The sequence below is a fragment of the Hemitrygon akajei genome, chromosome 5 (assembly GCF_048418815.1).
Source record: "Hemitrygon akajei chromosome 5, sHemAka1.3, whole genome shotgun sequence".
Taxonomy (NCBI): Eukaryota; Metazoa; Chordata; class Chondrichthyes; order Myliobatiformes; family Dasyatidae; genus Hemitrygon; species Hemitrygon akajei.
This window is the reverse complement of record NC_133128.1, coordinates 31277401-31406645: the sequence shown is the minus strand read 5'-3', so window position 1 is coordinate 31406645 and position 129245 is coordinate 31277401. Positions and strand designations below refer to the sequence as shown.

Genomic DNA, 129245 nt, shown 5'->3' with positions numbered 1-129245 from the left:
GAGAGAAAATACAAGCAACTGAGGTGCAAAGGGACTTGGGAGTACTTGTGCAGGATTCCCTAAAGGTTAATTTGCAGGTTGAGTCTGTTGAGGAAGGCAAATGCAATGTTAGCATTCATTTCAAGAGGATTAGAATATAAAAGCAAGGATATCATGTTGAACAATTTCATTCGCAAGGCCAGTGATGTTGTGGGGGTGGAACTGGACTCTCTGACGGTGGTGTCTGAAAAGAGGATGCTGTCCAAATTGCATGCCATCTTGGACAATGTCTCCCATCCACTCCATAATGTACTGGTTAGGCACAGGAGTTCATTCAGCCAGAGACTCATTCCACCGAGATGCAACACTGAGTGTCATAGGAAGTCATCCCCGCCTGTGGCCATCAAACTTTACAACTCTTCCCTCGGAGTGTCAGACACCCTGAGCCAATAGGCTGGTCCTGGACTTATTTCCACTTGACATAATTTATCTATTATTGTTTAATTATTTATGGTTTTTTAATATTGCTATATTTTTACACTATTCTAGGTTGGTGCGACTGTGACAAAATCCAATTTCCCTCGGGATCAATAAAGTATGTCTGTCTGTCTGTCTGTCTGTTTGAAATTTTATAAAACACTGGTGAGGCCTCACTTGGAGTATTGTGAGTAGGTGTGGGTCCTTTATCTTAGAAAGGATGTGCTGAAACTGGAGATGGTTCAAAGAAGGTTCATGAAAATGATTCCAGGATTGAGTGGTTTGTCATATGAAGAGCATTTGATAACTCTGGGACTGTATTCACCAGAATTCAGAAGAATGTGAGGTGACCTCATTGAAACCTATCGAATGATGAAAGGGCTTGATAGAGTGGATGTGGAGAAGATATTTCTTATGGTGTAAGAGCCTCAGACCAGAGGACACAGCCTCAGAACAGAGGGCATCCCTTTAGAACAGAGATGAGGAGGAACTTCTTTAGTGAGAGAGTGGTGAAATTGTGGAATTCTTTGCCACAGGCAGCTGTGGAGGCCAAATCTTTATGTATATTTAAAGAACAGGTTGATAAGATTCTTGACTGATCAGGGCATGAAGGGATATGGGGAGAAGGCAGGAGATTGAGGCTGTGAGGAAATGACAAAATAGACTCAATGGGCCAAATGGCCTAATTCTGCTCCTATATCTTATGATCTTGTATTACAACCTGAGATTAGTTTTCTTGTGGGCATACTCAGTAAATCCAAGAACCATTAAAAAATCAATGAAACACAACAGGGTGAGCAAACAACGAATGTGCAAAAGACAACCAACTGTGCAAATACAGGTGAGAGAAAAATAAGCAATAAATATTGAGAACATGAGATGAAGAGTCCTTGAAAATGAGTACATAGGGAACATTTCAGTGATGGGCAACCAAAGTGGAATGAAAGTCACACCATTGGCCCAAGAGTCCGGTGGTTGAGGGTAATAACTGTTTCTGAACCTGGTAGTGTGCGTTCTGAGGCTCCTGTACCTTTTTCCTGATAGAAATGAAGGAGAAAGTAAATGTGTCTAATTAAAAAGCACGGAATTGCTCACCAAGTCAGAAGGTATCTGAGAAGCAAAAATATTTAATATTTCAAGAAAGATGAATTGACGGAAGTGAAATTTTCTGTAAATTGAATTCTTGCAGTTTGTAGCTCATAACTTTTGAGAAATCAATATTAACCTGATTTATATCTAACTAAGTAAAATATACTCTTCTACGTATATGGTGCCATTAACATGGGAAAAAAATGTTATGACCTTTCACATGAGGAATATCAAACAAAAACCTGACACCAAGTATATAAGATCTTACACATAGCCAAAAGTTAGCAAAGTAAGTTTTAAGGGAAGTTTTGGGCCAAACCGTAGCCACCTAAAATGCAGTGATTAAATCCGCAGATGACCAAAAGCTGAAATTAGAGGTTTGCCATTTTCTTGCAGAGATTTACAACCTGATCAACATTCAGAGCAAGGAAGTTCAATGTTCAAAGTAAAGTAAATGTGTTATCAAAGTACATGTATGTCACCATATGCAACCCAGAGATTCATTTTGTTGTGGGCGTACTCAGTAAATCAGTGAATTCGAATGAATCAAGGACAGTGGAAGCAGACAAACCAATTGTCTTTGTTCTTGCCCTGTGCATGAAGGAGATGGAGGTTGTCATTTTACCTATTTTACCCATTCCAACCAGGTCAAAGGGTAGAGGACAGAGTAAGAGTGGTCCATGGGTCCTCCAAGTTCAGGGGTTCAGCTCAGGGCTAACAACCCCTGAGTGGTAAAACAAAATTATTACAGAAACAGCAAAGAAGAACCATCTACCTCTGAGTGTGACGGTATTCTTGAGCCTCCACCCGGGACTTGTAGTGAAAACCGAGAGGAAACTACTGACACGATGAAGGAAGCCCTGAACATCACCAGAAATGGAGGACCTTCGTTGCTGCTCTAAGCGCCAGTGCGTAACAGACAAGACGCTGTAGATTCACTTTACTGTTATTACCTTTTCTATTCTTTGACTGTTCATAGAGGGTCAGAAAAACTCAATAGGTGTGCACGCAGGTTGTATAAATCGACATGTTCTTCCATTGAGACGACAAAGGTACTTGTTGGTAACTACAGATTCTCTCTGTGCCTCTCTGATCGTTTTGCTAAGAGGTAGTTCCCTGTAGCAATGATGATGGGACCAAAGAGGAATTTGAAAGCAAGAGCAAGAATTTTACATTCAGGGGATTTCTTAAGCAAATGTTTGTGTTGGTTGACTGGCATCCAGGGCTAGGAATTGAATGGGGAAGGGTGAAGCTTGACAGGTATTTGAAAATCTGTGAGAATAAGATAAGAATCAGCTTGAGTTTAAAGAGAGTAGGATAAGGGAATCATAAAATGAGAGAACCAAAACACATTTTAGGATTTTAATTGAAGATAAATTAATAAAGAATCAAGTCAGATGATGACTTAATAGAAAACATTCAATGATGGGGTGATAAGAGGTCTGAAACTCTTAGTGTCAAATTTATTATTGATTTCCAAAAGAGATCACCAAGAAGGAAGGCACTATACTGTAAATGAAGCAAAATAAAATTCCAAAGCCAAGTTGCATATTGCTTTCTTCCTGAGTTATGATGAAAGGTCATTAAGTGAAATGTTAAGTCAATCAGTTTCACTCTCCACAGATGCTGACTGGCCTGTTGATTCTTCCTAGAAACTTTTAAATGTTTGTTTTTCCTGTGGACTTACTTATGTTTTTTTTTTGTTGGTATTGCTGGCAGGGTGGTATTTATTGCTCTAAAATAGATGGTGATTGCAAATCACCCTCTTGATAAAGATAAGGAGCTAAATATCCAAGGCAATATGATATGTGACTTAGAACCCCGAAGTAGTGGCATTTTCATGCATCTGCTGCCCATGCCTTCCTTGAAGGTAGAGGTTTGGGTGATGTTGTTGGCCTAACCCAGATGAGAAACCACAGAGCATTTTGCAGATTTACACAGAACTGTCATAGTGTGCTGTTGGTGAAGAGGGTGAACGTTTTGTTGCTGAATGGAGGCAAAATCAAGCAGCTAGTTTTGTCTTGGGTATTGTTGAGCCTCTTGAGGCTTGCTGAAACTGCAATCAGAGGCAAGCAGAAAAAGTTTCCACTTAGCTCCTGACTAGGTAATTAGAAAGACCACAGGAATTTGGGAGGTATCTCATTTACTACAAAATATCTGGCCTCTTATCTACTCCACTAGCTACATATTCACTGTGCATGGAGAAAGCTTTCAACATGTTTCAGAGAATCTTTTCCTGAACTATCCTGGCATTATTAACCAGTGGTCATTGGAGTATCCAACTATTGCTATATAACACCTCTCATTTTAGTGCTTATGATTAAAAAAAGCTGGTAGTATAGTGGCATAGCAGGTAGTGCAGATGTCTCTCAGTTCAGATGACAATGTTTGATCCTGACCCTGGCTACTGTCTGTGTGGCATTTGTGTCTTTCCCATGACTGTGTGACTTTCCCACAAATGATTTGGATGTGCTGATGGGTTTAATAGTTACTGTAATATTATCCCCAGTGTAGCTGGATAGATGTAGAATCAGAGTGGGGTTGATAGGTATATGAGAGAGAATAGGAACAACATGTGAATTCTCTGAGTCAGGTAGCATAGTTTCGATGGCTCAAAGACCTCCTTTACATCATCAGAAAATATGGAAATATAAATATTAAAAATGCATATCTGTGGTGAATTCCACAATAAACCAATTAAATTCTTGTCTCCACCATGTTTCTATAATACAAACATGTCCATGCATTTAAAAAGTAGTAATGCTCAAAGTCTAATGAACAAGTCCCAATGTTGACTTGTGGCTCTTTATCAAAGTATAGACCTTAAGACATAGGAGGAAAATTAGGTCATCTGGTCCACCGAGTTTGCTCCACCATTTGATTGTGTCTGATTTATTTTCTCTCTCAATCCTGTTCTCCTACCTTCTCCCCGTAATGTTTGACACCCTTACTAATCAAGAACCTATTAACCTCTGCTCTAAAAATGCCCAATGACTTCCATGTGTGTGACAATGAATTTCACAAATTCACCACCTCTGACTAAAGAAATTCCTCCTCATCTCTGTTATAAGTAACATCCTTCTATTTTGAAGCTGAGCCCTCTGGTCCTAGACTCTCCTCTTCATGTGCACTCTATCTAGTCCTTTCAGTATTTGGTAGCTTTCAATGAGATTCCCTCTCATTCTTCTAAACTATAGTTAGCAAAGGCTCAGAGTTATCCAATGCTCCTCATGAATTAACCATTCCATTCCTGGGATAATTTTTGTAAGCTTCCTCTGAACTCTCTCCAATGCCGGCACCTCTAAGAGGCCCAAAACTTCTCACAATACTCTTAAGTCTGGTGTGACTAATGTCTTATAAAGCCTCAGCATTTCATCCTGGTTTTAATCTTCTAGTCCTCTCAAAATGAATGCTAATATTCAATTTGCTTTCCTTACTACCAACTATGATATATTGATTATCCTGTTGTACATGCTATTTATTATAAATTACTATGAATTGCACATTGCACATTTAGATGGAGACGTAACGTAAAGAATTTTACTCCTCATGTATATGAGGGATGTAAGTCAGTTCAATTCAATCTGCAAGTTGAGCTTTAGGGAATGCTACACTAAGACTCCCAAGTCCCTTTGCGTCTCCTATTTCCAAATTCACTCCCTTGCCCCCATTTAGAAAATAGTCTACACCTTTATTCTTTCTACCAAAGAGGCCGTGACAATACGATTCCTTAATCCATACTCCAACTTTCACTTCTTTGCCCATTCTCTGAATCTGTCTGTCCTCTGTAGACCTGCTGCTACCTCAGTTTCACAATGTGGTGAACTACATATACCTGTCTGGACACACCCCCTGATGACTGCTCCTGTGACTCCTCCCACAGACCCCTGTATAAAGGTGATGGAGGTCTGAGCCCGGCCTCTCTGTCTCCAGGATGTAGTATAGTGGTCATAGATAGATAGATAGATAGATAGATAGATACTTTATTCATCCCCATGGGGAAATTCAACATTTTTTCCACTGTCCCATACACTTCACTGCTTGTTCCTTCTTCCAGTCAATAAAATTGATGCACCATCAATAACTCACTCTGAGACGTAAAGGCGAGATATCGGCTTTTATTGACTGGAAGAAGGAACAAGCAGTGAGTGACCACCATACTACATCCTGGAGACAGAGAGGTCAGGCTCAGACCTCCATCAACTTTATACAGGGGTCTGTGCACCTACCCCTCCAGCTACCTTTGTACTATTTGCAGACTTGACCTCAAAGCCATCAATTCCACCATCCAGATCATGAACATAGTGTGAAATGTAGTGCACTCAACACTGACCCCTATAGAACACCACTGATCATTGGCAGTCAACTAGAAATGGCCCCCTTTATTTTCACTCTTGAATTCTGCCAGTGAGTCAATTTTCTGAAATGCTAATATCATTCCAGTGGACTTTCATTGTGTTTAGCAATTGGATCACTTCAATTCAACGAGCTAATTAATTCGTGAAACAAATCATTAGGATATCGACTCTTGTGGACAGGTGCTGAGATAATTGGGACTGTAGTAATGAGAGGGAAGTATCTCATTTTAAATCTTTTTTTATTGATTTAAAAATATATAAAGACAAATACAAATCAGAGGAGAAGTTATATCAAATACATATTTCAATAAAGGTACAAGCACAAAAAAGGAGTGTACACTGTCAAAATCATATATAGTATAATAATGAGCTAATATAAAAAAAGAACAACTCCTCTTAACAATTCAAAAGACTCAAAATTGTGTTATTGAGAAGAAAAAAACCCCACTAAACTAACCTAAAAATAAAAAAAGACTGAGCATTCCATTTGAGGATATAACTACAAAAAAAAGGGAAAAATCCTTCCTGTCAAATCTGAAACATCACAGAGAAGAAGAAAAAAGATTACCTAAAAAAGTGAAAAATAGTAAAAAAAGAAGAAAATTTAAATCATATGAAAATATTGAATGAAAAGTCGCCAGGTCTGGTCAAATTCAACAAATGTATCAAACATCCGACTTCTAATTTTCTCCAAACTTCGATACGACGTAATGGAGGAGAGCCAAAAAAAAAAGGTGGGTGGATTAGGAATGTTTCCAATACAACAAAATAGCTCTCCTAGTCAATAAAGTTGAAAAAGCTATAATACATTGAGTGGAGGCGGAAACATTTCCTGCTTCCTTCGGAGTGATCCCAGAGATTGCCGTAAGGTTTTAGGTCCAAACCTATGACTTTGGATAATGTTCTAAAAACTTCTCTCCAAAGATTATCTAAGGCTGCTGTCTGAGCAACCATGACTATGACTGGAGTAGCAGTATGATGCAGCTTACCAGTGTATTGCCTTTCAGCTCTGATGACTCAGTTTAAATTCTGATCTATGGTGCTGCTCTGAGGAAATTGCACATATTTCCCCTGTGAGTACATGGGGTTCCTCAAGGCATTCCAGTTACCTTCCACATCCTAAAGATGTTTTAGTCATTCGGTTAATTTGGCATCTATAAAGTGAGTATTTAGGTGAGTGGTAGCATATCAGGAGAGTTGAGGGGAACATTCAAACTTCAAAGTAAATTTATTATCAAAGTATGTATGTCACCAGACACAACCCCGGGACTCATTCTCTTGCAGGCATTCTCATTAGAACAAAGAAATACAACAAAGAAAAACAATGCACAAAGATGTCAAGTAACCAGTGTGCTAAAGAAGGCAAACTATGCAAGTACAAAAAAACAATAAGTAAGTATAATACTGAGAACATGAGTTGTAGGATCCTTGAAAGTGAGGAAAATAACCTCGGGTTGCTGTATGGTTATTGTAGTTGGGTGCTTGATGGTTGGGCAGACAACGTGGTGGAAGGCCCATTTTTGTGGTATATGACTCAGTGACTGGGAAGAACGAGAAATGACTAAAGCGGTTTCCAAATAAGTTTAAGTGGGGCAAATTTTATGGAAGGCAATTTTGAGGAAAGAAAGGAAGAGAATGAAATTAGTAATGGGACATGTTGAGTCCTAGATTTAAATTACTTGATAGAAAGAGTGAACAAATGGAAATCTGGTTTCTAAGGAAGAAAATGTATCTTGGACAATTAACTTTACAGAATTAACCCCTCTGTAAAACTCTTAAAATGTAGATTACAGATTGGTACAGGTAGACTGGAAAAAGTGGACATAAGCAGGGCAGGTACAATTTTGTGCAGGAGTGGATTCATTAATCTGCGTTTGAGGTGGGTGAGGTCTACCTAGTGAACAGTGTAGTTTATTTTCCGGAATACAGAAGCCATGAAGACAGAACTTTGAATTTCTCAGTGAACAGTCACTGCAGAACAGCCTGGCCCGCTGAGTCCCTCCAGCGTTTCGTGCTTGGATTTCTAGCAGCTGCAACTTCTCTTGTGTTAAATCCTTCCTAATTAGCGACACTGCGTTTGGAGCTGCCGTTACACTTTGTACCCGACAGTGAAAAACAAGACTTTGTTTGGCAAGGTAAACGTCAGGCTGGCAGCTTGACTGCTATCACGTGAAATTCTGGAAATCGAGCGGAAGTAGTTTTCCGGCTTGCGGCTGTCGTTTTGTTGCTGGCAAAAAATACTGTGGGACCGTGCCTCGTATTGCAACAAAACAAAAGGAGAGTTGGGGTTAAAATAAGTTTGAATCCAGAGGATCGTGTTCACTAACTAGGAAGCCGCGGCGACGGGAGCGGGACCCTGGCTTGTTGACTGACAGCAGGCAATTGGACCCGCCCCAATCCGAGCCACCAGGTAACCGCGGAGACGTCGCGACCGAATCTGGAAGAGGGAAGTCACTGGAGCTTTGGACAGCTTCTGGGCCAATCTGTGGACATGAGTAGTACCGTGAGGATACTAAGGTGAGATGAGAAGTGCGGCTTTATCCAAGTCTTTTGCCCTTTCCCACCCGTACAAAGTTTCAATACTTTTTCTTCCGGACAAGTTGACCTCGTTATATTAAGGGCGTTTCTTGCGTGTGAGTTATAATGAGTTTGAGCTCACCTGATGGATAATATTTAAGATACAGTTCGAGCTGGGAGTTACTGGAGTCCTGTTATTGTGCTTTTAGTTTTTGGACTACCGTTAATACGGAGAGCAAATCAGGTGGAATATCAAATCACGAACTGGATCTAGGAATTGTGCTGTATTCCCGGGGAGCCTAGCCACGGGAGGCCGCTCGCAAGTGGGCAGAACGCGGTTGCTCTTCCGTTTTGTTAACCCGCTCCTCAGTCGAAGATGCAGCGTTAGTAGATACGTACTGTCATCGTTGACGAGTACGAGAACCCTGGTGCTTGGAGAAGATCTTAAGCCACTTTCAACTTTATGGGCTAAAACTGACAGAAGTAGCAGAATGCATGAGCGAGTGGTTGTCAAATTCATGACGTTGTCTGCCCTTTTAGAACTTTAGTAACTTAAATGGTTCTACAGCGTAGCATTTCAGCTTAATCGTTGGTGTTACTGGAATATTTAATTGAGGTTTAGACCGCACATTGCGGCCAATTGATAAGTTAACGGTAAAACAGTATGATTTAACTGTGTAGACGGAAATGTGTTCTTCCAGTTGGTCCCTCTATGAAACCGATTTAAATAGCTGGTATTTCTGAAGTCTGTTTGCAAGTTGGTAATTTTGTTTTAAATGTTAGTTGGTATTGTAGGAATGGAGAATCTGTTGCATTTTCATTGCATTTCTCCTATTTGCCCCCCTTTTGTTGCCTCCAAGTATCACTTCTCAGCCTCTGTCACCAGCTCCACCCTCTCCTCCCCTGAGTGTATCTGGTAGTCATCCACTGCCTCACCTGGATTCATCTAACACTTTCTAGCTGTTGTCCCTACCCCATCTTTATACTGGCTATCTCTATCATTAAGCTTTCAGAAGGACTGGATCCAAAACGTCCACTTGCCTCCACAGATGCTGCCTGATCTGCTGAGTATTTGGCTTTCATTTAAATGCTGCTTCACATTAAATCCATTGGAAAATAGGTTTTATTTTAAAAACAGGTTTTATGTGTTTGCTTCTTCTTGTGAGATCCTCCCAATCACTTCTGGCCTTCTGGTGTTGCGTGACTTAGCATCATGTTTAACTTTGAAGACACGCCCTTAAAGCTCACCAGGAGGGTTTTGTTGCAAGTAGGATGGAGGCTATATAAATTCCAGTTAAATGCTTTCACAGCCCTGCTTTAAATCAGATGATCATTAACAATGTCACAGCAGAGGTACTCCAAGCAAGAGGGGGTGGGAGGAAACTCAAAGAGCTACAAATTGGGAGGGGGAGGAAACAAATCAATAATTTCTTGAGGAACACATTACAAATTTCTTTAAGTAGTATTCAGAGGCCGACTTTTAAAGGAAAAATGGTAAAGTAGAGCTTTACAGAATGCCTTGTACTGGATGTGCATTGAAGAAAAATATTTAAAAATCAGGCATAGCAGGAACAGCGATGCAAGTTTAAGATTTGTATATGCTTAATCCATAAGAAACCTTTCTACCACTTGTTTGTTTTTTCCATCCTGAGGTTTTAATTGTGAGAAGTCAGTAGATGTTACTTTGACATCAATTGACTGTTCATAGTTTTAACCTTCTATTTCTATGTCCTTCTATTTGTGCCAATGCATTGCTACTGCTTTGGAACAACTTTTCAAGAGTTTGTTGGCAGAAATATTGTGAAACTTATTCTTGAGAAATCTCCTGCTGTTCTCAAGATGTTGCAAAATAGTAATGTTTATAAAAGGCAATGAACAATGTAGAATAATGTGTTGAAAGGTTTTGGTACCCAGGTCTTCTCAATTCTTCATTCAAGAACACAGATCTCCATCCATTTATCAAGTTTCAATGCAGGTAGATCAGATCAAATAATGTTTGCAAAATGTTATTTGAAAATGTCTGCTCCTGATTGGATGTCTGCTCTTTCTCAGAACCACTTTAGTGTGTGCTGGGGATAATTTATAGCTGTAATAGACGAGAGTTTATTGTTGTTTTCCTGCACTTTGAATGTTTGATAGGTTAGTCATTACATCCATTTTATTAGTTTATACAATAACCACTTCGGGAAGTCATAACATTAATATGAGCAGGCCCATATTGGTTTTCGACTTCTGTGCAAATAGTGGGCTAATTGCATTGACTAGTCAAGGGTCCATTTTAATTTCAGTCCTTTTTCACTTCATGCACGTAACCCAGGTAACAAGAGATGATGCATTTGAATTAAAAATGACTTGGCAACAACAATAAATGTAGTTCCCTTTTCTTTAACTGAATAACAGAGCAACATGAACTGCTGCCTTCATAGGTTTAACAAGTCTTTTGAAAAGATTGTTAACAGAGGAGCATCTCTGAACGCACAGCATGTCAAACCTTGAAGTGGATGGGCTACAGCAGCAGAGACCACACCTGGTTACATTCCTGTACCTAATAAGTGGCCACTGTGCATATGCAGAATATAATCAATCCAAGTCAGATACTATTCGTGCAGAACAAAACTGAAGAAAAGCCTTTGTTCTGAAATATTATCTCTTCTCCCCCCCCCCCCCCCCATGTCACTTCTGCAGATGCCACTGACTTGCTGTATTTTCAGCACTTTCTGAAATTCTTTTCGTCGGGCGTTCAAAGTATTGGTATCTATTGGTATCCATTAGTGTGACAGAAGGAGAGTGGAATAAAAGCAAAATCCTTTCTCTGATATTTCAGCATTGATTACATTTCTAAAGGAAGTACTCTGTCACTGAAAATCAATGTAGTTTCATGGACGAACTGGAAGAAGTCGCCTGGGTCTACAAAAATAACTGGCACCATCTTTCTTCTATCTGAACTATTGAGGTGAATTGCATTGGCTTAAAAATGTTGTCATCTTGGAATTAAAACTTATGTGCACGTCAGCAAGGAATCCATGATCTAGGGAATGAATCTGTCACTAAGCTTTACTGGCCGATGACTCATAAAGTCTGAAGCTGTCAGGCATCTTGCGAGAATTTCCCCAGTCACAAACAAGTAGCAGAGAGAGATAGCTGTTACAGCTCCAGTAATCCAGGTTAAATCCTTGACCTCTGGTGCTATTTTTGGGGAGCTTGTACTTTCTCCATGTAGCTGTCGGTTTCCTCCACGGACTCTGTTGTATCAGCCCCCATACTCCAAAGATTAGTAGGTTGGTAGGACTTTAGTTACTGTTAATTGACCTTGGAATATAGGGAGCAAGTAGAATCCTGGCAGAAAGGAAGGTGGAGTGGATGAAAATGTAGAATAACATGGTGAAGGATAGGCTTAGTGTAAATGGGTAGTTAAAGATTGGCATGGACTCTGGGTCAAAAGAGCCTGTATTATTTTATGCCGCTATTACTGCTTGAGTTGGTACCATCCATCACCTGCAGTACAGCAATTTGGTTCAGGCTGACAACTTGCCATTTCCTCAGGCCACCAGAGGCTCAGCATAGATGTCTCATGTTTCCAGCAATACCCGATTCCTGGAAGTATTTTGCTAATGAAGACAAAATTAATTGTTCTTTCCATAAGAAGGAAGAATAATAGTATATTTATATAGTTACATAGCTGCCAGCTGTCACAAAGTGCATTATCATGATTTATTTTGAAGGGTAGTCACTATTAAAATATGGAAAATGCAGCAGGCAATGGATGCACAACAAGCTCCCAAGTGTTAAATGTAGGATGTATAATGGAACAATGGACAATTTGTTTGCTCTTTGAAATAATGGTGGAAATCTCTTATCCAAGGGAAAATAAGAGTTCAATAATGTGTCCAAAAGATGTCTTTCTGACAGCTCAGTGTGGTTCATCAGTGATTGATGAGATCTGTGCAAGTCAGGTAAATGGAATTTGAGCTCTTCTGTGAAAAGAAAAAGGTAATGATTGGGAACGGAGGAGGAAAAATAACCTACTTCCTCATTGGTGCAATTTTATGTAACTTTTGGGTGTCATTTATGACGATGAAGCTTTTCCCTGAAGGAATTTATACATAATTGATTTAATTTTGTTTTGCATTCCTGTCTTTGTTTTCGTAGTTGTTTCCTTGGGCTTTCCTAGATTAAAAAAAATTCTTTAACTTTAGTGACTAAGTCATCTTTACATTTTCTGGAGTTCCATAGTAATTTTCTACCTTTTTGAATTTTTGAAAAAAATAGTCCTCTATTCTCCTTAATTAACTTACCATTTATATATAAAAAAAAGTTCTTGAACATCCTCTTCTCTTCCAGAAAATATTACAAAATTAGATTGGCCTTTCCAGTGTTGGCAAGATGGGTTTAATTTAAACACAAGTTGATTCAGAAATCCCAAACCACCATGTCACTTTTGTCTGAACAGCAAGAGAACAGCCATATTTTGTGGCGGTCACAGTAGAACATGAATAAGTATTTGGGAGACCGTTTTGCTGTGCACTTATGCACCATCTGCCAGAAAAGTTGTGTATCCAAGTCCTCTTCCACTGTTGTGATGGGGCCACACTCAGGCTGGAGGAACACCTTGTATTCTATCTGGGTAGCCTCCAACCTGATGGCATGAACATTGACTTCTCAAACTTCTGGTAATGCCCCCCCCCCCCCCCTTCACCATTCCCCATCCCCTTTTCTCTCTCTCATCTTTTCTACTTGCCTGCCCATCACCTTCCTCTGGGTGCTCCTCCCTCTTCTTTCTCACATGGATTTTTGTTCTCCCCTATCAGACACCTCCCCACTCTCCAGCCCTGTTTCTCTTTCACCAATTTCCCAGCTCTTTACTTCATCCCTCCCAGTTTCACCTATCACCTTGTGTTGCTACCTCTCCCTCACCACCTTTTACATCTACTTTTGTTTTTCTCCAGCCGAAGGGTATTAACCCAAAATGGCGACTGCACTCTTTTCCATAGATGCTGAATGGCCTGCTGAGTTCCTCCAGCATTTTGTGGGTGTTGCTTGGATTTCCAGCATCTGCAGAATTTCTCTTGTTTGAAATGTTCTAGTTATTTCATATAATAATTCAGTTGGTGAATTGGTTTAGTCTTTGCCACAGTTTTAAAGTAGACCAGATAGCCCAGAAAATTATAGACCAGTGAGTCTTCAGTAGTTGGCAAGTTAAAACATAGAAACATAGAAAACCTACAGCACAATACAGGCCCTTCGGCCCACGTGGTTGTGCCGAACATTTTCCTACCCTAGAAATTACTAGGCTTACCCATAGCCCTCTATTTTTCTAAGCTCCATGTACCTATCCAAAAGTCTCTTAAAAGACCCTATTGTATCCGCCTCCACCACCGTTGCCGGCAGCCCATTCTACACACTCGCCACTCTCTGAGTAAAAAAACTTACCCTTGACATCTCCTCTGTACCTACTTCCCAGCACCTTAAACCTTTGTCCTCTTGTGGCAACCATTTCAGCCCTGGGAAAAAGTCTCTGACTATCCATATGATCAATGCTTCTCATCATCTTATACACCTCTATCAGGTCACTCTAATCCTCCGTCGCTCCAAGGAGAAAAGGCCAAATTCTCTCAACCTGTTTTCATAAGGCATGCTTGCCAATCCAGGCAACATCCTTGTAAATCTCCTCTGCACCCTTTCTATGGTTTCCACATCATTTCTGTAGTGAGGCAACCAGAACTGAGGTTAGTACTCCAAGTGGGGTCTGACCAGGGTCCAGTATAGCTGCAACATTACCTCTTGGCTCCAAAATTCAATTCCACGACTGATGAAGGCCAATGCACTGTACGCCTTCTTAACCACAGAGTCAACCTGCAAAGCTGCTTTGTGCGTCCTATGGACTCAGACCCCAAGATCCCTCTGATCCTCCACACTGCCAAGAGTCTTACCATTAATACTATATTCTGCCATCATATTTGACCTACCAAAATGATCCACATCATACTTAACTGGGTTGAACTCCATCTGTCACTTCTCAGCCCAGTTTTGCATCCTATCAATGTCCCGCTGTAACCTCTGACATTCCTCCACTCTATCCACAAGACCCCCACCCTTTGTATCATCAGCACATTTACTAACCCATCCCTCCACTTCCTCATCCAGGTCATTTATAAAAATCACAAAGACTAAGGGTCCCAGAACAGATCCCTGAGGCACACCACTGGTGATCGACCTCAATGCAGAATATGACCCGTCTTCAACCACTCTTTGCCTTCTGTGGGTAAGCCAGTTCTGGATCCACAAAGCAAAGTCCCCTTGGATCCCATGCCTCCTTACTTTCTCAATAAGCCTTGCATGGGGTACCTTATCAAGATGATGAGAGGCATTGATCATGTGGATAGCCAGAGGCTTTTTCCCAGGGCTGAAATGGCTAACCCGAGAGGGCACTGTTTTAAGGTGCTTGGATGTAGGTATAGAGGAGATGTCAGGGGTAAGTTTTTTTATGTAGAGAGTGGTGAGTGCATGGAATGGGCTGCCGGCGATTGTGGTGGAGGTGGATACAATAGGGTCTTTTAAGAGGCTCCTGGCTAGGTACAAGGAGCTTAGAAAAATAGAGGGCTATGGGTAACCCGAGGTAATTTCTAAAGTAAGTACATGTTCGGCATAGCATTGTGGGCTGAAGGGCCTGTATTGTGCTGTAGGTTTTCCACGTTTCTATTAGTTTCTTATATATCTGAAACTTCCCTGAATTATGGCACTTTGTTCATCAAACATGATGCTCATATTAAAATTACCTTTTTGCCTGAATTTCTTTCTGTAATCTGAATAGAGATAAGAGACTGATGCTTAATGATTCCCTGATCACATTAATAACTAATCATTTTTTCCAGTATTCATCATCGAAAACTAATTAATTACAGATTAAAAATTCAGGCTTTTAGTATTGTATTAACTTAGGCTTAGCTTTTCTGGCTGGAGAATGAACAGTTATACTAAAGGAGCAATAGAACGTTGAGTCAAAAATGGGACTCGATGTTCGAAGGAGCAAATGGTAAATAATGATCAAATGACGTGAGATACAGATCTAGTTGGAGCAAGGAAGCCACTTGGGATCTTCAATTGCTGTGGCATTTTGATCACCAAAAACAATACAATAGACTCCTGTTAAGTACTACATATGGAAGAAAGGTGCACATAAAGGCTTTAAGGGAAGACTTGAAAGAAAGTTGACTGAAGACAATCACCTTTGTTGAAAGTGTTCTGAAAACCAAGTTTTGTTAACTACTTGGCAACTTTCACCTATTGTTAGGTATTGAACCTCTTTACCTAAAGTATTAAGAAATGAATTACTCGTCAGTTGAATCTAAAAGGATGAACCAAAGAAAAACTGTGACCAAATCCAAATAAACCCATCACCAAATGCCTTGACTGAGAGGCAACACCTCCCTCTGCAACTAGATCCCCAACTTCATGATCAATAGACCACAATCACAAAGGAATGGCAGCAACATCTCCTGCATGATTGTCCTCAATGGTGCTGCTTCACAAGGTTGTGGCCTCAGCCCTCTACTCATGACTGCATGGCTAGGCTCTGCTCTAATTCCTTCTGCAAGTCTGCAGGTGATACCACTGTAGTGGGCATAGCTCAAATAATGGTTCAGTCTCTTATCTCTATAATGGTTTAGTCAGTGTTCAGGAAGGAAAAAGTGAGATTGTGTCGTTACATTGAAACTAAGATTTCAAAATGTTGACAGTTTATTCATTTCCTTAATTGCGACCTGCCCTGTTGAGTTCCTCCACCATTTTGTGTGTGTTGTCTTGGATTTCCAGCATCTACACATTTTCTCATTTTCATCTTGTACTACCTCAATGCACTGTGCAGTGAATTGATCTCTATGAACAGTAGGCTAGTCAAGCTCTGTACTTGTGACAATGACCAATTTTGAGTCCAACACACATTTATTCTGGTTGAAGTTCTTTCTGGTGATTCGAGTGTAATAGTGCACACGAGTTTGCATTTCAATTACTTGCTATTGTAAGAGGAATTAACCCTTTAAGATGAACAATCTTGTATCCTCACTTGGGGGGGAGGGGGCACAAACAGCTGTTAAACAGTGTTTTGTTTTATCAACCTTATTTAGCCATCCTGCAGCTTCCTTTCATTGAATTTTATGTGTTGTACTACCAAAACACTGCAGGTGAAACAGTTCTGAATTTTCTGAAATTTGGAGGCACGTACCCTGAGTCTCAGAAATAGCATTTAAGGTTTCAAAGGTACATTTAATGTTAGAGAAATGTATACAATATACATCCTGAAATGCTTTTTCTTTGCAACCATCCAGGAAAAACAGAGGAGTGCCCCCAAAGAATGAATGACAGTTAAATGTTAGAACCCCATAGTCTCCCCCCCCCCCCCAGCTTCGCTCCTTCCCACATGTAAATAGCAGCAAACAATGATCCCTCCTCCCCCCCACCAGCAAAAAAAGCATCGGCACCCCCACCAATCACTCAAGCGTGCAGCAAAGACTCAGACTTTCAGTTCTCCAAAGACCGCTCATTCACCCAGTATTCGACATACCACAGGCTCTCTATCTCCCTAATAAGAGAAAAAGAGGTGTCTCCGTTTCAACTCAAGTATTATCAATAAAACATATTTTTATTTTGCCCCTTTCACTTCACCATGAGAAATGTGAAATCTACTTATTTACTAGGTTTTTTTGTACAAGCTAATATCTCCCAGCAATGGGACTTTAAATATAAACCACAACCTATTGGCATTTTTTATTTCACATTGGAAAGAGAATTGCAGGAGTTAACACAAGAAATAATCCCTATCTCAACTTCAGAAATGGATACAAATGGATTGTATGTATTTTGAAAGGACTTCAGTTTAGTTCACATTACCATCATTGCCATCTGCAAGAGTCCAACTCCATGAAGGTTCAGATAGATTTGGCTGCACCTGTTTTAAATAGACTTTTAAAGAGGCATCTAAGTATCTTTGGAAGCATTAATTGGTATAGCAATTGCAAAATCTATTTCTATGTTTTTAAGTAAAGAAATAGGGTTATTACCTTTTACCATATGGGTGGCATAATAAATTTTAAAGATATTTTAAGTCATTTGGCTAATTTTTAAGTTAGAGCACTGTGAACCAGTGAAAACTGAATTAGAAATTCTCCATTTTGTATGGGAGTTTGATTAAGAGGATTCAGTTGTTCGGCATTCAAGATGAGGCAGTAAAATGGATTAGACATTGACTTAGCGGGAGAAGCCAGAGAGTAGAAGTAGATGGCTAATTCTCCGACTGGAGGCTTGAGACTAGTGGTGTGCTGCAGGAATCAGTGGCGGGTCTATTATTGTTTGTCAACTATACCCCCAATCCGGATGATGTGGTAAACTGGATCAGCAAATTTGTGGGTGACACCAAGATTAGGGGTGTAGTGGACAGTGAGGAGGACTATCAAAGCTTTCAGCAGGATTTGGACCAGCTGGAAAAGAGGCGGATGGAATTTAATGCAGACAAGTGTGAAGTGTTGTACTTTGGGAGGTCAAACCACTGTAGGTCTTGTATGGTGAGTGGTGGAGCACTGAGGAGTGTGGTAGGAGAAAGGGGCCTGGGAGTACAGATGCATAATTACTTGAAAGTGGTGTCACAGGTAGATAGGGTCATAAAGGAAGTTTTTGGCACATTGGGTTTCATAAATCAGTGTATCGAGTGTGGGAGTTGGGATGCTTTGTTAAAATTGTATAAGATGTTGGTGAGGCTGATTTTGGAGTACTATGTGCAAATTTGATCTCATACCTACAAGAAAGATGTAAATAAAATTGAATCTGAATCAGAATCAGGTTTATTATCACCGGCATGTGACGTAAAATTTGTTAACTTAGCAGTAGCAGTTCAATGCAATAAATAATCTAGCAGAGAGAAAAAATAAATTAAATAAAAATAATAATAGCAAATAAACAAGTAAATAAATTATGTATATTGAATAGATTTTTTAAAAAAGTGCAAAAACAGAAATACTGTACATTTTTTTAAAAAAAAAGTGAGGTAGTGTCATTGGAGGTGAGAAATAGCTTTCCTAGAGAGTAGAGTGTGGAATTCTCTGCCCAGGGAAGTGATCAGGCTACCTCATTAAATGCAGTTAGATATATTTTTGCATATTGGGGGATTAAGGATTACGGGGGGAGGGGAGGGAAGCAGGTAGGTGGAGCTGAGTCCATTGTCAGACCAGCCAGCCTACTCATCCAATTTCTTGTGTTCTTATAAAACCTCTGGGCTTGTGTTTTTAAAAAGCTTTGAATATGCTTTAATTTTTATATTTGTATGTGTATGTTGTGCCAAGGCTACAAAACGTGTCACTCTCAGCGTGGATGGTGATTGTTAAATGCAAAAAAAAATTAAGAAATAATAAGAATATGTGAGGAAATGAGAATATTCGTCATATTTAGAAAATGCAACACATGACTATTTCTTAATCTTGAGTGTAATCTTGAGTCTGGTTTCATCTTGATTTGACTGTTGCAATTTTTCTTTATAAGAAAGTGGATTTGCCTCTGCTTTAGAGTTAATGGAATGGAATATGTTTGGTGTAGTCTGCCCTACTGATTTCCAAGGTGACTTTAACCTTTTGTGGTTCCATGGGTTCCACTGTACAGAAGACCTCCTCCTCTTGGGATTTCTGCAATGTGGAGTAGACCAATTGTAGATGCCACAGGCTCATTTTATTGTTTGCAACCTTCTAAACATTGAAAACAGTTGCTTAATCTCCTTAATGTGAAGTACATTGAGTTTAAAAATGTATCAAACTACTGTAAATGAAGGTGGGAAAAAAAATCTGAACTTGAGCTAAACTTTTTAATAAAGGTCAATCATCTTGTTCAAAGGAGTTATGTGACTATTTGTACACTACTGTGGCTGCTCTGAAGCTGAGTAGGTAGATCTGAAGTGCATCATGTTCCTCCAGTCAATATACATTCATGCGTGATTTCCAGTGTACTTAGTGCAGAACCACTGCTCACAGAAAACCTTGGACCAGTCCCTTATTTCAGGTTGATGACTTTTTATTTCTCATTGTAGGTGCTTTCATCCTGCAGAGAATTTTTAACTTTTTTTTACAAATTTCCAATATCTGCTATGTATTTCTGTCTTTTTATGAAAAGAGGCATGATTTTGAAATCAAGTACAGTTGGCCCTCCTTATCCAGGAGTTCCGCATTTGCGGATTCAACCAACTGCGGATCGGGAAAACCCGGAAGTTCTCTCTCCAGCACTTGTTGTTTGAGCATGTACAGACTTTTTTTCTTGTCATTATTCCATAAACAATACACTATAACAACTATTTACATTGTATTAGGTATTATAAGTAAGCATCGGTTACCGCGGATCGGGAATGGAAAAAAAAAACGTAAGTTCTCTTAAGTCGGAAACAGGTACATCCGGTATTACTTAGCGTCAGTTAGTTAAACGTTTGTCTTAGTATATATTTTACCTTTCTATGCATATAAAACACTTAAGAAATGTATGTATTTCGATAATTAAACCACTGTGTTGCTTAGTAATAATTGTAGCTTTCATCGAGGTTGGGCCTTCACACGCTCCATTATTCTCACTTTATCCTTTAAAATTGTTCTAATCATTGACCGACTGTGGCCTAACGCTTTTCCAATGTCCGATGGTGTTTCACCTCTTTCCAATCACTTTATTAGTTCCACTTTATCTTCAATCGTCATCGTTTTCTGGAACAGAAACACTGCGGGCGGCGGGTCCCGAGCTCCGCCATGTCCTAAAGTCCACCGCACCAAGACAGGTTAAATAAGGTTGGGAGCTCTGCCGGGTCCTAAAGTCCACCGACTTGAGAATCTGCATTTTTTGGTATCTGCAGGGGTTCCCGGAACCAATCCCCTGTGGATAAGGAGGATCAACTGTTTATGAACTCTTCACATTTATGGAATTGTCACTTGTTTTACATAGATCAGTACAGGCCATTCAAACCATGGTGTTCTGTCAACCTATATAAATCGAGTGCATGGCTAATCTAATCCTAACCTCCCACACAGCTAATAGCCACCCCCCCATTCTTATATCCAAGTGTCTATCTAAGAGTCTTGTCAATGTCCCGTTTATATCAGCCTCTAACACTACACCTGGCAGTGTGTTGCAGTCACCCACTACTCTGTTTTATGAAAAATAACTCTTTAGGGGAGGGGACGTTTCCCCTATACTTTCCTCCATTTACATTGAACGGATGTCCTCTGGTACTGGCTGTTGCTGCCCTGCAAGAAAGGTGCTAGTGAAGATTTCTTGGATCTTATCGAAGTTTCCTTGGATCCCTTCCCTCGTGACTTTCTGGTTGAGCTTACCATGGGGAACCTTGTCAAACACCTTACAAAGTCCAGATACACCACACAGGTGAGGCAACATCTGTGGAGGGAAACATGGCCTCCATTACTGCCATGAGGAGACCAAACTTAGATTGGAGGTACAACACCTCAAATACTGTCCAGTTAGCCTCCAATCCGATGGCATGAACACTGATTTCTCTAACTTCCAGTCACTTCTTCCCCCCCCCACCTCATTTTCTTTTTCCATTCCTCATTCTCTTACTACTTCTCATCTCTTCACCTGCCTATTACCTCCCCCGGTTCCCTCCACTTTTTTTCTGTGGTCCATTGTCTTCTTCTATTGGATTTCTTCTTCAGTCCTATTCCTCTTCCACCTATCCTCACCCAGCTTCTTAGTTCATCCTTCCCCCCCAACTTCCCCTTCATCTGGTTCATCTATCATTTGACAATTTGTTCTCCTCCTCCTCACCCCTCCTTACCCCTCCTTATAATGGCTTCTGCCCCCTTCTTTTCCAATTCTGAGTAAGCATCTTGGCCTGAAATGTTGATTGTTTATTTCCCTCCAAGAGGCTACATGACTTGCTAAATTCTACCAACAACTTGTATGTCATTACTCAGGAATTCAAGCATCTGCAGTATCTTTTGTGTTTAAATTTGCTATCCACTTACGTTTTGCGAAGTAAAGATTGCAACACACAACGTTTAGTTTCTATCTGAATAACTTGTAAAAAAGTAATGAAATAATTGGGAGCAAATTGAGATCAAGCAAAAACAACATTCAACATGAAATCAGAAGGGAATGTTCCTGATTATCAGTGTTTGCCCAAACTGATCATTCTTAACACAACGCTGAATGCATCAGTATTGGAAAGACTTAAAGAAAGCTGCATATCAAAAGACAGGAATTACCATAAAACTTGAGGAACTGCCCTTTGATTATCCAGAAATGTCAGTGTTCAGGATCTGGCTGACCCGAGTGATGTTTCCTACACGCCCTTTAAATTTCCCAGGCATAATTTCCCTTTTAACGTCCCTGGGGCTTCACTTCCTGTGCTGAACTTTAACCTTAACTGGTCCACAGGGAATTTTTTTATACTGTGGTGAAACCTCTTTGGAAATAGCAATTTAAACGTGTTGTGGCTTTAATAGGAATAACGTCCAGTAGTATGAGTGGCACAGTGTGCAGTATTAACTGTTGCCGTCATTTCCAGTGGCCTAGGTTTTTATTCTGATCTTGGGTGCTGATAGGTTGGGGTTTGATTTTGTCACACATGCCAAGATACAGTGAAAAGCTTAGTTTTGCATGGCATCTATACAGATATCGCCATCACATCAGTACAAATTGAGGTCATATAAAGAAGAAACAACCAAAAGCAGAATGAAGTGTTACATTTACAGAATGATAAGGGGAGAAGAGAAAATGTCTGGGGTGGGTGGGGTCTTTGACTATGGTGGCTGGTTTCTGTGAAGTGCTGAGTTGTATCCGTAACTCCCTGCTGTTTCTTGTATTCACGGGCAGAGCATACTAAGCTGTGATGCATTCAGGTAGGATACTTTCTGTGGTTCATCTATGAAAATTGGTGAGTTTCAAAGGGGACGTAAATTTTTTTTAGCTGCCTGAGTGAGTAGAGGTGCTGGCATGCCTTCTTGGCCATGTTTGGACTGGTATAGGTCTGTGTGGAGTTTTTAGTGCTCTTCCTGTGATCATATGGGTTTCCTTCTGGAGCACTGGTTTCTTCTCACATCCCAGAGCTGTGTAGAATTGGTCGTTTAATTAGCCACTGTCAATTGTCCATAGTATTTCAGAGTGGTGGAACCTTGGTGAAGTTAAAAGGGAATGTTGGAAGATTTAAAACTAAAGGGATTAATACAGTATTAGTGTAGTCATATAATTGATGGTTGACATCTGGTGTTCATCAAAGTCCCAAGGGTGCCAAGTTAAGAGTTTTGCTGTAATCTCAAAGTCACCAGATTCAGTATAAACCCATAAATTGAATAAAAAGCCATCTGAATGATGGGAAATACTATGTGAATGGAGAATTTGGTTCTGTGAAAGCCGGTGGTGAGGTTGGAGGCACGTGGCTAACACATTTAGAGTAAAACCCCTGTTAAGAAAGAGGGTACTATGGTGAGCTAATATTAATCTTAAGAATGGATGAATCAGTTTGAATTGAATAAGTCTGCAGATATCTTGATTTTGGAATGGTGATTAGAGTGAAAAGATTTTCTAATTACTTGTGCATCAATTATTTATCCAGTTTGAATGTCCCTTTATCTATCCAATCTGGTATTTTAATTTAGATAGGTTTTAATCTGTTTTATCTTTATTATCTGCCCTTGTTATTTTTGAAATAAACCTTTTTTCTCTAATGAAAACTTATTTTCTTCAATTTTTTACTTCAAGCTTTTATGAAAGCATTGATTATCCTTGTAACTTGTTTTGCTTTGAATGATTGTGTGCTCTGTGTAACGCGGTGATCAGCATCCGTTCAGAACTACTCACACAAACGTGCATCTTAAAGACATTTAATTATGATCAGTTCTGTTAATTGATTAGATACTTAATTGAGGTTTCCTATTAAAATAATAGGAAATATATATAGTTAATTACATGTTTGCATCTCTTGGGTAATAGTGTTAGGTTAAATTTGGGGAGTTACTTCTAATGGAATCGTTTTTTTTGGGATATAATAATATTTGAATAATGTGGATTGATTCTAAAACACTACTGTGCAGAAGTACATATACCATAATTCCTGATGCCAAATTAGAACAGGTTTATAATAGAAAAAGAGAAGTTATAGTCATTGGCAGGGAAATGGAAGTGGTTAGATATCCTGTCAGTAACTAAGGAGTGAGTAACAAATGGTGACTTCTGTCATTTAACTGTCCATCTGAGCAAGTGAGTTAAATGGTGGAATTTTATAGAAGCCTACAGCAATGATTTGGTGGCAATTTATGAAAATATGTTCAGGATGTTCTTATTATGGGCATGTTGTATTTTGTGAGAAGCATTTTGATCGATGGTGGAAGTAGGAAGGTATAATGTTGAGGCGTATGAAATTCTGGATTTAAATGTTTGATATCTATAGTTAAAATCTATTACTTGCTGATGGTATGCTTTTGTTGTTCACTCCCAAAGAGTTGGAAACAAAAGCCCAGGAAATAAAATTAAAGCCATTTTGATGTTTTGCAGTGCATTTCTAATCAATGGGCTCCTTTCAGTGGACTTCCTTCCCTTTTCAAAAGCTTCAGCAGTTCATTTATTATCGACGTATACGGTAGACACCCCCGAGATTCGTCTTCTCCAGATAGCCACGAAACAAAGAAAACCATGGAAGTCGGTACAAAGCGAAACAGCAAACCACCCCCCCACACAAAAAAGAATGGCACCCCCAATCATCAACACCCCCAGTCCCCCCGCACAAATGCAACATAAACATTGACCTTTAAGCCACCCCCTCCCCTGCATGAAGCGCAACAAGAATATCAACTCCTAAATTCTCTCCCCCACAAAAAATGAACAAAACGCAACAAAAACATTGACTCCCCCCACCTCCCTCACAAGCACAAAATGCAATAAGAACCCCCAAATCCTCTCCTCCACACAAAAAGACACGCGAAAGAACGGGCAAAAACACAGAATATAAATGCCGAAAGACTGACAAAGTCTTATGCAGCAAAGAGTTTGGCTGAAGGAGAAGTGAAACTGTGCCCATGCATATAGGAATTTACCGATATCTTTTAAATATTGTGGAACATATTTCACAGGGATTTGAGCAGCATTCCATAAACATTACATGCAGGCTTGTGGAACATTTTTTTAAGGCTGAGTGAAATTTGTTTGCATGGTCGAGTTGCAGATTGGTGCTGTAGGCTAATGTTATCGGTGGAAGCGTATACTGTTCACAAACACTGACGCTGAGTTTGGGCCCACTTTTAAGAGTCTGGTCTGATGCGGTGACGTATTAGTTGAATTTCATTTACTGTGCGTTCTGTCCAGGTTTTGGAGTATAATGAGTTGTTACACTTTTTCTAAAACATAAAATGCCTCGTGTCGTTTTATTTGTGTAAACCTACATTGCTGACCCCGATGCTTTAGGGTGATTCCAGAGTTATTCACATGTGGCCAACACAGTTGCTTCGAAATGCTAGAGTTTTGGGAGCAAAGTGCCATTACTTGGTTGTACAACCTGAGGCCCAATTTGCACTTTGAGAAATCTCTGCCTACAGCATCAGATATTTGTATGTGGTAGCTTTGTTCAACAACTCCACGGCTGCTAGAATGGTGAGCCTACTGGAACACTGGCGTGAGCACAATAAATACTGATCGCTGAATACTTTTGGACTATCGGAGACTGAGCATGCTCACTTTGCCCGACCTCGGTGAGCCTAAGCCATTGGAGCTAATGGACCACGTGCTGTCTCTTCTGAGAAATCGCCATCCTTGTTTTATTTTATAAGAAATCTTGATGTAGCAAATGCCTGATCAAGTTTGCATAGCCCTCACTATTGTACTAGGGAGTTTGCTAAAATGGCTGATAGTCTACACACATCCAGGCAGAGGTGCATAATTCCTCCTTTCTCTGCCTCAGTAAGCCCAGTCAGCAAGGCCTCCAAACAGACAACGCTGGGTCTGTGTTTTTACCATGCTTGCTTTGGTATGAATGCTAGGAAGAGCCAACCACCTTGTAGCTTCGACAGTGCCAGTGCATTGGGGCATCAGAGGTTGTGAACACCGTGGGTCCCTGATGCAAGGGATGGCTACCGTTCATTACAGACAGCCATTCTTGCTGCCCTCTAACAGCAGCAAGATCCAGACATGGGGACACAGTGGCTGATGCTCTGCATCAGTGGGCAACATTACACATGAGACTTTGGCCTGGCTAGAGTGGCTAGACCTCTGCTTGGTACAGATTTCCTGTTTTCCCAAGGACTGTTAGTGGATTTTAAGACCTGCTGGCTTGTGGACGTCAAGGACTTTAGGTCATTACACTGTTTCCCCAGCAAATTCCCGACAAGGACTCTGTCAGGCGCATCCACCACAGCATTTGAGTCTACTCGACTGCTGGGAGAATTCCCAAACCTTACCAAGCTGACATTCTCGATTACAGTTGCACTACATTTCCACACTGGACCACCAGCCCATGCCTGCGCACGAAGACTGGACGCGGAAAATCTGGCAACCATGAAGGCCGAGTTTGCCAACATGGAAAGATTCGGAATTGTGCGTTGGTCAAATGGCCCCTGGGCTTTGTCCCCTCTGTATGGTCACTAAGTCTGATGGTGGTTGCTGCCCAAGTGGTGATTACTGATGCCTTAATGAGAGCACCAGTCCTGATCGCTACTCAGTCCAAGACTTTTCAGCATGTTTAGCTGGAAAGTTAATTTATTTACAAAGTCAACTTCATTAGGGACTACCATCAGGTGCCTGTGTGCTCAGAGGACATTTCCAGATGGGTGTAATAACTCTGTTCGGCCTCTGAGTTTCTGCGCATGGTGTTTGGACTGAAAAATGCAGCACTGACTTTCCAATGGCCAATGAACTCCGCAATAGGAGATTTAGATTTTCTTTTTGTTTACCTGGTTGACGCAATTGTCATCAGAGCATCCAAATCCGAATATGTATCTAATCTCTGCATACTTCTTGTGTGCTTAAACCAACATGGGTTGATTGTTAACGCTGTCTAACCCCAGTCAGGGTTGTCAACTGTTGACTTCCACGCCATCGCATGTCCACAGAAGGTGCAAAGCCCCTCCCCCCCATCAAAAGTAGCTGCTATTATGGATTTCTCACTGCCCAGGAGATGGTTATCACAGGAGAGCCCAACTTTAAATGCATGGATGGAAATCACAATGGGTGTTTACAAGATGGAGAAGATAATTGCATATGTTAATCATAAGTTGGAACAATTTGATTCATACTGGGAAAAATGGTTTAACTACATAACACCTCATAGGCCTGATTTTATTCTCACAAATCAATGAATATGTTGTCAAAAAAAAGGATCACTCCCTACTTGTACACAGTTTTCTCCTTTTGCTTGTTCTATCTTTCCTCTCTTTTCTATAGGTTTATACCTCAGGTAAATATTATGTGGAGATTTGTGGCAAATATGACTATATGATATATATGTACAATATCTGAAATACATCTTATGGAAATGTTTGTTTGATGATGAACTTCATTAAAAAATAAACTACAAAAAAAAACTACAGGAGTGTTCAGGTATGGTTAATTTCTATCACAGCTTCATTCTGTGAGTTGCTGAACTTGTACTCCACCTATAATCACGCGTTTGACTGGTCAGCAGATATGTCCAGGGTACTTGATACCAAACAAGCTCTTTCCAATGTGACCCTACTGGTGCACCAGCTCCCCAATTCACCTATAGCCATTACTACTGATGCTTCAGACTACGCTGTGGTGCTGTGCTCAAACAGTTGCTTGGAGGTGTGTGGTAGCCGCTCGCCTTCTTCAGCTGCCAGCTCCCCCTCCCCCCCACCCCCACACCGAAAGGAAGTACAACACATTTTCTTCTAGAGGGATGCCATTTCATAGCGTTTGACCACAAACCCCTCATGTACCCTTGGTCTGCACAGCAGCAACGTCAGCTGGCCTACACATGAGTTCACAACTGATAAGCGGCGCATCAAGGGGAAAAATAATGCCTTGACTGACTGCTCGCACGGATAGCTGACGAAGCTACTGACCCAGAGCTCCAAGCTTACTGAACAGCAGTTACAGCCCTACGGTTGGCTGACATTAAGTTTGGCGAAACTGGGGTTTCCCTTCTGTGCAGCGTCTCATCCGGTTGCTTTCTCCCCATCACGCCCACCCACAAACTGGAGGCTGATTGTTTCTGACTCCATACGTGGGCTCTTGCATCCGGGTCGAAGGTCTTGCAGATCCTCACAGAATTTGGTTGCACTAAAGTTTGTGCGGCACGGCCTTAGAAAGGACGTGGGTGATTGGACTGCAGCCTATGTGGAATGCTGGTGGGCGAATATTTACTGTCATGTTCGGGTGCCATTTGGCTTAGACCAGCTCCAGTAGAGGACCTGCAGTCATGTGCGGCTGAGCTGGCACGCAGGCAGCTGTTAAGAGTACCAGGTGATTTTATTCCCGATGCCACGGCTGCCTGGTTGGCCCTGCAACAGCGTCCTCAGTAAATTCAATTCCTTTGCACCTATTCCTACCTCTCGTTATAGCGTACAGTACTCTTGGGTTCCTCTTGACCTACACTCCGCCTCGTTTGTTTTCGTCTGCCGTGACTCATACCAACATCCCCTTAGTCCCCTTTACGATGGTGCATGCTGTATTCTAGAACAGAGAGAAAAGACTTTCATCATAGATAAGAGGGATAAGCCTGAACGTATTTCGCCTCAAACTGATTCACTGTGCCGCTGCTGTCACGACATGACCATGAGCGTGTCAACACACCTCTAGAAGAGCCAGAGGCATCTGCTGCTCCTGCACTTATGGAACATAGGACCCGAGCTGGGCGGCTCGTCCCCAAGTTCTGGATAGGCTCACAATGCTAATTTTAGTGAATTCTTGGTGGGGGGGGGGGGGGGGGGAGGTATTGAAGAAGAAGAAAGCCCTTAACTCCAAGTTCAGTCATTGGGACGGCTTTTTTTTAGCAGGCTTTCTTATTTTTGAGGCCGAGTTGCTAGCTTGATGCTAAACCCAGCATGGGTGGAAAGCATGCAAGGGAGCTGACTGGATTTGAAGTCGGGAGCCTTCGCTTCGAAGACCGGCGTTGATGCCACTACGCCACCAGCCGGCGGGCGGGTGGGGGTGGGGCTGTATAGGGTAATGTAATTCACAACCACCCACATTGAGTTGGGGTTCATTTTAAGAGGCTGGTCTGACATGGAGTTCAGTTACCGCTCTTTGTGTTCAGGTTTAAATGAGTTATGGTTTTATACATAAACTGTTTTATTTGCGAAAAACTACAGTGGCAGCAAGTGGTCGCCATTTAATTTTTCAACTCTGGGTGTGCATTGGTTAACCTTGGAGCTTTGAACCAGCAGGTCATGGTTTCCTCTTTCAAAATCAGCCCAAGCACCAGCACCTTCACATTCAGTTGGAGCACCCAAGTTATATTTGCATGGGTCTTTCAGCTGAATGAGTATTCTACAAAAGTTCGATAAGAGTCACAGAAATATCAGAACAAACAACTAAATCAGAGCTCATGGCATTGGAATCAATGGATAAAACATAGATAATGATTGCTTAACTAATAGAAAATGGGATCTTGATGAACGATTCATGACCATTTTCAGGTTGCCAACCTGTTATGAGTGAGATAACTCGAGTGTTGGTGTGGGATTGAACTATTTGCAAACAACATCAAGGTCAGAAATGAAAGCGCCAAGCATTTTGCAGCCACATTTGTTGCATACAGGTGATAAAGCCGACCGTGAAGGTGACAGACACTATCTTCAAAGGAACTGGGCAAATATTTGGCAGGTGGAGTTTAATGTGGGGAAAAGGGAAGGTATTTTATCTGGTTTGTGAATAGAGAAGTGCAGTATGGTTTAAATGCATGGCACAGTAGCACAGCTAGTAGGGTTGCTGCCTCTCAGTTCCAGTGATTCCAGTTCAATCCTGACCTCTGATGCTGTCTGTGTGGAGCCTGGCCCATTTTCATAGAGGCTGCATGGATTTCCTCCCACTTCCTAAGGATGTGGGTGGCACGTTAACAGGTTGTTCGAAATTGTGCCCAGTGTGTAAGTGGGTGATAGAATCTGGGGAAGTAGGTTAGGGGAGTTTAACTAGATCGGTGATGATCAGCATGAATTCAGTGGGCTGAAGATTTCTTTCCGTGCTGTATCATTCTCTGACACTGTGGTTAGAAGTAAAGTGCAGCTATCCAGTGGGATGTGGATTTCCTGTCTATGAAAAACCCAGATGACACATAGCTCGAGCGAGAATGTTGGCGTTTATGGTTTTCCTCTGTGTATGCGGCATGGCTGTCGCCACCCTGAGTAATATGCATCTTTTTTATGAGGATAGTCTCACAATAAGGCGGTTGCCCATTCAAAGTGAAAACGAGGATATATCTCTTTGGAGAGTTGTGAATGTTTTGAATTCTGTGCTGCAGAGAGATGTGGAAGTTGTCACTGAATATGTTCATGACAAAATTGGACAGATTTGTGGATTGTCAGGAAACAACATTTGGAGACAAGAGGGTAACGCTTAGGGTTACGTTTAGACCAGCTGTAATCCTGGTGTATAATGCAGTCTGCTTGAGGGATCCTATGGGTTGAATTCATCAAGTCTAATTGTTTCAAAGGCCTGGATGGCACTCTGGAGGGAAAGCAGCTTGGGCTGGGGTGGATAGGTGTTATCCACATGGAAGGACAGTGATGGGTGGTCCGTGAAAGATCAGGTAGGTAGGTGAAAGCTTAGCTCCATGTCAAAAGCAGTGCAGAGATTGTAGAGACCCTGTCTGAGCTTTCACAAATCTCTTAAATGATATTTGTGGACTGGAAGCATAGCCGATGGCTGGCTCTAAAGCTAATTATTCTATTGTTATAATTATTCCGATCAAGTATTGTAAGAAATCTCCGTATAACTAGTTTTGGATTCCACTAAACAATGTGGTTGGTTAAGAGAGGCAATGGAGAATGATAGCCTTATCATCTAGTAGGCATACACCTGATCTTGAATCGTTGAATTGTGTCACCTGAGGGCAGCTTTTAAATGCCAAGTAGAAAGGAGCCAAGAATAAATAAGAGTAAATGTATGGGAAGAGGGATGGGGTCTGAGGAGATCGGTGGTAGATACTAAGTGTCAGCGGGAACAAAAACTGCAGTTATGTCAAGGAAGGGAATGGTGTATCGTCAATAAGACTTGTACAAAAATATATCACAGTCAGCGAAGTAGAATTGTTCCACTCTATATCTGGGCCATGTCATTATCCAATATACCCCACTTCTCCCCCTCTTCAGCTCTCCTCCAAAACAGAAAAGCCACCCTGAAAACAAAATGTTGCATTTCAAGGAAGACCAAGATATGTCAAAACAGGTAAGTAACGAGGAAGTAACACGCAGGGTAGATAAAGGAGAGGCAGTGAATGTCATTTACTTTGATTTTCAGTTAGCATTTGATAATGTGCCGCACATGAGACTCCTCAACAGGATAAAATCCTATGGTGTTACAGCGGATGCAGGCATGATAGAGGAATGGCTGACAGGTAGGATACAGCAAGTGGGAATAAAAGGAGCCATTTCCGGTTGGCTGCCGGTGACTGGTGGTGTTCTTCAGGGGTCAGTATGGGACCGCTACTTTTCATATTGTTTGTCAGTGATTTAGATAATGGAATTGATGGCTTTGTGGCAAAGTTTGCAGATGATATGAAGATAGGTGGAGGGGTAGGTAGTGCTGAGGAAGCAATGCGATTGAAGCCGGACTTCGACGAATTGGAAGAATGGGCAAAGAAGTGGCAGATGGAATACAGTGTTGGGAAATGTGTGATGCATTTGTGTAATGGGAACAATAGTGTAGACAATTATCTAATTGGGGAGAAAATTCAGAAATTGAGGTGCAGAGGGACTTGGGAGTCCTTGTGCAAGATTCCCAGAAGGTTAATTTACAGGTTGAGTCTGTGGTGAGAAGGCAAATACAATGTTGGCACTTATTTCAAGGGGAATAGAATATGAAAGCAAGGAGGTAATACTGAGGCTTTATAAGACACTAGTCAGGCTGCACAGAGTATCGTCAACAGCTTTGGGCCCCATATCTCAGAAAGGATGTGCTATCTGTGGTGAACTACATATACCTGTCTGGACACGCCCCTCTGCTGACTGCTCCTGTGGCTCCTCCCACAGACCCCTGTATAAAGGCGATTGGAGGCACTACTCCTCCCTCAGTCTCCAGGATGTTGTGTGATGGTCTCTTGCTGCTGACAGTGCTCTCTTCCAGCTAGTAAAATCCTATCTCGCCTCACGTCTCCGAGAGTTATTGATGGTGCATCACTATCATTGGAGAGAGTCCAGAGGAGGTTCACGAGGATGATTTTGGGAATAGAGGGATTAACATATGAGGAATGTTTGGCAGCTTTGGGCCTGTACTCACTGGAATTTAGAAGAATGTGGGGGAATCTCATTGAAACTTACCAAATGTTGAAAGGACCAGATAAGGTGAATGTGGAGAGGAGGTTTTCTCTGGTGGGGATATCCAGAACTAGAGGGACAGCCTCAAAACTGAGGGGCGACCTTTTAGAACAGAGGGAGTTAAAGTTAAAGTCGGTCCCGAGCCTTATAGGCTCTTCAGGCCGGTGTTTATGCCCGTTTCCGTGGTGTGAAGAACAGAGGGAAGGAGGAATTTTTGTTATCCAGAGAGTAGTGAACCTGTGGAATGCTCTGTCACCGACTGTAATGGAGGCCCAGTCCATGGGTATATTTAAGGTGGAAGTTGATCGTTCCCTGATCAGTCAGAGCATCAAATGATATGGCAAGAAGGTAGGTGTATGGGGTGAAGTGATATCCAGGGTCATCCCTGATGGAATGGTGGAGTGGACTCGATGGGCTGAATGGCATAATTCTGTTCCTATGTCTTATAGGTAAGTTGTGAATGAGGTGGGAAGTGTACAGAAATTCAGTTGTACTTGGGTTGGACAGGAGGGTGTTGAAGGAGAAAGCCAAATGCTAAAGAGACACAATTGGAAGTTCAAACCACAATTTCTGCATGAATGTTTAAAAAAAAATTGCCTTAAAATTATTCATTATGGTAAATACAACCATTTTGTATGAATGATTTAAAAGAAAGTATAAAGTGAAATTGAGTGTTTGAATTGTCATTAAAAATGGAGCTCCTCAACCCTAGCACACGGCCATTTACCCTGTGGAAGAAGATCTGTGATTGGCATTACATGGTGTTCTTTGCACTTTAGGAAAGGCTGGTGGAATATAGAGGCACTTTCCTCTGGCACTATAGCCAGATACCCTTTTCTTTAACCCAGCTGAAATGGCTTTTGCACATCCTACCAATCTTTTTCTCTCTCCATCATCCTCATCTAATAGAATCCACACCGTTGCATTTCCCTTTGATACGGAGAGAGTGAGAGAATGAAATGGAGTGGGGTTGGAAGAAATGCAGCCAGTGTGGTGCCTTTGGTGTGTGAATATGTGATTAAGTGAACTAAAGGCTGAGAAGAGGATCAAATGGAATAACCTGTAGACTGGTTGGGTCTAACAACCTGCTTCAGTGATAAAAAGTGCCTCTATAGCCAGTTATGTTAAAGTATCTCACAGTGTAATAATGATCAGTGTAGAACCCATTAACTTGACCATGTCCTGGCAGGACCTAACTATGTGTTGGGGCTCTATATGTTACTTTGCTAAGTGTGGGATTGGGTAGAGACACATTTGTGCTAATTTGAATCTGTAGGTAATCCAAGTTAAGTTGATCTGTTTAATGTTGCTCAGTGCTTCCTTTGTTCTTGATTGGTATTTCCCTCTTCGGACAGATCACCAGGATGTTAGAATTATTGTATTATCCATGAAGTTTGGGAATGAAAAGGAATCTGAAGTATTCATTCAGTTTGTTTGGGTTTAATGTTACAGCTGGGACAATCTTGAATGCAAAACTATCCCTTGGTCCTAAATTTTCAAATCAGGATCTAGGATCTTCTCTTTTCCTTATGCTTTGGTCTGATAACTAATAACAAACCTTTAGCATTTTAATGTAGTTGATTCTAGTTAAAACCTCATTAATTATCTTATATTTCTACTGATTTTGCAATTTTCAACTTTGGATTTGAAATATAGAGATAGGGATGATCTTCTTTGAACATGTGGGAGATTCATCCTGCATAGTGTGGTGAATCCCCGGAATTCTCTACTCCTGACCACTGAAGTTGTTTAAAAATCAGGTCGATACACTTGTGAAGGATCGCAGAGTTGAGGGCTGTGGGGAACTTGTGTAGAAGCATGGTAGCGTAGTGGTTAGCTCGATGCTTTACATTACCTGCAACTCGGCTTCCTTTCCTGCTGCTGTCTGTAAGGAGTTTGAATGTTCTGCTTTTGTGCTATGTGTTGTCACCTCAGAGCATTAAATTAGTTGAAAGAAAAACACGGGAGTCCGGGAATGTAGGTCTGGCTTTGCTTTACTCTTAGTGAGGTGTGCATGTATCATGTGATAGTGTGATAATGTCTGCTATTAATGTATTTTTACATATAACCCATAATTAATAACTTAAATAAACAAGAATGCTTAAACTATGTATATACAAGATTACTCAAATATTATCCCACAGTCCAAAGACATACTGGTTGATAGGTTAATTGGTCAGTGATTAGCTAGGGTTAAATTGGGGGGTGCTGGGTAGAGTGACTCAAAGGGCCAGGAGGGTCTATTCTGCACTGTATCTCAATCAATCAATCAGAGGAGTCGAAACGTGGGACAGATCATATTGATTGGTGGGGCTGGCTGGATGGCCTCTTCCTACTCCTATTTTCTAATGTTGTTTCAAGGAGGGAATATTACTTGCAGCTATATCTAGATGTTTTAGTTTTTAAAGAGGTTGAATTGTAATCTTATGGCAAAAAAGACCTGTCATCAGTATCTTCTTAAGGTCCATTGGTTCACTATTTTTAATCAAACACTTTCAAAGTTTGGCGTAGTAAGGAAGTTGGAATTTTTTTTTTGCAATCACGGGTCACTGTTTCGAAAAATGTCTGAGGTTTAGAAAGGACTAAAAGGCCTGTTTCAAGTTTGCATGTTATATGATGAGCAGTTACCACCTGACCTGTTCTCAGCTTTGCTTCCTGTGATAGTCTTTTAATGACTGCTTAAAAAAACTAGCTTGAAAGGTTAATGGATAGGATGGTGGGGCCTTGGATAGTGTTGCTCTTTGTAGTGATTCTACATTTTCCACATGAGTTTCTTCAGGGTGCTCCTGTTGCTCAGGCAACATCCTTCATTAATGATCCCTACCATCCAGAACACGGCCTCTTCACATTGCTACCACCAAGGAGGAGGTACATGCTCCGAAAACACACACTCAACGTTTTAAGAACAGCTTCTTCCCCTCCACCATTAGCTGTTTGAATGGACCAAGAACTCTACCTCACTTTTTGCTCCCTTTCTGCACTAATTTGTTTTTAATATTACTTTTTGTAACCTGTAGTAACTGTCTATGTACTTCACTGTGCTGCAATTTTATGATGTATGTCAGTGATAATAAACCTGATTCTGATCATTCTGATAAGTGAATTAATGCTTCCCACTATAACCTACTGCTATTGTAAGTATTTGGTTGAAGTACTGGAGTGGAGTTGGTGATAGTGGAGAGTTTATAAGGAAATGATTGGTAAGATGGGGTTGATGGCATTGCACTGCGAGCTAGAATTTTAAAAAAATATTATTTATTTATTAATTTTTAGAAATTACAAAGAATGAATGGGGTGATAAAATAGTAAGAAAAATAATATTAACCCTCCCCCCTCCCCTTAACCCTCCCCCCCTTAACCCTTATCTAAAGAAAGAAAAAAAGGAAAGAAGAGAAAGATTGGCTGGATATCGGAGGATCCCCACATGCTCCATGGAGTTCAAAATAATTTTGATATTTATTTTTACTTTCCCCAATTACTATAATTTTATCTTCAAAGGACCTATGTATTTAATCCTATCGTTTGTAAGTATGGGAACCAAATTTTCAAAAATATATCATATTAATTTCTTAGATTATACATAATTTTTTCAAGTGGAATACAACTATGTATTTCATTATTCCAACGATCCATAGTTAAATATAAATCAGATTTCCAAGTAACTGCGATAACTTTTTTGGCTACTGCCAATGCAATTTTTATAAATTTTTAGCTAGAATATTTTTAATGGGCTGAACGATCTCCTATGTCACGAGGAAATATGAAATGCGCAGCTGTGAATACAAACTTGACGGTCTGCATTTGTCATAACCAGCCTGTGCTATTGTCCTCTGGAGGGCGTAGTTTATTCTCTTTGAAACCTGCTTCCGCCATGCTGATTGGTCCGTTAAAAGGTATGCGATGCTCTTTTCCCATTGGTTGGCTAATGGGTGCAATGGAGCCCATCTCTGGTTCCAGACACCCTGGGGGTACAAAAGACAGCACGTGCAGAGGGTTTGCTGTCTTTCTTTCCTGCCAACCACGGGGCCCAACTTCAGGCTGAATTTGTGACCTGTCCTGAAGACCACTGAGAGAGAGCACTGCTGACATCGACGACCCCCTCTCCCCCCCTCCCCCCACCTGCAGTTTGAGGACCCGTTTGTAACGTGCTTACTTCTTGGGTTTTATAAATCGGGGAGGTTTAGCAGGGTATCCGTTCATTTAAAGTGTAACTGAATGTACGGTGTAGTGGTTTTGGGTAGCCAGACAAATACTTGTTTAGCTAGATGCCTGATTTAGTGTTTCACTGACCATTTCTTAAATAAATACCTCACATACCCATTGTTAAATCAGTGTCTCCTGTTTCGCTCATTGGATCCTCGAACCTGCTCTCCCACGTTGCAGTTATCCATGTGTTTTGCTGGTACTTATTTATTTCACCATAGTAACCTTTTTCTTTGTCATTTGATTTCTCTGATAGGCTTACAGTTAATTGCTGAGGTTGATTTGATGGTTTGCTTGCTGCAACAGGAAACCAGGTGCTCGTGGTAATTACTGAATGTTGCATCATGCTGAAAAGACTAAACAGTGTGAGTGGCCTGTGGTTATGTAACACACACAAAATACTCGAGGAACTTAGCACGTCAGGCAGGAGTTCCCAACCTTTTTTATGCCATGAACCAGTGCCATAAAGCCTGGGGTTCGTGAACCCCAGGTTGGGGTCCCCTGATCTTTAGAAAGGAATAAAGGGGAAAGGTTTCAGGCAGAGACCCTTCATCAGGACTGGAGTGGAAAGGGGGAGGAATTCTGAATAAGAAGATTGGAAGCTAGAAGATGATGGGTGAACGTGGGTGAGGGGGCAAGGTAGGTGTGTAGGGGATAGTGAGAAGCTGGGAGATGATAGGTGGAAAAGGTAAAAACTGAAGAAGGGGGAATCTGACAGAAAAGGATCATGGGGGAAAGGGAAGGAGGAATCGGGAAATACTGCTTGTTGCAGACGGAGCAAAGGGAGCTAAACAAAGTAGTCAGCTAATCTATGTCAGGTCTCACCAATAAAGGAGGCCACACCAGGAGCACCAGATACAGTAGATGCCAGGAGGAAGATCAGTGGAAGGGATGAATGGACAAGGGAATCACGGAGAGTGCGATCCCTGCGAAAAGCGTATTGTTTGCTGGTAGGATCCTATTGAAGATGGCTGAAGTTATGGAGAATGATGTGCTGAATGCATATGCTCATGGGGCGGTAGGTAAAGTCAAGAATAACTATCCTTGTTAAGGTGGCAGGAAGATGGGGTGAGGGCAGATGTCTGGAAATTGGAGGACATTTGGGTGAGGGCAGTATCAATGGTGGAGGAAGGGTATTCCCATTCTTTGAAGGAGGATATTTCTGATGATCTGGAAAGGAAAACCTTGTCCTGGGAACAGATGTGGCAGAGACGAAAGAACTGAAGGTATGATTGTATTGAACCTGAGCTGATGTCAATAAACAGCAGCTGGACGTAGGTATTGCTGTTGTTCAGGTGATCTAAGGCCGAGTGGAGAGCCAGTGAGATTGCATCTGCTGTAGATCTATTGTGGTGATAGGCAAATTGCAGTGGGTCCAGGTCCTTGCTTAGGCAGGAGTTAATTCTAGCCATAACCAGTCTCTCAAAACACTTCATTGCAGATGTGAGCGCCACTGGGCGATAATCATTGAGGTAGCTCACTCTGCTCCTCAGGACACTAGTATGACTGTTGCCCTTTTAAAGCTGGTGGGAACCTCTGACTGCAGCATTGAGAAACTGAAGATGTCCTTGAACCTTTCCGCCAGTTGGTAGGCACAGTTTTTCAGAGCCCTACCAGGTACACTACCAGGGCCTGATGCCTTGTTGAGGGTTCACGCACTTGATAGATTGCTGATTAAGGAACTTAGCTCCTCCAGTGTCTGCCTGACACTGGCCTGAGGTGGAATGTACACCGCTACCAGGATGATGGCGGCAGGTGAAAAAGACTTGATCGCCAGAACCACCATTTCTGAGCACCACGATGAGTTAATTATAAAGCATACTCCACTTCTTCGGCCTTTAAAAGACTGAGCTGTCCTGTCTTTGTAGAGAAAGGTGAAGCCATCAAACTGCAGCGGTTCATCTAAAATAGCAGGGGGTAGCCACGTTTCCATGAAGCAAAGTACACAGCAGTCCCTGATATCCCTCTAGTACAGCAATATTGCTCTGACGTCTTCAGTTTTATTTTCCATTTGCCAGAAGGAGTTGGGGTACAAATCCTTTATGTTTCAATCTTTCTTGCAGCTCAGCGTGCTTTCCTTGTTTCCTTTTTCTTAAAGGGAAACTGCACTTGCAACCTGGGTCTGTAGTCTAGGATTTGGCAATTTTGAGTATCAATAGATTTTTAAAAACATCTTAAAACAATATTGCTTACTGAAGTACCTGTGGTTGTGACTGGATTTCAGTTGTAGTAGTCCTGAGCAGGAATATTTGGTGATTTCCACTGGAACTGCATGCAACCAGTCTCCTGTTATTGGTGCCATCATTGAGCAGAAATGTCTTTGTACCTTGTTTAATTGTGCTTTTGTAATCGAATATCATGTAAGCTCTTTGGTTGTCAGTCTAGAGCGAAGATCATCGTTTCTGGTGCTTATTTCCTGTTTCCTCCCTTCTTCTATCCAGCCATAGCGCCTCTCATTTCAGTACAGCGTTCCTTTCCCTCTCAGCTCAACTCATCACTCCTTTGCTCTCTTCTTCTGTGGTCATTCCTAGTTTTAATTCCTTGTGGCTCTTTGGTTTCTTTTATCATTTTTCTTAAGGCCTCATTGAGAATTCCAGCACTTGCTTCCCTTGTGCCCTACCATTCATTGTACAAGTCCTCTGCTGGTTTGATGTTCCAAAATGCATCAGTGCACACTTAACTGATTTGAAATCCATTTGCTATTCCTTGGCCTACTTCCCTAGCTGAATGACATTCCTTTGTAATCTATGATAACCATCTTCACTATCAACAACACCTCCTCATTTGATATCATTCACAAACTTACTGATCAAATTTTTATATAAATAATGAACAACACCTAGAACCAAACCCCTTAATTGCTCTGTTCGGTTTTTGGGGCGAGACAGATTTATGTCTGGGTCCGACCAAATGCCGAATACTATCCTTTGCCTCTGTCCTGGCTAGATGCTTGATCCTCCTTAGATGGAGAGATGTTGCCCCGCCCACTCATGCGCAATGGCTTAACGACATTATGGCCTGCTTGGACCTCGAAAAAATTCATTATTCAGTTCTTAATTCGGATCTAAAGTTCCATAAGGTCTGGGGACCTTTTATTGAGTACTTTCATAACCTTCCTCCTCACTAGGGTTTTTTTTCTTTTTTTTCTTCTTTTCGGTCCCTTGCTTTCAGCTCCCTTTTTTTTCTGGTAGTAGGCATTATTCTCCTCTGTTGTGAAGTGTATTCACAGTCTGGGAGTTTGACTGTCCTGACTTATACTCTTTATATTGTGTTGTGGTCGGTCTGGAGTTGTTGTTGTTTTTTTCTTGTGTTGTGGGGCTTGGGGAGGACACTAAGCTTACTTGTCTTTAATTTAGGTGCTTTTTTTGTTAAATTCTCTTCCTTGGTAGCATATTGTTATTGTATGCTTAATTTTGCACTGTATTAATGCTCCTCATTGGGATTTGGGGTTTTTAATTTGTAAAATGTTTTGAAAAACTAATAAAAAAATTAAAAAAAAAAAACTAATAATGAACAACAAGGGTGCAACACTTAACTCAGTCTCCCTGGACCCCAAGGGACCTAACCATCTAGGCTAATCTACCATTCAAGACCTTGTCTAAAGACTTGTTGAAGTCAAAACTGATAGCATTCAATGCCCTTCCCAAATCTACCATTATGGTTACCTCTTCAAAAATGTTTTGTCAAACAGGACTTCCCTCGCATAAGACCAGGCTAACTCCTAATCAGATCCTGTCTTTCCAAATGCCGGTTGATCCTATTCCTCAGAATTCCCTCCATTCTCCAACCATGTGAGGGAAGAATCATTCCAAAGGATCTACAGGCCAGTTAGTACATGCTGTCATGCACACCCACACCAGTCTTCCAACCCATTTCTTCCTGACATTGGGAACGTATGGATGTGAGGAGGGAATACAGTTTATCTTCAATCATTAGGATTTAATGAAAATGTACTTGGGAATAGATCCCAAAAGAATTGAAGCAGTGTTTTTGACTGAGCTGTTTACTTTTTCCTGCACTTATTAAATAGTGTTTTATTCTCTTGCATACTCTGTTTGACTTCAGTATGCTGAAATTAAGATTCGCAGTACTCTTTATACTGATCAACTGTTGTCTTGAGCCTTTCGGTTCTATACTTTGGGTGTTTAAACCAAAGTTTTAACATTTCTTACTGTTTTTCCACAGTTACCCACATTCTTCTCAAGAATGTACCTCACAGAACAGACCAGAGGAAAATGATGAAACAGACTGCGAGAGTTCTCTTTCAACATCACAGATCCCATCATGTGACACTTACAGGCCAGTGCCAGGGAATTGGTGCTCCACTGACCATTTCAGACAACTCTCTCAGTCTCCAACATGCTCTGACGCCTTATCTAAAGGTGCTGACAGTACTTGTGGTGGCGCTCCATTTTATCATATGAATAACTGTAGCAGTTCTCCTTCAAGTCATGGTCAACATTGGCACAGTCCTTCTGCCACCACCTCAATGGGACGTGATAGTTTTGTATCTGGTGACAACTTGATGCAGAGTGCCAGCGTGACTTATTCACTGCAAAATGGGAGCATACCATTATCAGCAGTTGCATCACATGGCACGCTTGGACTAACGCACCTTGAACCAGGGCTTCCTTTGCTGTCTTACCAAGTTCGACCAGGCAGTCCTTTCTCGCAACAGAGCCCTTGCCAACCTGGCGTTTCTGTGTATGTTCCTGAACCGCGTTGCTTTCCTCTTGCACCACCCAGAAGAGTAGACCTCAGCCCTTTTGGGACACCAGGTGAGCTATGAATTTTTCTTGATAGCGTGTTCATGAAACAACTCATTAAAATGGTTCTGTAGAGGAAGTTTAATTCCTACGTACATTGTTATTAGATGTCAGAGCTGCAAAATTGTAGCTGGGTGGATCTGGGGCACACATACTGCTTTGAAGACCTACATTGGTGCGAGAATGTTTGTGAACCCTGTAGAAATTTCTCTATATCGGCATAAAAATGATACAAGTGAAGTCTGCAAATATTGGACATCCAAGCAACACACACACAAAATGCTGGAGGAGCTCAGCAGGCCAGGCAGCATCTATGCAGAAGAGTATAGACAACCTTTTGGGCCAAATCCCGCTGAAGGGCCTTGACCCGAATCATCGATTATACTCTTTTCCGTAGATGCTGTCGGGCCTGCTGAGTTCCTCCAGCATTTTGTGTGTTACATCAACAGCACAATGAATTATTACAGGGCTCAGAGAAGTAGAAGTCTCGCTTTATCAAAATGATAAGCGTAAAAGAATAACAGTTAGAAAAGCTAGCAGTGTTTTTTGTTTATTGCTAGGACAGCTGAGTACCAAAATAGGTAGAGAATATCTCAGTAATGTGGGGTAAGATTTGGACTACTAGAAAATGTACTAATGAATCTTTGAATGAACAGGCCTCTTTATTTAAAGGCAAGAAATACTGAAATCAGTTCAAGCAAGGTTTATTCGGCTGATCCCCGGGAAGAAAATGGGTTGTGTCGTTAGTAAGTGTTGGACAAACTGTGCTTCTTTCTTTCTGTTGGAGTTAAGGAAAGTCTGAAGGGACTGACTTGAACCATTGGAGATCCTGAGAGATCTTGACATGGTAAATGTGTAGAAGGTGGTTCCTGTGGGAGACTGTAGAATTAGGGTTATCCTTTTAAGGCAGAGATGAGCCATTTTGTTTTAAGTGCAATGAGCCTATGGGACTTTCTTCCACAGCAGCGATATTTAAGGTGGAGTCTTTAAGGCAGAGATGGATAGCTGCTTTGTTTTTAAAGATTAGTTTTATTTGTCACATGTTCATTGAAACCTACAGTGAATTGCATGTTTTAGACCATAAGACCACAATATATGTGCTGAATAGCCTAATTTCGCCCCTATCTGGAAAACCCAACCAGGGAGAAATCAACTCCTCTTCTATCCTTTCAGAATTTTGTTTTTCAGTGAGATCATGACTCATTCTTCTAAGTCTGAAAATGTAAACTCAGCCTTCTCCATTTCTTATCATAAGGAAATGCACCTTAACTCTCATGAATTAACCTGGTAACCAACATTATATCCACTCTATTGCCAGGTGCTATCTTATCGGTACACTTTATAGTTGTAGGAAGGGGTGAACCTAGAATCAAAGGGCCAGAGATGTGAGAATAGAGATGTGGAGGAACTTCTTTATAGCCAGAGAGTGGTAAACCTATGGAATTCATTTGCACAGTCGGCCATGGAGTCCAAGTCATTTGGAATATTTAAAGTGAAGGTTGATAAGTTCTTAATTAGTAGGTACGTCAAAGGTTATGGGAGACAGTGGGAGAATGCGGTTGAGAAGGAAAATAAATCATCCATAATTGAACGGTGGAGCAGACTTGTAGAACAGTACAACACAGGAACAGGCCCTTTGGCCTACAAAGTTGTGCAATACCAATTAAATTAGTAATCAAATAGCCAATTACACTAATCCCCTCTTCCTATGCTGTCCTTATCATTCCATTTCATTCACATTCATGCCTCTCTAAATGTCTCCTAAAAATCTGTACTGTATCTGCCTCTACCACCGGCATAGGCTGCACATTCCAGACACCCACCACTGTCTGTGTACTTAAAGAAGAAAAGTCCGTCATATCTCCTTTGAAGTTGCTCCCTCTCACCTTAAGTGCACACCCTCTGGTATCAGACATTTCAACCTTGGGGGGGGGGGGGGAAGATGCTGTCTTTCTATCTATGCCTCCTCTCACATTATAAGCTTCTGTCAGATCTCCCCGCAGGGTTCCACCACGCCAGGGAAAACAACCCAAGCTTTCTCCAACCTCTCTTTATAGCACATCCTTTAATCCAGGCAGCATACTGGCAAACCTCTTCTGTATCCTCTCCAAAGCCTCAATGTCCTTCCTCTGATGGATTCAATAGCCTAATTCTGCTCCTATGTCTTATGATCTTAAGGTGTCTCCATTCATGCACTTAAATCCTCTTGCAATAAAAGCCTTTCTCATTACCCCCCTACCCATTTAATCCTTTTAATTATTCAAATGACTTCTACAAATGTTGAACAGCTGTGGTCAAGACGTTATTTGTAGAACATTTAATTAACTATTTTCCAATCTGAATAACTACTAACCCCCAAAACATTTAATAAAACAAAAACCCATTAACTTTTTTTGTGTTGTGCTGTTCTTCCTCTGACTTCACACTTCTGTGCTAGGACATGGGCTGATTTTGACTCAAAAGTCTGATTTAAAAAATCCAAGTATATATCTATAAGCTGATCCTCATCTGTTCTGTTCTTTCGGTTACTTCGTCAAAGGATTCTGTAAGGTTGGTCAAACGAGTCCTTCCCCTTTGGAATTAATTCACTGCTTATTTTCTCAATTTCTTGGTTTATTTTTCTATTACATCATTTGAATAAGGATTCTGTAATATTTCTAACCACTGATGTGAAGCAAATCAGACTGTAGTTTCCTGGACTTGATGCTAAATCCTTTTTTTATGTGAAGGTTGACCATTGGTTTTCTGGCACCTTTCCCTCTCGTAACAATTTTTAAGATATGGAAATCCTCTAAGTTTAATTGGTTTATTAATTATCATTGTTCACCAGCTCCACTTTTTGTCTTAAATATCTTTGATGTAATCACGTCTTGGAGAAACTATCATTGGCTCTGAACTATGGTCTAAAGCTTTTATACGGTGAAAGGTCAGTGTCCTGTTTTTTCTCCCTGTATGCCTCCGGAGCTACTGAATATCTCTCGCACTCTTTTTAAAAATTCATATTTGTAGCATCTACATTTTGTTTCTCTGTTTATAAACAGTGCTAGATGTTACAGTTTTTGGGATGTGGACATTGCTGGCAAGGCCCACGCCCAATTGTATTGAATAAAGCTGCACCTCGGGCCTGTTCAGAGGATGTTTTTGAACCAGCCACACGGCTGTGTGGTTAGAAGTACAGAAACCGATCTGGGTAAGGTTAAAGGTGGCTAACTTCCTCCCCTGAGGGAATTTCAGTTACAATAGTGATCTTATGGTTGTTACTAACTTGACTTTATATTTATTAAAGTTATTAACTGAATTAATGCTCCATAGGTGCAGTGGTGGGATTTGAACTCTGGTTTCTGGATTGCTCATCTATGCATCTGGGTTACTCATCAAAATCACTGCATCAGTAGAATGTCCCAATAGAGCTCATCTGTTCTGAAATAAAATCCAGTAGATCTCTTTATTGTCCTTCAGTACTTCAGCTGCTAGAATTGTCTGGTACTGCGCCGTGTTTATCTGCCACAAGCTGTGTTACAATACTGGTTAATTTACAAGCGTTACAATTTACTAGGTTGGTTCTGTTGATTCAGATCCTACCAAGGCAACAGGGCATGTTCCTTTGTAAAGGAGAGTTTCTGTTTTCCAAAAGTGACCTGAGACTGTTGAATATTAACTGCTCTTAGAAACGGTCCAGCAAGTCCGCTTGTTTCAAGAGGACTGCAAAGGACCCCATGTCGGCCTTGCCCATGTTGCTGTATCCTGTGGAGGGATACAAGGTGTTATTTCTTGGTGTACTTTACACAGCTTATTTCTGATAAATCAGTCCAATAGAAACAGGGTAAACCGTAAGTGTTTGGCCGAATGATTATTTTGTTTACTCTGTGCTTATTACTGCTTCTCTTCAAACATGTATCATCGTTCTGCATCTTTAACCTTGTTGCACTTTATTTAATCTATAAGTTATTGGAAGGCTGTACAGAGTGATGAGCCCAGAGCCAGCAGTCACAGTCTTGAAATCAGGGTGGACCATTGGGACAGGAGTGTGAAAGTTTTACACCAAGCGGGTGGTCAGTCTTCAGAATATTCAACGCTGAAGGGTTCTGAGAGATGAGTCAATGATTGATTTTAGTATAATGATTAATAACTATCTGGATATTAAAAGAAGGAGGGATATGGGATAAGGCAGTGAAATGGTGTTTGAAGGAGATTAGCCATGGAAGGGTTGAGTGGCCCTCCTCCGCCTTATGTTCTTCAAAGTGTATGTTGGAGCAGGAGTGAAATATAGAGATTAAAAACTGAGAGCACTTTAATATCAGTGGCCATTAACTTCATTTATCCAGAAATACTTGCAGATGAGTGCAGGTGATTTTGCACATTTCTCGACCCTTTTATTCAAACTAATGAGTGCCATATTTTCGGTAAATAGGGCTTATGGAGTGAGTTTTTAAGGTATTAGCTGATTACTGGTCTTTTCTATGATCACTTGAAACCTTTAATGGAAGACGGGGAACTACTTTGTTGGGGGTGGGGGACTGCATTCTTCGAATTAAAAATGACAGATCCTGAGACTCCATGATTGAGTTAATTAACTTATTTCTTGTTCATCTGTTTTCTACTGTGACATTGCTATTAATCTCAGTATAGCTCTCTGTTATAACTGCACCAATGGTATTATCTTGTTCATAAGGATGGGCACTCTTATGTAGTGAAATCATAGCTTTCCAACAGAGCTCTTCTCTTTTCTTCTGAGGAGTAGGTGAATATTTGAGATTTAAAATGTATTTGGCACTTCTGAATCTGTGCACATGTATTTAGTAGTAAAATATTCATGCATTCATATTCATTGGTAAGTGATTTGGGGTTTAAATAAAAGGAGAGGGAAAAATGGCTGAAGATTAGCAGATGACGGCTCTGGGAACATTACCAGAGTCGAAATGTAAACTCATGGAAGAAATGGCAATGATAAACATGAATTACATTTTGGAAATCGGCTGACTCATTGCAGTTAATCTGTAATATTCAACAGTTTACTCTGTGTGACTGGTCATATTTCAATCTAATTGCAGGTTTCATTCCTCCAAATGGTCCTGTAAATTTTTCTTTACAGAGGTAGGAATTTTAAGTATTTTTCTTGCTTCCTTTTTGCCATTTTAGAGGTCATGATTTTTAAAAAAAAAATAAGGTGTATTAGTTACATCAAGATATAGGTCAGACATTTTTCTGTGACATTTATAAAGATTTATTTATCGATTACTGATGTTTTACATAGCAGCCTACAGGAAGCAGTAATAGTGAAAATGGTAAGACTATGTAGGTTAATGTAATAGTTTAAAAACATTAGTAGAGTACATAAAATGGAATGCAACAAAATAACATAAATATAATTGTTAAAATGATTCATTTGGGGAGGGGAGAAAAGTCTGGATAATCACTTTATTGTGTGAGTTTTGAGTGTTTAATAGGCAGACATAAATGTTTCCCTGCCATTATACCTAATGGCATTTTTGCTCATAGTACTTAAAAATAAATCAGTCTGGTACATTCCTTTGTGTTATTACTAAAGATGCGGTACAAATAAATGACCTTTTTTGCACTGCAAACATCACATCTCTGCAATGCCTGCGAGGAGAGTTCATCATGTCTGGATGTGTCCTTGTGATGGTCCACCAGTCATCAGGACCTTACTTCATGCCTGAACCTGAGCGTTTGCTTTATCATCTCATCAGAGCCGCAGTGCTTCATTCTCCAGGGTGAGAATGTAAACCTTGAGACGGCTTAGGTGCTGTGTTTTTTAAGTAATTGACCAAAAAGATGATAAAATAGGGTGTGAGGTGAGGAAACGTGGACTTTAAACATTTAATATAAGAATGTGAAAGCACACTTTTTTTCAGAAGGTAAGAGTTTGAAGATTTGTAAACTGATTATAGAAACCAAATTATGTTGGTGCACCATGCAGTGGTGAAACTGTTACTATCGTCACCTTAATGGATTGTCAATGTGATGGTCTTGTTGCACTTATAGAGATTGATTGAAGAGACCACAAAGGTAAATCAGTGCGCAGGTTAAATTACTTCTTTGGAAGGGTGCAGTGTTGGCTTGTTAGATAGGTTAGAGTTATACAGCATGGAATGAGGCCCTTTGGCCAAACTGGGCCTTTATGATCAACATGCCTATCCAAGCTAATTCCATTTGTGATTATTAACTTCCAAACCTTTCCTATTCATGTACCTGCCCAACTCTCTTTTAAAAGTTGTATCTTTCTAAACACTTCTGGCAGCTCATTCCACATACATACCAGCCTACATACTCAGGAAATAGAAAAGGCGTGTCAAAAGGGCAACGTTATGATGGTCATGGGAGATTTTAACATGCAGGTCGATTGTGAAAATCAGGTTGGTAGTGGATCTCAAGAGAGTGAATTTGTTGAATGTCTAAGAGATGGCTTTTTAGAGCAGTTTGTCGTTGAGCCTACTAGGGGATCAGCTATACTGGATTGGGTGTTATGTAATGAATCGGAGGCAATTCAGGAGCTTAAGGTAAAATAACTCTCAGAAACCAATAATCACAATATGATTGAGTTCAATTTGATAGGGAGAAAGTCAAGTCTGATGTAGCAGTATTTCAGTGGAGTAATGAAAGTTACAGTGGTATGAGAGAAGAGTTGGCCAAAGTAAATTGGAAGGAGCTGCTGTCAGGAATGTCAGCAGAGCAGCAATGGCGTGCGTTTCTGGGGAAAATGAGGAAGGTGCAGGACGTGTGTAATCTAAAAGTGAAGAAATACTTAAATGACAAAATTGTACAACCGTGAAGTCAAAGTCGAGGGAAGTCAAAGCTAATATATAAAAACCAAAGAGAGGGCATACAACAAAGCAAAAGTTTGTGGGAAGACAGAGGATTGGGAAGTTTTTTAAAAACCTACGGAGAGCAACTAAAAGTATCATAGATGAAATATGAAACCAACTAGCAAATAATATCAAAGTGGATAGAAAAAGCTTTTTCAAGTATGTTTTTTAAAAAAAAGAGAGATTAGAGTGGATATAGCACCGCTAGAAAATGAGGCAAGAGAAATAATAACGGGGGACAAGGCGATGGCAGATGAACTAAATGAGTATTTTCAATCAGTCTTCACTGTGGAATACACTAGCAGTGTGCTAGATGTAGTGTGTGTAGGAGAAGTGGGTGCAGTTATGAATACAAGAGAGAAGGTGCTGAAAAAGCTAAAAGGCTGAAAGGTACATAAGTCACCCGGACCAGATGAACTGTACCCTAGGGTTCTGAACGAGGTAACATTAGAGATTATGGTGGCATTAGAAATGATCTTCCAAAAATCATTGGACTCTGGCATTGTGCCAGAGGACTTGAAAATTGAAAATGTCACTCCATTCTTCAAGAAAGGAGAAAGGCAACAGAAAGGAAATCATAGACCAGTTAGCCTGACCTCATTGGTTGGGAAGATTTTAGAGTCAATTGTTAAGGATGAGGTGATGGAGTACTTGATGACTCAAGACAAGATAGGACAAAGTCAGCATGGTTTCCTTAAGGGAAAATCTTGCCTGACGAGCCGGTTGGAATTCTTTGAAGAGATTACAAGTAGGATAGATAAAGGGGATGTAGTTGATGTTGTACATTTGGAGCTTCAGAAGGCCTACGACCAAGTTAAGAGCCTGTGGTATTATAGGACAGTTACTAAGATGGTTAGAGCATTGGCTGATTGGAAGAAGGCAGCGAGTGGGAATAAAAGGATCTTTTTCTGCGTGGCTGCCAGTGACTAGTGGTGTTCCGTAGGGGTCGGTGTTGGGACACTTCTTTTTATGCTGTATATAAATGATTTAGATGATGGAATAGATGTCTTTGTTTCCAGATTTGCAGGTGATACAAAGATTGGTGGAATGGCAGGTAGTGTTGAGGAAACAGGTTGGATGCAGAAAGGCAGATTTGGAGAATGGGTAAGAAAGTGGCAAATGAAATACAATGTTGGAAAATGCACGGTCATGCACTTGGTATTTTCCCCCAAATGGGGAGAAAATCCAAAAGTCTGAGATGCAAAGGGACTTGGGAGTCCTTGCACAAAAACACCCTAAAGGTTAACTTGCAGGTTGAGTTGGTGGTGAGGAACGCAAATGCAATATTAGCATTCATTTCAAGAGGACTGGAATACAAGAACAAGGATGTGATGCTGAGGCTTTATAAGGCATTGGTGAGGCCTCACCATGAGTATTGTGAACAGTGTTGGGCTCCTCATCTTAGAAAAGATGTGCTGGCATTGGAGAGGGTCCAGAGGAGGTTCACAAGGATTCCAGGAATGAAATGGTTATCATAGAAGGAACATATGATGGCTCTGGGTCTGTACTCACTGGAATTTAGAAGGATGAGGGGTGATCTGATTGAAACCTTTCAAATGTTGAAAGTACTAGACAGTAGATGTAGAAAGGATGTTTCCCATGGTGGGAGAGTCTAGGACAAGAGGGCGCAGCCTCAGGATAGAGGGGTGCCCTTTCAAAACAGAGATGCAGAGAAATTTTTTTAGCCAGATGGTGGTGAATTTGTGGAATTTGTTGCCACGTGCAGCTGTGGAGGCCAGGTCGTTGGGTGTATTTAAGGCAGAGATTGATAGGTTCTTGATCGGACATGGCATCAAAGGTTACAGGGAGAAGGCGAGGAGGAGGGGAAGAGGATCAGCCATGATTGAATGGTGGAGCAGACTTGATGGGCTAAATGGTCTAATTCTGCTCCTACGTCTTATGGTCTTATGTGTATGTACAACAAAGTTGCCTCTCAAATTCCTTTTAAATCTTTCCCCCTCACTTAAACCTACATCCTCTAGTCCTTGATTTCCCCCAATCTTGGGGCCTTCCTTGATAGGAAGGGACGTCCTGAGTTGAAACTGAGACAAGCAGTATGGCGCGCCTTTTTTTTTTGGATTTTAGAAGAAAGAGAGATGATATTGTTCAAATGTTGTTTCGCAGAATAGATGTCAAGGGGCTGTGTCTGAGGCCTGTAAATCGAGAAATAGGTGTTTCCATTGTGGGGAAAGAACCTCCTTAGGATGTAAATCTTTAAACATCCACAACCTACTGGGAAAGAATTCCAGTCTTTGAGCATTTTCAACACACATGACGGTAAATTCTGAATGGTGGGGAAAAGCCTGAGGGACTCGTGTAGCCTAATTCCAACTGTGATGTCCTGGCATTTGTGCTGACTGGTTATTCCGATTATATAGGATAACTTTATTTTGTTTGAAAGTCTAAGAGTCTGAGTTATAAATGTGTCAAGGAAGAGTTCTATCATCAACGTTGTTAATGTTGAATCAAAAATATGTATTTATGTGTAAAGTGAGGAACCTTGCAACAGAATATTTACAACCTTCTCATGTTCTGTCTTGTGTTCTCAGGCCACCTGCTCCCACAGATCCAGTAAATACAAATATGCCAGTCAGTGTGCCACTTCCCCGTGAACAGAGTAAGTTTCCAGATTGAGGCGAGGATTTTTTTTTTCTGAAAGAATCATGTATCTGCTTTGTTAATTTTGTATTTCTAACTGGGAAATCGTATTTGTATCAGACAATACTGTGTGCTCAAAGAGCTAACATCAGTATTGCATTTCCTGTCTAAGAAGTGTTATTTAAATGGGACGAATGTTATTTCATCCTCCGCAGGGAGTTCTCAATTGCAATTGGTATTGAATTTCCACAGTGAAAACATAGAAAAGATGCATCAGAATTTTCAAAGATGATTTGTATTGAGATGATGATGTTTTAATTTTTACCAGGAAAAGTCTTTGTGACATATGCAACAGATAATGACAAGCATGTTGGAGAAGTCATCAGTTTCGTTGCTTTACTGATCAAGAATGGATTTGAAACTCAGGTTGGCTTTGCCATTATCTCCTCTTTTTGTGTATACAATTGCCACTTGCACCCATGATCTTGGGTGTTTTGAGGGGAAAAGAGCTTTAAAGAAAACCCTGAAGGAAATAGACAGAATTATTTTACTGCGGATCAGGAAGAATCATATAAATATTTGGATTATTTAATCAGAAACCATGTCTTACCAAAAGTTTCGAGGTTAGGTGTATTAGTACATCTCTTGCCTTATCAGTGTTCGCAGAGTTGATGATTAAATGTCTTAAAGCAAAATTATAATTGTAAGTATACACTCAGTGGCCACTGTTACACCTGCTTGTTAATGCAAATACCGAATCAGCAAATATTGTTGCAGCAACTCAATGCATAAAAGCATGCAGACCTGATCAAGAGATTCAGTTGTTGTTCAGAGCTAACATTAGAATGGGGAAGAAATATGATCTAAATTCCTTTGATAGTGGAATGATTGTTGGTGCCAGATGGGGTGGTTTGAATATCTCTGAAAATGGTGACTTCCTGAGATTTTCAAGCACAACAGTTTCTGGAGTTTGCAGAGAATGGTACGAAAACAAAAAGCATCCAGTTAGCGCCAGTTCTGTGGGTAAAAACACCTTGTTAATGAGAGAGTTTAGAGGACAAAGGCCAGACTTTCTAGCTGACAAAATGGCAACTCAAGTAACCACACGTTACAACAGTGAAGTGCAGAAGAGTATCTCTGAATGTAAAATGTGTTGAACCTTGGGCTACAGCAGCAGAAGACCACAAACATACTCTCGCTGGCCACTTTACAGAGGCTAAGTGTGTAGTTCTTAAATTAGAACATATAGCAAATTGATTTTTTGGAATACTTTTGCTGTGCAATTTAATTGCCGTGTTCATTCAGCAGAAAAGTATCTGGCTTTTGTCAGAAAACCATTCTTGAAAGTCCCATAAACGTTTAAAAGTGACGTGGTTTCCAGTATAGAGTTTTGAGTCATTAATACCAAAATTACATTGCTGAGTTTCTATTATTAAATTGTCTGCCTGGAAGCAATTTCAGAATACCTTTAAAGGAACAGGTTCATAAAACTGATTTGAATTGTATTAAAATTCATCTGGGTGACATACTTTTGTCTGAGCTTCTTGACTTCTGATTCATGTAACATATCTTCCTTGAATTTGGAGTCAATATGTTAATCTTAAATGAAGGACAAAATCATGTTCAGTCTAAGATAAATATACTATTCTGGTTGAACTTGTAGTTTTGTGCTGCAACACATTGTGCTATGTCTGACCCTGTTTTTGACCCGTTTTTAAAAAAAAAACTCTTTCATTGCGTTTCAATCCTCATCTGACTTTTTCTTGAATGGAAAATAGTGTTTGCAATTGAAATGCATTACTGCTTATCTGTAGTTTCCTATAATTTGCATAATACTTCCAAATTTTGAGGTAATAGGAGTTGAGGGAATGATATCAAAGTCTAACCAAAAATAGGATGTCATGTGTAAGTTTTAGCCAATGTATTGTATGCAATTAAAAATATGCATAAAATTACCAGTTCTTAATAATTTATTCTCAGCTGTTTCTTTTTAGATTGATATATTTGAACAGCAATTCAGAAGTATAAACAAAATTGACTGGATGGAAAGATACATAAATGATGTGAGTATTCCTCATGCAATTTTGCAATGGTTTACATTTCCCTTAAATTTTATTCAAATATTTGTCCAGAGAATAAATAGCATACAGCTATTTCTTAATGTACTTCATCACTTTTGATCATGGTGTCTTTTTTATGTGCATTTTTAGAAAGACTACCTGATCATTATCATCATTAGCCCTAAATACTATGAAGCGGTTACATCTCACAACTTTGACATCAAAAATGATGAACATGCTTTGAATTCTGTCTTTATTTATAAACAGGTAAGCTGATAATCACAACAATCATATTACTGAGATTTTTTAGTTTGTTAATTTCCTCCCTCCCCCAATCAGTTTCCTCAGCTATGCTGCTGCATTTTCCTAGCAAACATCTCTCCTTCCATATTTATGTTCCTTAGCAACATTTTGTTGTTCAAACATGCCCTAAAAGCCAGTATATTAGTGAGTCAGGAGTGGCTGTAGTCCATTTTGTTTAAGATCAGAAACACATTGGCGAATCGGATGGTTTTGTCACGGTTGTACTGTTGAATAGTTTCTGTTTTGAATTCCACATTGTTAATCTAAATTGAAATTCTCCAGCTGTTTGAATTTGGGCTTCTGGAATTGTTAGCCCTGTAAAATTAACCATTACTCCACCAATTGTAAACACTGGAGATTCTACAGCTGCTGGAAATCCAGAGTAATATACATAAAATGTTGAAAGGAGCTCCAACGGGCCAGGCAGCACCTATGGGGAGACGTAAGGAGCTGACGGGTCAGGTCAAGCCACCTCATCAGGACTGAATCCTTTTTTTTTTTACGTATCCTGGGAAGAGAGCAAAGTATAACCATGTCTTGTTTGTAATTTTTTAATTGATGTGGAAGGAGTTACCATAGTGGCACTTTAGAGGTTACTAATTATATAACTGTTAAGTTACACCTTTAAAAGACGGCATTTTGAGCAAGATATCCTGGGAACACTTTTTAAAAATATTTGCATTGACTTTAATGCTAATTGTCATCTCTGAAATGTTCTCAAATATATTTTAATCTGATCATTGTTTTGTTGCAGCTGCAAAATGAATTCATTCAGAATGGAAGCAGGAATTTCAGATTTGTTCCCATTATTTTTCCGGGCGCTTGCATGGTAAGTAAACATCAAAGGGAATTTGGGTTAGCAGTTCAACAGCAGGGAGATCTTTGGAACTTTACAGGTTGCAAGAGGAAAGGCTACTTTAGTGTGGTACAGTCAAAGGGACGAGGAAGCCTCTGAAGTTCAAAATGCCTAACATAAATAAAAGATTTACTAAGTTCACAACTGATGGTTTAAAATGTTAACTTTTAAAAAATATTATTGCATAGTTTCATATACACTCAATAGCCATTCTATTAGATACCGTACTTATTAAGACAAATATCGAATCTGCCAATCATGTGCAGCAATGGAATGTATAAGAGCTTGCAGACATGGTCAAGAGGTTCAGCTGTTCAAACAAAACATCAGAGTAGGGAAGAAATGTGATCTAAATGATTTTGTCAGTGGAATGATTGCTGCTGCCAGATGGGGTGGTTTGAGTATCTCTGAAACTGCTGATCTCCTGAAATTTTCATACACAACAATCTCTAGAGTTTACAGAGAATGGTGCAAAAAGCAAAAAAAAAATAAAAAAAAATATATATATAGTGAGTGGCAGTTCTGTGAACAAGGATGTTTTGTTAATGAGAGAAGTCAGGGGAAAGTGGCCAGACTGGTTCAAGCTGGACTAGACCAGATTGAACTGATCCTATAACCATTCAAGGACTCCACAACACGTTCTCTATATTTATTGCTTATTTATTCTTTTTCTATTTGCACAATTTGTTTTTTGCACATTGGTTATTTGAATGTCTTATTTACTGTGCACATCTGCATGAAAATGAATCTGAGTGGTATATGGTGACACACCTGAACTTTGATTAAAAAAAATTACTTTAAAGCTGACAGGAAAGGGACAGTAACACAAATAACCACTTGTTACAACAGTGGTGTGCAGAAGAGCATCACTGAATGCACAACACATCGAGACTTGACGTGGATGGGTTACTGCAGCAGAAGTCCACGCCGGGTTGCACTCCTGTACCTAATAAAGTGGCCACTGAGTGTATATAATATATGGTGGGCGAAATCAGGCCAAAGCATAATAGTACAAACTGAGATAGAGCAAAATGAAGTGTTAGGAACCCATCAAGCAAAATTTGAAAGATTGAAGGTTACAGGTTTGTGATTTATCTAAACAGCATTTTAAAAAGTAAAGTACCCGAGTCATTACCAGAACATTATTATATAAAGAGACATACTCTGAAGCACACAAGGTATTTTCCAGGACATTACACATGATGAACAAGGAAAAAGAGTGCAGAGGGGGAACATCTAGAACTTGGGTGCTTAGCAGCTGAAAGCATGTGGAATTTTGTGGTTTTGTTAAGAAGCACAGGTACCTCAGAGTTTTGAGGCTGGAAATATTTGGAAGATATAAAGAATTTGGAAACAAGGATGAGAAAGTTAGTATCTAGGCACTGGTTAATTAGGATGCAGAGTTCAGCAAATCACACAGTAAATGGTTGGAATAGGCAAAGTTACGCATGGATGGGGTCTTCAAACAAGGGTAGAAATGGATGATGCTGGAGGAGCGATTATGTAATCTGTCTTGCTGTGCTTTGGTATTACCTTGTGGATAAGAAATGTACTCAGACTGAGCTTAATGCTGTGGCAAATTTGATCTGATTTTACTTGGAAACTTGGCAGGTACTTGTCATTTAATCCATTTTGAAATGGTGAACCAGATGGTGAGATGTTGTTAGTGAAGCAATTTGTCCCATCTCAAACCACAGTAACTGTACTTTCAAATTTAACCCAGCATCTATTCTTGCATGAACTTGCAGCATTTGTACATAAATGCTGGCATGTTTATTGGGAAAGCTGTTAGGCAGCTGAAAATGTTTGCATTAAGGATGTTATCCTTAAGGAACTCATTGTCTTTTGGCAATCAAAATATTCTACCTGAAGCATGACTCAAGTATCTGCCACTAGTCTGAATTTGGCTTGGTTCCTAAACACCTTAATTTAAAAACAGTCTCAATCTTGAACACCACATTTCTCTATTTGCTGCAGCTTTAAAGTTTGCATGTCGTCAGAAGCCCATTATGTTTTTATTTAATCGGCATGGTCTGATGCCACAATTGGCGCATTTTCCACCATTTTGATGTTCCAGATAAAACTTTTGATTTAGTTTTTGGCTGGACTAGCTGCAACATGTGTTAAATAGTGATTCTTCTGAGAAAACTAGAGGTAGCAGATTAAAGAGTAAGGCAATAGAGAATTCACATGGCAGTAATTTTGAGTATATATTTAAAATATTGGGTTATATACAGTTGCAGGTGCTTTTGTATTTTATCAGCCACTAAAGATCATTTTATATTTTCACAACAGGTTTAGCTGTTAATGAACCTATCTACTTTGACTCTTGGATTTGTTCTGTTTTCCCCCCACATTGGAGATGCAAAGAACTGGCTAGTGATCTTCTCTGGGACTAGATATAGACTAATGCTGCAAGTTTGAGGGAATATAGGTGGAGGGTTTTAAAGGGAGGACCATGAATGTGGAGGAGAATATAATTAATGAGTCAAGCTTAATCTTTAGCAGAGGCTGATGGTGTACAGGAAAGAAAGGGAACAAGTTGCTCTGCCTGTGTATTGGAAGTCAAATGCAATGGATTCCGGTTAATTGGGACACATTTTGGCCAATTAAGCAGCTGTCTCAATTAGCTGAAATTTCATGGATATAGTTAAAAAGGTATTTTTTTTTTTTAAAAAAAGAAACTCCCAATTAACTCAGTAACTCATTATGTGTTTAGATGAAATATAGAACAATTAAGAGCACTACCAGTACTTCTACAGTACTATAAAATTGTACTGTTCTTAATAGTTATTGACAGAGAAATTCATCCAGGGTGCTCTGCTGTGTTCTTTTGATTGATTGTAAATAAACAAAATCAGCACATGCACCTAGTGCAGATAATGGACTGCCTTCATACTGTGTTTTGATAATTGCATCCTGTAAATCTTCTTTTCCATTGTAGCATTCAAAATGATGTTCAATGCCTTCAAATGCCATGTAGTTGCTAACTTGTTGAAGTAGCGAAATATTTCATTTGCACTCCTGGTTGTTTCTGGCATCTCCAAGACTGAATGTTTGAAACGGCAATGAGCAAAACAGTTCTGAATGGTCTTGCTGCTTTTTCTACACAAATGCATGGAACTGACACTATTTTAAAAACTGTTTCCTCTAAGCATGGTATAATGTCTAATGGGCACAGCAAAAGTACGTGACTGACACTATTTAGGAACTGTTTGGCAATAGTCTCCTGTCCCAATTAAGCGATGTGGTGTCCTAAATAAATAAAAGGAATCCTGGCTACTTTCTTGATCAGTTTTTGTTCTTTAAGAGTTGTCCCAAATAAGGGACTGTCCCAATTAACCAATGGCCCAATTAACTGGAATCCACTGAACTTGAATGAGCATGAAATTCAGTCTGCATGTGTGAAAAATTTAGGTGATAAATATTTTTTGTGACAGGAGGAAAGAAAAAAATAGGAGATCAACATTCAGGTTTATACTGTGGATGAACTTGACTTAAAGACAGTGCAATTAACTTGAAGCATTAATAAACTGATGTGCTTCGCTTAAGAAATGTATGAAGATGACTAGAATTTTAATGGGCACACTGGAGGTTTTGGGACTGAGTAACGTGACTATGGTGACAGAAGTTAATTTGTGTTGTTAATTCTGAAAATTGTTTCAAATTAAAATGTAGACATGAATTTTGGTAATTGTGCATTTCCATTTGAAAATTATACAAACCATATTAAACTCAAGATTAATGATTGTTCACTGTCATTTGTCTGTACGCAAGTGTAAAGGAAAACAAAAATATTATAACTCCAGATCTGATAGAGCATAAAAAATCTGCAATAAGCATAAAGAACACAGTTTATACATATAAATACTTAAGATGATCTTACATACATAGACTGAATATATGTACATAAAGTGGCACTAGGCACAGGAGTATCTATACATATGGTGACTGACAGGAGAAATAAAATGGTGGTGTGTGAATGGGTGGAGGTGTTGATAAGCTGACGGCTTGGAGGAACTAACTATTTTTGAGTCTGGTGGTCCTGGCATAGCCTCTTCCCTGCTGAGAGTGGGACAACAGTCCATGAGCAGGGTGGGTGAAATCTTTCAAGATATTGCTGGCTATTTTCTGCCACCTTTCTGTGTATATGTCCTTGGTGGTGGAAAAGCTGAAGCTGGTTATGCGTTGGGCAGTTTTAAGTACCCATTGTAGGACTTCTTGTCTGCAACAGTGCAGATTCTGTACCACAGTGATGCTCTCAACTGCACACCTTTAGAAGGTCATGAGTACTGATGTACATAGATTCCGCTTCCTCAGAAAGTAGAGATGTTGGTGAGCTTTCTTGTGGGTAGATCAAGGTATATTGGAACTTAAGGTGACAGGTAACAGAGAATGAAGTGTGCTTAATTAAGATCTGATTAAACCATAGCGATCAATTAGTAATTTGATTAACAGGTTGCAAACATTGTCTTTGGTATCAACTGATTTTAATCATTGTTCATGTTATTTGTTCAGAAACATGTTCCTTCATGGCTTCAAAATACGCATGTCTACAACTGGCCGATGCAGCGTCAAGATATCCTACGACGGTTAATGCGTTTGGAAAAGTACAACCCACCTCCAGTTGGTGAACTTCCCACCATTATACAGAAATCTATTTAATGCATTTGGAATTTGTTGCTATAAATGTCAGAAGAAATGCATGAGCTAGTTAAGTCCATACATTTTCTTGGTGATTTGTAAGTACCATGGCAAAGATCAGACAGTTCGCTAGAGGTCTGGTAACCCTGATTTCCTGAGTTACTCACTTCAGAATATTTTGGAATCTTTTAAGATTTGCTACCCTTTGACATGGATATACATTTGATATGAACGTAATTCACCTCTGAGATGAGGTGGATGGGAAAACCAGAAGAAATGTTCAAACGTTAATCTGACTTTGTATTTGGAAGGTTACTTTCCACTTTGAGGCTTCTTTTTGCAGCCACATTTGCTATTACATTCAGTGATAGGAGTGTTGGATTAAAGATTACTCTGATCAATAAATGACTGAGGTAATACTATGTAAACAAGACTGGAGCAGTTGTTTAACTTAACTGAGTTTGCACAAAAGAGCAGTGTGTTTTAATCTGACAGAAAGAGTGTATTTGGTGTTGACATCTGAGAATGGAAAATGGCAGATGCTTGTTCCCATATATAAACAATTGCTTGCAATAACGGGCAGTAAAATGATTTTGAGCTTTCTAATATTCCCAATGTCAGCTCAATTATAGTGTGATTATTGCCTTTTGTGAAACATTGGAGCAGAACAGCACAGTGAAATCCGCGATTCTACTAAAATCACTTGTTTCATTTGCATAGGTGATTTTTTTTGTTTTTAGAGAAAGCTGCAGAACCTTCTAAAATTGGGGCTTTAATAAAACATAACAAATCTTTTACCCGGAAAATGATTTAAGAGGGTTATTTTTAAACATAACTACTAAATAATTTCCAAATGTGCCCAGATTATTCCCATGCTTTAAATATTTTTTGTATTTTGTTCATAAAACCATTTTTGTACAGCATTTTCACTTATCTACAATAATATGACATGAGGTTTAAATCCACATACAAGTCTCGTATCTAGTGAATATGTCCACATTTTATTTTAAATTTGGATGTTTGCCAAAGTCTAGGTTGGCCAAAAGGCCTGTTTCTGTGCTGTTGTGTTCTATGACTTTGTCAAGGCTAACATTTATTGTCCATCTCTAAACGTTCCCGAGGTAGTGGTGGTGAAATGCTTCTGGTGAAGATGTTGGGTGGGCGTAGTGAAGATGAAGAACTTTGTAAATTGCATCGAGGCTGCTACCTTGTCCAAGTAGACATGTGACATACTTTGCATAGTAATGAACAATAATGACCAGCATCACTTCCATAGTTAAGAATGATTTGGGTTAAAATGGTAAATGCGGGCACGATAATTTATTTTGCAGTGACAATGCCAACACAGTAACTCCAGTCTTGTGGAGCATAAATGTTTTGTATTCTGTTCTCTTGACTTGGTTAGTGATATCTCCTTGAGAGTGTTGTTTTCTTATTGAACAAGAACAGCTTTAAGTTTTACGTGAAGACTTAAGTGTTGCTGAACAATCCACTAGGACTCAGAAACTAAATTTGCGTGTGAAGTTTCAGAAACCAAGAGGATATTGTTTATTGTTCATCATGTCCCAGCATAACTTGTGTTCATGGAGTTGAGGAAGGCATAGTGACCATCTGTGGCAATAGATTATAAATACAGAAACTGTGTATGAAGGTATTTAAATTTGATCATATTTGGAGAGAGGGAAATAGACACATTGTGCTCAAACGTGCATGACTTTAACAGGATTACTTGATTATTGCAGAGAGGAACATAGTGGATTTATCGTGCATGGCCACCTTTGCAAATCTCTGATGTACAGGAACAAATTGTTAAGAGTATAGCCATATAACATCTTACTGACTGAATGGTCTTTGAATTCTGGTGCATTAAATATAAAACAAAACAACATAATATTTGTTTAGTTGGTATAAATGGTTTTGCGATTGTTTTGTGTTTCTTCCGACCAGATGATGGTTGGTAAATATATAATGTAATTATGATGGTGCCGTTTATTATTATGGTGTGTTCTCACTTAAGTATAAAATTGGAAAGAGAGCCATGAAGCTGAATTTAGGAAGTAGCTGGTAACCCAGCCTAAGATTGCATTATCTACATATAGCAAGATTGATATAATTCACAGCAAAGCGAAAGCGAAGGCAGAAATGTCATACTTATAAAATCATTCTTATTCTTTAGTGAATCTAATTGGCAACATTTTGTAGCTGTATTGTTGTGAACTATCTTTACTGCAAAGTATGATGGATTTTGACCAAAGAGAGTGCCTTACATAAAATAGCCATGGGGAATGTTACTCTAAATATTGCAATTTTACTTATGTAATGGAATTGAATGTCAAGAATTAGATAATAGACAACTTTTGTTTGTGCTTCAAAATCTGATGATACTGTCATGTTATCCACAAGGTTTATTGTTCTACTGGGTTTATTCTGGGTTTAATAAATCTATATTCTTGCCAAGCAAAATAGTTTGACTTTTTTTCTCGTTGCTTTCTTTATGAAAAATGCTTCATAAGAGTTGAGGATCTTTGATGCGATTTTGATGACTGTGGTTAACCATATAACAATATGGATGGTAAACAAGTGTCAGTGGATTGATCATTCTCAGACAGTATCGCACTGAATGTGGCTGAAGCTGCGCCGCTCAGCAAAGGTGAAAAATATTGCACCACAATCCTGATACTCATTTAAATAGTGGGAAAGTTTAAGAGCAGCACAATAGTGTAATAGTTAGCGTAACGCAGTTAAGAGTACCAGCAACCCAGATTGAATCCCATTGCTGTTTATGCATTCTTCCCATGACTCCCATGTGTCTCCTCCAGGCTCTCAGGTTTCCTTCCACATTCCAAAGACGTCTGGGTTCGTAGGTTAATCGGACTCTTAGGTGTAATTGGGCCTAAGCTCAGCTCATCGGACTGGAAGGCCTGTTACTGTGCTGTACCTCTAAGTAAATAAAAATGAGAATCGAGCACTCGATGTTTAAACACCACTCATGCTCCCACCACTCCAGTAGATCTATCTACATCTAGGTAATCTGGATGATAATCTAATTGTTGGTGGACCCGCAAGGCATTTGGTAGTGTTCATATATTAAACATGGGCAATAGATTTCCTGCCATTGTATGGCACAAATATCGTTTGGCGTACCCAAGCTTGAACGGTGCCCAAAATGCAACGGCATCATGGTCATGTATTTTGCATACTGCAATCGTAGGTTGTTATTTTCAGCAACTGGAAGACGGGGCCAAGGAGCTGCTTCAGCAATGACACTAGGAATTGGCCTTCAGCAACTGTAACACCTTCTTTCGTGCAAGATATGATTTCAGTCCCTCATATTAATGCACCTCACCTTCATTGTTACTCTGTTTTACTTTGGTTCATTTATGTTCTCCCATCTCTTCACCCTACGTGTTGTTTAATCGACCCTCATTCAAAACAGGATGTGGTATCTTTGTAGACCTGACATGATGGTTGTGGCATTGCTTAGTTCTGAGAATGCTTCATTTGCTGTTTTGCTTGTATTTAGTCCAGTTTTGTGGTTTTAAAAGATTTCTACTTTGGTACTCTGGATATTGCTCTGCATGCCCTTGGAGGCTATTCATTCGTAATCCTTAACTCCATAGAGTAAATGATAGACTGAGAAATATTTCATCAGCAAATATAAACTGCTCTGATTCAGAGTGGCTCATGGATGCCCAGTTTTGAGTTCTTTTTTGCTAGATTTGCATTAATGTAGCGTAGTGCAAACACTTGCGGAGTATGATGTTCTCCCAAGGGATTATCCCTTTAATGAAAAGTGCCTGTGTGTGAATTTGTTTAACCTTGGGAGACTGATGCGTGGAGAGCCACCACACGGTCCTAGACAGATTGGCGTCCGTGTCCAGTGGCAAGGAAAGCCAAACCACTGTGGACCCTTCGCTGCTGCTGCTGTGATGAGGTGTCGTTTTCCAACTGTGCCACTGTTGAGGCCTCGGTCGGATTGCTCTTTGTCTGGAACCTCCCGCTTGTCCTTGTCTCTATGGGGGACCCTACCAGGTGCTGAGTGCTGGATGGCTAAACTCTAGGTGGCATTGCTCTCAGGAGCTCACAAATCTCTCTGCCCGGCGATGATCCTTGGAGAAGTATTAATGTTTTACTCCGCACAATAACCTTTCTCAAGTTACTTCATCCATCTTGAAACTCTACAGTCCTAATCAACAGTGGCATCTGATTGCTGGATTTGTTCACCTTGGAATCTTAAAACATTTTATTTTGTTTTGAATGCTTTTTAAAAATGTTGAGTGAATTGCGATATAACACGATGTGATAAATACTCTGTGTGAGTGGACTGTTGGTATTCATAAACACGAGATCCTGTAGACGCTGGAAATCAGCAGGTCAGGCCCCTAATCTGTTGAGGGTCTCCAGCCTGAAAGTGTTAGCATTCATTGCCTGTTTTCAATACCACTTCAGATTTCGATGTGTGTGCTTGGCATGTTTCTTTAAAAAAATAATTTAGAGTCAGAGTTATGCCATACAAAAAAACTGACCACCTTTTCAGTCCAACTTGTCTGTACCAACCAAGGTGTCTATCTGAGCTAATACCACTTGTCTGTGTCAGGCCCATAGTCCCTAAATCTTTTTTTAATCATTTACCTATCCGAATCTCTTAACACTTTAAATTATAAACCACCTTTAGCACTTCGTTTGGCAACTCACCATATACTCACTGCACTCTGTGGAGAAAAACATGGACCTAAATCCCCTGTAAATGTTAAACCTATGCTTTCCAGTTTTAGATCCCCAAGATCGATTAGAGAACTGTGCTGGTCTACCTTGTCTGCGTCCTGCTATAAAGTCACTACTCAGTCTCCTTTGCTTCAGGGTAAACAGCCTCTCCTTCAGAGCACAGGTGAAGTGATGGAGAGGAACCTTTGATTCAAAAAGACCATCAGAAGAGTAGAATAGAAAATGGCATTGTTGGACAGACAAGATTGAGAAACTAGGAAAATGCAACTTTTCCAGAAGGTAGTTATAAAGCTAGCACATATTGGTCATTATCCTCTCCCCTTAAATCATGGGAGGGAAGTAATGAAGGTAGATGTGAAGGTGAGGAAAGGGTAAAAATCAGCAATAAGATTGTTGATACCTCCCTGTTTTCTGAAAGTGCTGTCTCGGGTAGATAAGGTGGTAAAGGAAGTGTCTGACCTGCTGGTGGTCTTCATTTGGGGCATTGAGTGTGGGGCTGGGAAGTGACGGTGCAGGTCCACTCAGTGGCCACTTTATTAGGTACACCTGTATGTCTCAGTAATGCAAACGTCTAATCTGTCAATTATGTGGCAGGAACTCAATGCATGCAGATAAAGTCGAGAGGTTCAGTTGTTATTCAGAGCAAACATCGGAATGGGGAAGAAATGCGATCTAAGTGACTTTGACTGTGGAATGATTGTTGGTGTTAGATGGGGTGGTTTGAGTATCTCAGAAACTGCTCAATGTTTTGGGACTTTCATGCACAATAGACTCTAAAGTTTATAGAGAATAGAGCAAAAAAAAACAAAAAAGCATCCAGTGAGTGGCAGATCAGTATGCAAAAACACCTTGTTAATGAGAGAGGTCAGATTGATTCAAGCTGACAGGAACATGACAGCAACTTACAAGTGGTGTGCAGAAGAGCATCTCTGAACGCACAACATGTTGAACTTTGAAGTGGAAGGGCTACAGGAGCTGAAGACCACACTGGATTCCACTCCTCTTGTACCTAATAAAGTGGCCACTGAGAGGATATTAGATGCAGATGAGATTTCACTTGGAGTATTGTGTATGGTTTTGATTAGGCTGAGAGAGGAAAGATGCTAATAAACTAGAAAGGGTGCCAGAAAGATTTATTAGGATGTTGCTTGGACTGGGGGTCTGAATTACAAGAATTTATTGCGCAGCCTAGGGGCTTATTCCCTGAAATGTGGAAGATCTAGTGAGCTAGCTGACAGAGGTATACAAGATCATGAGGGACATAGACATGGTAAACATACATGGTCTTTTCCCCAGGAAGGCGGTGCTTAAAACAAGTGGCATACTTTTTCTCAGAAGTGAGGGATTTAAAGGGGGCATCAGGGACAGAGCTTCATGCGCAAGGTGGTATGTATTTGGAATGAGTTGCCAGAAATAGTGGTAGAGGCAGGAGCATTAGTAATGTTTAAAAGCCATCTAGATAAGCTCACAGATAAAAAGTTTAGAAGGCAATGTGCCAAATGTGGACATATGGGACTAGCTCACTGGGCAATGAGTCAGCATAAATGACTTGGACCTGAAGGCTTATTTTTATGCTGTAAAACTCCGACTCTGTGATCTAAGCAATTCCATTTGTAATCCGTCATGTACTGGTGGGGGAGATGAGAATGTGAGTAAAACTGAACAGAAATGTTGCAAGTTCCCCACGAGCAGACAGATATAGTTTGGGTTAATGTGGGTTCCAAATTTAAAAAGTACCTTGGGGTGTGAGTGAGTGGAATTAAAGGAAAATGTGATGACTGTTTAGTTGAGTGAGGAGGGAGGGGACTTGCAATGGCTTCCAATCAAGTGAAGGCTCCCTAGGTGGAAGGGGCGAGGGTGGAGAGGGATTGGAGTCCATGGTAAAAATAAGAAGAAAGCGGGAAGTCTTGCTAGTGGTAGAATTTGGAGTTTAAAGAGTTGTAGTGATGAATAGATAATTAGAATCCAGTTGATTATCACTGGTATATGTCATGAAATCTGTTGTTTAGTGGCAGTACAGTGCAATACACAAAATATACTATAAAATAAGAAATATATATATACTAAGTAAATAGTGCAAAAAGGAAAACAAAAAGCAAAGTAGTATTCCTGGCTTCATTGACAATTCAGAAATCTGATGGCATTGGGGAAGAAGCTGCTCTTAAAAGGATGAATGTATGTCTTCAGCTCCTGTCCCACCTCACTGATGGTAGTAATGTGAAGAGGGCATGTGTTGGGCAGTGGGGGTACTTAATGATAATTGCCACTTTTTTGAGGCACTGAGTTTTTCAAGATGTCTTCAATGGTAGGGAGACAGTGGTTGAACAAGAACAGATGGTCATGGGGAAAGAACTGCAGAGTGATACTGATTGTCATCTGGATGTCCTTTAATAATCCTTGGTTTTCCTGACTATAATTTGTTCAGAAAAGTGTAAATAGTTCTGTTGTTTTTAATTAATTTACAGGATGTTGATGCTGCTTGCTCAAGCCGTGCTTACTCGCTTTTGGGAAGGTGATGGTGAGCCACCTTGAACCACTGCAGGTCTTCAAGTGGTGGTACTGAAACAGTGTTGTTGGGTAGGGAATTCCAAGATTGGAATCTCATGACAGCAAAGGAATGTCAAAATACTTTAAGCAAAGTAGGCAAACTGCTGAAGTAACTCAAAGTCAGGTAGCATCTATGGAGGGGAATAAGCAGTCAACATTTCGGGCAGTTAAGTTTTTATCCTCAATGGCATCTGTGTCGGCTGTAGCCAGAATCAGCCAAGGCAGATGGAAACAATGAGTTTCTGTGCAAACCAAGAGTGCAGAATGTTGCCATTTATACCTGCAGTGCAGAAGCACACTTGCAGCCACACTTGGACCCACTTCTGAGGGTATCCTTTAAGAAATGCTGCTCCCATGTACAGTTTTGCTTCTGCAATGTCAGTTATTTTATCCCAATGTTTAGAAATTTTCCTGCCATTCAGTCCAACTCTCATCGTGCATTTCAAATTGTATTGTTTCAAAGGAAACCTTTGCATTAATTAGGTCAATCACAAATAAAATATATAACAAGCATGAGTGAAACCACCAAGCTACTTTTGTTCCCTGGCGATCCCACAAAATGTTAGTGTTCTTATGATCTTCCAGAGGAACACTGAAAATAGCAAGGAAATTCACCTCTCCTGACATTAAATTATCATATAAAAATGTAAATGTTGTTTAATTCTTGCTTTCATCAGTTCACACTTAAAAATGCTCCTATACATCTGAGATTCTGAAATGATATGTTAAAAAGATTATGCTGTTGTCTAAATGGTTGTACAAATTTGTTGATGTAGGACACTGTGACCACATAATGGGTGACCCAATATTTTTATCTGATAAAAGTTGCATTCAGGAAATGTTTTTGAGATACCTTATTCTTAGTGGAAAAAATTGCACATCTAAATCAACTTTCAGTTTTTCACTATTGAGGAAATTGAGAGCTTCAAATAGCACCCCATTTGATAAAATGTGCTAAAGTTTAATCTGAATACTGTCCACAATTAATACGACTCTATTCTACATGTGCTCCAGGGCCTAATAGTTAAAGATGTACTAAGGTAGTTTGATCACTAGATCCAGCAAGGCGAGAAAATGTTGAATGTCAAACTAGGGCGGATCTTCTGTGGTATAGAGATCATTCACGATGTTTGGCCATGTAGAGAGAATATCCAAAGTCAAGTTTATTGTCAAATGCACAAGATAATTTATGTACAAGTGCAATGAAAAGTTTCCTTGCAATAGCATCATAGAAACAGCGTTCACAAGAGAAACTTAAATGAATCATAAATTATATGCATTGGTTTTTTTTTTACAAGAAAAAATAATTAGAACAAAAAGCAGTCTATTTTGGTGCAGGTTAGTCAGAGGTCATAGTGTCACTAATCTGCAGTGACAAGGTTTTGCCAGATGTTACAGGACCCGAGCTGTTGACGGGAAGTCGCTGTTCTTGAATCTGGTGTGTGGGATGTCACATACTTCCTGAACAGATGGTATGGGGATTGGGGTGTGGGTAGGTAAGATCATTCCAATTGGGTAGGTGTGGTGAACTACATATACCTGCTTGGACACACCCCCGATGACTGCTCCTGTGGCTCCTCCCACAGACCCCGGTATAAAGGTGATTGAGGTCTGAGCCCGGCCTCTCAGTCTCCAGGATGTAGTATGGTGGTCACTCACTGCTCGTTCCTTCTTCCAGTCAATAAAAGCCGATACCTCGCTTTTACGTCTCAGAGTGAGTTATTGATGGTGCATCAGTAGGAGAGGCTGGTGTAGAGACAGGAATGTTATTGACGGAGAAGAAAGCAGTAGGACTGGTTCTGCAGGGAGGTTTTAGGGCCGGCTGGAGAACTGATTGGCATCATTGATGGTGTTGATTGGCCTCATAGGGCTGGATGTGTGTGAACACTAAACACACTGTTTAATTAATCTTAAAGGTGATCCTTATACTTTCCCAATAACCAGGTCTCCGCTAAGTTTCAGCCTCCAGGGCTTCCAGGGCGCTAACAAGAAGGCAACTCGTGCAAACAGTTCCAATGGAAACCATCAAATGCTCCTGTTTCAGCCTGCTACATCTGAAAACCACAACTACATCCAAGCTCTGTACAGTTATGATGCACCATCAATAACTCTCAGAGAACGATAGGCTTTTATTAGCAGCAAAACGGAGCACAGCATCTTGGAGACTGAGGGAGGAGCAGTGCCTCCAATCGCCTTTACACAGGGGTCTGTGAGAGGAGCCACAAGAGCAGTCAGCAGAGGGGCGTGTTGAGACAGGTACACATAGTTTACCACATTCACCCCCCCCCCTTTGTTTTAAAAGAGAGTCCCCACGGGGCGAAGTTTCTTACAAGTATATTTACAGGTTAAGTCTATCAGGCGGTTGAGTCTGTCGCTGCGATCTACGTAGCACCGGTGGTGATTGCACCGGTGACGGTGGTTGTGTTGGCTCTGGCCTGACTTGAGGTGCCAGCCCGTTAGGCGTCAGTAACCCCTCATGCGTGTGCGTGGCGCCCGGTATGGGAGTGTCATGAGGAGTCTGTGTAGGGCTTAGCGTGCGGTGTCTCGTGGGTATACACCTCGGTGGGTACGGGGTTCATAGTCACCGTGGAGTGTTCGGGGTAGTGGTCTGCTGCTCCTGTGGGTGTCAGGTCGCGGACGGAGACCGTGTCCTCCCGCCCATCAGGTAAGACCATGTAGGCATTCTGGGGGTTCGCATGAAGTAGGTGAACCCTCTCGACCATCGGGGAGTATTTATTGCTCCTCGCATGTTTCCGGAGCAGCACTGGCCCTGGGGACGTCAGCCAAGTTGGTAGGGTGGTCCCAGTGGCAGACTTCCTGGAAAAATAAAAGAGTCGCTCATGAGGGGTGGCATTGGTGGACGTGCATAACAGGGAGCGGATAGAGTGGAGTGCCTCAGGGAGGACCTCCTGCCAGTGAGAGACTGGCAACCTTTTGACCTAAGGGCTAAGAGTGTGGGCTTCCACACAGTGGCATTCTCCCTCTCCATCTGTCCATTCCCCCAGGGATTACAGCTCGTGGTCCTACTAGTAGCAATACCCCTAGCCAGCAGGTATTGGCGCAGCTCGTCACTCATAAAGGAGGACCCTCTATCACTGTGGATATAGCAGGGATATCCGAACAGAGTGAAGAGCTGGCACAAGGCTTTTATGACGGACGTGGCAGTGGTATCGGGGCAGGGGATGGCAAAGGGGAACCGCGAGTACTCGTCGATTATGTTGAGAAAGTAGACATTGTGGTCGGTGTAGGGAAGGGGGCCCTTAAAGTCGACACTCAGTCGCTCAAAGGGGCAGGTGGCCTTGATAAGGTGTGCCTTTTCAGGATGGTAGAAGTGCGGTTTGCACTCAGCGCAGATTTGGCAGTCCCTGGTCATCGTCCTGATCTCCTCAAGGGAGTACGGCAGGTTCTGGGCTTTCACGAAAAGGGTGACCCCTGGGTGGCAAAGATCTGCATGTAGGGCGTATAGCCGGTCAATCTGCGTGCTGGCACATGTTCCCCGGGATAGGGCATTAGGGGGCTCATTGAGCCGTCCAGGCCTGTACATGATGTCATAGTTGTAGGTGGAGAGTTCTATTCTCCACCTCAAAATTTTATCATTTTTGATTTTGCTCCGCTGTTGGTTGCTGAACATGAATGCAACCGAGCGCTGGTCGGTCAGCAAGGTGAACCTTTTGCTGGCGAGATAGTGCCTCCAGTGCCTAATAGCTTCCACTATGGCCTGGGCTTCTTTCTCCACCGCGGAGTGCCGAATTTCAGGGCCTTGAAGGGTACGAGAGAAGAATGCTACCGGCCTTCCTGCCTGATTGAGGGTAGCAGCCAGTGCAAAGTCAGAGGCATCACTCTCTACTTGGAAGGGAATGGTCTCGTCCACCGCATGCATCGGTGCTTTGGCAATGTCCCCTTTAATGCGGCTGAGAAGGGAAATGCGGTGGACTTGACCAGGGGGCAGCCCTCGTCTGTGTAGTGAGGGACCCATTGGGTGTAATAGGAAAAGAAGCCCAGGCACTGTTTGAGGGCTCTGAGGGTGGTGGGAAGAGGGAGTTCCAACAGGGGGTGCATACGGTCGGGGTCAGGGCCAATGACCCTGTTCTCCACGAAATACCCAAGGATAGCAAGTTGGGTGGTTCTGAACACACACTTGTCCCTGTTATAGGTAAGGTTAAGAGCTTTGGCCGCTTGGGAAAAATCGTTGGAGGTTGGTGTTGTGATCCTGCCAGTCGTGACCGCAGATGGTGATGTTATCCAGATATGGGAACGTGGCCTTCAGTTGGCACTGGTTCACCATCCGGTCCATTTCCCTCTGGAAGACAGAGACAGCATTCGTGACACCGAAGGGAATGCACAGGAAGCGATAGAGCCTGCTGCCCGCCTCGAAGGCGGTGTAGGGGCAGTCCTCCGGGTGGATGGGGAGCTGATGGTAAGCGGATTTCAGGTCTATGGTCGAGTACACCTTGTACTGAGCTATCTGATTGACCATATCCGCGATGCAGGGTAGGGGGTACGCGTCAAGCTGCGTGAACCTATTGATGGTCTGGCTATAGTCCACGACCATCCTATTCTTCTGCCCGATCCGAACAACAACCACCTGGGCCCTCCAAGGACTTGTGCTTGGCTCAATGATCCCCTCCCCGAGCAGCCGCTGCACCTCTGACTGAATGAAGGCCCTGTCCCCCACGCTGTACCTCCTGCTTTTAGTTGCCACAGGTTTACAGTCGGGGGTCAGGTTGGCGAACAGCGGTGGGGGAGGGATCTTGAAGGTGGAGAGGCTGCAAGTGGTGTCAGTAGCACGGCTGTTGGCATGGTGTTGGGTGGGATGTGCGGGTCGGTGTGTGTGTGGGGGCAGTAGCAGGATATATGACGAAGTCCCACAAAAATGAGGATTTCTGACAGTGATTGGTGGGAGGGGCCCGTCATACTCCATTGTCACACTTTTCAGGTGGCTCTGGAAGTCGAGCCCCAATAGCACAGGGGCACACAGTTGAGGCATGACCAGTAGCGCAAAGTCCCGATATTCTGTGCCCTGCACCACCAATGTCGCTACACAACCCCTCCGGATGTCTGTGGAATACGATCTGGAAGCCAAGGTGACCTTCTGGCTTACCGGCTGTGTCACGAGTCCGCAGCGTTGCACTGTGTCCGGGTGAATAAAACTCTCAGTGCTGCCCATGTCAAACAGGCAGCTAGTCCTGTGTCCCTCCACCAGGATGTCCATCATTGACCTTGCGAGCTGGTGTGGAGCGCTTTGGTCGAGGGTCACGGAGGGCAGAGTTGAAACGCCGTCTTGGTGCCCGGTAAGCACCCGTGGGTCGGAGGCGGGGAGAGGTGGCACCAACAAAAGTGGCCGCCCCCATGCCTCGCATGAGGCGAGCAGGCAAGATGGCGGCGACCAAGATGGCCACTCCCATGCCTCGCACGAGGCGAGCAGGCAAGATGGTGGCGACCAAGATGGCGACACCCATGCCTCGCACGCGGCACTGCTCGTGGTTTAGACTTACAGGCCTTGGCGAAGAGGCCCTTCTTTCCGCAGCTGGAGCAGGTAGCTTCTTGGGCTAGGCAGCGTTTTCAGGGGTGCTTTTCGAGTCCGCAGAAGTAACACTGCGCGGACTTGCGACTGGTAGCAGCCGTGGTTGATTCGCCGGCGGGTTGCGGGGACTTCACGGACTCGCACCTGGCAGCAGCCGAGGTTGATTCGCCGGCGGGTTGCGGGGACTTCACGGACTCGCACCTGGCAGCAGCCGAGGTTGATTTGCCGACGGGTTGCAGGATCTGCAGCGTCCATGGGGCCGGTGGGAGATCGTGCACCTGGACAGCGTCAGCATCGTGCAGAGTGGCCTCCAGCATGTCGGCCAGCTCGATCACCAAATGTAAGGTAAGATCAGCGTGTTCCAGCAGCCGCTGGCGCAGGTACACTGACCTGATCCCCGTATCGATGGCGTCTCGTACCAAGAGCTCCGCATGCTGTTCCGCCGTCTGTCCCCTACAGTTGCAGGCCCGCACGAGTGTCTGTAGGGCCCGGACAAACTCAGCGCTCGACTCTCCGGCCCGCTGCCGCTGTGTCGTTAAGCGATGTCTTGCGTAGACGATGTTCACCGGCCGCCGGTATTGTCTTTTGAGGGCATCCATCGCACCCTGGTAGTCCGTTTGGTCCCTGATCATGGAGTAGACCCTTGCACTGACTCTGGAGAGGAGAACCCTGTGCGTCGTGGCAGGGTCGGTCACATGAATCTCCTCCTGGTACGATCTGAAGCATGCTAGCCAGAGTTCGAAAGCGTCGCCGGCTTCCTGGGATTGAGGGTCGAGATCCAATCTGTCTGCTCGTAAAATGCTCTCCATGTTTTAAAATTGCTGCTAATAAAATTGATGCACCATCAATAACTCTTGGAGACGGGAGGTGAACGATAGGCTTTTATTAGCAGCAAAACGGAGCACGGCATCTCGGAGACTGAGGGAGGAGCAGTGACTCCAATCGCCTTTATACAGGGGTCTGTGGGAGGAGCCACAGGAGCAGTCAGCAGAGGGACGTGTCCAGACAGGTATACATAGTTTAACACAAGTTAGTAACATCATTTTAAGGTGATTAAAAAGTCTATCGCTACTTAAAGTTGATGAAACTTGAACGGACTCTGTTCGCTGGGGCGGTTCTCCTTTAAGACAGCAGAAGAGAGGATGCCACTCTGGTTTTAAAGTTCATCTAAGGAAGTGTAGCTTTCAACTTACAATATCTGGCAAACGTGTGGTCTCTGATGAAATAAAATAAAATCAAAGACCTCAGAGCTAGACCGTTGTACAGAGGGACATTAAAAGTTGTGTTTTGTTTCATGGAATCTTGGTTAAGCCCTCTATTCTAAATGCAGCAATATGGATCAATGGGGTCACAATACACCACCAAGATAGGACTGCTGAGTCTTTCAAAGGCACAGGAGGCTGAGTGTGCTTTATGATCAATTCCTTGTAGTGTACAAAAGCTGTGGTACTGTCCCAGTCCTGCACACACAACCTGAAACACATTGTGATTAGGTATCGTCCATTTTATCTGCCATGGGAGATTTCAGTGGCCATCTTGGTAGTGGTGTATATCCCACCTCAGGCCAGTGTAAAACAGGCTTTAGACAAACTGAGTGATTTAATCAACAGACATGAAACATCACATTTTGATGACGTTCCCGTCATTCTGGCGAATTTTAACCAGGCCAGCTTGAAAATGTCTCTAAATAATTACTACCAATAAATCACTTGTAGTGTCAGGGGAACCAACACAGTGGGCCACTGTTACACCACCATCAAGAGTGCTCACTGTGCTGCACCACGTCCATACTTTGGAAAGTCTGAGCATAGGCAGAGACTGAGGACTGCGGCACCAGTAGAGAGGACCAAGAAGATATGTACGAGGGAGATGCAGGAGCGCATACAGGACTGCTTTGATTTGGTGGACTCTATTGTATTCAGGGATTCATCTTTGCGTCTGTCACTGACTTCATTAAAACCTGTGTGGATGAGTGTGTGCCTTAGAGAACATACTGTACATAGCCAAATCAAGAGCTTGGATGGGCCAGGAGTTTGATATTCTGCTGAGGGCTACATCTGTGGCTTTCAAGTCTGGCGACTCAGGTTTGTACAAGGAAACCAGGTATGACTTGCAGAGGGCTATCTCAATAGCAAAAGAACAATTCCGGACGAGGTTGGAGGTGGAATCAGATGCACACCGACCTCTGGCAGGGTTTGCAGACCATTACTTCCTTCAACGTGAAGCCTAACATCATGCATGGCTGTGATGCTTCACTCCCAAATGGGTTCAAAGCCTTTTCTGCTTGCTTTGAAACGGAGAATAAAACTACATCTATGGGGATCCCTGCAGCACCAGTGACCCTGTGATCTCTGTCATGGAGGCTGACATCGGGCTGTCTTTCAAGAGGGTGGAACCTTCACAAGACAACATGGAGTACCTGGTAGGACTCTGATAACCTGTGCCAACCAACTGGTGGCGGTGTTCAAAGACATTTTTCAATCTCTCATTGCTGTAGACAAAATTCCCACCTGCTTCACAGCAGGCACTGTTCCCAACTGAAAGAATTGCAAGTATTCTATTCCCAGGATTTAGTCTATGTCTATAACTGAGGTTGTTACTGTAACTTTCATACTGAACTTCCTAACATACTGTGAGAATGCTATTATTTGTATAGCAGTATCCCCAAACACACTACCTGGGATAGGAATTCCTACTTCCAATTCCTGACCATGAAAGCAGCTCCAGGATCACCAAATATACAGATTTACTTGCTATGCAATAGTCCTAATTTCATACTATAAAGTTTTCTTTAAATAAGCCCAAAAATAACCTCCATTTTTTAAAAACACCAACACTTGAAGCTGCTAATTGGCTTCTTCTCTCTTCCAGTCCGGTCCTGATGAAGGGTCTTGACCCAAAATATCAATTGTTTATTTATTTTCATAGATACGACCTGACCTATTGAGTTCCCTCAGTGCCCAAGAAGAGCAGGGTGAGCTGCCTTAAGGACTATTGTCCAAGAACACTCACATCTACAGTGAGAACGTCAGTTGCAATGAACAGGATAAAGTAAACATTGAATATTAAAGTTAGATGAATATTGTTTTGCCCCTATGAATTATTACAATTTTAGTATTTGCTTATTGAAAAAAATGACTGTATATTCATAAGAAATTTAAGAAAGTTTGCTTTGCAGTGTTCAGAAGTATGCAACCATTGGAACTATACAATATTTCATAGCTTTTTCAGAAAATGTGTAAGTAACTTCTATTTTTATTATAAGCAAATCATAAGGTTCCTTTGTTTCTCAATTCTGCAGATGGATCTCGAGGCATCCTTGAGCAAAGTATGAAGTTGAAGGGTTCTGCTTACTAATTAGCTCATCAGGGCACTCGGTCTTGTTGATCCTGATGTGTTCCTGCACACTTGACTTGGAATAGCTAATGGTGAATTGCCACCCATAATGCCTGCCCTGGGAGTTCACCTCAGCTGTTCTAATGGCTGTTATCCCAACACAAGTATCCCAAGTAGGCATGAAGCCTGCACTCAATGAGCTAGAGTCTGTGGTCAACAGCCTGAAATAGGATACCCAGAGGCTGCTTTCATCATAGCCAGTGACTTCAACCAAGCCTGTTTCCAGAGTCTATTATCAACATGCTACCAGAACGTGTCTTGACCCAGCAGGGGCCCATATATCATTGCCAATTGCTAGAGAACTATCAAAGACACCAACCAATCCATTCTTCTGTAAATTGGGCCACCAAGTTGTGCTACTTCTCCCTGCATACAAACAAAAGATGGGGATCAGGTACAGAAAGTCACTCGGTGGTAGTCTGAGGAAATAGAGGAACTTCTGGGCCATCTTGGTAGACTGGTCCACATTCGAAGTTCAACAGCCAACCTAGATGAGTACGTCATCACCATCATGGATTTCATGAACAAGTGTGCAGAGGACCATGTACAAAAGAAGACAATCAAGATTTTTCAAAACAGTAAACAGTGGCCGAGCTGGAGATCTGCTCCCAAGTGCAGAGTTCAATTCAGGTGACCCTGGCCAATACAAGAAATCAGATATAACATTAAGAAAGCTATTACGGATGCCAAGAGACAATACCAATCCAGAATCGAGTTCTAGACTAGTCATCTGTTATGCCATGCTATAAGAGGCTACAAAACCAAGTCAGGCAGTACTGCTGACAACAGCACATTCCTTCTTGATGAGCTTAATGCAGAAGGAAAGTGCAAAGTCACCAACTGCCCTGACAGTCTCTAATGCACCAGAACCCCCCAATCACCACTGAGGACGTCATTTCAGTCTTGTGAAGAGTGAACTTGTGGAAAGCATCTGTCCCAGCCATGACCTTCTATTCCATGCAGATCAGCTGGACATTTGTAACCACTCTCTACTTTGATCTGAGGTTCTCATCAGCTTTAAGAAGATCACTATCATCCCAGTACCAATGGAAATTAAAGTAATTTGCCTTGATGGCTACTGCCTGGTGATCTGACATTCACCATCTTATACAGTTCATAGCATTCATTAACTCCACCCTTCCAGAGAAACTTGACCCACTGTAATTCACCTACCACCAAAACAGGCCTACAACAGATGACATCTCCTGAGCCCTACACTTATCTCTGGAATGGCTGGATGGTAAAGCCATACATTAGACACCTATTTATTGACTACTGCTCCAGCTTGAATATCATAATTCCAAGCAAACTCATCTCCAAACACTTAGGCCTGTGGCTCAATATTTCCCTTTGTAACTGGATTCTTGACTTCCTAACTAACAGATACCAATCCTGTAAGGATTCCAGATTCCTGTAAGGATCACTAGTGACACTTTGTCCTCAACACTGGTGCCCCCACAAGGCTGAATCCTCAGAGACCTACACCTAACACACTCACAAGTGTGTGGGCTGATTCTGCTCCAACTCCACCCATAAGTTTGCAGATGACACCACTCTAGCGGGTCAAATCTCAAGTAACAATGAGTTGGAGTACAAAAGGAGCCCAGTGAGATGGTATCATTACAGCAATCTTGTCAGCAGAACAAAAGGGCTGATCATTTACTTCAGGAAATACAGTGATATACATGCGCTTGCTTACATCAATGGTGCTGAGGTCAAGAAGGTTGAACGCTTCAAGTTCCTTGGAATTAACTTCACCAACGGTCTGTCCTGGTCCAACCATGTGGATGCTATGGCCAAAAAACCATACACTGTGTTGACTTCCTCAGGAGGCTAAAAAATGTATATCCGCATCGACCTTTATCAATTTTTATAGATGTACCGTAGCAAGCATCATATCTGGATACATCATGACTTGGTACTACAAGACTATTGAAAAGTGCCCCAGAATGATAAGATGTACTTTTGACCTCATAATCACCTTGCACCCTATTGTCTGCCATTGCACTTTCCATGTAACTTTAATACTTGATTCTGCATTCTGTTATTGCTTTACACTTGTACTATGTTAAAGTTTTGATGTGGTGAAATGATCTCTGTGGATGGTATGCAAAATGGTTTTTCACTGTCCCTCTGTAAATGTGAATACTGTACTTCTGTAAATAAGAAGCTAAATTACCAATCTGTAGTTTATTGATTTTCCCATTAGCATTTGATAAACTTCAATTTCTCCACCAGGAATACCAACCTTGAAGAAACTCCTCTTTCGGGCCCTCCTTTCTGAATTTCTATGTTTATCCTGGGATAGGTTAATGATTGCCATCTGTTTTAAGTCTGAAGATTTCCTCAGTTATCTCAACTATGCATCCTATCGCCTGGCTTCAAATAGAATCTCCAAGGCGTTCTTCCCTTGCCTTTGTCCCTGTCATGCTTAACAGTGATAATGATACTTTCCACATAGGTGCCTCTGAGTTTTCTTTAAATTTAACATTGGTTACCGCTTTATTGATAATTGACACAGTTTCAATGATGTCTCATCTGTTCATGGCAACTCTGCTCTCATCCTCTCTCCACCTAAACAGAACACATGGAAAGTTTCCCTGGCCCTTAACTTCCACCCCATTATTGTTTTCATACATTGGATTATAATTTGCAATTTCCACCAGATTCCTGCACTGGACACAACAGGAAGTGAGCAGATTTGGGCGTCTTATCTAAGAAAGGCTGTGCTGGTGTTTGAGAGGGTCCAAAGGAAGTCCATGAGAATGATCCTTGGCATGAAAGGGTTAACAGATGAGGAGCATTTGATGGCTCTGAGTCCGTACTTTCGACTTTCCTTCGTCCTGAAATGTCGGCTCTTTATTTTTCTCCATTGATGCTGCCTGACCTGCTGAGTTCCTCCAGCATTTTGTGCGTGTGAAACTTGCAGTTGTGCAACCCTTTGGCCCAGGTTCAAAATATGTTTAACCCACAGTCCAAACAAATCCGTGTGTTGATGCAGTTGGAACTGATTAGTCATATTGCTGCCAATATGTTGGATACCAGTGCAGTTACATCATAATGAGCACATCAGTGAATTCCTTTTCACCTTTTTGACTTACAAGTTTAACAAGTTCTGGCAGTCTGATTTTGTAGTTGATTGTGTAATATGACTGGAAGTTACACTTAGGGGGATAAAAATTGTAATAGCTGATTTTAAGAAAAAGTGCTGAAGATTACCAAATTCACAATTAATGCAAGCCAGAATTTGAATGTTGGAAAGTTATTAGCAACAAATTCCCAATCTATCCTTTGCAATACTGGTGGAGCCCAGAGTTTTCGTCCCCAGGATCCATGCATAGCCATCTTTGTATTGATTTGTATGTTGTTACTGCAGACCGATCCAATTTTCAATCTCTAGATGAAGTGGAGAATAACAGAAACAGGATATAGACACGCAGTGGAGGAACAGAATATATTAACCTAATGACATGTCTTTGTGACATCGGGAAAAACCAGAGGACCTGATCAAATTCAAAGGAACCACAAGGGAAGCACACATTTCCGTCAATATGGCACCCGAGATCATGACTGAAGCTGGGTTCTGAAAGCTGTATGGTTGCTGCAGACCTGGGCTACTTCCAGCATGATCCACTCGGCACTGGGAAAAATGACATCAATGCCGTCTCTGCAAAACCTTCGGCATTCACTTGAAGGATAAGGTAGTCACTACCAGTGGCCTCCTCCATGCCACCATCCACAGAACTGACACTCCAGATCAGGGGCTCCCAACCTGGCGTTCAAGAGCCCTTGCTTAACGTGGTCGAAGGCGGTTGCCATAGACCAATATCAACTAGGGTCTAGTTGCTCTTAGTTGTCTTTTGGGACATTTTGTGCCACTCATGTGCCCAATTCAAGACTCCTGAGACATTTTGTGTGCAGTTCCGGTCACCTAGCTGTAGGAAAGGTATCATTAAAATTGGAAAGTGCAGCAAAGATCCACTAGCACACTACTGGGACTGGAGGGCTTGAGTTATCAGGAGAGACTGGATAGACTGGTGCATTTCCTCTGTCGAGTACAGGAAACTTCACTGGTCACCTGTACATCAAAGCAAACAGCAAAATGTGTCATTTGTGTCAAATCAGATCAGCAAGTTTTGTGCTGGGCAAACTGCAAGTGTCAGCGTGCCTATAACTAACTAACCCAATCTGTGCATCTTTGGAACGTGGGAGGAAACTAGAGCACCCAGGTGAATCCCACACTGTCGTGGGGACAATGTATACATCCCTAACATAGAATGGTGGGAATTGAACCCTGATCTTACCGCTGGCACTGTAATAGCGTTACACTAATTGCTACACTAGCCAGCTGAAGGCATAACTTCACAGTGGTATATAAACCATGAGGATCATAGATAAGGAGAATGATCAGTCTAAAAAAAAAGTTCCCAGCCTTTTTTTATGCCAGTATGCCTTACCATTAACCGAGGGACCCCAGTTTAGGAACCCCTAGTCTAAGATGAGGATATTGATTTTAAAGTGAGAGGGAAAAGTGTAAAAAGGATCGAAGGAGAAACTTTATCATACAAAGTCTTGTAGGTATATGATAGTGATAGAGGCAATTACAGTCACATTCAGTAAGATGATGGCACACATGGTTGCAATGGCCTCTCCAGGGTCCAACCAAAGTCATAATTGTTCACCCTTTGTGTCTTTTTTACGATTGCTAAGCACTGCTGGATGTTAAGAAGAGCAGGTTTTGCAGGTCTTCCCCATTAGCAAGCTGTTTGATAGCGATGGAGATGGTCATTGTGTATTGTGTTGTCACCTGGACTTGTTGCATACTATTGATGTGCGGAGGTGGCGTGCGTCCAACAAACAGTGCAAATGATTGTCTTGTATATTGTACTGTGATTGCAAGACCCTGTTGGACACTGGTAATGTAGAATACTAGAAGTCCGGTTCACTGGTCAGACCCACGGCAGGGGAGCTGTGTTGCTCCGGTTGTTGCATGGACGAGGCCCTCACGCTGCAGTGTCACGTGTTGTAGTCACTCAGGAGAAGAGATGCTGGAGGCAGTGTGCGAGAGAGCAGAGGCTTCAAGGCTGGTCCCTCCTGTTGGTGCTGCTCTCCTGTGTTCGCTCGCTCGGTGGAAGACAAGCTGGACCCGGACAAGATGTTTAATAAGAGAAAAAAAATTTGGGTCATAGTATGATAGGTGGATGCCCTTGTGAGTTAGGAGAAGGCTTTGCTGGACTTTTCAAATGTTTATTTGAAGTAATAAAATTAGCATACATTTTTCGATATTATTTCACGTAGCAGGAATTCATTTTGTGTTATTTGCGTAGTACACAGAATGACTTTGCCAGTATCCTTGGAGACTTGAATCATATTCATATCTTCAGTTTATATTGGCTTATGCAGAGAATAAAAAGTCACAATAAAATGTTCATTATTTTTCAGGAATCAACATTCAATCAGCTGTGAGATAAATGTGATCAAAGATGTGTATTTTGTAATGCAATGTATGATTACAGTTTAAATTAATAACTAATAGGTTTATTTAAGTTAAGATTTATGTATTTCCTAATCTGTAATTTTGGACACACAGGTGTAAGCCAACATCATGGAGAATGTCTTTGTAGTTCCTGTGTTTTGCATTACTGATGTTGAGAAATTCTGCATAGCCTATGTGGAACTGCAAGAATTAAAACATCATGTGCCTTGTATATAAGTTCTGCAATCTCAGATCTTGTAGAACGTACTACTGCCAGTCAGTGGGGTGGAGACACGTCTCTACCAAAAGAGGTGTAAGGCTGTTCTTTCCTCCATTAGCATGCAAGTCACCCTTAGGCAAGGTGTAGCACCTGCTTAGCCCCCACCCCCCACCCCACTGATCAGGTTCATGTGAAGCCATGGGAGCAGGTGGTGGATGGTTGTATGAGCAGCTGCCGCATATCACAAGTCTTGTTTATGTGACCACTGATGCCAGGCAGACAATTCCCTGAATAGGATTGATAATGGCTGGGGTCAGCTGTCTTGTAGAGACACTGTCCAGTAGAAGACAATGACAAACCACATCTGTTGAAAACTTTGCCAAGAACAATCATGATCATGAGACCTTGATCGCCTATGTCATACAACATGGCACATAATGATGATGACTACCAGAAACTGACAGAGTTACCCATGCTTGCCAACTCTAACCCTGCTTGCAGTGTTTAGGTTGCTGTTTGAACAAAGCTAGTCGAGATCAATAACAAGATTAAAACCAGAACTGCATTTAGAGTTGGGATGTGACCAAACATTGAGCGGGAACATGAGAAGAAGCCGCAATTTCACTTAGGTGTCATAAGTCAGGTGTTGAATCAGGACCCAACTGCAGGACACAGACACTGAGGTCCTGGAAACAGGACCAGATGGAACCCAAGGATGGGACGGGATGTAGTCTAGGCAGGGGAAGCAGGACCAGGACGAGGGACTGGGGACAAGGAGCCTGGGGTGGACTCCGAGCCCGAGACTGGACAAGGACCCAGAACCTGGGTCTTGCCTCGAGCTCGGACCCCCAAACCCAGGCAAGGACATGATGGGGCTTGGCTAGGGACTTGGGGTCTTGAGGCTAGAGGCTGCAGGCTTGTCTCGAGGCTTGAGGCTGGAGGCTGCAGGCTTGGGTTGAGGCTGGAGGCTGCAGGCTTGGGTCGAGGCTAGAGGCTGCAGGCTTGGGTCGAGGCTTGAGGCTGCAGGCTTGGGTCGAGGCTCGAGGCTGCAGGCTTGGGTCGAGGCTGGAGGCTGCAGGCTTGTGTCGAGGCTAGAGGCTGCAGGCTTGGTTCGAGGCTGGAGGCTGCAGGCTTGGGTTGAGGCTGGAGGCTGCAGGCTTGGTTCGAGGCTGGAGGCTGCAGGCTTGTCTCGAGGCTTGAGGCTGGAGGCTGCAGGCTTGGGTTGAGGCTGGAGGCTGCAGGCTTGGGTCGAGGCTAGAGGCTGCAGGCTTGGGTCGAGGCTTGAGGCTGCAGGCTTGGGTCGAGGCTCGAGGCTGCAGGCTTGGGTCGAGGCTGGAGGCTGCAGGCTTGTGTCGAGGCTAGAGGCTGCAGGCTTGGTTCGAGGCTGGAGGCTGCAGGCTTGGTTCGAGGCTGGAGGCTGCAGGCTTGATTCGAGGCTGGAGGCTGCAGGCTTGGGTTGAGGCTGGAGGCTGCAGGCTTGGGTCGAGGCTGGAGGCTGCAGGCTTGGGTCGAGGCTGGAGGCTGCAGGCTTGGGTCGAGGCTGGAGGCTGCAGGCTTGGGTCGAGGCTTGAGGCTGCAGGCTTGTGTCGAGGCTGGAGGCTGCAGGCTTGGGTCGAGGCTGGAGGCTGCAGGCTTGGGTCGAGGCTGGAGGCTGCAGGCTTGGGTCGAGGCTAGAGGCTGCAGGCTTGGGTCGAGGCTTGCGGCTGCAGGCTTGGGTCGAGGCTGGAGGCTGCAGGCTTGGGTCGAGGCTGGAGGCTGCAGGCTTGTGTCGAGGCTAGAGGCTGCAGGCTTGGTTCGAGGCTGGAGGCTGCAGGCTTGGTTCGAGGCTGGAGGCTGCAGGCTTGGGTCGAGGCTGGAGGCTGCAGGCTTGTGTCGAGGCTTGAGGCTGCAGGTGGGTCGAGGCTCGAGGCTGCAGGCTTGGTTCGAGGCTGGAGGCTGCAGGCTTGATTCGAGGCTTGAGGCTGGAGGCTGCAGGCTTGTCTCGAGGCTTGAGGCTGCAGGCTTGGTTCGAGGCTGGAGGCTGCAGGCTTGGGTCGAGGCTGGAGGCTGCAGGCTTGGGTCGAGGCTGGAGGCTGCAGGCTTGTCTCGAGGCTTGAGGCTGGAGGCTGCAGGCTTGGGTCGAGGCTTGAGGCTGCAGGCTTGGGTCTTGGGGAACTCGGAGGCTGGAGCTAAGGGCAGACTAGGAACTGTACATCAACATGGAGCTGGGACTCAACTTTAACAAGGCACTGACATGAGAAGGGACAGTACACAGACATAGAGCCGGGACTTATCCACTGACAAGCTGGGACTCATCTATAACTCCACACCAAGGTGGGGCAGGACCATCCGTTGGGTAACGGCAGAATGGCCTGACTCACCCCATGGAGGTGAGGACAAGGCAAGACAGATCCCCCCGCAGGGCAACGGCAGAACGGCTGGACTTACCCCACGGGGTGAGGACAGGAAGAGACAAATACCAAGGAATGACAGTCCGTTCCACCTCTGCATCGGGGTAGCTCCGAGTAGCCATTATGGCCAGCAGCCTTGGCTGGCTATGGAAGCAACCGGATCCCTACCTAGCTCGGAGTGGCTGACGGCCACCCAACTGGCCCGGGAAACAGCTGAATCCATACCACAATGACCGCTCCGACTACTACCAGCAAGGCTCCCAGAAGCCATGGTTCTCCAACGCGGCCCCAAGGGTGGCAAGAGTCCGTTCTAGCCTTCCACCAGCTATCTGTGCCATGAGTATCTTGACAAGACGGAAAACCCGGAGTCCAGAGTCCACGGACCGGACCACGGACTTTGGACTGAACCACCACATTAGGTTTGCGGCTGAAGATGAAAAAGGGCAGCTCTTTGTGGCAGTTTTGAAATTGGACTGTGCCCAATCAATGAATGGGATTCATTCGAAAGAGTGAATAAAAATAAGGCGGGAAAGCGGAGTGGGCCTGTGCTAGAGTGGCTTTGGCTCATCAAGCTTCCATGAGATCAGATTTGGGTGAGGTGAATACCTGGTAAGTTTCTTCTCCTTTATTCTCCATTCCTCATCTGTTGGCTCCAGGGGCTGTGCTTTGCTTGGTGTGTGAGAGGTAGGAATTCTGGGAGATGTCCAGTATCCCGGATAACCTCATCTGCATCAAGGGAACTGAGCGGCAGCTCCTTAGACAATTTGTTAAGGAACTGGAGTGGCAGCTTAATGACCTTCAGCTCATTCAGGAGGCTGAGGTAGTTAGTGATCGATAGGAGCTACAGGGAGGTAGTCACACCTAGGTTGCGGGGAACTGAGTGACTGTCAGGAGATGAAAGAGAAATAGGCAAAAATAAGAATACTGCTTTAGATACTATTGGAAGAGGGGGTGTTCTCAGTCACTGGGTCTCTGGCACTGAGTCTGGCAATTTGGCACAGAAGGGAAGAAAAGTGAAGAAGACTGCATTAGTGATATGAGATTCCATAATTAGAGGAATAGTGACGAGATTCTGTGGACGCGATAGAGATACTTGGATGGTATGTTGCCTCTCTGGTGCCAGGGTCAAGGGTGTCTCAGATCAGGTCCACAGTCTTCTAAAGGGGGTGGGTGAACAGCCAGAAGTCCTGGTACATATTGGCACCAGTGACATAGGGAGGAAAGGTGAGGAGGTTCTGAAGAGTGATTTAGGAAGCTAGGTAGAAAGCAGAAAATTAGGACCCCCAGGATAGTAATCTCTGGATTGCTGCCTGTGCCAGTGAGAGTAAGAATAGGATGACTTGGTGGGTGAATGTGTGGCTGAGGAACTGGTGCAGGGGCCAAGGTTTCAGGTTTCTGAATCATTAGGCTCTTTTCTGGGGAAGGTATGACCTGTACAAAGAGATGGGTTACACCTGAACCTGAGGGTACCAATATCCTTGTGGGCAGTTTTATAGAACACTGGCAAGGAAGAAGCCATGTCTAAAAAAAAAAGCAGCATATCCTTCCCTGTCAAGACTTTGCAAAGCGTCATTAAAAAAGTCAATAAGAAAGTAAAGATGGAATACGAAAGCAAGCTAGCCAATAATATTAAAGAGAATACTAAAAATTTCTTCAGGCACATAAAGTGTAAAAGAGAGATGAGAGCGAATATCGGACCACTGGACAATGATGCTGGAGAGGTATTATTGGGGGACAAGGAAATGATAGACGAATTGAATAAGTATTTTGTATCAGCCTTCACTGTGGAAGACACTAGCAGTCTGATGGAAGTTCCAGGTGTCAGGGGTCATGAAGTGTGTGAAGTTACCATTTCTAGAGAGAAGGCTTTTGGGAAACTGAAAGTCTGAAGGTCGATGAATCACCTAGACCAGATGGTGTACATCCCAGTGTTCTAAAAGAGGTGGCAGAAGAGATTGTGGAGGCATCAGTAATGATCTTTCAAGAAACACCAGATTCTGGAATGATTCCAGAAGACTTGAAAATTGGAAAAGTCACCCATTCTTCAAGAAGGGAGAGAGGCAGACGAAAGGTAACTTTAGGCCAGTTAGTCTGACCTTGGTGGTTGGGAAGATGTAGGAGATAATTATTATGGTTGTGGTTTTGGAGTCATGATAAAATAGTCAACGTGGTTTTCTAAAGGGAAATTTTTGCCTGACAGATCTATTGGAATTCTTTGAAAAAATTACAAGCAGGATAAACAAAAGTTAATTGGCTAACGTTGCATACTTGGATTTTCAGAAGGCCTTTGACAAGGTGCCGCTCATAAGGTTGCTTAACAAGCTACGAACCCATGGTATTACAGTAAAGTTTCTAGTGCAGAAAAAAGAGTGGCTGATTAGCAGGAGGCAGAGAGTGGGAATAAAGAACCTTTTCTGGTTCGATACTGGTGACTAGTGGTGTTCCACAGGGGTCTGTGTGGGACTGATTCTTCTTACATTACATATCATTGAGTTGGGTGATGGAATTGATGGCTTTGAAGCAAAGTTTGCAGACAATACAAAAATAAGTGGAGGGGCAGGTAGTTTTGAAGAAGTAGAGAGGCTACAAAAGGACTTTGACAGATTAGGAGAATGGGCAAAGAAATAGATGGAATACTGTGTTGTGAAATTTATGGTAGAAGTGTATGCACTTTGGTAGAAGAAATTAAAGGATTGACTGTTTTCTAATGGAGAGAAAATACAAACATCTAGGGCACAAAGGGACTTGGCAGTCCTTGTGCAAGATTACCAATTTTCAGGTTAAGTCTGTGGTGAGGAAGGCAAAAATGCAATGTTAGCATTCATTTCAGTAGGAAAAGAATATAAAAGCAAGGATGTGATGTTGAGACTTTATAAAGCATTGGTGAGGCCTCACTTGGAGTATTGTGAGCAGTTTTGGGCCCCTCATCTTAAAAGGGATATGCTGGAAAGGGTTCAAAGGAGGTTCACGAAAGTTTTTCCAGGATTGAATGGCTTGTCATGTGAAGAGCGTTTAATGGCTCTGGGCCTCTATTCACTAGAATTCAGAAGAATGAGGGGTAAACTCATTGAAACCTATGGAATGGTGAAAGGCCTTGATAGAGTGGATGTGAAGAGGATGTTTGTTTCTTGTGATGAGAGAGTCAAAGACCAGAGGACACAGCCTCAGAATAGTGGAGCGTCCTTTTAGAATGGAGGTGAGGAGGAATTTCTTTAGCCAGAGAATGGTGAATCTGTGGAATTCTTTGCCACATCCAGCTGTGGAGGCCAAGTCTTTATGCATATTTAAGGGAGAGGTTGATAGATTCTTGATTGGTCAGGACCTGAAGGAGGTTGGGTCTCAGAGGAAAATTGGACCAGCCATAATGAAATGGCAGAATAGACTCGATGGGCCAAATGGCCCAATTCTTCTCCCATATTTTATGATCTAATGGTCACTTAGCAGATACTGTAAAGATGTGGAAATAGGTCTTGTGGTCAGATGAGGCTAAAATGGAACATTTTGGCCTCAATACTTAGTGGTACATGTGGTGTAAATCTAATATTGCATGTCAGCCGGGTGATACCATCACTACTGTAAAATATGGTGGAGGTAGCGTCATGCCATGGGGATAATTTTCAGCAGCAGGGACTGGAAATATGGTCAGGATTGATGGGAAGATGATTGCTACTATATACTGAAAGATCTTGGATTAAAAAAAAAACCTGACCCTGCCAGAGACCTTAAGCTGAGAAGGAAGTTAGTTAATCAGTAGGGCAATGACCCAAAGCACACTGTCAGAGAAGCCATGGAATGATTTTAAATGAAGAAGATCAATGTTTTTGAGAGGCTCAGTCAGAGTCCTGAACTTAAATTGATCGATCATCTCTGGTGAGTCATCAAGATTCATGTCCAGCACCGGTTCCCAACTAATCAGGCTCATCTTGAGCAATTTTGCAAGGAGATATGGACAAATCATGCTCAGTCATGTTATGCAAAGCTAATAAAGACTTACAAAGCCATTGGCTGTAATAGCTGTGAGAGGTAATTCAACTAAGTACTGAGCAAAGAGAGATGAATACTTTTGAACTGCTGTCATTTCAGTTTTTGAATTTTTAGGTTTTCATGCTTTACAATTTTCCATGTTTTTGGGGGGCTCTACTGTGAAGAGAGAACATGTGATTCACAAATAAAATTTCTCGGTTAAGTTGATCAAAATCCCTGTTGTAATATTCACTCATGTGAACAGAGGGTTGGATGCTGAATATTTTTACAAGGTTCTTTATTTGTCTTCAAGATCTTGGAACGGAACAGATTTGCGTGTATATTTATTTTTGGTAATAAGATGCTTACAATGGAGGACGTCACAGTTTTTAAAAAAAAGCTTGGTTGAACAAGTCTACATCCTGTTGTGTTCATTACCCAGGAAGAGAAAGTTTTACTCATTTTTGGAATTATACTTGGACTTCATTAGAAAACATACCTTTTATTGTGTGTTTTTAGATAGTCTTGCCTTATTTTGTCTTGCTTGGCTAGCTTGGATCTTTAATGAGAACATGGTAGTGTTTCAGTGATCCTGGCATTATTATGGCATTATGACGATAACTTCTAATGCATAATCGTGGGATTAAACAAAATTTGATAATGTTGCTTTATTGAAATCATGATCATTGCTAGAATCATTTAACTACATTTCAAAGTACTTTAACATTAACTGATGAAAAATTGCCACTTCTATGTGGGGGAAAAATTCACTTATTTACTGTCATGTGATTATGGTAGGGAAGGGTTATGCAGTGGATTCCAGCTAACTGAGACACATCAAGACCCGTACATTTTGGCCCAGATATGCAGCTGCCCAAATTAGCCAAAGTATCATGGAAATAGTTAAAAATGTATAAAAAAGACAAACTACCATTTAACTGAGTTACAAATTGTGTATTTAAATGAAATATAGAAATCTAGTTCAAAAGGCTTGTGGTGGCTGCATTTCCCCACCTAAAATCAGCATTTGCAATACTTGCATGCCTCAACATCACACATCTGGAAGCTCTGATCTGATTTGGCTGACCCTCCATACTCCAGGGTCTAGGGGTGTATACTCACAGTGTTGACAGACAACACACCAAGGAGTGGCACTTTTTGTACAGCTGGTTCAGTTCAATAGGTTCAATAGGTACATTTAATGTCAGAGAAATGTATACAATACACATACTGAAATTATTTTTCTTTGCAAACATCCACAAAAAAAAGGGAGTGCCCCAAAGAATGAATGATAATAAAATGGGGTTATTTTTTGCCTGTCCTAAAAAATGTAATTGATTTTTAAGTTATTAACTGCCTCTCGTGTCCAGAAATATTGTAAAAGGTATCAAAGATGAGGTAGATAATTTAAAAGATTAAAATGTCATAAATTTTTAAAATGAAAATTGAAAACTCCTGTAAGTATTTAAAAACATAAAAGTCAAATAATAAAAAAACCTCCCACCACACTTCCAGTTAATTATTTGCTCTTGAGTTCATATAGAATTCAATGGGGTTTGGTCTGCCACGTTTGAAGGGGTGACTTCACTAGCTGGGAATACCACTAAGGTTCAGGTCTACCAGTAGGCTCCATGTTGGCATCAGCTGCAGAACTTAGGTCTTCCAAATTAGTAATGGTAGGACTTCCACATTTTTCAGAGACCCTATCGTATCCACCTCCACCACCATTGCCGGCAGCCCATTCCACGCACTCACCAGTCTTTGTGTAAAAAATACTTACCCCTGACATCTCCTCTGTACCTACTTCCAAGCACCTTAAAACTATGCCCTCTCGTGCTAGTCATTTCAGCCCTAGGAGAAAGCCTCTGATTATCCACATGATCAATGCCTCTCATCATCTTATACACCTCTATCAGGTCACCTCTCATCCTCTGTTGCTCCAAGGAAAAAAGGCCGAATTCACTCAACAACACACAAAATGCTGGTGGAACACAGCAGGCCAGGCAGCATCTATAGGGAGAAGCGCTGTCGACATTTCGGGCCAAGACCCTTCGTCAGGACTAGGTGAAGGGTCTCGGCCTGAAACGTCGACAGTGCTTCTCCCTATAGATGCTGCCTGGCCTGCTATGTTCCACCAGCATTTTGTGTGTGTTGTTGAGTGAATTTCCAACATCTGCAGATTTCCTTGTGTTTGCTCCGAGTTCACTCAACCTACTCTCATAAGGCATGCTCCGTAATCCAAGCAACATCCTTTTAAATCTCCTCTGCACTCTTTTGTATGGTTTCCATGTCCTTCCTATAGTGAGGCGACCAGAACTGAGTACAGTACTCCAAGTGGGGTCTGACCAGGGTCCTATATAGCTGCAACATTACCTCTTGGCTCCTAAACTCTATCCCATGACTGATGAAGGCCAATACACTATATGCTCTCTTAACCACAGGGTCAACCTACGCAGCTGCTTTGAGCGTCCTATGGACTTGGACCTCAAGATCCCTCTGATCCTCCACGCTGCCAAGAGTCTTACCATTAATACTGTATTCTGCCATCATATTTGACCTACCAAAATGAACCACCTGACACTTATCTGGGTTGAACTCCATTGGCCACTTCTCAGCCCATTTTTACATCCTATCAATGTCGCATTGTAACTCTGACAGCCCTCCACATTATCCACACACCTCCAACCTTTGTGTCATCAGCAAATTTACTAACCCATCCATTCACTTCCTCATCCAGGTCATTTATAAAAATCACGAAAAGTGAGGGTCCCAGAACAGATCCCTGAGGCACACCACTGGTCACCAACCTCCATGCAGAATATGACCCATTTACAGCCACTCTTTGCCTTCTGTGGGCAAGCTAGTTCTGGATCCATAAAGCAATGTCCCCTTGGATCCCATGCCTCCTTACTTTCTCAATAAGCCTTGCAATGGGTACCTTGTCAAATGCCTTGCTGAAATCCATATACACTATATCTACTGCTCTGCCATCATCAATGTATTCAGTCACATCCTCAAAATATATGCTGAAGATGTTCTATAGGTCAGTTGTGGAGAGCGCCCTCTTCTTTGTGGTGGCGTGTTGGGGAGGCAGCATTAAGAAGAGGGACGCCTCACGTCTTAATAAGCTGGTAAGGAAGGCGGGCTCTGTCGTGGGCAAAGTACTGGAGAGTTTAACATCGGTAGCTGAGCGAAGGGCGCTGAGTAGGCTACGGTCAATTATGGATAACTCTGAACATCCTCTACATAGCACCATCCAGAGACAGAGAAGCAGTTTCAGCGACAGGTTACAATCGATGCAATGCTCCTCAGACAGGATGAAGAGGTCAATACTCCCCAATGCCATTAGGCATATCATATTTTTTACTGAGTTAAGTATTGTATGTAATTAGTTTTGCTACAACAAGTGTATGGGACATTGGAAAAAAAGTTGAATTTCCCCATGGGGATGAATAAAGTATCTATCTATCTATCTATCTATCTATCTATCTATCTATCTATCTATCTATCTATCTATCTATCTATCTATCTATCTATCTATCTATCTATCTATCTATCTATCTATCTATCTATCTATCTATCTATCTATCTATCTATCTATCTATCAGACTCGTAAGGCACAACCTGCCTTTGACAAAGCCATGCTGACTATTCCTAATCCAAATGTTCATAAATCCAGCCTCTCAGGATCTTCTCCATCAACTTACCAACCACTGAAGTAAGACTCACTGGTCTATAAATTCCTGGGCTATCTCCACTCCCTTTCTTGTATAATGGAACAACATCTGCAACCCTCCAATCCTCCGGATCCTCTCCCGTCCCCATTGATGATGCGAAGATCATTGCCAGAGGATCAGCAATCTGCTCCCTCACCTCCCACAGTAGCCTAGGGTACATCTCATCCGGTCCTGGCGACTTATCCAACTTGATGCTTTCCAAAAGCTCCAGCACATCCTCTTTCTTAATATCTAAATGCTCAAGCTTTTCAGTCCACTGTAAGTCATCCCTACATTTGCAAGATCCTTTTCCGTGATGAATACTGAAGCGAATTACTCAATAAATACCTCTGCTATCTCCTGCGGTTCCATACACATTTTCCCACTGTCACACTTAACAGATCTGGCCCATTAGTCAATAACACATACCCAATAAAAGCTCATGTCTACTGAAGCTGAGCGTATGCTTTCTTGTCATATTAATGATAGGATGCTACACACTGCATCCTGGTTTCCTGATGCTTGAAAGAGTTTTACTGACCACAGCACGAAAACCCCCAACTGTCCAGCTTCAAGGACTTGTCCTTAACCTTTTTTAAGTGCTCATGTTTGCACTGAAAAGAACATAACACTACTATTGCCTATAACTCCGATGCCTCATAACGAGTATGGCCCACTGTGCCATGTAACTTCAGTCAATTTTCTCACCCTACCTGGAGTTTCTGATTTTATCCATTCAGGGAGTACCTGCTCTTCAAGTTTAAGGGCTGAGGCTCCACTAGAGCTATTTTTTGGATCTCCATGTTCCTTCATTCATAGTCAACCGTCCTGTCCCTGTTGATTGACCAAATAGCCTGCACCAGACTGGTGTAGAAACTATATAAAAAAAACCTTGGGAGACAATTTGCCCATGAATGTGATAGATCAAAGGGCTTGTTTCTGTGAATAGAGCACATTTATTGGGCATATCGAGTTTTTATTTAAAATTATTTTAATTTATGGGTTTTCAAAATGACAGTGTAAGCTTCAATTAGTCATTTTAACATTTCATAAATTGTTCAATTTACTTTTTTATAGGTACCTATATATTGGTTTCATGGATAGCCTACAGCATATGATGCTACCTGGGAGGATGTTGGATGTTGAGAGCATCATCTTAGAACCCATGGTGGCAAATTTATCACCTCACTTCCAGTTTGAATCCATCATTTGGAACAGGGTTTCCCAACCTTTTTTATGCCATAGACCCCTGCCATTAACTGAGGGGTCTGTGGACCCCAGGTTGGAAGCCCCTGATTTAAAAGGAGTGTTTATATTAGTGAAAAATGAGAAACACTCCATTATATCTCCTTGGATGGAAGAGAAACTTATCGCCAAGTGTTATTGCCATTTGATGCAACCAATATTCAGCATCTTAGTGGGTTTTAAACAAAGGAAGATAGGTATTTCTGGCTGAAGAAAATGTTGGACAGTTGAGGTGTGTCAGGAATTATGTCATGAAAAGGATGGAAAATCTGTTCATCTGTTGGTATGGGATTTATCTAGTTAGTCCCTGCCAGTCCCTCTTCATGAGTGTACACACTTGAAAGTTAGACAATAGACAATAGGTGCAGAAATAGACCATTCGGCCCTTCGAGCCTGCACCGCCATTTTGAGATCATGGCTGATCAATTCCTTATCAATACCCGGTTCCTGCCTTGTCCCCATATCCCTTGATTCCCCTATCCATAAGATACCTATCTAGCTCCTTCTTGAAAGCATCCAGAGAATTGGCCTCCACTACCTTCCGAGGCAGTGCATTCCAGACCCCCACAACCCTCTGGGAGAAGAAGTTTTTCCTTAACTCTGTCCTAAATGACCTACCCCTTATTCTCAAACCATGCCCTCTGGTACTGGACTCTCCCAGCAACTGGAACATATTTCCTGCCTCTATCTTGTCCAATCCCTTAATAATCTTATATGTTTCAATCAGATCCCCTCTCAATCTCCTTAATTCCAGCGTGTACAAGCCCAGTCTCTCTAACCTCTCTGCGTAAGACAGTCCAGACATCCCAGGAATTAACCTGTGAATCTACGCTGCACTTCCTCTACAGCCAGGATGTCCTTCCTTAACCCTGGAGACCAAAACTGTACACAATACTCCAGGTGTGGTCTCACCAGGGCTCTGTACAAATGCAAGAGGATTTCCTTGCTCTTGTACTCAGTTCCCTTTGTAATAAAGGCCAACATTCCATTAGCCTTCTTCACTGCCTGCTGCACTTGCTCATTCACCTTCAGTGACTGATGAACAAGGACTCCGAGATCTCTTTGTACTACTCCCTTACCCAACTCTATACCGTTCAGATAATAATCTGCCTTCCTGTTCTTACTCCCAAAGTGGATAACCTCACACTTATCCACATTAAACGTCATCTGCCAAGTATCTGCCCACTCACCCAGCCTATCCAAGTCACCCTGAATTCTCCTAACATCCTCATCACATGTCACACTGCCACCCAGTTTAGTATCATCAGCAAATTTGCTGATGTTATTTTCTATGCCTTCATCCAAATCGTTAACGTAAATGGTAAACGATTGTCTTTGTCTTTGGATTTAATTCAGCAGCTTTATCTTGGAGGAAGCCTCCGCCAAAAGATGGGCTTGGTTCACTCTCCTCTCCGATCAGATCCCTTTCTTTCCAGCTATTTACCTTTCTTACCCACCTGTCATCTTCTAGCTATCCTCCTTCCCCTCCCAACTTTTTATTCCGGTGTCTTCCCCCTTTCTTTTCAGTCTTTGAAGAAGGGTCTCAGCTGAAGCGTCAACTGTTTATTCTTTTCCATTGATGCTGCCTGACCTGCTGAATTCCTCCAGCATTTTGTGTGTATTGCTTTGGTGTGTTAGTTTTATTTATTTTTTGCTATTAGCTGTTATGGTTCTGGTTTTTAACTTATCAGTTGATACTATGCACGTTATTTTTGGAAGCAAGCAAAATAAGGGACCCATTATCAATGACTTTCTCAGTAAAAGTTTTTACATCACAGCCAAAAGGTATTGTTGGAATTAAGAAAAAATTATCAGATGAAGAAATCACAAATGGAATCTTTCAAAATGATAGGTGGGTTTGCAGAACAAGTGTTAGATTTGCCAGTGGGATTAGTATTTGGAAATGCAGCAGTGCACACATCATTCCTCAGTGTTAACCTATGGAAAAGCTAAGAGGAAGTGAGCTGTGTCAGAGATCGGTTTCTCTATCTTCTGGTAACTATCAATAATTTTTCCATTTCCCAGTCTGGTTACTCTCTCATTCCTTCTCCTCACCTGCCCATTTCCTCTCCCTTTGGTTCCCATCCTCATTCCATTTCTTCCATGATTTACTGTACTCTCCTATCACATTTCTTCTTCTCCAGCTCTTTTCCTTGTCCACATATCACCTCACAGCTTCTTACCTTATCCCTCTCACCCACTAACACACCTTTCCTCTCACTTGCTTTGACCTATCACCTGTCAGCCTGTACTTCTTCCACACCTCTCGCTCCCATTTTTTATACTGGTTAAAACCGGTTTATGCTTGTTCAAACCAGTTTATACTGGTTAAAACCTGTCAGAACTGGTTTATACTGGTTAAAACTGGTTTATGCTTGTTCAAACCGGTTTCAACCAGTTATACCGGTTAAAACTGGTTAAAACCAGTTTATGCTTGTTCAAAGCAGTTTAAACCGGTTTATACTGATTAAAACCGGTACATACTGGTTAAAACCAGTTAAAACCAGTTTATACTTGTTCAGACCGGTTTAAACCGGTTTATACTGGTTAAAACTGGTTAAAACCGGTTTATGTTTATTGGGGCAAATAGACAAAGTTATAGCCACTCAGGATGTAATTCGTTTTTACCAGTTTTCACTAGTATAAACTGGTTTAAACCAGTTTTAACCAGCTTTTACCAGTATAAACTGGTTTTAAACCGGTTTGAACAAGCATAAACCGGTTTTAACCAGTATAAACCGGTTTTAACGTATAAACCGGTTTTAACCTGTTCTAACCAGTATAAACCGGTTTAAACCGGTTTGAACAAGCATAAACCGGTTTTAACCAGTTTTAACCAGTATAAACCGGTTTTAACTGGTTTTAACGTATAAACCGGTTTTAACCAGTTTTAACCAGTATAAACCGGTTTTAACTGGTTCTAACCAGTATGAACAGGTTTTAACCGGTTTTAACCAGTATAAACCGGTGTTAACTGGTTCTAACCAGTATGAACAGGTTTTAACCGGTTCTAACCAGTATATACCGGTTTTAACGATTAAAAATTGGTTCTTACCAGTATAAACCGGTTCTAACTGTTTTTAACCAGTATGAACCGTTTTAAACCAGTTTTAAGCAGTATTGACTGGTTTAAAGCGGTTTTAGCCAGTATAAACTGGTTTTAACCAGGGAAAAATGGTTTTACCAGTACAAACCGGCTCTAACCAGTTTTAACCAGTAGAAACTAGTTTTTACCAGTATAAACCAGTTTTAACCAGTATAAACGGTTTAAGCCAGATAATGTTTTTACCAGTTTTAACCAGTATAACACCAGTTTTTACCAGTATAAATTTATAAATCAATAAATGGTGAAGCTTTATCTAAATTTTAGTATCAAAGTAACTATGTCACTATATACTATCCTGAGATTAATTTTCTCATAGGCATTCACACAAAGAAACACAGTAGAATCAATGAAAATCTGCACACAAAGACGGATAAACTACCAGTGTGATAAAGGCAACATCTTGTGCAAACACAAGGAAAGAGAAACACAAGTTGCAGAGTCCTTGAAAGCACATCTATAGGCTGTGGAACACGGATCTATACTGGGCTCAGTATATTGATGCAGTCACAAAGAAAGTGTGCCAGTGGCTATACTGCATCAGGAATTTGAGATCTTGCATGTCATCAAAGACTTCAGCAAATTGCTACTGATGTAATGCGGAGAGCATTCTGCCTTGTTGCCCGGTATGGAAGCTCCAATGCACAGAGAGTTGTATATCTGCCGGCTCCATCATGGGCACCCACTATAAAGGGTATCTTTAGAAAGTGGAGCCTGAAGAAGGCAGCATACATTAAGGACCTGACCATCTGGGACATTAGCTCCATTCGAGAGAAGGTACAGGAGCCTGAAAACGCACACTTGACATGGACAGCTTCTCAATGCTTCTTCTCCTCCACCATCAGATTTCTCAATGCTTCATGGACACTACCTCTTTTGCATCATTTATTTATTTTATATTTTATTGCAACTTATAGTATTTTTGTTACAAAAAACAATAAATTTCACGACATCTATCAGTAATAATAAATCTGATTATAATTCTGAACTTTTATACCCTGTGTCTTAAACTATGAAGGCAAGTATGCCATTTAACTTCTTCACCATTCTCTCTACCTGCATTGCCATGTATAGAGAAGTACGCATTTGAATCCCAAAGACCCTCTGTTCATTAATGGTAGACCCTCTGCTCTACCATTTATTGCATGTGTCTTGTGTCTATCTGACCTGTCAAAAACATCACATTGCTCTTTTTAAGATTAAATTCCATCAGACTTTCTAAATCTAACTTTCTATTTGATCTTTATCCTGCTGTAGCCTTTGATCATTATTTGCCTCTTATATCTTATGGTCTTGTGATCTGGCAATCTTCCTCACTATACATAGCACCACTGACTTTGTGTCATCTGTGACCTATTAATCTTTCTTCTAACATTGGCATCCAAGTGATTAATATACAGTATATTACAAAAGCATGATGAATCCCTCTGATTCAACACTATTCACAGACTTCCTATCAGAAAAGCATTCTTCCATCACCACCCTCTATCTCCTATCATCAAGCTCATTTTGGGTTCAATAAGTCAGCTCTCCTTGAATCCCATTTCTCTTATAATTCTGGACCTGCCTGCCATACAATACTTCATCAATTGTCTTAATAATGACCATGTAGACAATGTCAATCATCTTACCTTCATTAATTATCTTAGTAACCTCCTCAAAGAACTCAGTCAAACAAGTGAGACAAATTTGTGTCATTTTTCATGTATCAGCCTTACCTGAGTGGCAATGCTCCTAAGTCTGTAAGGTTTGGCTTCATGCAAGTATGGGTAGAATGCGGAGAACCTAATTTTGACTCTGGTCTTTGGATAATAGTGTATTTGGGCCACCTGCTTGAAGGACCCCTTCTCTGTCCAGCTCAAACCTAAGGCCTGGTTCCTTCTAATGGAGACAGCTACTGGTACTGATCCCCTTCCTGAGGTTTTCCTATTTAAAATCAATATGACATGGGAGAGAATATTTAATTATTTCAGTACTCTCCATAACATTTCAACTTTCATGTTTATTTTGGTTTGATTCAATTTAATACATTTGTAATTGCAGATATATATTTAACAAATAATATAGTTTCTAGTTTATATCTTGAAGGTACTAATCCTTAGATTCTAGCTAGAAATGAATTAGGGATCTGGAAGCAACGTTTGGACAAATTTGAGAATGACTGCATGCTTCCAAGTGTGAAAAAAGTAACGGGTACTTTTTCTTGATTATAAATTTCAATTTATCAAAATATTCTGCAAAGCTCAAAACCAAAATAACTTAGTGTATAATTAATTCAAACTTTATAAATCTTTCTGTGTAGAGCTAATTGTTAATTATTTAAGGAGATTTTGTTAGAAAAGTAAGTTGGAAGCTGCATAATATTCCTGATGTTTGAGATATTTGAGCCCTTTGAAAATGTTATTGTTAGCTAGGATCTCTTTCAACTAAGGGTGGCAGTGTCTGGTGTACACATCAACCCCTTTATTAAGGTGACATCTTGCACTGAGGAAGAGACATACTGACATCTCATTTTGTCTAACTTAACATTACAGGAATATGAGGAAATTATCCTCCTCAGTCTTTGAGTAGTGGACAGATTGGATCTTAAAACAAATACCATTCACATTTCCAGGTTTGATGCTTGGTAGATTAAAGCACAGAAATGCAAACTTCATAAAGTTTTACAAGTGTTTGTCTCAGAAGACTGATAACTGCTTTCTTCGACTTACTTTCATTAAAACTTCTGGAATTTTATGGTATCTGATCATATTTTGTGCTTTGCAATGCAGTACCATTTCATAACTGCTATTCAACAAATAAAATATTTTCCCCACTTTTGTGGATTTAGACTGGATCAATAGTTCCCTCTACTGGCCAATTTCCAGTGGCTTTGCTCATCTAACATCATTGATCAATTCTGGCAGAGAGACAGAAGTAATTCAAGGCTTACAGAATGTGGGAGCATTAGCTGTTGATTGTATAAGTAACACTGACATTGAGAAAAATAATGAGTGTAATATAATAATAGTTTCCTGCTGAATTTATTTTAAAAAATGTTGAAATTGAATTGACCTGAAATCGCTTGCTTTTGTGGTTAATAAACTGCATAGTTTTTGATTATATCTCAAATAATTTTTTAAAATATAGTTTTACAGTCAGTTAAAGTTTCTGTTGAAGGTACCATATGTCACTCAATGAAAGCAACTTGCAAGTGTAAATTTTATGATGGCCATGTTTGTATGTTTGTATGCAGACACGTAATACCATTGATTGACTTTTTAGCTTATTATGACTTTTGTAACAGAAGTAACAATTGGTCAGTAAATCAAGTAACTCAAGCAAAGACCGTGAAAAAATACTGTGCAGATTGGAAGAGCGTGCTTCCACTTGTCCTGCAAAGAGTGATTTTTAATTATATCTAACATTAATATATTGTGATACATTGTGCTTGTGTAGTGTTTGGTCTTGTTATCTTCCTAACCCTTCCAACACAGCAAAAGGCAAGCTGACTTCCCAACAGGTTACAACCTGATGGAGTCATCAAGTCAATTCTCTATGCTTAAATGGGAATCCAGAGGTTGTGATCAAGCAGCTTAGTCATTGACTGGAACAGACTGACGGGCAGCTAATGACTAGCTAAGTAACCTTAGTCTTTTTAATTGCCCATTTGCCTGGCAGAAACTAAAACAGTTGCTCTTCCAAATTTATTTAACTTTCACTGAATTGGAATATTGGCTATAAAAATTGACAGTAAAGTGTTTTGTGACAAAATCAATAAAATCATTATTTTTCCAGTGAACAAGTGAAAGTACACAACATAGTTGCGTCCATGTTGTTATTCTGTCCTTTGGGTACTGGAAATGATTCTTGCATTGCAACAGAGAGTCCAAAGAATCCGTACCTGATTGGAATTCTTGTAACTGGAGTTAGAATGTTTTTGTTGTTCTGAAACATTTAGAACGTATGATTGATACCACAGTCAAGAAATAATCTGGGGGGGGGGGTTATTAACTCAAACCTACATACTTAATTTTGTGCTACACTGAATCACAGCACTAGTGGAAAGTAGTTTTAGTAATTCTGAGGCCAATACTGAAGATGTATTTACATTTTAATATTGTGCTCTTTTAACAGGAACCACTCCCCTCTAGAAAAAAGTATAAGAATCCTTTGTTCTTTCTCTTGGATGTGATCAGATTGTGGGACACAATTTATATGATCAGAATCTTGAATAGAAGCTCCATTTTCTCGATTATGTATAATCACTGTCAAAAACAATAGATTTGGCATTATTCTCTTAGTTTCAATGTGACACTGCTAGCTGTTTATAAAGTAACATACTTAAAAAGAAATTAACTAAATATCTTCAACTTTTAAAGGAGAGATATTATTTAAATCTGCAAGGTAAAGCTGATCATATAAAAGAATATGTGAACCAAAATAGCTAGAAGTTTCTTGTACATTGAACCCACAAACAGAATAATGGGAAAAAACAACCCTCTCTTTTATGAAGGAAACATTCAGATTTTGAGTAGTAATTGTCGTAATGTTAGCACATTAAGAAGTGAAAATTATAGCATGGAGCAAAATCCCATGATTGAAGGTGCAATTATTAAATCTCAAAATGCAAGCATTAGATATTTTGCCTGATTCAGATAATTGCTTGATTTACCATCTGACCCAAAAGAATTTCATTATATTTATAACTTACTCATTTAAAGCCTCATTACTCAGGTTAATTTTAAGTAAATTTTCAAGTGGCATCTAAGATTTATAAAGCTGATGCAGGAAGATAAATCATCCTGTTAGATTTCAATTATCCAGGCATGACTTTAGACTAACCATTATTGTTGAGGTTTGGATTGTTGTTTTGTTGTTTTTACTCAACTGTTTTAAGTGCACCTTTCTGGACTGATCTGGGAGCTCTACTTTTTATAATTATTAAAGATGTATCACTAAAAATTTAGAAATTATAGTGAGCTTTTAATGAACTCTGGATATTTCATATTTCATGGTCAATTAGGTACTTCTTGAAGTGTACCTCATGTTGTAATGTGGTTGTCAATTTGGATTACTAACAGCAATGTGATCGTAACCTGATAGCATGTTTTAATGATGTTGTTTGAGTAATGATATTGTCTAATGACACACTTGTTACATACCTCGTGGGTATCTTATGACAGTCTCATGACCATGATGTAATTGTGTATCTGGTGAGCATGATGATTGTGTATCTTGTGATGGTGGAGTGATGTATTTTCCCGCCAGTGTGAGGTCATGTGATGGCCTGTTTCAACAGGTATAAAACAGGGAAAGCCTGCTGTGACGCAGGAGTTTTTGTTGGGACGTCGTTTAAGTCATCCGTTACTCTGTTATGCTGCATATTTGGTTTCTTGATGCAGTTTTGTTTTAAAGTGGAGTTTTGATTCTTACTGTAAGGTACATTGTCGTTGTGCCGGCAGTTTTGAAAATCACTGCTAGTTATGGTTGATGCATCTTCGATTTAATTTTAAAGTCTAAGTATTGGACAGTGAAGTTTTATTGAGGTATGGAAACCTGAAAGATCGAGTAAAGTTGGAGTTGTCGGCGGTAAAACAGGATTGACCTTATTGGATCTTTGTTCTGGAGATAGTAACCTGCATCTGAAATAGCCCCTGCTGTAAGAGCAGAAAGGGTTGGGTGCAGTGTTATTCACCAGGGAAAAGATCAGTTCCTTCAAGCTGTTTTTTAATTTCCTTTCTCATGAATCCTTCATGCGAGGCATATTTCAGCTAGGATCAGCAGTAATGTCATGCCGTCGAGGAATTTGTTACTTCAGGGAAGTCTCTCCTAATTGACTGTATAAATCATTAGGACTTTAGCATTTATCGCTTTAAGAACTGTTTGAGTTGCCGTATAACAGTTAACTTCCGGTTAAGTTAGTTGTTTGTTTACTTTTCATTCTTATTGAGCAGAGTTTAAATAAATGTTTATTTGTTTATAAAAATCTGTCTCTATTCTATATTCATTGTTGCCGTATCGTAACACACTGAAGAGCATCCTTGGTATTGGATATAACATAGAATATCTATCCCAGAGAACAAACATGGTTTTTGATTGTGTACAGTCAGAACAAGGCATGATGTTTCTCAACTGGATAAAAACATTAGTACCCCTATGTCAGACCAACATGCATCCAACTCCGAGTTTTCTGTTTAATTAAATAATCACCAGATCTATTGAATTGGATGAGTTTTTTTACATCACAACCATTCAAACATTTCTCCCTGCTGCATATGAGGTATTTCTAAAATACACTGAATACTAAGGTGGATTCTGAGAGGAACTTTACAAAGATAATAAATCTATATTTTTTCATTTAATAGAAATACATATTTTTGAAGAATTTCTGACAAGGGTTGTCCTTTATTATAGAAGGATTGATCTTAAGAATATATTTATTCTTATTCCTGTTATGATGATCAATATACAGCCTTTTAAAAAATCTTAGCAAGGGATTGTCAGTGATATTTATAGAATGTGAGCTATGTATTTATATAAAAGTAAAAAGTGAATCAGAACCAGGTTTAATATTGCTGGCACATGTTGTTAAATTTGTTAACTTTGCAGCAGCACTACAATTCAATACATAATAGCAGAGAGAATAAAAACTGAATTACAGTATGTATATATATGTATATTTATCTATCTAAGGTTCTAAGGTTATCTAAGATTCGGAAATTGCACCATCTCGGATTGCAAGACCCTGCAGCGGATAGTGAGGTCAGCTGAGAAGATCATCAGGGTCTCTCTTCCCGCCATCATGGACATTTACACTACACGCTGCATCTGCAAAGCAAACAGCATTATGAAGGACCCCATACACCCCTCATACAAACTCTTCTCCCTTCTGCCATCTGGGAAAAGGCTCCGAAGCATTCGGGCTCTCACGACCAGATTATATAACAGTTTCTTCCCCCAAGCCATCAGACGCCTCAATACCCAGAGCCTGGACTGACACCTTGCCCTACTGTCTTGTTTATTATTTATTGTAATGCCTGCACTGTTGTTGTGCACTTTATGCAGTCCTGTGTAGGTCTGTAGTCTAGTGTAGCTTTCTCTGTGTTTTTTTTAATGACGTAGTTCAATCTAATTTTTTGTACTATGTCATGTAAACCATGGTCCTGAAAAACATTGTCTCATTTTTACTATGCACTGTACCAGCAGTTATGGTTGAAATGACAATAAAAGTTGACTTGACTTGACTTGATTTAATACATATATATTAAATAGTTCAATTAAATAAGTGTGCAAGAAAAAGTAGAAATAAAAAAAATAGTGAGTCTGGGTTTGCTCAATCCATCTTACCATTACAATTATCACTACCAACAAATCCGTCAATCTTTGTGTCATTTTTGAATGTATTAATGATACTTTCTCCATTTACATTGTGACTGTCCATGATATAACAAACAGCAAGGATCCCACCATCAGTCTGTGTAGTACACAGCTGTCTACAGATTTCTAGAAACAATTATTTATAATCACACCCTGTCTCCTGTCAGCAAGTCAACTTTGGATCCATTTGTCGGCTCTCTCTGGGTCAAATTGGTTCTTAACCTTTGGACCGGTGCCCTTTGAAAAAATCATGCTGAACCTCATGTAGACTAACTTCAACCACACTATTCCCTTCAAAAATTGAATCATTTGTCAGATGTGATTTAAAAAATATTATAACATACTGACTGAACTTATAGAAATTATAACAAAACCATACTAACTATCCCTAACTAGTCCCAAGCACTTCAAGTGCAGATTAGTCCCGTCTCTGAGATTCTTTTCCTGTAATTTCCTACCACTGACTTTAGACTTATTGGTTTGTAATGATGCGATTTTTATTCCTGTTGTCCTTCTTGAATAAAGATGTCACATTTAGTGCTCTCCAGATATTTCTTCAATGGTGAGAGATTTTTTAAATTCCTGCCAGCACCCTGTCAGTAACTCACCTTGCAGCCTGAGAAATATCTCATCAAGCTATGAATATTCACCCATCTCTTTACCCATTAATCATTTAATTCTCTTCAATGCCATTGCTCCCCTCCCTAAATTCCCAACCACAATGTCAATCTCCACACAGAATATAGTTCAGATGATTCATTTAAGGGTTAATGTTCTCTGGCTGCACATGCATACTGCCCATTTGTTCCTTAATGGGCCCTTTTCCTGATTATGTACATAATATGCTTTGAGTTTTTTCATAACTTTACCTCTCAGTGCTATCTCTTGCCCTCTTAGCCATTCTAGTTATTTTTTAGGTCAACCCCTGCACTTTATATACACCTGTACACCCTCTCCTACCTTCCATAGGACTGTCAGGGGTAAGTTTTCACACAGACACTGGTAGGTGACAGCGGTGGAGGCAGATACTGTGCAAGAGGATGTTTTAAGAGACTCTTAGGTAGGTACATGGAGCTTAGAAAAATAGAGGGCTTGCGGTGAACTACATATACCTGTCTGGACTGCTTCTGTGGCTCCTCCCACAGACCCCTGCTGACTGCTTCTGTGGCTCCTCCCACAGACCCCTGTATAAAGGCGATTGAGGCCTGAGCCCGGCCTAATTCTCCAGGATGTAGTGTTGTTCATTCTTCCAGTCAATAAAAGCCGATATCTCGCTTCTTACGTCTCAGAGTGAGTTATTGATGGTGCATCAGGGCTATGCAGTAGGTCAATTCTAGGCAGTTTCTAGAGTAGGTTACATGGTCAGCACAACATTGTGGGCCTGAAATGTGCTATAGATTTGTGTGTTCTATATTCATGTGTGGATTCAAAAAGCTCTCCAGGGCACACTTTAAAAATTCTGTTCCTTTAAACAGTTTCACACTGGAAATCCCAGTTAAAAATAGGGAAGCTGAAATCCCTCACCACTGTGATCATTTTATTTTTACATTCTATTATATATATATATAATACAACTTTCTTTTTTATGTAAAACCTACCAGTGTGCTTAATCAATGGTTAGATACTTAGCGTGCCTTTGGATTCAGAGGAAGAATCTTAAGGTCAGGGATGTTGCAGGAAAAGTCCAAGATCTTCAGCTGGATGCTCTTCAGGGATTCGTGCACTGGACGGCAACACAGAGAGTGGAATATGTCCGCAGAAATAGTGAGCAACCAGGCTTGTTTGAAGAGCTGTCTAGTTTCTCTTGTAAACAGGGAAAACCTGATTTAAGACATCATTTAAAGTGTTCAACTGCAAATAAAATTTTGTGCATAAGTCATTAGTGTTACTAATTATGATGCTTTTAGATTTCAGGACTTGCTCTGGATTTTGATCTTGTTGTATTGGCTCATGCAGGATAATACAAAATTTGAAATAAATCAGGCTGATCTTATCAGGATAGGGTGAGTGAATAAATGAACACTCATCCTCCAATTTAATGTAAAATTGACTTGTTTTTATGATCTCAGAACACCTCAAGGCATTTTAAAGTGAGTAAAGTACTACTTTAATAGTAGCTGTGACAGCATAGAAATTTTAGACCATAAGACATAAGAGCAGAATTTGGCCATTTAGCCCATTTAGTCCGCTCTGCCATTAATTCACAGCTGATCCTTTTATCCCCTCCTCAGCCCCACTCCTCAGCTCTCTCTCTGTAACCTTTGATGCTGTGTTCAGTCAGGAACCTATCAAAATCTGCCTTAAATGCACCCAACAACCTGGTCTCCACAGCTGCCTGTGGTAATAAAATCCACAAATTCACCACTCTCCGGATAAAGAAAGTTTTCTGCATCTTTGTTTTAAATGGACGCTCCTCTATGCTAAGGCTGTGCTCTCTTGTCTTAAAACTCCCCCACCATGGGAAACATCTCTTCCACATCTACTCTGTCTAGGCTTTTCAATATTCGAAAGATTTCAATGAGATCCCCCTCCCTGCAATCCTTCTAAATTTCAGTGAGTACAGACCAAGAGCTATGAAATGTCCAAATGTTCCTTATATGATGACCCTTTTCTTCCTTGAATCATCCTTGTGAACCTCCTTTGAACCCTCTCCAATGCCAGCACATCTTTCTTTAGATGAGGAGCCCAAAACTGTTCACAATACTTGAGGTGAGGTCTCGCCAGTTTCTTATAAAGCCTCAGCATCATATCTCTGCTTTTGTATTCTACACCTCTTGAAATGAATGCTAACATTGCATTTGCCTTCCTCACCGTCAACTCTACTTGCAAGTTAATCTTTAAGGTATTCTGCACAAGGACTATCAAGTCACTTTGCACCTCATATTTTTGGATTTTCTCCGAATTTAGAAAATAGTCTACACATTTGTTTCTGCTACCAAAGTGAATGCATTTTCCAACATTACATTTCATTTGCCACTCTCTTACCCATTCTCCCAAACTGCCCAAGTCCTTCTGCAGCTTACATGTTTCCTCAACACTACCCCCCATCAATCTTCGTATCTTCACCAAACTTGACAACAAAGCCATCTATTCCATCATCTAAATGAGATTGTTGCGTGGGGGATTTTAATTTCCCTAATATAAACTGGGACGTCCTTACTGAAAGGGGGTTTGATAGGGCTGAACTTGTTAAATGTATCCAGGAAGGTGTCATGATATGTGGACAGTCCAACATGAGGAGGGACCTTACTGGACCTGGTGTTGGGTAATGAGCCTGGCCTTTCAGAGGGTGAACAGTTAGGGAACAGTGACCACAACTCCTGAACTTTCAGGATAGCAATAGGTAAGGATAGGCATGGTCCTTGAGGGAGAGTTTTGAATTGGATTACGCCAAATTATGAGGGCATTAGGCATGATCTAAGAAGTGTCAAAAGGCAAGAGGGGCCAATGCTCAATTTAAGAAGAAAACAATGGAAAATCCTGGGAACTATAGACCAGTGAGTCTCATGTCAGTTGTAGTGAAATTGTTGGAGAAAATCCTTAGGGATAGAATATAGGAGAATTTTGGAAACCCTTGGCCTCATTAGGGAGAGCCAGCATGGCTTTGTGCATGGCAGGTTGTGCTTTACCAACTTGTTTGAGTTCCTGACAAGGTGACGAGAGAGATTGATGAGGGTAGGGTAGTGGATGTTATCTACATAGATTTTAGTAAGGTGTTTGACAAAGTCTCTCATGGGAGGCTAATCCAGAAGATTAAGATGCATGGGGTTTGTATTCAGAACTGGCCTGCTGATAGAAACCAGAGGGTAGTGATTGAAGGAACTTATTCAAGCTGGAGGTCTGTCATTAGCAGAGTCCTGCAGCATCCTGGTAAACCTCTTTTGCACCCTCTCCAAAGCCACAACATACTTCCTGTAGTGAGGCAACTGGAACTGTATGCAATGCACCAAATGTGGCCTAACATCACAGAAGCACATGATGGGTATAAGGCACTAATTAAATGGTTTTCACTGTCATATCCATTTCCAGCATGCAACATCTCTCCGTCATTTTTAAATGCCAGCAAAATATTAAGTATTTAGCTGGAATTTCCTTCACTGATCACAAACATTCATAACTTGCATGCATTGATATCTGGCCTGAGGATCAGCAGCACTGTTCAGCAGGATGGGGCTATTTCATTGCATGATCATACATGCACACTTCATTTTCCTTTACCCTGGTGGCAGGCTTTACTGCCTCTCTACTGCAGCACTCATGCTCGGGTGAATTTCGACTAAGGGCTGACTTGTGAACTGGTGCACAGAGATCCTGGTGGGAACCACCCAGGTGCTATTTTAGGATCTTTATAAATATATAAATACCATATTGATCACTTTTCTTGTGCTTCTGAGGAAATGGAAATGGGTACTATGTGGAATGTATGGTTAGTTGACCAATCTCAGGAGAATTTCTATGCAAACTGGACGGATCAGAGTCACAGTACAACAGTGCTGTTAAAATGACCCTAAGTAACAGAGCAGCAATAGACCTCACAATCTACCTCATTATGATCTTGCACTTTATTGTTTACCAGCACTGCGCTCTTTTCGATAGCTTTTACATTTTATTCTCCATTGTTATTGTTTTACCTTATCCTAGCTCAGTGCTCTATGTAATGATCTGATTTGTATGAGCAGTGCACAATCCAAACTTCTCACTGTATTTTGGTTAAAAAAAGCTAAACATCCAACCAAATACTTTCTGTCAACTCTTAGCACTCTCTGTACCAACAGAATCTGATCCCATGAAATGTCAGTAGTGATTTTTAAACCTGAAGTTATTAATATAATGCATAACTGATATCAAGCTCACAAATCTCCATGGATCCTATTGTTTTGCAGCCCTTTAATTACACCAAATTGTAGATTATTGAGGGTCTAAATTCTATGCAGGACTTGAGTCCTATAATAAAAGGAAGTTGGGGAAAAGTTTTGAAGTTATTGAAAATATCAGGTTTACCATCATTGTTTCTGTATCAAATCACACCATTTAAAGCTTCTTGTGGTGCTTATGTATTTTTTCCACAATTACTTTGAAATTCATTTATGCATTGCTTTTCATTTAGGTCATTTCTATAATTTACTAGTTGTAGTTCCCAATCCAGTTCAGCATCTTCATTTAAAACAAAAGGAAATTCCTCCAGCATCTATATTCAATGGCAAAGGCCAAGAAATGTGAACTATCCGTTTGAATCACTAGCTTTTTTGAAATTTGACGTGTTTTCCTTTTTTTGACTTTAGTTGTATTATTGACTGAAATATTGATCTTCACCTTAAGCAGCTGAGTTGCTCTATATAGTTAACTCTATGATTCTGTGAATGAAAAGCTCCTTGTAAACCTTAGCAATTTAAGCAATTGGTATTTTTGACCACATTCTTGATGAATATAGAAATCAAATTTTGAATATATCCTGATATTATGCATTTGTATGCCTCTCTTATAAATGTTCTAATTACTGTTGTGCATTGTAAACAAAAATGCCGTGGATAAGCAAAAGTATATTTCAGCTGATTCCTTGTCCATTCGTCCCTTCCCTCGAATCTCCCTCCGGCACTTATCCCTGTAAGTGGTCTAGTGCTACACCTACCAATTCATCTCCTCCCTCACCTCCAGTCATGGCTCCAAGCAGTCCTTCCAGGCGAGGCAACACTTCACCTTTGAATCTGGTGGGGTTGTCTATTATGTATGGTGGTTTTATGGTGCCACTTCTACATTGGTAGAGACCCGTTGTAAATTGGGAGACCGTTTTGTCGAGCACCTCTGTTCCAATGGCCACAACTAGAATTTCCTGGTGGTCAAACATTTTAATTCTGATTCCCATTTCTGTTCCGACATGTTGGTCCATTCTTGTGCCATGATGAGGCCACGCTCAGGGTGGAGGAGCAATACCGACTGCAGCCGATGATTCAGCCCAAGCTGTTACAGTCTTTCTGTCTGTCTTGTCCTAACACTATTTCCTTGTATCAGTGATGATTATTGAGACAAATCTTTTGGAAAGTGGGTAGAAATATTGATATTTTGGGAAAATAAGTTGGGTGGGGGACAGTAATGAAAAATAGAAATGTTTGAGTTTTTTAAAATGGATCATTGCAGAATCAATTGTTTTTGGATTAATAAAAAGCTTTCATTCATGATTAAAACTTCTGACTGGTGTCCAACCAAACTTGAAAATTTATAAAAAATAACTAATTCTTTCCTTTTAAACCATTATATGTGTAGCTTGTTACTAACTTTACTTAGAGAAGAATATAAATAAGTCTGGTATTATTTCCAATTTGATATTTAAAAAAATTAATTTCAGGATGGTTAGTATCAGATTTTCAGATATCAAAGACATTTTAATGAGTATGTTTATAAGTGTAGAGAATATTCAGTATTTAGACCATTAACATGGTTCTGCACCTGAAAATCGAAGAATTTTTGTGAATGTGTGGAAGAATCTCCTGCCTGATGCAGTGAATATAGAAGTGGAATTTAGATGGGATATACCAGCCCAAACTAATGGGATTCTAAGAAGGTACACTATATATTACAGCCTGGAAAACTGTTCAAATAACCTTTCAAGTGATACGATGATTAATGTGATGATGACTGAGTCGCCTGGCACTGTACTCTCTGGGATTCAGAAGAATGAGATGAGATCTTGTAGAAACATACAAAGTTTTGAAAGGGATAGATAAGATAGAACTAGGAAAGTTGTTTCCATTGATAGGTGAGACTAGAACTAGGGGACATTGCCTCAAGATTCAGGGGAGAAGATTTAGCACAGAGATGAGGAGAAACTGTTTTTCCCGGAGAGTGGTGAATCTGTGGAATTCTCTGCCCAGGGAAGCAGTTGAGGCTTCTTCACTAAATATATTTAAGATACAGTTAGATAGATTTTTACATAGTAAGGGAATTAAGGGTTATGGGGAAAAGGCAGGTAGATGGAGCTGAGTTTATGGACAGATCAGCCATGATCTTATTGAATTGTGGGGCAGGCTCGATGGGCCAGATGGCCTACTCCTGCTCCTATTTCTTATGTTCTTATGTAATTGACATTACGATCTTTAAGATTACTAATGCTGGCCTAAAGAAAACTTATTGTCTTCAGATGTGTTCCCATTGTTCTCTCATTACAACAGTTATATAGTTTGTTTCTCTAATTAATGCTTACTGGTATTTTATTGTCATTGTTTGAAGTGAATTGCTCTAGTGACTGCTGGTTGGTAGTCAGATGGTCCAGCCCATCATTTCTCTACAAAATGGAGTTTTATCTAGAAAAAAATCTTTCAAACAATGGAATGTTTTGTTGAACCTTATCTAATGGTTTTATATTTCCCGCACTTTGAACTGTTGTAATACAGTGTAAGTTCTTTATAACACATGTTGTTACTTTTCTAGGTGGAAGGTTTCACAAATGCAGGATCAGGTAGCAGAACACATGTTAGAATGGGAAATTCAACAGGTCATTGAACATATGGGAATAGAAAACACAGTAATTTGATTAATTGTTTCAATCTCTTTGGCTTTAATCCTTAGGGTCTGTGCTGAACCAATAGACATCTGAAATTCAAATTTGTTGTAATGGAAGTTGCTGAAACCTTAGTAGTTAAAAACGTGATGAATGGGTTGAGCATAACTTGTTTACATGCTGAATAGATCCCCTAACAAGTGCACTTTATTGTGATTATTTTCCCATTCATTGCTGTGAGATCCTGTTCCATAAAGTGTCTTTCTTGCTTCCAGTTTATTTCTCCCCTCCCAAGTTTATTTAAAGAACAAAATATTTCCCAGTACAGTATATAAAACAAAATATAGAAACAAAATCTGCTGTCTAACTGTTTCTCCTCTACTATTTAAACAAGAGCTATTCAATTTTTTTTGTGATGGTGAGTTGGGATAGTGGAGATAGAACAATTGAGCTAGCCTGTTAACTGATACATTTTCATTACTGTAACTGCTCTTAAAATATCATTTGATAAGCCTTATGTTGAATGGCCTGAAAGGTAAAAGTAAACTAGTAAAATAATCAAAGTGGAAATAGTTCAGTGCCAACACGAGGAAACCTGCAGATGCTGGAAACTCAAACAACATACACAAAATGCTGGTGGAACACAGCAGGTCAGGCAGCATCTATAGGGAGAAGCGCTGTCGATGTTTCGGGCCGAGACCCTTCATCAGGACTAACTGAAAGGAAAGATAGTAAGAGATTTGAAAGTAGTTCAGTGCCATATCTATTAGTCGTAAAGGACAAATTGCTCACTCTTTTGGATATAAATCCTGGTGAGATCATGCAACAAATGCCATTTTCTGCTGTTATTCATGTGGGTTACATAAATCAAGCACAGAAGATAAATCTCTAGACAGCGAACCTGATAATGAGCTTGGATCTGGATCATAAACACAAAACTCAGGTATGCTTTTCCTGGTTAGTGTTCTAACAGTGTTTGTGCGTTTTAGTCTCCAGCACCATCTAATGTAAAGACTTTACATCACTTGGATTTTTTTTTTCAACAGCTTATTGAGAATATTTTATGCAGTGTTCCCAAAGGAATGATGGCTGACTGGACTGCATAGTAAGTTTGCTTGGTGCTGCACGAGCAGGAAGATTCAAACAGTTCAATCCGCTTTGTGGGTTTTGAATTGAAAGGAGCAAAATTAGAGGCATTAGTTTCTAGTAGCCAAAATACTTATTTAATTTATCTCCACAGAAAAAGTAATTATTATTGCTCTAATGTAAATCTTATTCTATTTGTGAAGGGATTTTTATTTAGACACAATAATCAATATTGTTTATTTTCCTCCCCAGAGCATCCTGCTTTGGACTTGGTCATTGTATGGTAACACTGCTGTGGTGTCATGTAGTTCACCTGGCAACACTTATTGCTCCTCATTTGGAAATTGATTGCTCTTGCTCTGAAGCACGGCAGCCAGCCTTAATTTAGATGGACATTTAGCAGTTGATGCTACAGACACCAATGCCAACAGACTATTCTTTAGTACCTTTGACCATGAGGTCTGTGTGTCAGATTTAAATGGTTGTATCAGCTGGAAGAGAAGTAACAACACAGGATCTGCAGGTACGAATCATACCTCAATTATTCTTTTATTTAAAATAACCTTGAAAACTATATTGCAGAACAGATAAGGTTATACATTTCTTTATGTGTATATTGCTCCAGTGAATACTCTGAGGGTAGAAACAGGCTTTGTGTCGAAATGATGCCTAATTTATTATATTAAATGTGAGTGCTGTGAGGCTGATACAAAATATGTAAATGGAATGGGGCTGGACTACCTGGAAAGATCTTAACCGGACAGTGAGGCTTGCCATGATAGCTTTGTCATTCCAATAGGCTGAGCTGCAATTCTACTGTTGGCAGAGTTTGAGAGGGCTGAAGTAAGTAGAGACTGTTTGTTTCCTTCTATAGATGCTGCTTGACTTGTTGACTTCCTCCAGCTTCTAGTGCATTGATCAAGATTTCCAGCATGTGCATAATCTTTTATGCTTAAGACTAGATTACGGAGAGGTGCTTAAAATTATGAGGGGTCTTTGTAAATAAGAAGGAATTATTTCTGCTAATGTGATGTTTGGTAAACAGACATCATCACATAAAGGTAATTGGTTAAAGAAATATGCCAGGTAAGGATTTGATTTTCATTCTAGGTTACTATAATATAGAATGCAAAGCCTAAAAAGGTGGAGGAAATTAAGTTGGAAAAGGAAAATAGATCTATGCTGAAAATGAAAATTCTTGCAGGAAGAGTGGGGTTTTGATGGCACTTTCAAAATGCCAGAATGAGCACAATGAGTTAATGGACCTCGCTTTCTGCCTAATGATTCAATTAACATACTTACATATTGTGGAGTAACGTGCCTAACAGTCAGCTCCAATGCTATTTATTGGAAACACAAGAGGCTGATCATTTGACAATTTATATGGCTGATATCTTTAGGAAACATTCTGTCTAAATATCAAGATTCTTTTGTAATGGTAGCAATAACCTTCAGTGAACAGTCTCAGCCATAACCAGGTAAACACACAGCAGGAAGGAACTATAGGACTGACTTTAACAAGGTTCTGCTTCATTGTACTTGATTATTAATAAACTTGATGCTGAATATACAGTAATGTCTAATATAAACATGTTTTTATGTTTTGATTGTGTGTGAAGATACCCATTACAAGTTTATCTGCCTAAGGGTTATACGATACTCTACAAATGGTCCTGATGAAGCGTCTCCACCCAAAACGTCAACTGTACTCTTTTCTGTAGATGCTGCCTGACCTGCTGTGTTCCTCCAGCACTTCGTGTCTGTTGCTGCATGGTTAGTCAAGACAGTTAGTACTGAGAAAGAAAATTAATTTACATTATGAATAATATATTCTTTCTCTAAAGTGATTCTATTTGTATTGTAACATAGCCTCTATAGCTACTAAATAGTTTGCAATTGACCACAGAAATAAAACAAGCAATACACACAAAATGCTGGTGGAACACAGCAGGCCAGGCAGCATCTATAGGAAGAAGTACAGTTGACAATTTGGGCCGAGACCCTTCGTCAGGACTAACTGAAAGAAGAGATAGTAAGAGATTTGAAAGTGGGAGGGGAGATCCGAAATGATAGGAGACCGGAGGGGGAGGGATGAAGCTAAGAGATGGAAAGTTGATTGGCAAAAGGGATATAGAGCTGGATAGGGAGAGGATCATGGGATGGGAGGCCTAGGGAGAAAGAAAGGAGGAGGGAATCTCCCAATGGCCACATATTTTAATTCCACGTCCCATTCCCATTGTGATATGTCTATCCATGGCCTCCTCTACTGTCAAGATGAAGCCACACTCAGGTTGGAGGAACAACACCTTATATTCCATCTGGGTAGCCTCCAACCTGATGGCATGAACATTGATTTCTTTAACTTCCGTTAATGCCCCTCCTCCCCTTCTTACCCCATCCCTTATTGATTGATTGATTTATTTATTTATTTATTTATTATTCCCCCTCTTTTCTTTCTTCTTTTCTCTCTCTTTTTTCTGTCCCTCTCACAATCACTCCTTGCCTATTTTCCAACTCCCTCTGGTGCTCTCCTCCCCCTTTCTTTCTTCCTAGGCCTCCCATCCCATCATCCTTTCCCTTCTCCAGCTGTGTATCCCTTTTGCCAATCAACTTTCCCGCTCTTAGCTTCATCCCTCCCCCTCCTGTCTTCTCCTATCATTTTGGATCCCCCCTCCCCCTCCCACTTTCAAATCTCTTTCAGTTAATCCTGACGAAGGGTCTCGGCCTGAAACGTTGACTGTACTTCTTCCTATAGACGCTCTCTGGCCTGCTGCGTTCCACCAGCTTTTGTGTGTGTTGCTTGAACTTCCAGCATCTCCAGATTTCCTCGTGTTTGCGTAATTACATAATAAACTAAATCTTGATTACACAAGCCTAACAGTTAACAGTAAATCCAATTTTCTATTGCAACAATGGGTGTCAGACTATTATAATGAAGTTCCTGATTCCTAGGTGTTGTTGCTGCTGCCTTTCTTATCTCTACTTTTAAACTCTGTCTGTGGTTCCTTGTTATCATGTTTGTGTAATCCACATCCCTATTTACAAGTTATTAGGCCTCACTATTCTTCCCCCTACTACACGATCATCGAAGACTATATCTCTCATTCCCTCGCCTGCTAATATCCATGTCGAAATGACACTGTCCTTAGTGGATCTTGAGCCTGCTTGTACCACAGAGCCACTGGCTAGCAATTTAGAGCACTTGTAACAAATCAAATTTCTTCACCCCTTTCTCATTTGTTCTCCTTGAGAGAGTTAAAGCATTTACTCTGTGTTATGTTAGTCAAGAGCAGACTACTTATGAATGCTGCTCTTAAATGATTTTTGAATTAAAAATCTCAAGTAGCAAGAAAACAGCATGTAGACATTAAAAGAATTAATGCATCTTAGAAATGCTTGCAGCTGTGTCTACATGAAAAAGCTTTAATGGAATGCAATGACTATCAATAAGCTCCTGCCAGCAAAAAGGTCCAACTTCATCAAAAGAAACTGTGGATAAGTTATTAGAAGAAGGCTGTTTGCTGGGATAGTGTTGGCTGCTTCCTGGTATCTGTACTGATCAGATTTGCTAGCCAGACAGGTAAGCTCGTTTTGTTTCAATATTGTTTCCCAAGAGGAGGAAATAATGATGAATAATTGAGTGAATTTTACTTTATTTTGTTAATGTTTTAAGTGGAATATGGAATGTGAGCTACTAAAAAAATTAGCCTTATTGTTCTCCTACCTTTCCCCCATTCTGTTGGATATACAATTAAAAATACTGAACCACTACTAAACAAAAGGCAGGGATTGTTGAGGGAAAAGAAAGTGATATTTTATCAGTGGGGAAGTGGCTGTACTTGGAAATGTGTAATTGTGACCTGGAAAACGGGCATTCAAGTGGCATGTTAGTTCTGTTCTTCTTTGTTCCCTGTTCTTTGAATAGGAAGCACAGGCAAACGTAATAAAGCTGAAAGGTTTGCACTCTTACACTCAACACCCCATGCAAGTTTCAGCGGGGATGTGTTAGAGAATCTGGGGCCACCAGAATTTGGAGATGATCTTTTGTACAGTGATTATAATTTAATACGAATGTAATAATATAATTTCTATTGAGCTGATTTACTTGCACATAATAAGTATATCAACCGTGTAATGTAATCATGCAAAGCTATTACTGTAATTTGTGTCGGTATTTTATCACTCTACTGATGAAGGGTCCAGCCCGAAACATTGATTGCTTATTTCTTTCCATAGGTGCTGCCTCCAGCATTTTGTGTGTGTTGCTCTGACTTCCAGCATCTGCAAAATCTTGTGTTTACGTTATGCTCTACAACACAAATTTTGATAGAATAATTTGAAATTGCAAATGAGCACATTTTTAGAACTCTTGTTTAAAAAAAATTAAATGCGAACAGGCATAAGATGTTATTCTTTTCTCCAGAGCTCTCTAGACCTTTTTTTTCCCAGTTTTGCCCTACTTTAATGCTTGATCGCCATTGCAGTTGAGAATTTTGGAGAGCTTTAACCAGCATGTTTGATATTTAGTGGTCTGATCTGGATTTATGGCTGATATTCATTTTTAGTTCGACTTGAAAGTGCCTTAAGATATTCTTTGTTTTGTTATACAGAAATCGAGAGCCAATCAATGATCACTGGTGTCCTTGTTGATTTTCTAATTTAAGATCTTCCCTTGTGAAAAAAGCTAGTAAGCAGTGTGTGCAAATGTGGAAAAAATAATATATCCCATGGAATGCTTGATAAAGTGTTTACGTCCAATGGGGTAGAATAATGGTGAGAAAGAGGCTGTTTATTGTATACTGGGTGTACACTTTCTCCACAAATGTTTCATGCCAGCAATTAAAGCTGGGGTTTGTCTTCTGTTAAGCAATATTTTACCCATAATTTGGTTTATCTTCTCATTTATAATTTAAAATGGGCAGTTATTTCAGCACTAATTCATGTAAAGAATTTAAAATTAATTCTCATCTTTTATCTTTTTCCATACCTCATGAAATCTTTTGGCTATCAACTCATAATTAACTGAACATCTGTTAAGGATTGTGATGCCATAAAATGAATAGAAGCTAGCTGTGATCAAGTTCATTTATAACAGGGAAAAATCTGTGACTGATGAGCGATTTGAAACCTTGGTTGAAAATATTGAATCAGAATCAGAATCAGGTTTATTATCACCGGCATGTGAAGTGAAATTTGTTAACTTAGCAGCAGCATCATTGCAATACATAATATAGCAGAAAAGAAAAATAAAATAAAAAAGTAATAATAAATAACCAAGTAAATCAATTATGTATGTTGAGTAGATAAAAAACGTGCAAAACCAGAAATACTGTACAGTATATTTTAAAAAATGTGAGGTAGTGGCCAAAACTTCAATGTCCATTTAGGAACCAGATGGCAGAGGGGAAGAAGCTGTTCCTGAATCGCTGAGTGTGTGCCTTCAGGCTTCTGTACCTCCTACTTGATGGTAGCAGTGAGAAAAGGGCATGCCCTGGGTACTGGACGTCCTCAATAATGGACGCTGCTTTTCTGAGAAACCACTCCCTAAAGATGTCCTGGGTACTTTGTAGGCTAGTACCCAAGATGGAGCTGACTAGATTTACAACCTTCTGCAGCTTCTTTCGGTCCTGTGCAGTAGTCCCTCCATACCAGACAGTGATGCAGCCTGTCAGAATGCTCTCCATGGTACAACTATAGAAGTTTTTGAGTGTATTTGTTGACATGCCAAATCTCTTCAAACTCCTAATATAATATAGCTGCTGTCTTGCCTTCTTTATGACTACATCGATATGTTGGGACCAGGTTAGATCCTCAGAGATCTTGACACCCAGGAACTTGAAGCTGCTCACTCTCTCCACTTCTGATCCATCTATGAGGATTGGTATGTGTTCCTTTCTTTTACCCTTCCTGTAATCAGCTCTTTCGTCTTACTGACATTGAGTGCCAGATTGTTGCTACGGCAGCATTCCACTAGTTGGCATATCTCACTCCTGTATGCCCTCTCGTCACTACCTGAGATTCCACCAACAATGGTTGTATCATCAGAAATTTTATAAATGGTATTTGAGCTATGCCTAGCCACACAGTCATGTGTATATAGAGAGTAGAGCAGTGGGCTAAGCACACACCCCTGAGGTGCGCCAGTGTTGATCATCAGTGAGGAGGATATGTTATCACCAATCCGCACAGACCGTGACCTTCAGGTTAGGAAGTCGAAGATGCAATTGCAGAGGGAGGTACAGAGGACCAGGTTCTGCAACTTCTCAATCAGGATTGTGGGATGATGTTATTAAATGTTGAGCTATAGTCGATGAAAAGCATCTTGACATAGGTGTTTGTGTTGTCCAGGTGGTCTAAAGTCGTGTGGAGAGCCACTGAGATTGCATCTGCCGTTGACCTATTGTGGCGATAGGCAAATTGCACTGGATCTAGGTCCTTGCTGAGGCAGAAGTTCAGTCTAGTCATGACCAACCTCTCAAAGCATTTCATCATTGTTGACGTGAGTGCTACCAGGCGATAGTCACTAAGGCAGCCTACATTATTCTTCTTGGTATGCTTGTATGAATTGATCAAGCTTGCAATGTTAATCTTCACTTGGTTACATGCTGTCATATTATGTTCCAAATTAGCCTTTGGGATATGGGCACTATATTCAATATTTCAGCTCCATAGCACTCTGCTATAGAGAATTATAAAGATTCACAACTTGCTGAGAAGTAATCCCTCCTTTTTTCCCACATTACAAAGGTAAAACTTTGCCCTGTGCTCTCAGTTTTCCCTACGAAGGACAATCATCCACATAGCATCTAGTTTGCCAAGACCTTTTTATAAAAGTCAATAATCCCACTGATCATTTTGGTGAATTTGGAGAATTGGGCAGCCAATGCACATATCCACAGATTTGTTTGGTACTTTACTAGTGTCATCAGCACCACGATTGGTAGAAATACTTGTGCTGTCAGGCTGCACAGCGAAACTTTCATGGACTACCCACAAAGGAACCCATCGAGGAGCTTCGATACGAAGTTAAATACAATGGAAACTACTGACACCTGCTGCCCCGAAAAGTAGACCAACTAGTAAATGGATGAAGACAAGTTGAACTTAAAAATCTCAATGAAAACAGAGTACCTGTTCCAGGTAAGCTGAAGATACTTAATCATTTTACTTGTGTTTTTACCTGCTTTTCAGAAGTATAATTTTGTGAGACCTCAGAAGAACTGCTTAAATCATGGCTCCAATGGTGTTAAAAATAGCCTATTTTCCTATAGGGAAAAATGCTCAAAATATATTGGTATGAGAGAAAAATGAATCTTAACCAGAGGGAATTAGACAGAGTTGCTGTGTGTTTTGGGCTGGAAATCCTCTGGGTCTTCCTAATTTTTGAGATTGTGGAACCCAATCTGGACATGAAAACAGATCAACTTCCTTCATTGTTAAAATTAAAAATAAACACAAGCAGATACTTTTCTTGTACTCTACCATCTTCCAGTCAGCCCTACTAGCAAATTTTTAACTTTGTGGAATGCTAATGTTGGCACTGTCCAGCTCCACCAGAAAACGAATTATAGGTTGTTTTTCTCAAAATTCATTTTGCTGATCACACTTGTAGAGATTTTTAAGCACCAATCCACACGTTCTCCAGTTATCCCTTCATTCTATAACTTGACAGGCTGGGAACATTGTCATCCTTTCCAGTACACATTTCCTACTGAGCTTTTTCAAGGAATGTATCAAACTACAGGGAGTGATAGAAAATTTACTCTTGGAGATCATATGATATCCCAAGCCTTGAGAGTATGATAAATCATTCATACATTCAGATTGGAGGGTTGTGACTAGTGGTGTCCCACAAGGATCTGTTCTGGGACCTCTACTTATTGTGATTTTTATTAACGATCTGGATGTGGGGATAGAGGGGTGGGTTGGCAAGTTTGCAGATGACACAAGGTTCGTGGTGTTGTAGATAGTGTAGAGGATTGTCAAAGATTGCAGAGAGACATTGATAGGATGCAAAAGTGGGTTGAGAAGTGGCAGATGGAGTTCAACCTGGAGAAGTGTGAGGTGGTACACTTTGGAAGGACAAACTCCAAGGCAGAGTTCAAAGTAAATGGCAGGATACTTGGTACTGTGGAGGAGCAGAGGGATCCGGGGGTACATGTCCACAGATCCCTGAAAGTTGCCTCACAGGTAGATAGGGTAGTTAAGAAAGCTTATGGGGTGTTAGCTTTCATAAGTTGAGGGACAGAGTTTAAAAGTCGTGATGTAATGATGCAACTCTATAAAACTCTAGTTAGGCCACACTTGGAGTACTGTGTCCAGTTCTGGTCGCCTCAGTATAGAAAGCATGTGGTAACATTGGAAAGGGTACAGAGGAGATTTACCAGGATGCTGCCTGGTTTAGAGAGTATGGATTATGATCAGAGATTAAGGGAGCTAGGGCTTTACTCTTTGGAGAGAAGGAGGATGAGAGGAGACATGATAGAGATGTACAAGATATTAAGAAGAATAGACAGAGTGGACAGCCAGCACCTCTTCCCCAGGGCACCACTGCTCAGTACAAGAGGACATGGCTTTAAGGTAAGGGGAGGGAAGTTCAAGGGGGATATTAGAGGAAGGTTTTTTACTCAGAGAGTGGTTGGTGCATGGAATGCACTGCCTGAGTCAGTGGTGAAGGCAGATACACTAGTGAAGTTTAAGAGACTACTAGACAGGTATATGGAGGAATTTAAGGTGGGTGGGGGGTTATATGGGAGGCAGGGTTTAAGGGTCGGCACAACATTGTGGGCCGAAGAGCCTGTTCTATAAATGCTCACCTCTCAGTCATCTTATAGAAACAGTTTGTGAGGATGTTGCATCGCTTATTAATTTTGGTAGTTTGTAAATTCACCTCTTTGCTAATAGTACATTACTCTGGTGAAAATATAGGATATTTGACTAAATAGAATTTTATTTTGGCTGCTGTTGTGTTTTTCCTGTGTTGGTGAAAATTTTAGCCAAAGTGGAATTGTTATGAGTAACATTTCAGCCTCCTCAGTCTCCTCATCTTTTTTTCAGGTGGAAACACATTGGCAACAATCCTCTAGCAATTTACAAACAATGACTGTATGGAGAGGTATTGGTTTGTGATTTTAGAGGTACATGCTTCTGCCACAGTTTAAATGGCATTATACTAAAGATTTGAATATACAGTAGTTTCACATTATTCCTTTCAGTACTATATAAAAGACTTTCTTAATGGCTAATTCAAAAGTGTGGTGTGCCTTACCACTACATTTTAACTTGTGATTGATCTATTTGGCACAATCATCACAGATTCCAATCCCGCTCCCTTGAGTGTAGTTAATGTATTGGCTTCTCCTCCTTCCTTCCTGGGAAAGTCTTGAGTTTATAGTCTGAGTTTCTCTCATTCCTATTCTGCATCCCTCGGATGTCCTCTTCGATGGATTATCCTCAGTAAATTCCATCACCTTCACATCAATGCCACTACCACTCCTCTTCCCACTCCTTGTGGCAAAATTGCACAGGCATTATTTTCCTGTAGCTAAAATCAAATGATTGCAAGTGCTGGAAGTTTGAAAAACAAAAATAAAGTGTTGGGAACACTCAGCAGGTCCAGCAGTCCTGAGAAAAGGTATTTGGTGTAAACATTTTCACTTTCAGCAAACACTGCCCGATCTGTTGAGTGCTTTCACCATTTCCTGTTTTTATTTCATGTCCATCATTATTCATGGATAGGCAACAGCATTCAAAAGCTGCCAAAAGTTTTGTGCTTTATTTCCTGAACCTATTCTCTTTCCTTTTTTAAGATTGACATTCCCTGTGTCTGTTTGACTTTAAGCAGACCTTCAATTCCTACATCCTATATATCACCAGATCATTTCTACAACATTGCTAGTGTCAGACTTTGCAGCCAAACCATCATAAAACCCATATTTATATCTTTACATTTTTTTTTCATCTCTAGGTATTTTGCTTGTAGTTGTAAAAAACATATAGATGCTACAAATCTGAAACAGAAGTAGAAAATGCTGGAAATGCTCGTCATATCAGACAGCGTATGGAGAGATAGATAGATAGATAGATAGATACTTTATTCATCCCCATGGGGAAATTCAACTTTTTTTTCCAATGTCCCATACACTTGTTGTAGCAAAACTAATTACATACAATACTTAACTCAGTAAAAAATATGATATGCATCTAAATCACTATCTCAAAAAGCATTAATAATAGCTTTTAAAAAGTTCTTAAGTCCTGGCGGTTGAATTGTAAAGCCTAATGGCATTGGGGAGTATTGACCTCTTCATCCTGTCTGAGGAGCATTGCATCGATAGTAACCTGTCGCTGAAACTGCTTCTCTGTCTCTGGATGGTGCTATGTAGAGGATGTTCAGAGTTTTCCATAATTGACCGTAGCCTACTCAGCGCCCTTCGCTCAGCTATCGATGTTAAACTCTCCAGTACTTTGCCCACGACAGAGCCCGCCTTCCTTACCATCTAAGCTGTGTCAGTATCTGTTGAGAATGTGGAACGCCTTTGCTCAGCCCTGCTCAGGCCCGTTCCTTCACTTCTTTTCCCAGAACATGGTTGGTGCTGTACAGAACATGAAAGTTTCATCAGCTTTTCTCAATGAATCGGTAATAGACCAATATCCATTACAAACCCACAGATATCCGCCACTATCTTGATCACACCTACTTCTACAGTGCTTTCTGGGAAAACACCATTCCTTTCTCTCGGTTTCTCTGCTTCTGTCATATCTTTTCTGATGGCGTTGATTTCTGCAGCTGTGCTTCTGACGTGATTTTCTCTCCTCCACGATAAAATGATTCTCAAACATTTCCCTCACCTCTGCTTAATTCTTCTGCCTACCTAGAGAAAAGTTAATTTCCCTCTGTGCTCCTCTTCAATGGATCACCCTTAGCATTATTTATCACCTTCAACTTGTTTCCACTACATCCCTCTTCCTTGTCAACATTCTCAAAGGACTATTCTTTCTTAACTCTTTGGTTCACATTTCCCTATCCACCAATCAGCACTTCATTATGAGCACTTTCTTAGGCGGCTTCAGGAGATGCACAGCCTACCCTCTTATTCTTTTTCCCTTTCCCACCATCCAGGGACATCCAACTGCTCCTTCCTGCAGTTCATTTTTAGTGCTCTGAAGTTGCAGTATTGCATTAAGTTTCACAATGTTGTCCCTTCCTCGATGGAGAAACCTGTGAATCAACCGTTGTAAACGGGATCAGTGTAGGCAAGTACTTGATGGATAAGGTGGGCTGAAGGGTCTACTTGGTTGTTTGACTCTAAGTGATATGTAAGCTAGATGTCTGACTTGCAGAGCATGTCCATTCAGTCTTCAAGGATCACTATGAGCAGCCACTAACTTATCAGTTATTATTTTAAAAGAAGTGCTTCAGCAAGCCTGCCTTTGTTGATGAATACTTTTGGGTGCAATTTCCACCCTCCCAGCAGGGTGATAAAATAATGGATGGATTACCCACTTCTTAGACAATCTATCCAATTTACTTTAAAATAAAACTTGGACAATGTAAAGTAACCTTATACTAGTTGATGCAGATTTGCTCTGTCAACTTCAGAGTGCATATTCAACAGACGATTTGAATTTGCTATATTGTAAGTGATGAAACATAAGCTGATCTTTTCCAGTATATTTTCCTATGTTTGAATACATTTTCTTATAGTCCTTCTAACCAGGCAGAAACGTCTCTGAAAAAGTTGTTGTGAAGTTAGTTTCTAAGAGGTGGTATAACTGCCTTACCCACTTATTCCTGTACTGGATGATTGGATTTTTCTAGCTGTATGCTTGTGATAACACGGTAAAGATTAGCAGTACAGTAGGTGTGAGGTTAGGGGCAACAAAATATTATTTTAACTTGATGCACTGTATCACAAAATTGTAATTTGACTTTGTAACTTTATGTTTTTAAAGCCCTAAGCAATTTTAATAAACTCACTTCTGCAAAATCTTGTTGCATTTTTTTCTAAACTTAACATACATTGATTAATTCTGTTCATGACAAGGAAAGATTGACCAGGCTGGTGTTGTTTGCTTCAGAATGGAAACTGTTGAGGGAAGATTTAACTGTCATTTATAAGGTTTGAAAGGCAAAGCCAGCATGAATATAAAAACTAATTTCCATTAGTAGAAAGATTTGTAATAGAGGGCTAATATTTAAGGTAGTAGATTGATGTTAATTCAAAAAAGTCTTTTTATTCAAGGGGCAGTGGGATCTTGCATCTCACCGCTGAAAAGGTTGATAGGGAAATTAATATAAGACTGTAAGGCCTAGGAGCAGACTTAGTCCATTCGGCCCATTGAGTCTGTTCCACCAGTTCATCATGGCTGATTTATTATCCCTCTCAACCCCATTCGCCTACCTTCTCGCCACAAACTTTGACAGCCTGATTAATCAATAATATACCCTATTGATATACAGCAATTTTTCCCCATTTATTTTATAATGAAAACTTTTTATATCATAAAACTTCTGCTTTGTTTATAGCTGGTGTTTAGGAAAACCAGGTACTCCTTATTCTGATCATGGTAACGTCTGCTGAACTAATGCAGAGGAAAATGGTAACAACATAACACACTACATTCTGCAGACCCAGGAAGTTTATAATTCTTTAAAATGTATCCCTCTAGTACACTATATTACATAATTAAGGTAAACTTAAATTAAACAAAGTTACCCGATAATAAAAAAATGACACTGTCAATCTGAAATTAAAATAACTTGCTGAAAACATTCAGCAGCATCTGTGGAAACAGAAATAGTTACTATTTCATGTCCTACACCCTTCTGCACTGTCTTAAGCAATGGCAATGATCTTCATGAGGGGATTGATGCACCATCAATAACTCACGCTGAGACGTAGGAAACGAGATATCGGCTTTTATTGACTGGAAGAATAAACAACACTACATCCTGGGGAAAATGAGGGAGAGCAGCAGCCCACAGTCGCCTTTATACAAGGGTCTGTGGGAGGAGCCACAGGAGCAGTCAGCAGGGTCTGTGGGAGGAGCCACAGGAGCAGTCAGACAGGTATATCTAGTTCACCACAGGGATATTGTGCTTATCTATTATATATTGCAAAATGGAGGATCTAGAGCCATACTAGAAAAGTCTAGCACAGAAACAAGCCTTTAGGCTTGTCTAGTCAGTGCCAAATCATTTAAACTCCCATCACCTGCACCTCCATAGCCCTACCATCCATGCCCATCTCTTAAATGTTGAAATCAAGCTCATATGCACCACTTGTGTTGGCAGCTGAGTGAAGAAGTTTCCCCTCATGTTCGCCTTAAGATATTCACCTTTCACCCTTAACCCATGACCTCTGGTTGTAGTCCCATCCAACCTCAGTGGGCCTGACACATTAACTATTTCTCTTGCTACAGATACCGCCTGACCTACTGAAAGTTTCCAGCATTTTATATGTTTTACTATCAAATAATATGCTAATAATTTTTTTAAATGGTTTTGATACTTCAGAAATGCAATTAAGTATGCTTGCAACAGATAATTTTCTCAGCAGAGAAAAGGAGGCTTAACAATAATTATACTTCAAAAATAAATTGGTTGTGTAAAAATACTTTAGATATAGCAGTCTACCACATTGAAGTTGGGAATTAGTGCTGAGAACTGTACAAGCGACCCCTGTATTATGGTAATTTAGGTAACAGAATTAAGCCCTTACTTATGAAATTCATGTCAATGAACTCATTATATAAAGAAACAGTAAATGTACTTATTTTCAATTTTTTGCAGGTGGTTCATTTGCATTACAGAAGATTGCTACATGAATCATTTTCCAGGAATGTAATTTCTTTGTCAGTAAAATGGTAAAATAGGGATCATCTCCATTTATTCACTGTTGTGTGTACATTCTAATACAAGCCCATTCTTGTATCTTATTTGATAATTATACTGACTTTCTCAGCTTTGGGAACTGATTAGAATGAATGTTGTTGGATGGTATTGTTTCAAATTCCTTCCCCCCCAGTTTTGAATTGTGAATATCAGGGAGGAACTTGCAGGTAGTCGCACTCCCTTGCTCTTATTACTCTGTCCTCAGTGGCAGAGGTCATAGGATTATAAAGTCCTGCCAAGTGATTGGCAGATTGCTGCAGTGTATTTTGTCAATGGTGCATGTTGCAGCCGTGGTGTGATAGTGCTGGTGGAAACCGGTGAGATGCTTTATTCTTGATTGCAATGAGCTTTTTAGAGGTGCTGTCATCTATGTAAAGGGGCGGGGGTGAATATTCCATTACAGTCATAATGCACTACTTTTAAAAATTTGGCATTTCAGTTGCCTCTCTATCAGAGTTTCATAGTTAAATTTAAATATATTTATATTTTGCATGAATTCCCAAAATGAAACAAATCTGCATTCGTTCAACAGTTCAGACAAATGGTTCGGCCTGTGTCAAGGGCCTTGAAGTGATACGATTTGTTCATGGCATAACCAGTACCGCAGTGGGTTTTATTCCAGGAGAGCCGTGGCAGCTAATGGCCTGGGTGTGGGTGAATTCAGTGACATAAGTGGAGAAATCATCATGGAGCTTAATGGAGAAAAATGATATTGCACTTTAGATCTCAGATAACTTCAGAATTTTTATTGAAAAAGTACTCTACAAATTGTTAGATTAGCACATAAATTAAAATGTTTCATTTAAAGGATTTTGTGGTGGTTAAATTGTGCATATGATTTAAAATTATTTACATATAAAATATTATGTATCAAGTTGTGCAATCTCATGTGGTTATTTTCTTTTTGGATCAGTTTAGAATTACTTTGGATTTTGTATGTTCTAACTATTCACAGACTTCTGTCAGTGCCTCTTAAATCAAAAGGCAACATTTGAAGAAAATCTGGAACTCACTACATGAGGAACTGCCCATATAAACACACCTCAGCTTTAATCAGTACATCAAACTACAATGAAACTGTGTGATCTTGCACATATTTGCTATGGTTTTTAGGGTTCAAGATTAGTTATGCCGGGAAGTTCTCAGTTTATAAGAGTTAAATTGGTTCTGAAATTCAAAGTGAACATGTAGTGGAAGGTCAAGGTTGTTGATAGTGAAATGTTTCCATTTTGAAAGCTGGTTGAAACCATAGAAACTGTAAAATTCAAGTTTCATCAAGCATCAAGGATATTATCAGGACTAGAGGGCCTGAGTTATAAGGCAAGGTGCTGGGGTATGAAACTTCCTTCACCCAATATCTTGATAGCAAATGTACAGTGGCTGGAGAACAAGATTGAAGACTTAAGGGCAAGATTGGAGGGAAATGAGGATTTGCTGTGTTCTCTGTTTCACAGAGACGTGGGTCACACCTGACATGTTGGGTTTGTTGGGAAGACCTGAGGGCTTCTCAATAGGTAGGATGGGGTGGATTGCTGATTTGGAAAGGGCAGAAGGGTGGGGGTCTGTATGTCACGATAAACTCTTTGTGGTTCTCAGATATTGCGGTCTTGTCGCACTCTTGTTGCCCCGACCTGGATCATCTAATGATTAAGTGCCAACCAATTTTGCTTGCCAAAAAATTCTCCGCCGTGAACCTGACTTCAGTTTATATAGAGCCAAAGTTGATGGTAAGCTGGCACTCAATTAACAAACGCCGTCATCAGCAAACAAAAACTGTCTACCCTGTCGCCTTTCAAATCATTGCGGGGGGACTTCAATCAGGCTTGTTTGAATAAATCTCCGCCCAGTATTCATCAGCATATAACCTACAGTTCCAAGGGTCCCAACACACTCAACCACTGCTATACTATGATTAGGAATGCCTACCATTCCATGCCTAGACTGCAGATTGGGAAATCTGATCACTTGGCTGCCCTCCTCCTATCTGCATTCAGGCAAAGACTAAAGAGCGAGGCTCCAGAGGTAATGAGGCAGTAGCAAAAGGCAGAGGAGCGGCTGTGCGACTGCTTTAAGTCAGTGGACTGAGCCGTATTCAAGGACTCAGTTGTAGATCTGAATGAATACAACACAGTTGTAGATGTTGTAAGCCCCACAAAATCATTCCGAGTCTTCCCCAGCCAGAAGCCCCGGATGAACCATGAGATCCACAATTTGCTGAGGGCCAGATCAGTGGCATTCAGGTCTGATGACCAAGCCACTTTTCACCTCAAATGGCAATTCTGGACCAAACAGGAATCATCGAAGGATGCTGGACAGCTGTGGCAGGGCTTGAATGCTATCACCTCCTACAAAGTAAAAGCAAATGACATAGGTGATAACAAGGCTTTGCTCCCAGATGAGCTCAGTAACTTTTATGCCTGCTTTGGCCATCAAAACATGGAGTCACCTTCACAAACTCTCACAGACTCTGATGACCCTGTAATTTCAGTCTCTGAGGCTGATGTGAGAGCATCCTTCATGAGGGTGAACCCACAGAAAGCATACAGCCAAGATGGGGTACCTGGCCGAGTACTAAAGAGCTGTGCTGATCAACTGGCTGGCGTGTTCACTGAGATCTTTAACCTCTCACTTCAGCAGTCTGAGGTACTGACCTGTTTCAAGCAGGCTTCATTTACACCAGTGTCTGGGAAGAACATGGTAACCTGCCTCAATAACTTTCGTCCAATAGCACTTACATCCACTGTGATGAAATGCTTCTCCTACCTAAGAAGCAATATAGATCCATTCCAATTTGCCTACCATCCCAACAGGTCATCAGTATTGTTTGCAGTTTTGGGCTCCTTATTTTAGAAGGGATGTATTGACATTGTAGAGGGTTCAGAGAAGATTCATGAGAATGATTCCAGGAATGAGAGGGTTACCATATGAGGAACGTCTGGCAGCTCTTGGGCTGTATTCCCTGGAGTTCAGGAGAATGAGGGGGGATTTCATAGAAACATTCCAAATGTTAAGAGGCCTGAACAGATTAGATATGGTAAAGTTATTTCCCATAGTAAGGGATGGTAGGACAAGAGGGCACAACTTCAGGATTGAAGGACGTCCTTTTAGAACTGAGATGTGGAGAAATTACTTTAGTCAGAGGGTGGTAAATCTGTGGAATTTGTTGCCACAAGCAGCTGTGGAGGCCTTGTTATTGGGTGCATTTAAGGCAGAGATAGATAGGTTCTTGATTAGCCAGGGCATCAAAGGTTATGGGATGAAAGCAGGGGAGTGGGGATGACTGGATGAAGTGGATCAGCCCATAATTGAATGGCGGAGCAGACTCGATGGGCTGAATGGCCTACTTCTGCTCCTATATCTTATGGTCTTATATGCCATTTCATTGGCTCGTCACTCAATCCTGGAACAACTGGACAGCGAAGAGGCATAAGGATGCTCTTCATTGATTAAGCTTGGCATTCAATACTATCATCTCCTCAGAACTAATCAATAAGCTTCAGCACCTAGGCCTTAGTACCTCCTAGTGCAACCGGATGCACAATTTCCTCACTTGCAGACCCCAGACAGTTTATATTGACAACAACATCTCCTCCGCAATCTCCATCAGCACAGGTGCAACATAAGGTTGTGTGTTTAGCCCCCTGCTCTACTTGCTTTATACTAATGACTGTGAGGCTAAGCACCCCTCAACACCAGCTCCATAGCAAAGAAAGCACCGCAGCATCTCTATTTCCTGCGAAGGCTGAGGAAAGTCCATCTCCCACCCCTCCATCCTCATCACATTCTACAGGGGTTGTATTGAGAGCATCCTGAGCAGCTGCATCACTGCCTGGTTCGGAAATTGCACCATCTCGGATCGCAAGACCCTGCAGCGGATAGTGAGGTCAGCTGAGAAGATCATTGGGGTCTCTCTTCCTGCCATTACATATATTTACACTACACATTGCACCCACAAAGCAAACAGCATTATGAAGGACCCCATGCTCCCCTCATACAAACTCTTCTTCCTCCTGCATTCTGGGAAAAGGTATCAAAGCATTCAAGCTCTTACGACCAGACTATGTAACAGTTTCTTCCCTCAAGCTATCAGACTCCTCAATACCCAGAGCCTGGACTGACACCAACTTACTGCCCTCTCCTGTGCGTATTGTCCTGTTTATTATTTATTGTAATGCCTGCACTGTTTTGTGCCCATTATGCAGTCCTGGGTAAGTCTGTAAACTAGTGTTGTTTTTACGTAGTTCAGTGTAGTTTTTGTACTGTTTCATGTAGCACCATGGTCCTGAAAAACATTGTCTCATTTTTACTGTTTACTGTACCAGCAGTTATGGTCGAAATGACAATAAAAAGTGACTTGACTTGAACTGCAATGCCATATTTAAGTTTGCTGAAGGTACCATTGTCATTGGCTGAATCAAAGGTGGTGACAGATCAGCATATTGGAGGGAGAATGGAAATTTGACTGAATGCTACCACAACAACTACCTCTCGTGCAAAAAGCAAAAAAACTGATTATTGACTTCAGGAGGAAACCAGATGTCTATGAGCTAGTCCTCACTGGGGGTATCAGAGGTGGAGATGGTCATCAACTTTAAATTTCTGGTTTTATCACCTTTGGAGCATGGTGTTGTATGGAATGAGCTGTCACAGAAGCTGTATGGTTACAATCTTTAAGTGACATTTAGACAGCACATGACTGGGAAAGAGTTAGAGGGACACGGACAAAAGCAAGCAAATGGACCTGCTCAGATAGGCACCTTGGTAGGCATGACAAATTGTACTGAAGATTCCGTTTTAGCTATATGGATCTAATTCAAGGCATCAGAGTGGGATAGGGTGGATGGATAGGGAGCGGGGGGGAGGTGGGGAGAGGGGTTAAGATTACATGGAGAGAAACAAAGTTTGAGAAGTGATATGGGAGGTCAAGGTTAAGACCAGATGGGGAGGGGTTGGGCTGTAACTCAAGCAGCTTG

General features: G+C 41.0%; 1 protein-coding gene across 1 annotated transcript; it reads left to right on the top strand.

Moving 5' to 3' along the window:
* The first annotated feature begins 8005 nt into the window (after positions 1-8005).
* Positions 8006-60593, top strand: LOC140727592 (E3 ubiquitin ligase TRAF3IP2-like). The gene is made up of 9 exons (XM_073045126.1): positions 8006-8420; positions 40262-40854; positions 45894-45936; positions 50219-50286; positions 50596-50693; positions 52262-52330; positions 52478-52594; positions 53385-53459; positions 58005-60593. The coding sequence occupies exons 1-9, from the start codon at positions 8395-8397 to the stop codon at positions 58149-58151; spliced, it is 1236 nt and encodes a 411-aa protein (XP_072901227.1). The 5' UTR covers positions 8006-8394; the 3' UTR covers positions 58152-60593.
* The last annotated feature ends 68652 nt before the right edge of the window (positions 60594-129245 follow it).

Excerpts from the sequence above, each read along its gene's own strand:
- LOC140727592 (XM_073045126.1), top strand. The coding sequence starts at position 8,395 with ATGAGTAGTACCGTGAGGATACTAAG. Across the intron at positions 50,287-50,595 it reads GCCACTTCCCCGTGAACAGA|GAAAAGTCTTTGTGACATAT; the intron begins GTAAGTTTCCAG and ends AATTTTTACCAG. Across the intron at positions 52,331-52,477 it reads TGGAAAGATACATAAATGAT|AAAGACTACCTGATCATTAT; the intron begins GTGAGTATTCCT and ends GTGCATTTTTAG.